Source organism: Alnus glutinosa, chromosome 14 (assembly GCF_958979055.1).
Source record: "Alnus glutinosa chromosome 14, dhAlnGlut1.1, whole genome shotgun sequence".
NCBI classification, from domain to species: Eukaryota; Viridiplantae; Streptophyta; class Magnoliopsida; order Fagales; family Betulaceae; genus Alnus; species Alnus glutinosa.
The window spans coordinates 19,579,801-19,701,900 of NC_084899.1; the positions used below are offsets into that span (position 1 = coordinate 19,579,801).

The 122,100-nt window shown below is 36.3% G+C and overlaps 13 protein-coding genes and 1 non-coding gene across 23 annotated transcripts; 7 read left to right on the forward strand and 7 right to left on the reverse strand.

Moving 5' to 3' along the window:
- The first annotated feature begins 1,175 nt into the window (after positions 1-1,175).
- Positions 1,176-18,321, forward strand: LOC133857186 (protein CELLULOSE SYNTHASE INTERACTIVE 1). Of its 3 annotated transcripts, none has more exons than XM_062292342.1 (8): positions 1,176-1,333; positions 1,933-2,095; positions 2,826-2,902; positions 3,741-6,801; positions 7,017-9,561; positions 11,173-11,627; positions 17,646-17,762; positions 17,877-18,321. In XM_062292342.1, the coding sequence occupies exons 3-8, from the start codon at positions 2,886-2,888 to the stop codon at positions 18,015-18,017; spliced, it is 6,336 nt and encodes a 2,111-aa protein (XP_062148326.1). In that variant the 5' UTR covers positions 1,176-1,333; positions 1,933-2,095; positions 2,826-2,885; the 3' UTR covers positions 18,018-18,321. The 3 variants fall into 3 exon arrangements, with proteins under 3 accessions (XP_062148326.1, XP_062148324.1, XP_062148325.1); XM_062292340.1 differs by having other exon boundaries at positions 2,829-2,902; XM_062292341.1 differs by having other exon boundaries at positions 1,190-1,429; positions 2,829-2,902.
- A 4,388-nt stretch (positions 18,322-22,709) lies between these two features.
- On the forward strand, positions 22,710-27,205 carry LOC133857884 (aspartic proteinase-like protein 1). The gene is given in 11 exon segments (XM_062293254.1): positions 22,710-23,108; positions 23,197-23,335; positions 23,811-24,052; positions 24,176-24,403; positions 24,531-24,669; positions 24,745-24,815; positions 24,916-25,015; positions 26,066-26,123; positions 26,276-26,347; positions 26,641-26,870; positions 26,873-27,205. Coding segments are annotated over 11 exon segments (1,674 nt in total). The 5' UTR covers positions 22,710-22,779; the 3' UTR covers positions 26,939-27,205.
- A 2,760-nt stretch (positions 27,206-29,965) lies between these two features.
- On the forward strand, positions 29,966-39,702 carry LOC133857913 (ribosome biogenesis regulatory protein homolog). 4 transcript variants are annotated; one of them, XM_062293297.1, is made up of 9 exons: positions 29,966-30,136; positions 32,238-32,388; positions 32,917-32,968; positions 33,084-33,212; positions 33,434-33,551; positions 34,503-34,686; positions 34,783-34,896; positions 35,004-35,292; positions 39,484-39,702. In XM_062293297.1, exons 1-8 carry the CDS (start codon positions 30,048-30,050, stop codon positions 35,244-35,246), a joined length of 1,080 nt encoding a protein of 359 aa, XP_062149281.1. In that variant the 5' UTR covers positions 29,966-30,047; the 3' UTR covers positions 35,247-35,292; positions 39,484-39,702. The 4 variants fall into 4 exon arrangements, with proteins under 4 accessions (XP_062149281.1, XP_062149280.1, XP_062149283.1 ...); XM_062293296.1 differs by lacking the exon at positions 39,484-39,702 and adding an exon at positions 35,467-35,648; XM_062293299.1 differs by lacking the exon at positions 39,484-39,702 and adding an exon at positions 35,490-35,648.
- Positions 39,703-43,393: 3,691 nt separating this feature from the next.
- Positions 43,394-52,875, forward strand: LOC133857993 (heavy metal-associated isoprenylated plant protein 23-like). 2 transcript variants are annotated; one of them, XM_062293395.1, is made up of 3 exons: positions 43,394-43,872; positions 43,983-44,322; positions 52,795-52,875. In XM_062293395.1, exons 1-2 carry the CDS (start codon positions 43,713-43,715, stop codon positions 44,282-44,284), a joined length of 462 nt encoding a protein of 153 aa, XP_062149379.1. In that variant the 5' UTR covers positions 43,394-43,712; the 3' UTR covers positions 44,285-44,322; positions 52,795-52,875. The 2 variants fall into 2 exon arrangements, with proteins under 2 accessions (XP_062149379.1, XP_062149378.1); XM_062293394.1 differs by lacking the exon at positions 52,795-52,875 and having other exon boundaries at positions 43,983-44,371.
- LOC133857995 (heavy metal-associated isoprenylated plant protein 23) lies at positions 51,726-52,875 on the forward strand. Of its 2 annotated transcripts, XM_062293397.1 has the most exons (3): positions 51,726-52,222; positions 52,351-52,687; positions 52,795-52,875. In XM_062293397.1, exons 1-2 carry the CDS (start codon positions 52,063-52,065, stop codon positions 52,647-52,649), a joined length of 459 nt encoding a protein of 152 aa, XP_062149381.1. In that variant the 5' UTR covers positions 51,726-52,062; the 3' UTR covers positions 52,650-52,687; positions 52,795-52,875. The 2 variants fall into 2 exon arrangements, with proteins under 2 accessions (XP_062149381.1, XP_062149380.1); XM_062293396.1 differs by having other exon boundaries at positions 52,351-52,875.
- Positions 52,876-55,303: 2,428 nt separating this feature from the next.
- LOC133857765 (photosynthetic NDH subunit of lumenal location 4, chloroplastic) lies at positions 55,304-60,426 on the reverse strand. 3 transcript variants are annotated; one of them, XM_062293103.1, is made up of 6 exons: positions 59,946-60,426; positions 58,563-58,655; positions 57,261-57,321; positions 57,098-57,166; positions 56,480-56,612; positions 55,304-55,595 (listed from the first exon to the last, which is right to left on the reverse strand). In XM_062293103.1, the coding sequence occupies exons 1-5, from the start codon at positions 60,363-60,365 to the stop codon at positions 56,533-56,535; spliced, it is 723 nt and encodes a 240-aa protein (XP_062149087.1). In that variant the 5' UTR covers positions 60,366-60,426; the 3' UTR covers positions 55,304-55,595; positions 56,480-56,532. The 3 variants fall into 3 exon arrangements, with proteins under 3 accessions (XP_062149087.1, XP_062149088.1, XP_062149089.1); XM_062293104.1 differs by lacking the exon at positions 55,304-55,595 and adding an exon at positions 55,948-56,404; XM_062293105.1 differs by lacking the exon at positions 55,304-55,595 and having other exon boundaries at positions 57,265-57,321.
- Positions 60,427-65,078: 4,652 nt separating this feature from the next.
- LOC133856785 (agamous-like MADS-box protein AGL104) lies at positions 65,079-68,493 on the forward strand. The gene is made up of 11 exons (XM_062291834.1): positions 65,079-65,263; positions 65,721-65,774; positions 65,879-65,897; positions 66,126-66,187; positions 66,318-66,345; positions 66,450-66,511; positions 67,010-67,112; positions 67,237-67,287; positions 67,514-67,641; positions 67,827-68,019; positions 68,356-68,493. The coding sequence occupies exons 1-11, from the start codon at positions 65,079-65,081 to the stop codon at positions 68,491-68,493; spliced, it is 1,023 nt and encodes a 340-aa protein (XP_062147818.1).
- Positions 68,494-76,449: 7,956 nt separating this feature from the next.
- On the forward strand, positions 76,450-77,739 carry LOC133856787 (fasciclin-like arabinogalactan protein 21). Its single transcript, XM_062291835.1, has one exon. The coding sequence runs from the start codon at positions 76,450-76,452 to the stop codon at positions 77,737-77,739; it is 1,290 nt and encodes a 429-aa protein (XP_062147819.1).
- Positions 77,740-85,250: 7,511 nt separating this feature from the next.
- Positions 85,251-86,264, reverse strand: LOC133856632 (uncharacterized). The gene has a single exon (XM_062291692.1). The coding sequence runs from the start codon at positions 86,257-86,259 to the stop codon at positions 85,288-85,290; it is 972 nt and encodes a 323-aa protein (XP_062147676.1). The 5' UTR covers positions 86,260-86,264; the 3' UTR covers positions 85,251-85,287.
- A 3,497-nt stretch (positions 86,265-89,761) lies between these two features.
- Positions 89,762-92,271, reverse strand: LOC133857117 (L-ascorbate oxidase-like). The gene is made up of 5 exons (XM_062292248.1): positions 91,951-92,271; positions 91,772-91,864; positions 91,437-91,649; positions 91,168-91,347; positions 89,762-91,074 (listed from the first exon to the last, which is right to left on the reverse strand). The coding sequence occupies exons 1-5, from the start codon at positions 92,254-92,256 to the stop codon at positions 90,118-90,120; spliced, it is 1,749 nt and encodes a 582-aa protein (XP_062148232.1). The 5' UTR covers positions 92,257-92,271; the 3' UTR covers positions 89,762-90,117.
- A 3,798-nt stretch (positions 92,272-96,069) lies between these two features.
- LOC133857118 (L-ascorbate oxidase-like) lies at positions 96,070-98,594 on the reverse strand. Its single transcript, XM_062292249.1, has 5 exons — positions 98,209-98,594; positions 98,003-98,095; positions 97,667-97,879; positions 97,398-97,577; positions 96,070-97,301 (listed from the first exon to the last, which is right to left on the reverse strand). Exons 1-5 carry the CDS (start codon positions 98,497-98,499, stop codon positions 96,345-96,347), a joined length of 1,734 nt encoding a protein of 577 aa, XP_062148233.1. The 5' UTR covers positions 98,500-98,594; the 3' UTR covers positions 96,070-96,344.
- Positions 98,595-104,542: 5,948 nt separating this feature from the next.
- LOC133856788 (uncharacterized) lies at positions 104,543-112,297 on the reverse strand. The gene is made up of 5 exons (XM_062291836.1): positions 112,133-112,297; positions 111,554-111,970; positions 110,785-110,938; positions 105,253-105,393; positions 104,543-105,138 (listed from the first exon to the last, which is right to left on the reverse strand). The coding sequence occupies exons 1-5, from the start codon at positions 112,295-112,297 to the stop codon at positions 104,543-104,545; spliced, it is 1,473 nt and encodes a 490-aa protein (XP_062147820.1).
- Positions 111,742-111,880, reverse strand: LOC133858193 (small nucleolar RNA Z247). The gene has a single exon (XR_009898471.1). It is a non-coding gene; the product is annotated as a small nucleolar RNA Z247 (small nucleolar RNA).
- A 128-nt stretch (positions 112,298-112,425) lies between the features above and the next one.
- LOC133857244 (L-ascorbate oxidase-like) lies at positions 112,426-115,285 on the reverse strand. Its single transcript, XM_062292438.1, has 5 exons — positions 114,862-115,285; positions 114,658-114,750; positions 114,323-114,535; positions 114,054-114,233; positions 112,426-113,958 (listed from the first exon to the last, which is right to left on the reverse strand). Exons 1-5 carry the CDS (start codon positions 115,117-115,119, stop codon positions 113,002-113,004), a joined length of 1,701 nt encoding a protein of 566 aa, XP_062148422.1. The 5' UTR covers positions 115,120-115,285; the 3' UTR covers positions 112,426-113,001.
- Positions 115,286-122,100: the final 6,815 nt, after the last annotated feature.

Below are 122,100 nucleotides of genomic sequence, written 5' to 3' on the forward strand. Positions count from 1 at the left end.
ATAGAGCATTCAACTACTAAAGACAACCATTTTCCCCCCTTTCGTCAGTTAGATGGGTTAAAACAAACGGTCAACGGGTCACGTGACCGTCACATGCCGTTTTACCCTCGTTTTCTTCTTCTTTTCCGCCTCATGAACTACCACCATTTTCCAACATGCCCCCATGTAAAATGGCACATGACAGTCATACATTTATTTATTTTTTATTTTTTAAAAGTATATTCACCTTATAATGTTTTATATAAAAAAGACTATTAAAATTAAAACAGAGAGGTAAATGAACACGTAGAGTAATTTATCATTTAAGGAGTAATTACCTTTTCCCCATTCAACTACCAACTTTTGCGCAAAACCCTCACAAACTACCAACTTGATCAAAATAGAGCATTCAACTACCAAAGACAACCATTTTTCCCCCTTCCGTCAGTCAGAGGGGTTAAAACAAAACGGTCAACGGGTCACGTGACCGTCACATGTCGTTTTACTCTCATTTTCTTCATCTTTTCCCCCTCATGAACTACCACCATCTTTCAATATGCCCCATGTAAAATGGCACATGACGGTCATGTGACCCGTTGACCATTTGTTTTAACTCTTTTGACTGACGGAATGGGGGAAAATGGTTGCCTTTGGTAGTTGAATGCTCTATTTTGGTTGAGTTAGTAGTTTGTAAGGGCTTTACACAAAAGTTGATAGTTCATGGAGGGAAAAGGTAATTACCCTATCATTTAATTTTTATAATTATGATTTGACCTAAATACCATTATGATAAAATAATCATTAATCTATGTTCATAACTTGATTTATTCACTTATTTATATCATTATCCAGTATACTATCGGTTTTTATTATTTCGACCAACTCATTTTTTAATATTTCAACAAAAATAGATTTTCTTAAAAGGAAATGATATTTTATTCTACACCAAACTAAAAGCTCAGCTTAGAAGGAAGCCAATCAAGCCGTCAAGTTCTGGCTTGAAACTCTCTTGCAAAATAAAAACTCAGCTTACAATCAAGCCGTCAAATTCTGGCTTGAAACTCTCTTGCAAAATAAAAACTCAGCTTACAATCAAGCCGTCAAATTCTAGCTTGAAACTCTACTGCAAAATAAAAATTCAGCTTACAAACAAGCCGTCAAATTCTGGCTTCAAATTTGTCGGTGCTCCCACGTTGAGTCTATGAAATCTAACGCTCACACACAGATGAGAGACTCTCAGATGAAACGTAAACCAAAAGAGTGAAAGAGAAAAGTGCAAATCAATCTCCGCTCTCCCTTCTGTTCTACGAAACCCGCAGATTCATCAAAGAGCTTCTTCCACTACTCTCTGAAGGTCTGCCCTCTCTCTGATTTCTAGCTCTGTCCATTGGTGAAGATTGTGAATTTCCATGAATCGGAAGGTCATTCTGTTGGGTTCCGCAGAAATCCGGTACCGGATTCGTGCATTTTCTCGCATTTTTCTTTTGAGCCGTTTTTTGATCCTTCATTGACTAATTAAGCAGTAGAAAGTCTCAGACTTCGATCTCCTAATTCTCGATCTACTGCTCAGTGTCTCAAATTCAGTCAAATCTATCCAAGACTCGTGATTTACCTCATTTCCACTTCTCTGAAGTTTGGTTGCTGAGAAAATCGAGGAACCGAGGGAAAATTAAAATTAATTTTTGCCTGTCACTTTTGGCTTTTGCTTGCTTTCAGCTTGTAATTGTGTAACTAAACAGAGCATAAAAAAAAAACAAAGCAACTAAGATGGAGTAATTGATCTATATTGTAGCTAGCCTAGCATGACTGAGCTTCACGAATTTAGTGTTTTTCTCGCATCTATTGGTGTTCATTTTCGGCTTAATGGTGACTATTATACTGTTAGACTCTGATCTGTGTTTGCTCGGTTGGTGTTAAAATTTACATTTGGGATTTGCGTGGTTGTGTGGGCAGGAGGCTTTTTGATAATCTGAAAGGGTCTCAGGTGTAGATCTTGGAGAAGGGAAGGGTTCCAAATTGATTTGCTTGAGAATCTTGGATTGAAGCAAAGCTGGCGGCGACACTGGCTTGGAGGTTCGCTGCCAGCAATGGCGGCGGCCTTGCCGCTAATGATTCGGTACTTGTTTGTATTTAATTCTATTTTTAGTTCCTTGCATGTTTGTCTACTTCATTTGCGTGTTGTGAACCCACTTATGTGAATTGTGCACCCGGGAATCTCTTCACTCCTGCTTGCTGCCGTCAAAAGAGTCTGAATTGTATGAATTGAATGTGCTAGATCTCAGTGGGCACCCACTCCTACCTTTTTATTATATTCTTTTTCTTTGTTAATTTTAGAATTCTGATCAATATGTCCGGTTTATAATGGGCTTGGTAGCCTTGGTTGAATTTCGAGTATGGGAAATTCAGTTTTGGTAATTATGAAAACTTTTAGATTTGGAAGAAAGCCGCAAATGATTTTTTTTAGATCGGGAGATTTGATTTTTTTTCTCTCTTTTTCTTTTTCTAAAAAAAAAAAAAACTAGTAATGGGATTTGTTTTCTTAACTAAAAAAATGGCATAATTAAACCTGCATTTTCTTTTTCATTTTATTTTATAAACGGAAAACTTATTTTAATTTTGGGACTGAGTTATGGTTGATCTGTTTTAACTGGAACTCAATTTTCTATTGGATTCTTGAACCTGCATAATTAAACCTTCAATATTTATTGTTTTGAAGTCTCTAATACTATGACGCCATAAATTTTCTATCATTTTCACTAATTTTGAGTAGTTTCTGCTGTTACTGTCCATTGATTGATGTATAGACATGCCATAGTTATTGTTCTTCACTTTCATTCTTATGATAGCAGGAAAGAAATGGCGATGCGAAAGTTCAAGAGTCAGAGCCTCCAACTCCACATTCTGTTATGAAGATGGGTTTGAGGTCAGTTCAAACTTTATTTTGCGTTAAAAATTCTGCTTTTTGATAAAATTATTTTCTTCTGCCATCTGTCACAGCCAATTTATGGCTAAGCTCCTGTACTTTAGCAAAGAAGCATGTCAATGTAGCCGAATTAACAAGCATTTGTTGGGGCCTCTCTGTTGAAAAATAGTGCATCGATACAATGCTTGTTTGGATGTGTGTTACTAATCATAGATTCCAGGCAAAATGTTTCCAAAAGATTCTCCTGCAATAGGAGCTGGAGATCTGCTAAGGCTGCTTCTTTGTGGCTTATCTTTTCATATATATGGATTGTGTCTTTATTCTAGGACAATTTATCTACTTTTACTTTTGAAAACCATTCAGCTTTTACTTTCTGGTTCCAACTTTATCAAGTTAATACTGTCTGAGACCACATTCAGTGCTATTAACCTTGATTCAAATGCCTAATCATTTCAAAGGATACAGTAGCATAAAAACTGTTGGAAGGACTTGAGCAGTATGTGGCAATATAATTCTGGCCTAGGAGATACTTTATTATTCTAATACAACTTGAAATTATCTGTATTTCATTGCTTGATGTCGCTTTAATAGAGACCTCTTCATTTTTTTTTTTTTTTTTTTTTTAATTATTTGGTATGTGAAAATGTTCTTTCTTCCGGAAGCTGTAAACAAACTATTCTTCAACTTAAATTAGCTTCTTGCCTATCGTTCAGAGCTAGCTCCAGTGCTCAACTTAGGGCTGTATTTGTTTGTTGGTTTGTTACATATCTCGCATATATCTATCTCGCGATATTTGATAAAATGATAATTCTAGCTTATATTCTTATATCACTTGCAGAGAGCGTAGTAGTAGCATGGAGGATCCGGATGGGACATTAGCAAGCGTTGCCCAGTGCATTGAGCAGCTGCGCCAGAGTTCCTCGTCTCTACAAGAAAAAGAGTTTTCCTTGAGACAGTTGCTGGAACTTATTGATACACGTGAAAATGCTTTCAGTGCCGTTGGATCTCACTCTCAGGCAGTTCCAGTACTTGTTTCTCTTCTCCGATCGGGGTCACTTGGAGTGAAGATACAGGCTGCAACTGTTTTAGGTTCTCTCTGTAAGGAGAACGAGTTACGGGTAAAAGTCTTGCTTGGAGGATGCATTCCACCATTGCTTGGTCTACTCAAGTCCACCTCAGCAGAAGGTCAAGTTGCAGCTGCAAAGACCATTTATGCTGTTTCTCAAGGTGGTGTAAGGGATCATGTTGGATCAAAAATTTTTTCAACTGAAGGAGTTGTGCCAGTGCTCTGGAAGCAGGTAGCGAATGGGCTCAAGGCTGGAAATGTAGTTGATAGCTTATTGACTGGAACATTAAAGAACCTTTCCAGCAGCACTGAGGGATTCTGGACTGCAACAATTCAAGCTGGAGGAGTGGATATACTTGTGAAGTTACTGAAGACGGGGCAGTCGAGCACTCAAGCAAATGTATGCTTTCTTCTTGCATGTATGATGATGGAGGATGCATCTGTTTGTTCTAAAGTGTTGGCTGCAGAGGCTACAAAACTACTCCTCAAGCTGTTAGGACCTGGTAATGAAGCTTCCGTTAGAGCAGAAGCTGCAGGTGCTCTTAAATCTCTTTCGGCCCAATGCAAGGAAGCTAGGCGGGAGATAGCTAATTCCAGTGGTATCCCTTCTTTGATTAATGCTACTATAGCTCCTTCCAAAGAATTCATGCAGGGGGAGGATGCCCAAGCATTGCAGGAGAATGCTATGTGTGCTTTAGCAAACATTTCTGGTGGTTTGTCATATGTCATTTCAAGCCTCGGTCAAAGCCTTGAATCATGCGCTTCGCCTGCCCAAATTGCAGACACGTTAGGGGCTTTAGCTTCAGCTTTGATGATATATGATGGTAAAGCAGAATCTACTAGAGCATCAGATCCTCTGGCTATTGAGCAAACTTTGCTTAAGCAGTTCAAGCCCCACTTACCTTTTCTTGTGCAGGAGCGTACTATAGAAGCCCTAGCCAGTTTGTATGGGAATGCCATTCTCTCAATTAAACTTGCAAACTCTGATGCAAAACGTTTGCTTGTTGGTTTGATCACAATGGCAACCAATGAAGTGCAGGATGAACTTGTAAAATCCCTTCTCACCCTTTGCAACAACGAAGGCAGTCTGTGGCGTGCACTTCAAGGTCGTGAGGGAATCCAGCTGTTGATCTCTCTTCTTGGGCTTTCGTCAGAACAACAGCAAGAATGTGCAGTTGCATTGCTTTGCCTTCTATCCAATGAAAATGATGAAAGTAAATGGGCTATCACTGCTGCTGGTGGCATACCTCCACTTGTCCAAATTCTGGAGACGGGGTCGGCAAAGGCCAAGGAAGATTCAGCAACAATCCTTAGGAACCTATGCAATCACAGTGAAGATATACGTGCTTGTGTTGAAAGTGCCGATGCTGTTCCTGCATTATTATGGCTACTAAAGAATGGAAGCCCCAATGGGAAGGAAATTGCTGCAAAGACTCTGAATCATTTAATCCACAAGTCTGATACAGCGACTATCAGCCAGCTCACTGCATTATTGACTAGTGATCTACCTGAATCCAAAGTGTATGTTTTGGATGCCTTGAGAAGCATGCTTTCTGTGGTCCCTCTCAATGATATATTGCGTGAAGGTAGTGCTGCCAACGACGCAATGGAGACAATGATAAAAATCTTGAGCTCAACTAAAGAAGAGACTCAGGCTAAGTCTGCATCAGCTCTGGCTGGAATTTTTGAAACTAGGAAAGACCTGCGTGAAAGTAGTGTAGCTGTTAAAACTCTTTGGTCAGCCATGAAGCTGCTTAATGTTGAATCTGATAACATCCTGGTAGAGTCCTCGCGTTGTCTTGCTGCAATATTTCTTTCAATCAAAGAGAACAGGGATGTTGCAGCTGTTGCTAGAGATGCGTTGCCTCCCTTAGTTTTGCTCGCTAACTCTTCAGCTCTGGAAGTTTCTGAGCTTGCAACATGTGCTCTGGCAAATCTAATTTTGGATATTGAGATATCAGAGAAAGCTGTTCCTGAAGAAATTATTTTGCCTGCTACCAGGGTTTTGCGTGAAGGAACAGTTTCTGGAAAGACACATGCAGCAGCAGCAATTGCTCGTCTGCTCCATTCTCGCCAAATTGATTATGCCTTAACTGACTGTGTGAATCGTGCTGGAACAATTCTTGCATTAGTTTCTTTTCTAGAATCTGCTATTGGTGGATCTGTTGCCACATCAGAGGCACTAGATGCACTTGCTATTCTATCCAGGTCAGAGGGGGCTAGTGGGCACATAAAACCTGCATGGGCAGTTTTAGCTGAATTTCCAAAAAGTATAACCCCAATAGTTTTATCTATTGTGGATGCTACACCCTTGTTGCAGGATAAAGCTATTGAAATATTGTCACGACTATGCCGGGATCAGCCTGTAGTTCTAGGAGATACAGTTGCCTGTGCCTCTGGATGTATATTATCAATTGCTAGAAGGGTGATCAGTTCCACAAATCCAAAGGTCAAAATTGGGGGAGCTGCACTTCTTATCTGTGCTGCGACAGTGAATCACCAAAGAGTGGTGGAAGATCTTAATCAATCAAGCTTGTGTACCCATCTTATTCAATCTCTCATTGCGATGCTTAGTGTTGAACAGCCTTCATCTTTGGGAAATCAGGGTGATGATGACAAGGAGTCCATTAGCATTTACAGGCATACTAAAGAAGAAGGCAGGAATAGCAAATCCAATACAGGAACATCTGTCATATCAGGCGTGAACTTAGCCATATGGCTACTTTCTGTGCTTGCCTGTCATGATGAAAAGAGTAAAACTGTGATTATGGAGGCTGGAGCAATTGAAGTCCTCACTGATAGAATCTCAGATTGCTTTTCACAGTATACTCAGGTAATTGAGTTTCTTGTTCCACTACAATTTCAAAAGAAACAAATGATGTATCTAATTGTTGAATTCTGAGAATTTCACATTGGGCATTGTTTCTGTTTAACATTATTTTCTTTCCATCTGTTTACTCATGCATGCAATAGTGAGATCTAGTGGTGCGGTTATACTTTTTTTTTTTCCTCATCGAATGTTGGTTTGCTCCATGGTAATTTATGCAGATTGATTTCAAGGAAGATAGCAGCATATGGGTTTGTGCTCTACTTTTAGCAATTTTATTTCAAGACAGAGATATCATACGAGCACATGCAACCATGAAATGTATACCAGCACTTGCAAATTTGTTGAGGTCAGAGGAGTCGGCGAACAAATATTTTGCTGCTCAAGCAATGGCCAGTTTAGTGTGTAATGGTAGCAGAGGGACTCTTCTATCTGTTGCAAATTCCGGGGCAGCAGGTGGGCTTATTTCCTTACTTGGCTGTGCTGATGTTGACATATATGATCTTCTGGAGTTGTCAGAGGAGTTTGCTTTGGTGCGATATCCAGAGCAAGTTGCTCTTGAGAGGTTGTTCAGAGTTGATGACATAAGGGTCGGTGCTACTTCCCGGAAAGCAATTCCTGCCCTTGTTGATCTGCTTAAACCAATTCCAGATCGGCCTGGAGCACCATTTCTAGCACTTGGGATCCTGACTCAGCTGGCAAAAGACTGTCCGCCAAATAAGGTTGTAATGGTAGAATCAGGAGTTTTGGAAGCACTGACTAAGTATCTTTCACTTGGGCCTCAAGATGCAACTGAGGAGGCTGCTACTGATCTGTTAGGGATCCTATTCAGCAGTGCTGAAATACGGAGACATGAAGCTGCATTTGGTTCTGTCAGTCAACTTGTAGCAGTTTTGCGTTTAGGTGGAAGAGGTGCAAGGTATAGTGCAGCAAAAGCATTGGAAAGCCTGTTTTCTGCTGACCATATTAGGAATGCAGAATCTGCCCGACAAGCTGTTCAACCCTTGGTGGAGATTCTTAATACTGGGTTGGAGAGGGAGCAGCATGCTGCTATTGCTGCATTAGTTAGGTTATTGAGTGAAAACCCATCAAGAGCCCTTGCTGTTGCAGATGTTGAAATGAATGCAGTGGATGTCCTTTGCAGGATCCTTTCATCAAACTGTTCAATGGAGCTAAAAGGGGATGCTGCTGAATTATGTGGTGTTCTTTTCGGAAATACAAGAATCAGGTCCACAATGGCTGCAGCACGCTGTGTTGAGCCCCTTGTTTCTCTCCTTGTAGCTGAATTCAGTCCCGCTCAGCATTCAGTTGTCCGTGCATTGGATAAACTTGTTGATGATGAGCAACTGGCAGAACTAGTTGCTGCACATGGTGCAGTTATTCCTCTTGTCGGTCTTCTGTATGGTAGGAATTACATGCTTCATGAGGCTATTTCCAGAGCTCTTGTGAAGTTAGGGAAAGATCGACCTGCTTGTAAGATGGAAATGGTGAAAGCTGGTGTAATTGAAAGCATACTTGATATCCTCCATGAAGCACCCGATTTTCTCTGTGCTGCCTTTGCTGAACTGCTCCGAATATTGACCAATAATGCTAGTATTGCTAAAGGACCATCTGCTGCAAAAGTAGTGGAGCCCCTTTTTCTGTTGCTGACAAGGCTAGAGTTTGGGCCTGATGGGCAGCACAGTGCATTGCAGGTTCTTGTCAATATTTTAGAGCATCCACAGTGTCGTGCTGACTATAGACTGACTTCTCACCAAGCTATTGAGCCAATTATCCCTTTACTTGATTCTCCAGCTTCAGCAGTGCAGCAGTTGGCAGCTGAGCTTCTATCCCATCTACTATTGGAGGAACAACTTCAGAAGGATACAGTGACTCAGCAAGTAATTGGTCCCCTAATACGAGTTCTTGGTTCTGGTATACACATTTTGCAGCAGAGAGCTGTAAAGGCTCTTGTGAGTCTGGCACTAACATGGCCAAATGAAATTGCAAAAGAGGGTGGTGTCAATGAAATTTCTAAAGTGATATTGCAAGCTGATCCTTCGCTCCCTCATGCTTTGTGGGAATCTGCTGCTTCTGTTTTGTCAAGTATTCTGCAATTTAGCTCTGAATATTATTTGGAAGTTCCTGTCGCTGTGTTGGTAAGGTTGCTTCGTTCTGGCTCAGAGGGCACAGTAATTGGTGCATTGAATGCTCTTCTGGTGTTGGAAAGTGATGATGCAACCAGTGCTGAAGCAATGGCTGAAAGTGGTGCCATAGAGGCTCTTTTGGAACTTCTGAGATGTCATCAGAGTGAGGAAACTGCTGCAAGACTGTTGGAAGTATTGTTGAACAATGTGAAGATCAGAGAAACTAAAGCTACTAAATCTGCTATCTTACCATTATCCCAGTACCTCTTGGATCCACAGACCCAAGCTCAGCAAGCAAGGTTACTGGCAACTTTGGCCCTTGGTGATCTATTCCAGAATGAGGGTCTTGCTCGAAGTACTGATGCTGTTTCAGCTTGCCGTGCTCTTGTAAATGTGCTTGAAGAACAACCTACAGAAGAAATGAAAGTGGTAGCTATATGTGCGTTGCAAAACCTTGTGATGTACAGTCGGTCAAATAGGAGAGCAGTTGCTGAGGCTGGTGGTGTACAGGTTGTATTGGATCTTATTGGTTCGAGTGATCCAGAGACATCCATTCAGGCTGCAATGTTTATTAAACTACTTTTCTCTAATCATACTATTCAGGAGTATGCTTCTAGTGAAACAGTCAGAGCAATAACTGGTGAGTTCTCTTCATTCTCATTGCAGTGTTTGCTGAGCTTTAATTGATATGAAAAGCATCTGCTACTCGTATCATAACTGCCTGCAAGACTAGGTCCAGTTTATGTACTATTGTCTATCAAAATTTATTGGTTCACAATGGTTACTTAAATATTCTTGTATAGGGTTTTCTATTATTTCCTTATGCTCAGGACATAACTCATTCTCTGAGAATGTTTGAGGCTTTTGTCTATCAAATCATATTTCATGAAATATGTTTCCACATAAACTTAAGAATTGTTGCAAGTTTTGTGTCAAATTCATTAGGAAGTTTGATTGAAATACTTTTTCCTTTCTTTGATAATTGATGATATATTAGAGAAGGCATTAAAAGGACAGGTACATGGGATGTATATGCAAGGAACACTCCCCTAGTTACATTAGAGTCATTTTGTAGACACCTTTAATCTGGGGCGGACCTACCTTACTAGGTGGGGGGGTCCTTCGTAACCCCAAAAATTTTTTAAGTCCTTATAAAGATATGATTTTTTTTATACTGTGGCTCCGACAATGATGACTTTTTCACACCTCTAGATGTAGCTTTCTAAAGAAATTGCTAAAGATTGCTAAAAATTGAGAAATGAATTGCTAAAGATTTCACTACAGAGATGATAATGGATGAATTTTATTTCATGAAAAACCGTCGTCAAGCATAATTCAAAGGAGATGCCGAGTTGTATTTTGTATTTTTTATTTTTTAAATGTGTATAGCAAACTAGAAAACTTTTGTAGACATAACTTTCGTATACAGTTATGACATATGATTTAGTATGAAATTAAGTTTAAGACTTGTTTGCTTTTATTTTACATAAACGTGCGTGTACACACACATAGGGGGATTATATGTATCTATGTATTTATTATTACGTAGGTTTGGACTCCATGCAAAAAATCCTAGTTCTGCCCCTACCTTTAATGATGAAGTATCGTCCCCTTCTTTTACCCTTAAGGTAAATGGAGTACTAATCCAATTAAGGAGCTTTGAACTCACTGGCAAAAAAGATTCAATATTGCAACAGAAATGCTACAACTTGTTATGATCTCATGGAATATGCAAAATAAAATTAAGGCACCCTTCTAATTGTTGCTGTCAAGCTGAGTAGTACTTGAAGAAGAACACGTGAATGCCTACTGTTTATTCTATTTGTGGTTGACTATGCAAGACAAAATTAAGTTACTTTCCTGGCAGTTCTTTCAATCTGACTGGCATTTGAATAAGAACATGTGAATGGTAGTTTATTAGTGTTACTCTTCTTCCCAATCTGAGCAAATCTGTGAGTATTAGTTCTTGTTATATACAAGCTATTATTCCTTTTTCATAGATGATATGCTTGAGTTTGTCTGAAAATACTCGAAAGCTCTTACTGACTAAGAAATAATGCATTCGGTGAAATAGGCTGATATCTACCCATAAGTAATTTTAGGTAAAATGCGCTGTTTTGAGAATTGGTCTATAATGATATTGGTATCAGTTGTTGCTCAGATGTCTGTCTTGCAAGCAGATACATTTTCTTTCTTTCTTTTTTCTCCTTTAATTTTTGGTTTGTCTCATATGATTATTGTGGTCTTGCAGCTGCTATTGAAAAAGATTTATGGGCCACTGGAACTGTGAATGAGGAGTATCTGAAAGCTCTAAATGCTCTCTTCAGCAACTTCCCGCGTTTGAGAGCAACTGAGCCTGCAACACTTAGCATTCCCCATCTGGTTACGTCCCTCAAGACAGGTTCAGAGGCAACTCAAGAAGCTGCCTTAGACGCACTTTTTCTTCTGAGGCAAGCTTGGTCAGCATGCCCAGCTGAAGTTTCTAGAGCTCAGTCAATAGCTGCTGCAGATGCAATCCCCTTGCTGCAATACCTAATCCAGTCTGGCCCACCTCGGTTTCAGGAGAAGGCAGAGTTTCTGTTGCAGTGTTTGCCTGGGACACTAGTAGTGATAATCAAGCGTGGCAACAACATGAAGCAGTCAGTGGGAAACCCTAGTGTTTTCTGTAAGCTTACACTTGGCAACACTCCTCCTAGACAAACCCAGGTAAAATGCTTTTATATAATTCCATGCTGTCATTTTCTGATCAGCATTTTTTTTTCCTTGGGAACAATCTTCTCCTGCATACGTAAGTCATTTATATAGTATAAATACAAAATTACAATAATTTGAACGAGACTCCATGATGTCTTTACATCATTCAAACCATGTGAGTTAGTGCTCATTATAATTTGCCCTTTCCATGAATGAAAGCTATGTAATTTGGTTTCCTGGTTAATAATGCATATTGAAGAATAGATTATTTGGCTGTGAATGCTTGCTCATCTAGTGAGCGTCTATTCAATATATATAGAGATTACATAGAATACAAGATAACTTCTAACTTTTAACTTCTAACTTTTAGCTTCTAGCTTCCTGATCTAATACTATCTCTTGGAGATGAGTCTTATCTAATACAAACTGTAATCAGTAATCTAAGACTAATTTAAATACAAGTAGAACTCTTATCCCTAGGAACCTAAATATAAGTAGAACTCTTATTCCTAGTAACCGGCTGTCACAAGGAGTTGTGAACTACTGGAAGTCTTATCAATACACTCACTAGAACTCTTATGTGGTAGAGATGAGTTAGGAGTGTGTTGTGTGTTAATATCCTCCCTCAAGTTCAACGGGAGTTCACGGACGTTGAGCTTGTATGATAGACGATGGAATCTCTTTGAAACTAGGGGCTTAGTGAGGACATCTGCAAGTTGATCTTCACTTGGAACAAATAGAATCTCTAGGTCTTTGGAGGCAACCAGCTCACTAACAAAATGAAAGTCAATGGCTACATGTTTGGTGCGAGCATGGAAAATAGGATTAACGGACAAATAAGTTGCACCAATATTGTCACACCATATCTTTGGTGGAGTAGAAAGTGTAAGACCAAGTTCTTTGAGTAGAGATCGGATCTAGATCACTTCAGCAGCCGTGTTAGCAACAGATTTGTATTCAGATTCTGTAGATGACCTAGAAACAATAGGCTGTTTACGAGAACTCCAAGAAATCAAGTTGGTGCCAAGAAAAACACAATAAGCACCAGTTGAACGGCGATCATCCGAGCATCCTGCCCAATCAGCATCCGAGTATGCTTGAAGAGAAGTTGTTGATGTCTTTTGTAACAACAAACCATGAGTGATGGTGCATTTGAGGTATATAAGGATTCGCTTGACAGCTTGACAATGAAGTTTGGTTGGTCGATGCATAAATTGGCACACACGATTAACCACAAATGCCAAATCCGGGCATGTAAGAGACAAGTACTGAAGTGAACCCACCGTGCTTCTATATAAGGAGGGGTCTTCCATAGGATCACCTGTAAAGGCGGATAAGGCTGCAGAAGACGACATGGGAGATGATACTGGTTTTGCTTCCGTCATGTTTGTTTTGGAGAGTAAATCCCGAATGTAGCGCTGCTGGGAAAGTAAGAGACCATCTTTCATGGGTATAACTTCAATTCCAAGGAAGTAGTGTAACTTTCCAAGGTCTTTAACAGCAAAATCAGTGCTTAATAGCTGTAAGAGTTCATCAATGGCAGTGGGAACAGATGAAACAATAATAATATCATCAACGTAAATAAGTAAATACATAGAGACGGCTGCAGTATGATATATAAACAGAGAAGAATCTGTTTTTGAGCCAATAAAACCAAGGTCAACCAATTTCCCACTAAGTCGAGCAAACCAAGCTCGTGGTGCTTGCTTCAAGCCGTAGAGAGCCTTTTTCAGTTTGTAGAGGTGATGCGGATAAGAAGGATGTATAAACCCCGGAGGTTGCTCCATATAAACATCCTCGGATAAGAAACCATGCAGAAAAGCATTTTGGATGTCAATCTGTCTCATAGACCACCCAACAGAATAGGCATGTGATAACACAATTCGGATGGTAGTTGGTTTGACAACAGGGCTGAATGTCTCACCAAAATCAATGCCTGCATGATGGTGAAAACCCTTAGCCACCAATCGGGCCTTATGACGTTCGATAGACCCATCTGCCTTCCTTTTAAGTTTAAAAATCCATTTGCAGCCAACCACATTCGTCGCAACCGAAGGAGGAACAAGTGTCCAAGTGTTGTTTTTGAGCAAAGCATTAAATTCGGTTTGCATGGCAGTGCGCCATTCACTAATCTTGATAGCATTGGTGAAACATGTAGGTTCTGTAAGAGCAGCTTCAGAAAGTAAAGCCCGAGGGAGAGGGTAGCTCACTGTCTCGTCAGTGAGCTGTCTGATGGTCTGAACATTATTTTGAGATCGAGTCCGCATAGGGTGTACATGGAGAGGTTGCTGTATAGAGGACACATCCGGTTCTGCAAGAGATGAAACAGAAGAAATAGAAGGGCTAGAAATACTGACACTAGTAGGGGAAGAAGGGGTATTGAGAGCAGGGTTGGTGGGTGGAGTTGAAAGTGCTAGGGTGTTGGGAAAAGATGGGGTTAATGAAACAGAAACAGAAACAGAATTGGACGAGGAAGGAACTAGAGCTGGAGTAGTGTTGGAGAAGGGAAAGACATCTTCATGGAAGATGACATCCCGAGAGATAAATATGCGGCCAGTTTTAGGGTGGTAGCATTTATAGCCCTTATGACTTGTGCTATATCCTAAGAAGACGCAGGGTTTGGATCTAAGTGAGAATTTGTGAGAATTATATGCCCGAAGATTAGGAAAACACTGACACCCAAATACCTTAAGAAAGTTATAATCTGGAGTTTGAGAGAAAAGTTTCTCAAAAGGAGACAGGTTTTTGAGTAGGGGAGTCGGCAGTCGGTTTATGAGATAGCAGGAAGTTAAGCATGCATCATCCCAAAATTTCTTTGGGAGTGAGCTGGTTGCTAAGAGAGCCAAGGTTGTATCGATGATGTGTCTATGTTTCCTTTCCACACACCCTTGTTGTTGGTGAGTGTGAGGGCAAGAAACACGATGGACAATGCCAATGGACTGAAAATATTGGTGGAGGTTGCGATATTCACCCCCCCAATCAGTTTGAACAGATTTTATTTTGGTATTAAGAAGGCGTTCAGCCATGGATTGAAATTTGATAAAAACTGGCATAACATCAGATTTGGCCTGAATAGGGTAGACCCAAGTAAACCGACTGAAAGCATCCACAAAAGAGACATAAAAACGATTTCCATTTATTGAAATAGATTGGGAAGGACCCCAGACATCGGAATAAATTGAGTCTTAACGGATTACAAATAGAAGTTGTAGACACTAAAAAGGGCAATTGATGACCCTTTGCTTGTGGATAGACCGGGCAGGGCACTGTTGCCTTATTGGATAAAACAGGAAGCTGAAACTTGGATAGAACAAAGTTGACCATTCGAAGAGCTGGATGTCCCAAACGGTGGTGCCAACTATGTGAGGAAGTCCTCTCACCAACGAGTGCTTGGGATGGAGATGAATGCATTGGCGACGGAAAGAGGTGATAAAGGCCATCCTTAAGTGGGCCGTGATGAATTGGGAGCCTGGTCTTGCAATCCTTAATAGTAAAAAAAGAAGAGTGAAACTCAAAGAAAACATCATTGTCAAGGGCAAATTGACGAACAGAGAGGAGATTTTTGCATATATGAGGAACGTGAAGAAGTTGTTTGAGGAGAAATTGTCGACGAGATAAAGAGAGAGTTGCAGAACCGGAGTGAGAGATAGACAGACCTGTACCATTACCTATTCGGATTTGATCTTGACCAGAGTACTCCTCAGAGGATATGTTCAGATTCTGCAAGTTGCTGGTAAGGTGGTGTGTTGCACCAGTATCCGGGTACCAGTTGTCTTCTGGAGGAAGAGTAGGGGAAGAGTAATAGGCTTGAGCAGGCTGGTACTGGGCTGAGGGAGGTCCAGCAAGTGCAGGGTCAGGACGCTGATAGCATCTGGGGGCAGTGTGCCCAATTTTGCCACAGAGCTGGCAGACGGGCCTAGAAGACTGGCCTGAGTCAGGGTAAGAGGTGCTTCCTCTGCCGCGGCCAGGAGAGAAATATCCTTGACCACGAGAATTGTTGGTGCGACCACGACCGCGATAGCCCCGACCGCGTGAAGGTGCACCTCGTGTTGAAAAGTTGGTAGTGGGCACGACAGGCTCAGGAGTGAGATGGTGTTCGATTCGCATCTCATGCGCCAGAAGATGGCCGTAGATTTCATCGAGAGTCAGAGGATCCAGCCGTGTGGTGATGGAGGTAACAAACGGATCGTAATCTGTCCCGAGACCGGCTAGGAAATAGGATGTTCGTTCAAAGTCGTTGAGGTGTTGGCCGACAGCAGCAAGGTTGTCACAGAGAACCTTGAACGTTTGGAAATATTCCGTGATTGATGCACTACCCTTCTTGGAGGTAGCAAGTTGATAATGAATCTGCATTACCCGAGACTGGGCTTGAGAGGCAAAAATAGACACTAAGGTAGTCCAAAGTTGGTGCGCGGTAGCACAACCAACAGCATGAACAACGAGTGGTTCAGTAAGCGTGGAGATGAGCACGCTGAGTAGCATCTGATCACGTTGGCACCAAGCTAAAAATTCTGGATTTGCTATGGTGGCAGGAGCATTTGGAGTAGTGCTCGGATTTGGAATTGTCTGGGCTGGAGGTGTGGAAGTACCATCCAGGAAACCATAAGAATCTTGGGCTTTAACAAAAGCCATGATCTGAGTTCTCCAGCTAGGAAAATTGGCATTGGAGAGTTTGATTTGCAGAGTATGATTCATGTTTGGGACGGTAAACAGGACGTTGGATGAATCAGACTTGGAGGGAGAAGTCGGGGAAGCAGACATGATGTTGAATGGAAAAAAATTGGAGACGTGAGTCTATAGGGGCTCTGATACCATATTGAAGAATAGATTATTTGGCTGTGAATGCTTGCTCATCTAGTGAGCGTCTATTCAATATATATAGAGATTACATAGAATACAAGATAACTTCTAACTTCTAGCTTCTAGCTTCCTGATCTCATACTATCTCTTGGAGATGAGTCTTATCTAATACAAACTGTAATCAGTAATCTAAGACTAATTTAATACAAGTAGAACTCTTATCCCTAGGAACCTAAATACAAGTAGAACTCTTATTCCTAGGAACCGGCTGTCACTAGGAGTTGTGAACTACCGGAAGTCTTATCAATACACTCACTAGAACTCTTATGTGGTAGAGACGAGTTAGGAGTGTGTTGTGTGTTAATAATGCACAGAAATTTCTGAAAGTGTACTTTTAGACCTATTACATCGAAGGAAGTGTATTTATCTTCATTGGTTTTTCTAGTCCTACTCGTATAATATACACGTAATAAAGTTTCTTATCTCATTTTTAGGGTTTTAAATTTTGAGATTCCAAATTTGAGTGTAAAAGGAGATTGAGGTTTGTGAAACTGAGGGAGCCATATGTTGAGTGTAGTTTTTTTCATCTCCGTACATTTTCTTGTCATCTTTACATGGAGATAGCTCAAAGTAGAGCTGTCAATTTTTACATGACCTGTAAACCCGACACAAAATTAGTGGGTAAAGGTTAAAGGGTATAACCCGTTCAATTAAATGGTTTACCTTGACATGACTTGAACCCAATACATGACATTTAGGGCTAACAATTTGACACAACTCGTAAACCTAACATGAAATCTACACGAAATTAGTGGGTTAGGATTGATGAGTGTGACATGTTTAATTTAATTGGTCGGATTATGATTAATCTGTATAGTTTTATACCCATGCATCGATACAACCTGAACCTGACACGTGAACACGAATTTTCACCCTTAGGCCAAAGGCGAAACAAGATAATTTTGCCTTCTTTTTTGTACGATATTTTTTTGTTCTTTTGCGATTTTCTTGATTCTGCATTGTGCTGAAAATCTTGGGCTGCATGGAACTTCTGTGTTGTAGCATTGCACTGAACAAAAGCTGTATTTCATGAGATCCCTTTTAATTATTAGGTCATTTTTACAGTTAGGTCACATGTTACTTCAGCTTTTCTTCTGTCTAAACTTAGGGTATGTTTGGCCAAGCTTATCAAATTATTGCTGATGTAACTTCTAAATGTGTATTCATCAGGTGGTCTCAACGGGTCCAAATCCAGAGTGGGATGAGAGCTTTTCATGGTCCTTTGAGAGCCCTCCGAAGGGCCAGAAGCTTCATATTTCTTGCAAGAACAAGAGCAAGATGGGGAAGGTAACTGAGACGAGAAGTGAATGCCAAACTTCATATCGAAAGAGTAGTCTCTCATATTACTTCCGATTGTCCTTAAATTGCATCTTAACCCATTGACCTTTTATCTGATGACAGAGTTCATTCGGAAAAGTAACTATCCAGATCGATCGGGTTGTAATGCTGGGAGCAGTTGCCGGTGAATACACGCTGTTGCCGGAAAGTAAAAGTGGGCCATCCCGGAATTTAGAAATAGAATTCCAATGGTCTAATAAGTAAAACGCATTAGTGAACCAACAACCTGTAATCTGCTGCGAATTGTATAATTAGGTGGAAATACGTTTGACGAGATTTTCCTTTTTCTTTCTTCTTTTTGGGTTATTTATCATGTCAGTGTATATAGTGTACTAGAGATTTTGATTTTTCGTCAATAGCCTAAAGAATAGTCATTTGTCAATGTATTCTTTTGTATCCTGATCATGGCAGAAGGATTAAAGCTTTCCTTGTATTTTCTGTATTGAGTTCTGTGTGCTGTCCATTTTCAGAGGGAAATAATGAAGTTGGTTCTGGTTTTGGATTTGTAGATTTTGTTGGTTATATTTGTTAATGTTATTATTTGATTGTAAAATAAACATTAAGATTCATTGTCATATAGCAGTTAATTGTTTTTTTCCCCATTACTCCAAATATGTCAAAGCCGTTCTGTCTTTACTTGGGAAGATATTGTCCGTTCGATTTTTGTTTCGATGTCTGACTTCGTGAGATAAAATTAAAAAAAATTGAATAAAATATAATTTGTTTTTTGAAAAGACAAATACCGTAACAAAAAGTTATATAGAATCATAATTTCACTTTTGTATCCAAACAGTTGCACATTACGAGAGAAGATGCTTTGGTTCAAAGAAACGGCAAATTTGAAACATTCTAGGCCCCTCTCAATACCTCTCTTCTCTCTCCTGTTATCTTTCTTTTTCGTGCAGTCGGTGAGGGAGGAGGGAAGGGAAGACCCTCCTCTCCTCTCTCATTTTCTTTATGTTTTCCCATGTTTTCTTTACTTTGATTTACCTCCTATCCCTTCTAGGGAGTTTTGTTCCCCCGGGCTAGATTTGGTGGTGACTGATATTCTTCTAGTCCTTCTAGGGCTATGGAGGTTTCTTTTAGTTTTTCCTTGTTCTTTTTTCTGTTGGTTTTCCTGGCAGAAGGCTACACAGGACGTCTGTGTTGGGGAGCGACTTTTCTGGTGTGTCTCCGGCGAGTTTTTCTGGTTGTGTTTTTTTGATGTCTTCTTTGGCGCCAGATCTGTGTTCTTCGGCTGGGTCCTTCATGACACGTGCCTCTCTATGGTGGAGATCGGTGGTTTCAGCGGTCGTCTGCTGCAGAGGGAGGTTCCTGGTGAAGGCGCCTGTTTACAAGTGCCAATGTCGGTGACGGTTTTTTCCCGACGCATGTTTCGTTTGGTTTTTGTTTGGGTTTTTATTTATTTTTCTGTTCATAGTCTGCCTTTGTAATGCTCAATTGTTACTAAACTATTTGTTAGCATAGTAGCTACATTATCCATCTTTTTCTTTGTTTAGATTGTGCTTAAATGTAAAGAGTGGCTCAAACGTTGTTCATGTAATGTTTGTGTGTTGTTTATATAGCTGTTTTAAGTCAGATTTTTCTGGCTTAGGGTGTAGGGGATCTTGTACCTCTATTCTCTGTAATTGCCTTCGGGCGTTATTCAGTAATAAATGGTGACTCATGTTATCTGTTAAAAAAAAGAAAAAAAGAAAAAACTGCAAATTTTTAGATTCAATTCCTTCCTGTATGAATGCTATTGTTCTATACAAATATCTTATAACTAGAAATTATCTACAGGTAAAATTGAGATTAAAGAGTATCTCAGAGTCGGTTTGTATGAATTTGAGTTGAATATTTTGTGGATAATTAATGAGGTCGAAGATTGAGTAATACTACTTTTTACATTTATTTATCACATTTATTTCAAAAAAAAAAAATTACTTAAAACGCATCATGTCATTATAAAATAGTTGGAAGAGTAAAGATTGAGTAATGTTATTTTTCACACTCATTTATTATTTTCAATTCACATCAATTGATGTGGCGTATAATATACCAACAAAAAAAAAAAAAAAAATCACCTAAAGTACATTATAAAATAGGTGAAAAAGATTAGTATCAAACATTTACGCTGTCATTTACACCCAGATTTGCTCAGATTGGGAAGAAGAGTAACACTAAAGATTGCACATTTTTCTCTCAAGGAAAATGATATTTGTATACACAGACCTTATACATACACACACATAATAAGTGTGATATGGATCTCACACTTATTGTAAGTGTGTGCACAAGATAAGTGTGTGCAAATAACATAACTCTTCTCTCAAACAATGTAATTAATGGCTTAATATACCAATATCGGCTCTATTTTTTTTTTTTTTTAAAACTAAAGATCTGAGTTTTTCATTGATTAAAGATCACGAGTAGAAAGCTCTTACATCACAAAGTATAAAACTTTGCAAAATCATAGTCACATGCTATGAGGTTCCAAAGTTACAGATACAAACAAAATTTTTACAATAAAGTGATATCTATGACTTTCATCTTCCACTAACCTATGTATAAAAATAATTAAAGAGCTGACTAGATCTAAGATAATGGTAGCCAAATATCCTAGAAAAATTTATTTAAACCCACTTGTAAAACATAACCCATCAAACCAAACTATCTAGGCAGTGAGAGATAATTGCTCACATTTGACTAACCTTCATCCCATAGATCGCTCATGAAGGCAAATTTAAAGAGAATAAAACTATTATTCAAAGAAAAAATACAACCAGCAAATAGCAGCGGCCATGGAGGAGATGAACGGTATAGCACAGAGGTAGATTGACGAACGCATAACGGAGATGCTAAAATTACTGATCTGATTAGAGAATACCTACAAAAAAAAAAAAAAAAAAAAAAAAAAAAAAAAATTGGAGAAAGAGAGTAGGAACTGGTAGTAGAAAGGAAAAAAGAGTGAGAAAGAGGGAGAAGGAGAGAAAGAGGGAGAAGACCTACTCTCTCTCCTCCTCCTCTCGGTTCTTTATTCTATAGTATATATAAAAAGAACAATTTTTTGAAATACAAAAAGGCATGTTTGCGTGTGACTAAATAATTGATGAAAACGACCATATTTGTCCTGAAGCCAGTGATCTTTAATGACTTTTGACAGAGTCCATGATTTATGTTGTTTTCATTCTTGTTTTTTGCTTGTAGAAAAGGAAAAGGGCGGTGATAGTTTGCTTTCCGACCAGCGCAAAGCCCCATGTTGGCGTAAGACACGGACCCGTGGCCACAAGCAGTCACTGTCTCGACCTCGGCCACATGTTTCAATCATCAACCTGCGAATCTGCCCACAATTTGGCATTCCCATTCACATACATACACTCATACGCTCCCTCGTTCTTCTTCCTCGGATTCGATTTTCTTTTCTTTTCTTCTTTGTTAAAAAGAAAGTTAGGATAATAATGGAAGAATAGTGAAAAGAGGCTTTTCAGGCCTAACAGAGTGTCCCTATCGCTTTATCGGACTATGATTTACAGTAACCGTCTAACTTGATACTTATCGAGAGAAAATTCATATGAACGCATTTGTTTAAATAAATTTTAAATTATTTAATCAGGATGTAAATTAAATATGAGAACTCCAGTAATAGCTGTCTAAATAATTACTAAAAATTACGATCCGTCCTTATCTAGCGATTAATTCTCCTGACCTTTTTTTATTGTGAAACTTTCGAATGTAGTTTCTGATATTAGTTTAAGTTTATACTTATTTCAAAGTTGAAATACTTTGAAAGTGTCTTGTTATGTCAATTATCGAGCACACGATTTACCTAAATGAGCAGCTTCTTATCTTGTATTTGGAAGCATTCTTATAGAATCACATATTCTGTCTCCCATTCGAATTTAAAATAGGAAAGATCCTTTCCAGTAACCTTTTTTCTTTACTCAATTAGATAAAATATTGGAGCTATTTTATAAGTACAAGATAAAAATAGTGCAAAAATTAAGAAACTAGAAAAGAAGAGGCGAACGCCTTTCCAAAACACACATTTTCTTTCATTAACAATCAATGAATCACTAGGAAAAACAAGAAGATAATCAGAATACTATATATAGCTAAAAGAACTATATTTGAGCTGAGTCGAGCTGAACTTGGGTCTGTCAAATTCGGCGCGAATATATAGAATAAGGGCTTGAACTCGAGCTAAGCTTTAAAATGTTGTTCTAATTTGACTTTTTAAGAGCGTAACGCTCAATTGAAGTTTTATTATAATTTTTATTTAAAAAAAAATTATTCAAATTATTATAATTTTAACTTTAATTTATATTTCACATTCTAAATAAAATATTTGTAGTGTTACATATATTATGTTTAGTATGTTAATATTCATACACTATGTCGAATTTTTACAAATCAAGCTCATGTATTTTGTTCGAATCAAATCAAATTTATACGAATACATCTCATTTAATATACAAGTATATAGTTGTCATCACATACGACTAATTTATTTTTCAAACCGATACCAAATCAAAGTCAAACCGAAGTCACAAGCATAGCAGGGTAATTATGTGGGAACATATTCCTCTTTCTCCCGAGGAAAAAAAACAAACCAGAAAAAAACAGAACAAAGGAAAAGAGCGTGGGCCCTCCATGTCCAGACAAAACTTCCAGGCCAATCAAAGCACGTTGTATTCCCTGACACGTAAAGGGCTCTGGGGACCACTTACGTGGCGCGTCTTCGCGGTCACAATCATACTCTTTCTGTTTTTCTCCACCTCACTCAAAGAGCGCCCAACTTTTATTTATTCCTTTTTTTTTTTTTTTTTTTTTTTTTAATTTTTAATTTTTTATTCAAAAGCGTGCCCTACTAAATTTAGTATTACATATATATTCCCATTACAAGCACACATTGGATTCTGCCTCCCAAAGCACGCTCTTTTAGTTTTTCCTGATCTCAACCTCCTGCTTCGGGGTTCCAGTCGCAATGGCTGCTCCAGCGGCTCATCGGTCTCTGTTTATTTTGTTGGTCGCGTGGGTGGTGGTTGAGAATGGTGGTGCGGAGACGGAGGCCACGTCGTTCTTGTCGTCGAGGCTGATTCACCGGTTCTCGGAGGAAATGAAGGCGCGTAGGGGTCAGAGAAACGGCAGTGCGCTTGGGTCGTCTTGGCCGGAGAGGAAGAGGAGCGTTGAGTATTATCACAGGCTGCTGAGCGCCGACTTTCGGAGGCAGAGCATGAAGCTCGGCCCTCGCTACGAGCTGCTCTTCCCCTCCCAAGGCAGCAAAACGATGTCGTTCGGAAATGACTTTGGATGGTTTGTTTTCATCGCCTTCTATGTAGTTTCAGATTTTACCTTTGATCCATGGACATTGAATTTGTGCTCTGTTTTTTTTTTTTTGAAGGTTACATTATACCTGGATTGACATTGGGACACCGAATGTTTCATTTCTTGTTGCTTTGGATGCTGGGAGTGATCTACTTTGGGTTCCATGCGATTGCCTTCAATGTGCTCCCCTATCTGCCAGTTACTATAGTACTCTGGTAGGCCAGCTTTTCTCTGCTTATTATTGCTTGCTTTGTCAAATATTTTGCCTTTTTGCCTTTACTTGGATCTGTTTGTGCTATTACATTGTGAGGAGAAAGGTGGATCTTGTATCCTATGCTTGACAACTAATAGGTTCTTGTTAAATTATTGTCCCAAACTGATTGTTTTCTTTTACTTTGTCATCAATTTTTTATTTTAATTGATGACCCAATTGAGGCAACTTTGTTTTCTTCGTATCATTAGTTCATGGATGAGCTTCTCATCTATTCCTGATGTATGTGGAAGTGAACTTTTGGGTCATTCATGATATGTAATATGCTCTTTTGAAATTGATGACACAATGTGGATGTTGTTAAATCAATAAAGGGGTAGAAGTACGGAGATTCTATAAGAATTGATAACAGGTTTAGCACTTATTTCCGAATATTGATTGGCAGGTGCTCCCTCGTATATGGGGCATCTATTGTGCAGGATAGAGATCTGAATGAGTACAATCCGTCTCGTTCAAGCACCAGCAAGCATCTATCTTGCAGCCATCGGTTATGTGAATTGGGTCCAAACTGCAACAGTCCCAAGCAGCCATGCCCTTACACTGTAGATTACTACACAGAGAACACATCAAGTTCTGGAATGCTAGTTGAGGACACATTGCATTTTGCATCAGTCGGTGACAACACTTCAAACCCTTTTGTTCAGGCTCCAGTTGTTTTAGGGTATGCTTTATTGATCATGCCTACAACTTCAATTTTTTGCAACTCTATGTGTTCCATTAGCAAGATTTTTTAGTGGTTGCCTAAGCAAGGATTAATCCCTGTTATCTATTTTTCTGAATACAGTTGTGGTATGAAACAAAGTGGTGGTTACTTGGATGGTGTGGCTCCAGATGGTCTCATGGGTCTGGGATTTGGAGAGATTGCAGTTCCAAGTATTCTTGCTAAAGCAGGATTGGTCCGGAACTCTTTTTCTATGTGCTTTACTGAGGATGATTCTGGGAGAATTTTTTTTGGGGACCTGGGACCAGCCACCCAACAGTCTACTTCATTCCTGCCTTTAGATGGAACATAGTACGGACCCTCTATTTACTTTAAATAGTTTACATTTTTTACTGTTATAGTTCTTGTCTTCTTGAGTTTTTATAATCATATTCTGAATTCTTGTGATAATTATGATTAACTCATTTTTTTTATTCAGTAAAACCTACATTGTTGGGGTGGAGGCTTGCTGTATTGGGAACTCTTGTATTAAACAGACGAGCTTCAGAGCACTGATTGATAGTGGGACATCATTTACATTTCTTCCAAATGTTGTGTATGAAAAAATTGCGAAGGAGGTAACTTTTTTGTGCTTTTGAACAATGTAATGTATTTTCATTGTCAATATCTAATGTGACTTTCACTTACAATAGTTTGACAGACATGTCAATGCTACAAGGTCTAGCTACGAAGGATCTCCTTGGGAGTATTGCTATAAGTCCAGGTGAATTTGCTTGATGTGATGAGTTTGAAAGCTACCCTCTCTCTCTCTCTCTCTCCCCGTCAGTGTTATGCTGATGATCAGTTTGTTTTTATTGAAACAGTTCACAAGAGTTGCCCAAGGTTCCCTCTGTGACACTCATGTTCCCATTGAACAACAGCTTTGTGGTTGATAATCCTGTTTTTATGGTCCCTGTCAATCAGGTGGGTACAAATTAACATCTGAAAATTTTCAACTGGGTATGAGTTGTAGGGCTAATGTGATTGGATTAAATTGCTAGAACTCTGACAGAAGCAAGCTTAGGTTTTTTTTGTATGTTTGGGAACAAAAACAAAATAAGGTTTTATCTCACTTTTTCAAAAACAAATCAGATTTTATCTCACTTTTCTAATTTTATCTCAGAAAGTCAAACTATCCAAACATCTTTTTCAACTTTATTTGCCTCAGAATTCGCACACTAAATTATAGTTGAATTCAGATTTCAAAAAATCGAACACCCAAACGTGTAGCTTTTATGTTGCTGTCAGAATTGCATTGAAATTAGCATGAGTGAAAAAAATCGAAAGTATGGGGAATGGTTTTAGAAGTAGATTTTCATAACCTAAGAGATTTAAACAAGAATAGATGAGGAAATGATAGTGAAGTCATGGTGCTCTCAGCTCTTCTCTATAAAAGATTATCATATTAAACTCGGAAAAATTTGATAATGAAACCATATTACTTGTCATAACTATGTCGCAAGTTCAAGCAATCTTTGAGAAAGAATTTTGTGTTAAGCTGGGTTGAGCATCTGTCTTGAGGGCTAAATCCTCAAACCCAAAGGTGAACCCTATAACCCATTTATTTGTATTTTGAAAGAAAAATAGTTTTATTAATTGGTCAAAAAACCACTAAGTCATATCATGGTGTAATTGTTAAATTGACTTGTAGATGATCATATACCGAAAGTGGTCTAGTAATATTAATTGGCCATTAGTTCATGAAAAACTTACAATGACTGCAACAGTTTGACGTTGAGCTGCTTTTGTTTATTTCTTTGTAATTTGTGTAATGAATCGTACTGTGCTGTTGTCTTGATTGGGGATTATGATCTATGTACTCATTGACTTTTGGAGAGCATATTGGACTACCAGAAAAAAGTATATGTAAATCTTTCTATGATATCTTTTTGTGGTGGAAGCTTAAAAGTTCGTAATAAAATCAATAGGGATTGGTGGTGCAGGATCTAAAATTGTGGGCTTTTTGGTGTGCAGGGAGTTGGTTTTTGTTTAGCCATACAGCCAGCAGATGAAGATATCGGAATAATTGGACGTAAGTACGCAACATTATCTGGTTGCAAAATGTGCAGTTTAATCCATTCTGCAAAAACACCCTCATCACCCCATGCACATACACGCAAAAAAAAAAAAAAGAGATCTTCCTCCTTTTCTTTACATGTTCAAAAATATATTGTTATAATGCAGAGAACTTCATGACGGGATACCGGATGGTGTTTGATAGGGAAAATTTGAAGTTGGCCTGGTCTCGCTCAAATTGTGAGTTTTCTTTTCTTTCAATCGATATTAAAGAGGGTTCCAATCTTCCAAGTGTAATGTGGTTTGCAAGCGGAGGATCTTATGCAATGTATTGGAAGTTGGAACCAGTCTTTTCACTTGGAATTAAGATGCCAACAGCTTCTTGTTTGCCTTGTCTGAAATATTCATTTGTATTTTATCTTGGAGATTCGCTTAATTGGTTAAGTTGTTTCAACAGGCTGAATTGCAATTCAAGTAGACTCTCTTGTTGCTTCTTCTGTGTTCATGCGGAACTAACCAATTTGCTTGTGTAGGTCAAGATCTCAGTAATGGTAAGAGAATGCCCATTAACTCTCCTCCGAACGGCACACCATCAAATCCATTGCCAACGAATGAGCAGCAGAGCACCCCTGGCGGCCATGCAGTTGCTCCTGCTGTTGCTGGAAGAGCTCCCTCCAAACCCTCAGCTGCCTCAAGTCGGCTCATTATATCTAGGTTCTCTTTGTTAAGATTGGTGCCCCAGCTGCTTCTACTTTTAAATATTATACTATCTCAGACTTGAATGCAGATACTGTCATACTGCCATCTTCTGATAGATCTTTAATTATTTAGGTAGTATTACGTGTAAATCCTGCCTTTTTCTCTCCTCTTCTTTTTTCTGTCTTTCCTCTTTTCTTTTTTCTTTTTTTTTCAAATATATAAATATGTAGCTGTTTGTCATCCAATGCCTGCAATTTTTACCTTACGGGTCATTGGAGTTGTTGGGCTTGTGGAGACATCTTTTGTATCTCTCTCTCTCTCTCAAATATATTACTTGATTATATTTATATATTAAAAGACCGGAAGATGCAAAACCGGAAGATCTTTTGCATTGCATAAGGACGGAATGCAGGTTTTGTGGAAAGAAAGATAGGAACTTGAGTAAATATAGGCATCTGATTGAGAAAATCTGAAGGGTCTTAAGTTGTCTCTAATGGTGGAAGATCACTCATACCAGGCGTCTTGGTAATGGGGTATGCCTAATGGGGCTGCATATCCGCTTGCAAATGAAGTACTTTTTCTAAGTGAGGAACATGTGGGTCTTGAGGATATTCTTCATTGCATTGTTGATGTTATTACTGTTGAGCTTTCAACCACTTTCAAAAAAAAAAAATTGAGGACGGAATGTAGTGAAGCTAAATTAAGAAGAAAATTCAAAATTAAGAAGAGAAAAAAAACTCAATTAATTACTTATATATTATTCTTATTAATTGACTAGTACTATTATTACTTGTAAACTTTCTTATTATTTGGTGACTCAGCTTTCCTATTTTCCACTAAACCAGACGCCATTAATTTAATTTGAAAAAAAACACCAAAATTAAACATCATGAATTTGTCATTAAAAAAAAAAGAAAAAAAGAAAAAAAAAAATCATATTGGCAGAATAATATAAATATGGACAGGTGAATTGTGTTCCAAAGACATAATTTTTGATCAACAAAAGCCCTATGATTGTTTTCATGACCATCGGAGGTCATTTAACCGAAAGACCGAGTTTGAGTGTTAAACAAACACTGTTAATCAAGATTTTTTACGAGGAAGACTACTTGGCGTATAAATGAGGAAGAGTGAAGACCATCGGAGTATCTACGAAGACATTGATGACTTACAAAGTTTCAGTCAATACGAAGGTGCATACCAATTTGTTTAAGAGAATTTGTTCAAGTGTTTATTTCCATCAGAATCAGACTATTGTGCCTAGGAGTTCATTGTCAGAACGGAAATGAAGAAATTTTCAAGTGAACCAAGTAAGAAAGAAGCCTTTACCTTATATTATATCCTTACATTGCTCGATAAAATTCACAAGAGGCACATGAGAAGATGAATTTTTTTGCATGTTCCAGAATATTCAGGGCATGGACAATGTGAGCTACAAGCCTACATTCTTAGTGGGTCAGCAGTTATTGGAATTGCCTTGTGTATTTAAGTCCAGTATTGTCTTTTATCAGTGGCAACAAATTTACGGACCAAGCATCTTCTCGAATTTGAGAAAATTGAGCATGAGATGGTAAGAAACTACTTTTGAGACTCACTTGACCCAAGATCAGTTGTTAGACAATTCAATTTTGAGACTCAGTGGTGGTCCGACGTTGCTCGGGGGGTGGCCGAGTGTTGGCTTGGTGGTGGGTTGGCCTTGGCCCGAGAGTGGTCCAATGGTGGTCCGGAGGTGGCCGATGCTGGTTCAGGGTTGGCTTAGTAGTAGTTCAAGTATGGTTCGAGAGTGGCTCGATGATGGTTTAGTGTGGGCCCAGAGGTAGCTTGATGGTGGTTTGGGGGTAGCTTAGTGGTGGTTTAATAGTGGCCTGAAAGTGGTTCGGGGTAGCTTGGCAGTGGTGATTTGAAGGTGGCTTGGTAGTTGTCTATGGATGGCTCAAAGGTGGTTCAACGATAGCCCGATATTGGCTTAGTGATGTTCTAGTGGTGGCTCAAGGGTGGTTTGGGGGTGGATCGGTGGTGGTTCAGTACTGGCTTAGTAGTGGTCCAGCGATGGTTCGGTGCTGGCTTAGTAGTGGTCCAGCGATGGTCCGATGATGGTCTGGCAGTTTGAGAAGCAGAAGCTCAATCTCAAAAAATGGTTTACGAAATTTAAAAATGAAAACTATTTTCCTAAACAAAAGAATTTTTTTTTTTGTTCAAACTGAAGCTAATATATATATATATATATAAAAGAGGTTAAAGACATATTTGGTATTTGTGGTTTCAAAATTTTATTTTTTAGTCTTTCAGTTTCATTTCGCTTCACAAACGGTACCTAGGTTTTGGGAAAAGATTGACTTAGTACTTCCGTCTATTTTTCTGTTCAAATTTTAACGTCCTGCCACTTGTCAACCCTCATAGGGTTGACACGTGGCACAATAAAAAATGAAAATATTTAAAAATTAATTAAAAAATTAAAAATATAATAATAAAACTTTAAAATATAAAAATATTAAAAACAAAAAAAAAAAAGAAAAAAAGAAAATAAAAAAATAAGAGGGGTGGCTCACGATCTGGGGTGACCAAACCACCCCCGTGGTTCAGCCTTCCCCGAGGGCCAAAACCCTATTCTTCATTTTTTTTGTTTCTTTGGCCATAGCCCATAGGTGGCCGAACCACCCTCATGCTCATACCGGTTAAGAGGATGGCTCGTCCATCCCTATTATTTTTTATTTTTTATTTTTATTTGTTTTGTTTTTAATTTTTTTAATTTTATTTTATATTGTGCCAAGTGTCAACCCTCATTGGTTATCACGTGTCGGTTCATTAAAATTTAGACGAAAACTAAGGTACTAAAAAAAGGGAAATGATTGTTGGGGGACGGTCATCCGTCCCCCAACAACCCATTAATAATAAAAAATTAGTTTTTTATTAAAAAATTGCCTCTGATGTGACATCAGAGGCAATTTTTTAATGAAAAATTAATTTTTTAATATTAATGGGATGACAGGGGACGGATGACCGTCTCCTGTGTAGAGCGGCTCCTAAAAAAATAAGTTTCTTAAACCACAAGTATAAAATATGTCTTTTTAGCCCTTTTAAAAAAAAAATTGAATGACGTGGCATTGCCCGGTGGTCCGCAGTGTCCACGACTGTTCACTACAAATAACCCTAAAGGAGAGGCGCCGTTTCAACTTCTCTGCTACTCTGCTACGCCTTTCACCACAACTCACCACAGCTCCTCCATCACGGCGTGATTCACATGGAGACCCAAAAGGAGTTCGAGATCGACTTTGGCAATCTCATGGCCTTCAATCCTCACCACCACTTTCCCTCCCTACCCTCCTCCAGGTTGGGCTTTAGTTTTCCTATATGTAAATCCATGTATGTGAAGCTTCTGATTCTGGGTTTTTGTTTTTGTTTTTGTTGTTTTAGTATAGCTAGGATTTGCTGTCTTTTCTCTATTGTTGTGTAAAACTCTTACTTTCTGTTATTAAACTCATGGTTGATTTCAATGTTTTCGTGGGTTTTATTTGTTTTTCTTACTGTAGATATTTTTTCTCGGGAAATTTTTGTTTCAGAAAGCTAAGATTTTTCAAAATTTAATTGAAAAAACACGCAGTAGAACATTCATTGAGATAAATATATTCATGGCATTGGCTTTTGTAGCTTTTTGGAGCTAGGATTTGAACTCAGAAAGGGTATGCTATAGATGGTATATGAAGGTATTGTTAAGAATAGTTCCAAGTAAGAGTAAGAAAACATTTGTTCTCAATTTCCTCTTCGTTGGCCACAAAGAGGTGGGATATATCTGTGGTTCATCCTGGGGAGCTTCTCTCACATGGTTTGGAATTGCTAATTTGAAAGTTTATTTGAGGCATGGTTGGAATGGTTCTCAATGAAACTTTACTTTTATTTTTGAGAGAGAAAGAAGCAGGTGGTGCTTTGAGCGAATGGCTGTTGCAAGGGGTTGCTATTGGGTCATGATTAAGTGGTGGATTGGGACTTTTTGGAGTGTAATTTAACATATACTAGACATATGTGAATGGCTAGTATATGTAAATTGGATTTGAGTTTAACATCTAAAATTAGATATTGCTAATTTTTTTTTTTTTTTTTGATAACTAGATTAAATATAGTACCTATCAGTTTCTGCATTTGAGTAACCTAAAATATAATGTGGATAAAGTATTGAAATGCAAATAATAAATGTCAAATGCAAGCAAAAACTAACAAGGACTTTGTAGAATTTTATACTAAAACTAAAAGAGAGAAAAAAATTGTAATGGTTCGACCTTAGAGGCTTACGTCCACAACTAAGGAGTACCTATAGAAGTACACTTTTAGGTAAATCAGGTCACAAACCCCCTATGCTTTTTGTTATTTTAACTTTAAGACTCGAGTTTTTAGGAGTCTAATGTGCTTCAGCTAAAATCCTCTTTCTTCAGTGTCCTCTTAGATTGGGTTGTATCTTTTGTTCCTAATCTCTCTTCCTCTAATCTTGTAGATCTTGTTAACTTTTAGATTTTCGACCCCAATAGGGTGGTTGCTTCTCTTTTATGCTTTTCGTGTACATGATATTTTTTCCTTCTTCTAAGAAATTATTATTCATAAAAAAAAAGACTACAATTTTTAGGGTTCGTTTGGGTTTGCGATTTCAATGTGCAATTTGAAAACAAAATTTAAAAATTTTATTTTCAAAAATGCAGTTAACTGTTTGGTGTTTGGTAAAATTGTAGTTTGAGCTTTAAAATCACAGTTTAACCTTTAAAATCATATGTTTTTTAAAAATGCACCCCCTTGCCTATGATTTGAAAATACATATTTTTCTATGTTTTCAAATTGCAATTTTTTTTAAAACACACCCAAACTATGTATTTTCTGTGATTTAGTTTAAAATCTCACTTTTAGTCTGCGAAATCGCAATGCCAAATGCACTCTTAATTTGATAAATTTAAGATGAGTTTAGGCATATTTTAAATTAAAAACCTCTATTAGCATTTTTGTCATAAGTGATTGTGAAAATAAAATTATATCGTTCAGATAATTTTTTTAAAAAATTTTTTTTTTCTTAAAAAAAAAAACAGGGAAAAAAAATGTTTGGGCTGGTAAAAAAAAAAAGTGGTTGGGTTGGGTTGATGCACGTGAGAATCACAAGTTATAAGGACATATGTCACATGCTCTTTTAATCATATAAAAAATGCACGTGAGAATTAAATGATCTAAAAATGAACCAAACCTTGGAATGTGTATGTGGATATTAAGTAAAACTATTCCAAGTTTCACCGTGCATCTATTTGGTGATAAGCTTTTTATTTGACATTTTCATAAGTTCTGCAAGGTTTTTATTTTTTATTTTTCAAAACATCATTCTGTGAGGACGATTACGTATTTGGTTTGAGGAGTGCATATTGTGTATGTGTTTTTGAATTGATCTTTCCGAAAATCATAGGGAGGATTTAGTGAAGGAATGTCTAGAGAAGGGCACTGAACTAGTTCAAGCCATTGCAAATAAACTGTTCAACTTACCTTCAACTGAAGACGTAGATGGTCCCCTGGTCAAGTTGCCTCCACCAACAACAAGACTGCCCAGAGAGAAGCCAGTAAGCTCTTCCTTTTTAGTTATATATCTATATCTATTTAATTTTCCAAATATATGTATTTTGTGCGTACTAAGGTTACACTGAAAGTGCGATTACTTAAATGATAAAAAAGGAAGTTGGCTTATAACTGGCATTTTTAGAACTTTCTACCTTGTTGAATTTCTGCCAAAATATAATATATTGCAGTAGCTTCTACAGCTTGCTAGCTGAGAAACTATGTTTTTAATGGTAACTTTTTTGAGAGAAGGGGGAATATGTGGAAATAACCCTTGGTTAGGAAATTCCAAGACAAGCGAAGGAAACCTGATTTCTCATGAAAGGAGCAGAAAGGAAATCTGTGTGTCATGTTACACCTTGGAGTGTAATTACAAATAGAGGAAGATGCAGGTTCCTAGCTAGTAGAGGAATCTGTATTTGTTGATCTTCTCATTGTTGAGATCTAAATTATATAACGTGCCATGCAATTCCTAATTGTTTATATATAGCACAAACACTCAATTGCTTATCTCAAATTCATTGTGTTTTCAGCTTCCAAAACCTAAACCTCCTACAAAATGGGAACTGTTTGCCAAAGCAAGAGGTTAGTATCCTTATAATCATCTGCAGCCTATATGGAAATCAAATTTTTAGTAGATCGGATCTGTCATGGCTGAAGTTAGATGTTCTTGGTTCTAATGGTTTGAGATATCATGCAGGTATAAAGAATCGTAAGAAAGACAAGACAGAATATGATGAGCAAACTGGTACTTGGAAGCGTCGTTACGGATATGATCGGGCAAATGATGAGGAAAATATACCTATAATTGAGGCCAAGATGACTGATGGTAAATAATTCAACAAGCTCTTTGGCAAGAATCCATTATTGCAATTTCTATTGCTACTATTTTTTTTTTGGTCAAAATTGGAAAAGGATTATACTATTTTAAAAAATCATTAGGTAACTGAGATATCATAACTATTAAGTGATAAAATTTTATCCACTAATTTACAAGTGTCAAATATCATATCATATTCTACATTATGACATAGTGATCACCTTTTGTAGTGCCAGGGGAGGACCCTTTTGCTAAAAGACGAACAGATAAGAAGAATCGTGTTGAAAAGCAAGAGAAAAATCGGATGCAGAACTTGAAACAAGCAGCAAAAGTTGGTGCTTTACCAAGGTTTGTCTTTTTATCACCTTTCTACCGTTCTGAAAGCATAAAAAAATTTCTTAATTGGTACAATTAGTTGTCATATGAATATTAAATTTGGTTATTCATGGCTACGAAACTACAAATTCTATTCTTTTAATCTTTTGTAGGTCTCATCAATTCAAAGAAGTAATAACATGTAAACCATCATTGTCTTTAATTACCCCTGTTGCTCCTTTTTTCCCTTTGTTGGAGGACTTCCCTAGATGCTAATGATGGTATCACTTTTGCAATTTTAGAGTGAACCTATGATTATGCAATCTCCAAGTTTGTTAGTGCTTATATCTAACATGACTTCGTCAGATATGATTACTACCTGAATAACACATAATGCAATTATTTTTGAGTATTATGGATAAACTGTGAAATATCAACTTGCCTAAATCACCTCAGCTTAACACCATATATCCTTTGATCCCATTATTTCAAGACAACTGGCAGTGCGAGTTTCTTCTCCTTGCTGATGGCCGAGCCATCCCAATTGATTCTTCATCTGGACCTCAATTGGCTATACCAAGTCCTCATGAATTTATTCATTTTTGACCCTGGCCTTTCTTGTCTTGCCCATCATATCTCATTGGCCTTTGCCATTTTGACAATGCTTTAGGAGTTCTTCCTGGCTCAATTACTTGTGAAATAGACCTGTATGTTGTGTTTTCTTGTTCTGATAGTTTAGTTTGAAAAAGTTTTTTGGTGTCGCATCCTCGGTCTTTGGTGGAGCATTCTTTTCTTGCAAGTCCATGCTGACTTTGTTTGTATTACCATTCTTCTACATTTCAATTCTCCTTCTTTTGATATATTGTTTATTCACACACACACACAAAGACATGTATGTATATACTTTAGTCATATTTTGGTCGTATCATGTTAATATTTTTGTCTTCTATTGCAACACTGGACCTGAGGAAACTCTTTCTGCAGCCACGTCCAACTAGCTGCCACAGCTTTGCCCATAACAGGAACGCAGGCTGCACCCAAGAAAGTCACCAAGGATGAGCTTGGGAATGTAGCTGGACTAGCAGCAAGTGCGACAGCCAGTGGTGGGAAATTTGACAAGAAGTTGCCAGGAGAAAAGCCTGCACAACATAAAGGGAAATATCGCAAGGTTTGTAAACTTTTACTTTTACGAATGCAAATGCTTCTCTGCTAAAAGTTGTACTTAGCAATTGAGTGGTTCAACATCTTCTGTATATCCTTTCAGTTCCTACCTGTCGTGGAAGGAAAAGGGATAGGCTCACAAGAGAGGGAGCAAACCGAGAAAGTTCTGAACAAGCTAATCTCTAAGAATTCCCAGGAGATATTCAACGTTGATAAGGTAAAATTTATCCATTCAGCTAATCTTTCCTTGATGGTCAAATCTTCTGCTGTGTTGGTCAAATCAACTTTTGCTTATCAATTGGATATGTATTGCTTGGGGTCTAGGCGGTCAGCATGTACAATGTGAAAAAAGAGAAGAAGCAAAAGTACCAGAAAGATAAGTCTTCACCAACCTCAAGCAAGTTGAAACCGAAGACGAAACCTTTTAAGAAGGGATCTTCATCCTCAAAGAAGGGATCTTCTTACTCGAAGAAGGAATCTTCATTCTCGAAGAAAGGATCTTCATTCTCGAAGAAAGGATCTTCATCCTCAAACAGGGGATCTTTCAAGAAAGCAAAGGCAAAATGAGAGTAGGTGATTGTAACTCTGGAGAGCTTGTAGAGTTTTGGGTCAGGTAAAGTTCGTTTATTGGGAACAAGTGTTTTGTATTAGATTTTGTTTAATTTTCGTGCAAAAAAATTACATAATTTGCTATATTGGTCAAGTCATGATCTATTTCTCTCATATACTATCACACATGCATCCTTCGATTCTTCCCATTTGACCTTTTGAATTAAATCATCTCAAGGTATTATAAACTCTGCAACTCAGGCCAGTGGGTAACATCTGGTATCCAACTCTTCTCCCTAGAGAAGTCAAGATACAGGACAAAGAAGAAAACTCTGAGTACTGCTCGCGTCAGGGGTGGGCAGGATATCCGATTGTCATCTACTGGCTGCCATAGATTGCCTACCGACTTTCGGCAGTCGGTAGTCGGAATAAAAGAACTGTTTCGACGTTGGTCCGGTAGGCGGTATAATTTTTATTTCGTCGGTTAACCAAACCGAATAGACTTAACCGACTTTGACCTGCAGTTTTTTGCATAATTTGTTTAGTCCAAAAAAACAACTATTTGAGCCCCAAAACAACACATTTTGCCTATAAAAATAGGCTTGTCACAATATAAAAAGCCTACGACTAACTGACTTAACCAACTTCACCAAGTTAATCGACTTAACTGAAATAGTTGAAATTTATTCATGTTGGTATGAACTTAACTAACTTTTTGGGTTCAGTATGCGAAAATACACATACCCGTCACTGATTTAACTAATATTCAGCCATAGCTCTTGTTATAGGCACCATGCACTTTTTTCCTTTTTGGACAAGTATGCTGTGGACTTTCATGAACAAAACTTACTTTTGAATAGGGATGTAAATTCAGAGCTGGTTCCTGGTTATTGCCTAAAATTGGAAACCGGCTCTAGTAATTGGTAGTTACCTGCTTACCTCGGGTGTACCTAGTTATTTGGACTAGGTACTTGAAAAAAAAAAAAAAACAATACATTCAGAACGAATCAAACAACGCATGCAAAGATATGTTTGGATTTATAGAAAACACAAAAAAACCTAGATCTGGAAACAAACCCAAAATCTAAACACATCCTGTCCTCGCTTCATACTTATTATAAGAAAATCGAAAAATCGCAGAAATTATGAGATTAGAATATGAAGGAAAAGCGGAAGTTGAAACCTTGGTGACGAAAACGTCGGATTGGGTCTTGCAGATGCAGCAACTGCTATCTTCGCAGATGAAGTGAAGGCGAGTGACGCAGGTGGAGCAGACCTCCTAGTGGCCACAAGGGCCGTAGGCCACCCATTCCCGGGATTCGGCGCACACCGCACAACTATCGTCCATGGCTTCCTCTGTGTTTCTCCCTCTATCTCCGTCTTTTGTTTGTTTGATAAAATATCAGAGCTAGGTGTGGTAAATCGTAAATGAAGTTTTCCTTTGAATTTTCATATTGGTGAAGTCATGTGGTCCTCTGCTTAGCCTAAAGAAAAAGCCCACGCGTGTGTATATATATATATACACCCGGAGTTGGTTACCTAGTTATAACCAGGTGTCTAAGAATTGAATAATCGGCTTCGGCTTCGGCTTCGGCTTCGATTGCCCAGTTACCCGGTTATAAATAACTAGGTACCAAACTGGTTTCTTAATTTTTCAGTTACTTGGAGCTGGTTGGTGTCCCGTTACGATTTTCCAATCTGTTATAACCGGCCTGAAACTAAACCTACTTTTGAAGAGTGCTGGTGGTGAAGGAAAATTTGAGAAAAATGAGCAAAAGTGGAAAATTTGAGAAAAATGAGCAAAAGTTAAAAGCTGGGGTTTTAGCTTTTAGGGACCATAAACAAACAGGCATATGTGTGTACTAAAAAAGATTGTTGAACATTGAAACTGTGGTCGTAGTAAAAGATAAAAAAATGATAAAATTGTTTAATTATGTCCTGACATTGATTGTCAAGTGCAATATGGTAATTATAGCAATCGTTATTTGATGTGGCCGAACTACCAAATGCCCAACTCGTGCAATCATTTTATAAAAAAGTATTCGATGATTTGACCACCACCACCTCAAAATTTATACAAAAAAAAAAAAAAAAAATACTGGAGGGGGACTGGTTTTAACCTGTCAGAAGTCTAAGTCTCCATTTAAGCTAGCTGTTTGTTTTGTATGTTATAGGAACCGATCCCTTAGGTTTAGGTAGATTATGTTTATGTTTATCTTTCTAGGCTATGTTTAGATTATGTTTATCTTTATCTTTCTAGGTTATGTTTATAGTTCAATAATGATTAGATGGGTGAGAGACATGTTAGGAGTAGTAGACATAGCTGGTTTAGAGGTGGAGTTAGAATGAAATTCCAACTCATTAGGATTAGAGTTTATTTGAATTTGAATATTAGAATTTAGGTATTATCACTTTAGGCTTTATCTTCTTGTATTTCTATTTAAAGACCATTGGGTCATTAATGAAAAGGGAGAAAAAGAATTGATATAGACTTTGTCTTGTGGTTTGATTCCAGCCTTAATTGGATTCACTTGGGGTCTATCTCCAGCCATTAATTGGAGTTCACTATCATCTTTCCATTCCATTTCTACATTCATCCCTATTTTTCATACATCCATAAAAAATCACTCATCAATTGGTATCAGAGCAATGACGACCCAAAAGGACCTTATTGAGAAGATTGAGTCCGAATTGCATGAGATGCACGTGTCCATGCAAAAGTCTACTGCCGACATGCAAAAGTCTGCTGCCGAAGCTACAAAGCAGTTTGAAGCTCTAGAAAAATCATTGGAGAATATCGCCAGTTCTATGAAGGAAGGTTTTTCAGTTGGCTCGTCCAAGAATAATGGGGATAAGTCTCCGAATTCCAACAAAGGGCCCGAGGACAAGTCTTCGGGGCAAGGTTTTCATCAGGGACGTCAAGAAGATGGTTCTTACATCCGCCCACTGAAGATGGATTTTCCTCGATTTTTTGGGGAAGAACCCATTATATGGCTAGATCGTGTAGCTCAATATTTTGAGATTCAGCAAACGCCGGAAGAGCAAAAAGTTACATTGGCTGCCTTTTATCTTGAAGGTGAGGCCAACCAATGGTGGCAGTGGCTGAAAAAGATTTATGCCCAAGACGCCAAACCTCTCGGTTGGGAGACCTTTGAGCAAGATTTGTTAGCATGTTTTGGACCTACGGATTATGAAGACTTTGATGAAGCTCTATCACACATTGAACAGAAAGGAACGGTGCCAGAATATCAGCGGGAGTTTGAATGTCTTGCAAACTGCGTGGTGGACTAGCCAGGAAAGGCTTTGGTGGGCACTTTTTTGGGTGGATTGCAACCTGACATAGCTAATCCTGTCAAGATGTTCAAGCTAGGGGTGTACAAACGGAGTGGTTATAACCGCTAACCGAATAACCGTATAACCGTATAACAGCTTTTAAAAGCGGTTATAAATAACCGCTAACCGCCTAGGCGGAGGCGGTTACCGCTAACCGCTTTCCTATATATAGTATAAAAATTAAAAAAAAATATTGTATATAGTAAAAATTAAAATATATAAAAAATAATAATACTCCTGTGCGACTCGCGAGAGGATGGGCTGGCTGGCGTCGTTTTGGTATTTAAAAATACCAAAACGACGCCGTTTATCTTCGGTATTCACTCATTTCACTGAATCACTAATCAGTATTTGACATTTTCATTTTTCATTCAACAAGTTCAGGCGTTCAGCACTTCAGCCTTGCGCCGTTAGGGACCTAGGGTTTGAAAGTTGAAATTTTCAATTTCATCTACCATCCAATCTCCAGCCGTTCTCTCTCAGTCTCACTGCCTTTCGCCTCCGTCGTTCTCCAATCGTTCTCTCTCACTGTGTCATCGCCTTCGGATTCTTGCTTTTAGGTGAGCATTCTTTTAAAATTTTAATGCTGCTATTTTATCAGATGATTTTCTGTTATCCATCGACAGATCTGTTATTGTGGATCACAGATCTGTAACATATTATGTGCTTGTATACTTGATTTGGCTTGGGGCTTTTATCATTTCAGATCTGATGATTTTCTTTCATGTTCTGAAATTTCTCTATTGATCTGCCATTGTTGCAGCTGTAGTTACTGCATCTGAGGTTAAGACATTAGCCTTTAGCCCATTAGCCATTTTTACTTGAATTATTTTTGTGCATAGGGAGCTTGAGTCTTTGATTCTAGAACTGTATATTTTCAATAAGCTTCTTAAAATGTGCCTTACGAAATATTTGGCTGCAGATACGAGGATCCAGTGGAGCCTGAGGTTGAAGTAAGGAGTCATTTTTGCTTCCTGGAAGAATCTGATGAACTGAATATTTTTGGTTTTTGGTTTTGGATTTGTAATGATTTGGATTTGGTCATTTGGTTATGTGGCTATTTGTTTGTGTTTTGTATTTGTGTTTTTTTTAATAAATATTTTGGACTTGTATTTTTTTTAATAAATATTTTGGATTTTTATTTAGGTTTGTTAATTTTGTACCAAAAGGAAAAGGCAAAAGGTTCAAAAAGTATTAAATTCTTTTTTGAAAAATAAAAATCTGCCCAAAATGGGCCAAAAATCGGCCTAAAACTAGCTCAAAATTCAAGTTGAAAAGCGGTTTTAAAACCGCTAGTTATTGAGACAATAACCGTTAACCGGCGGTTATAAAAATAACCGCCTTCGCCTAGGCGGTTAGCAGTTGTGGTTTGTAAAATTCAATAACCGCTGGTTAGCGGTTTTAGCAAATAACCGCCGGTTATAACCGTTTGTACACCCCTAGTTCAAGCCTCGGACTCTACGAGAAACTATCCAATTTGATCGGATGCAAGAGGATCAACTGAAGCGGGCCAAACCATTCTTATTAGAGCAAACAAAGGAAGCACCAAGGGACGACAGCGTGCAACCCACTTCAATTCAAAGGTCTAATGTGTCCCTACCTCCAACGAAGAAGCTATCATAGGAAGCAATGCAAAAGCGGAGGGAGAAGGGTCTTTGTTTCAATTGCAATGAACGATTCACACCAGGCCATCGATGTGAAGTGAAACATCTGTTCATTATTGAAGTAGAACCTGGAGAAGGACAAGGGCGAATTGGGGAGAATTTTGAAAATGAGCAACTCGACGAAATTTATTTATTTTTTATTTTTTATTTTTTTTTAAAAAAAAAAAAAAAAAATCTCGACCTTGAGGACAAGGATTGTGCTCAAGGAGGGGCGATTGATAGGAACCGATCCCTTAGGGTTATGTTTATCTTTATCTTTCTAGGCTATGTTTAGATTATGTTTATGTTTATCTTTCTAGGTTTAAGTTTATATTTCAATAATGATTAGATGGGTGAGAGACATGTTAGGTTAGGAGTAGTAGATGTAGCTGATTTAGAGGTAGAGTTGGAATGGAATTCCAACTCATTAGGATTAGAGTTTATTTGAATTTGAATATTAGAATTTAGGTATTATCACTTTAGGCTTTATCTTCTTGTATTTCTATTTAAAGACCATTGGATCATTAATGAAAATGGAGAAAAAGAATTGACATAGACTTTTGTCTTGTGGTTTGATTCCGGCCTTAATTGGATTCACTTGGGGGTCTATCTCCAGCCATTAATTGGAGTTCACTATTATCTTTCCATTCCATTTCTACATTCATCCCTATTTTTCATACATCCATAAAAAATCACTCTTAGTATGCCTAGGAAATATATGGTAGGGTACTAGTGATTTTTGTCCCCTCTTCTTTTTTCTTTTGACTTTTTAACGGTTTTGTCATGTGTTGTCTCTCTCTCTCTCTCTCTCTCTCTCATGCTCTCATATCTTCTTGTCGTTTTTTGTTTGCCATATTATTTGTTTTGGCTCACCAAAGGGAAAAATAAAAAATTCCCACCACCTCTTGCTACTTCGCCATCAAAGAAGGAATAGAAATGGAATGATATTTGTATTGAAATCGTTATTTCGAGGATAACCCACTTCCAAGATTAATTCTCAATGTGTTTGTTTTTAGAGAAGAAAATTAAAAGCAAAAAACTTTTGTACTTTTCTTTTGAATTAGGTTCATATTGATAATGCCAAACCGAACTTCCTTACTATTGAAATTCTTGTTATTATCCTCTTACCCAAATAAGAGGTTCACCCCCTCGAACAAGTTATTGAGAGAGTGAGAGTCTCTTTTCACATTTACTTACAATTTTTCATGTTCCTCTTCTCTCTCTCTTTTTTTTTTTTAAAAAAAAAAAAAAGAAAAAAAAAAAAGGAAAGAAAAGAGAAGAAAACGATAGAAAATCTAAATTCAAATATTGAGTAGACAGTTCGTCCTACCAAAAACAATTTTTTTTTTTTTTTTTTTTTTTTTTTTTTTTTTTGTTTTGGGAAGATACTACTAAAACAATTTATAAGTTGTTGGTTATATGCCTTCACGTTAATGTTCACGTCACGTGTGCATGATCATTCATATTGGTGTACTTTCTGCCGCAACAAAATTAATTTATTAATTTTAAATTATTTAAAAAAGCATTCTTTCAGATCTCTAGTGGGAACTTAAAAGGTTTTGGACTATGCCACGAATGAAGACAATGGAAAGGAAGAAGGTGAACAATAATTGGGGTCGGGAAAAGAGGAAAAGTTAATACCTTTTTAATAATAATAATAATAATAATGAAAGGAGATAAAAAAAAAAATAAAAAAAAAAAAGGAAAAAAAGAAAGAAAGAAAGAAAAAAGACATGATGGATCCCCCTCCGATCCAACCTTTAAACTTTAATCTTTCTTCCACCCTTTGAAAGGAGATAAAAGGACAAGAAATTTCTCTACACTTCGAAACATAATATATATCTTCCTATTAGATAGTACTAGTGCTTCCAGCACTTCTGTATGCCGTGTAAGATATATATCAAATGGGTAAAAGTAATGCTAATTGCTCGCACGAGTGTATTTGATAAAGAATTTTGAGGAGAAAAAAGATGAAGGAGTTGATTCACGTGATATAAAGTAAAAAGATGTTTTGAATTTTTTGTGAAAAAAAAGTGAATAAATTAAAGTTATTTGTTAATATGAAGAAATAATGTTGACTTTTTTAAAAGAGAAATGAGAAGCAGTCTTTACCAAACACACCTGTCACGTGACTATCCCATATCTTTTCGTTTTTATATTTGTACCCCCATGTTTACGTAGATGGTTTATAATGGGAGACACGTTTGAATTTTCCCACATCTAATTCTACTCCCCAATTAATGCATAATTCCAAAATGGAATTGAACTACCAACCCTCATTTATTATTTGGTACGAGTGGAATATTTCTTAACGTGTTTTGAGATCTCTTTTTTTTTTTTTTTTTTTTTTTTTTTTTTAATGTATTTTGATATAATATAAAAATGAAAACTGTTTTTTTTATTTAGAGAATTATTTTATATTTTGAATAATAAACAAAGGACAAGACAAGGACACGGAAGTCGGAACATACCTAACATAGGGTTTGCCACAATAAAAGTACAGGGTACAGATGCAAAGGAACGTACCTCTTTTTTTTTTTTTTTTTTTAAATTTTTTTTTTTAAAGTTAAGGCTAGTTTGAATTTGTAATTTTAAAATAGTAATTTAAAACATGCATTTTAAAGACGTGATTTTTAAAAATGCAATTAAACATTTGGTAAATTATTGTTTGATCTTTAAAATAATATTTTTTTAAACGTATCATTTTGCTTGCAATTTGAAAAATACAAATTTTTTTTATTTTTTTATGTTTTCAAATCTTAATTTTTTAAAATGCGCTACAAATGGTTTATTTTCTAGGATATAATTTAAAATTACATTTTTTTTTATCTATAAAATTGCAATGCAAAACATACTCTCAAGGCAGGAACATACTTAACATAAGCCGATAGGCTGGAAGATGTATAAGATACTTGATGATGATATAGGAACCCATGTCCGTGCCTCCCTACGAAATGTTCTATATTATTTTCTTTCTTGCACCCTAAACGTACATAAGGTTTCTTTTATGAGGAACTCATAAATGTTTTATGTTTAAGACAAAGTCCCTACAGAAAATATCAGGGTTTTTTAAATTATTATGTTTACTGTTGTTCTGGTCCACCACCTTTTCTACTGTTTGAATATATGAGGTACAGGCTATATAAGAAGTAGGCCTGTGTAAAGAAAGACATCAGACCAAGTAAAAGAAGTTAAGAGAGCAGCCTTAGAAGCCTTTTCCTTTGTTTGTTGCAAGGCAAGGAAGGAATAAATTATTTGTGGGTTAGTTCCTTGCAGCTTCTTCAAATGTTCTTGCTATATATTCACCTTTACGCATTACCGCAAAGCAACCCGTGTTCTGCTGCATGCCCTTTTCTTCTGTCATCGACTCTGTTTTCTTACTTTACTAGTTTCTCTGTTTTTCAAGAACTCTCTGGATTTGGTTCATTTCTGTCAAGCTCATAAAGAGAAGCTCTTGATTTCATCTTTCACAAGAGGGTTCTCTTCACAGGGATACTAAAACAGAAAAATGGGAGTTGGAGGTACTTTGGAGTATTTATCTGACTTGATGAGCAGTAGTAGCCATAAACACAAAAAGAAGAAGCAATTACAGACTGTGGAGCTGAAGGTAGGGATGGACTGTGATGGCTGTGAGCTTAAGTTCAAGAAAGCCCTGTCTTCATTAAGTGGTAAGTTGCATTTTCTTTTCCCATCTCTCTCTTCCTATGCCTTTTTTTTTTTTTTTTTGTGTTACAAAATAATGACATGACACAAAAAAAAAATGTTTATGCTTTTCCAGGAGTTAAATCAGTGGACATAAGCAGGAAACAGCAGAAGGTGACTGTAACCGGAAATGTTGAAGCAAGCAAGGTGCTGAAGAAGGCTAAGTCAACAGGGAAAAGGGCAGAGTTTTGGCCATATGTTCCTTACAATCTAGTGGCACAGCCTTACACTGCTCAAGCTTATGACAAGAAGGCACCTCCTGGTTATGTCAGGAATGTAGAGAACACTGCCACCACTGCCACTGTGATTAGATATGAGGACCCATACATGATCACCATGTTCAGTGATGACAACCCCAACGCATGTTCTATTATGTAGTTGAAGAAACAACCTATAAACCACTGTAAAATTCTAATGTACGGGTTTTAACAAATAAATTTTTGTTTGGGGTTTCTGTTTTTATAAGTTGTTGGTTATATGCGGCCTTCACGTTAATGTTCACGTGTGCATGTTCATTCATATTGGGGTACTTTCTGCCGCAACAAAATTAATTTATTAATTTTAAATTATTTAAAAAAGCATTCTTTCAGCTCTCTAGTGGGCACTTAGGAAGGTTTTGGACTATGCCACGAATGAAGACAATGGAAAGGAAGAAGGTGAACAATAATTGGGGTTGGGAAAAGAGGAAAAGTTAATACCTTTTTAATAATAATAATAATAATGAAAGGAGATAAAAAAAAGACATGATGGATCCTCCTCCGATCCAACCTTTTAACTTTAATCTTTCTTCCACCCTTTGACATGAGGTTGCATATTATTCAAGTTAGCCATCCATCCCCTTTGCTTTGTCCTATTGGACAGGAAATTTCTCTACACTTCGAAACATAATACATATCTGCCTGCCTATTAGATAGTACTAGTGCTTCCAGCACTTCTGTATGCCGTGTAAGATAGATATCAAATGGGTAAAAGCAGGACCGAGCCAGAAGTTTTTATGGACAGGTGCTAATGCCCAAAAAATTTTTTTTGGTAAGGGCCAAATAAGCTAAATTTTGATTTTTATCTTGTATTTTTTAATTTTTTTAGAATTTTTTTTTCTACCTAAGAATTTTTTTTTTTTTTTTTTAAGGAAATTGTAGGGAGGGGGGGCCATGGCCCCTGCCAGCCCCCCCTCCCTCCGTCCCTAGGTAAAAGTAATGTTATGTACCACATTGCTCGCACGGGTGTATTTGATAAAGAATTTTGAGGAGCGAAAAGATGAAGGAGTTGATTGACGTGATATAAAATAAAAAGACGTTTTGAATTTTTTGTGAAAGTAAAGTGAATAAATTAAAGTTATTTGTTAATATGAAGAAATAATGTTGACTTTTTTAAAGAGAAATAAGAAGCTGTCTTTACCAAACACACCCATCACGTGACTATTCCACCAAAATTTTCAATCGGTCTTTGTTAAAAAAAAAAATTTTAAAGTTAGTTGAAAGACGAGACTACTATAGTACCACGCGCATTAATATTGTGAGATAGTTATGTTATAAAAAAAAAATTAAAGTTGTGTTATAAAAAAAAAAAACTCATTTGAAGCTACCAATTATTTTCATTTGAGTAATATTAAAAATTACATTTTATTTTTGTCCCATAATACAGACCTGACAATCTGATCCTTAATTATTTTTTTTAGTAGGAATTCATTAAGACTACCATATTAATAATATAAAATATAAACGTAAGTTCTAGTCTTCCTCTCTTCATTGACCTTTGGGTTTGTGAATAGTACTTTGAATACCATCAATAATGCGTCTTGAAACTAGAACCAGCCACGTGCCCGGCCACAACGAGACAAACTTGGCTGGATGGCTTCAGATGTCTCTAGCTCAGTCTCGCGCGGAGTAATTCCTGACGGTTGACATGCATCATATTGACGTATGTTTTTATTTATTTATTTATTTTTAATAATAAAATAACTTTTAAAATTATTATTTAATTTATGATATATCACTATTAAATTTTGATCAAATAATAATTTTAAAAATTACGTTAATTTTAGAAGGACATCATAAAAAAGATATACGTATGACATTTAGAATTATTTCTAGGATAGACGTGCCAAAAAGAAAAAAAAATAAATTAAAAAACATGATCAAAAGAATTATTTTGCTGAAAACGTGCAGCTGATGGGTGATTGTGGCATAAATTACAAGACGTTAAGCCAGAAAGCCCATCCATCCAGCTTTAGACTGGAATCTTTGCTTTGTTTCACTTTACAATAAATATTAAGAATCGAACCTACTGGAATATTAACTTTTGGTAAAAAATTATGGCGTTAGTGACAAGAACGTGATATATATATATATATATATATATATATATATATATATATATATATATATATATATATATATATATAGGTGTTCAATAAGCTTTTCCATGCATCATAATAAAGTGGAAAGATAAAAGTGAAAAATGAGAAAGAAAAAAAGAGTGAGTATTAATTAGAGATGGCTGATAGCAAGTGTAAAGAGTGTGTGAATGTTGCTTGACATTATAGGTTTGCTAATGATGCCTTTTAGAACCATCTTTGCCCTACGATTACCTAAAAGATTGATTTGGATGGAACAATTTAAATATGTTGCTTCAATTAATGAAATATGTCTCACTTTTTCCTCTCTCTCTAGTGATGACATTTATGGATGGACTTAAAGCTTAATTGATATATTAATTCAAAATGGTAAAGTAAAACACTTGCTATAGAGTAAAACACTCTTTAACAAATCAATCCTAGCTGCTTGTTGGTTCAGTGACCACACGTGTCGTATTTATGATGTTGGAGACTTATAAAAAAATCAAAGGGTTAGAGTACGTAGTACATCTGTGGAGATGGCGAAACTACTTCTGATGTTTAAATTTGAATGTAAATTTGAAAAAGGCATACAAGCAAAGTGTAAGTCAGAAAATGTGTGAGAATAGTTGTGTACATATGTTATGGTATGGATGACAAATTTTGTTTTTAATTTTTGGACACATCAAGTTGAATTACTAAAGAATAAGTGATATATATCAAAATTAATCTAAAATGTGGGACCCTTATATGGCTTTTTTTTAAAATTTTTTTATTTATTGGAATTGAGCATAACTTTATTGAAATAACACTTTAATTACAACCCTCAACTAAGATAATATCATAAATATATTAGGAAACTTCCTCAATAAAACATTGATCCTTACTAAAAAATAACGCTTCCCTTGCATAACAGTGAGTCGCACCATTTGCATTTCGCCTAACATGATAAACCGTCCACTCTTACAAAGAATTCAATATCCCTCGAGTGTCCTCGATTAGAAATCCGTATCTACTCTAATTTTTCCAATCTTTTTTTAATGCTTGCACTATTTGGAGAGAATCCCTTTCCAGAACTACCGTATAGAATTCCAATTCATGACTAAAATTTACTGCCACTAATACTATTGTAGCTTCTGCAATATCCGGTGCAATGATGTAGTCTTTTGGTTCTGACAAGTGACAACGTTGCCATCATCTTGCCCATGCAATCTCTGGTTATAACACAAACACCCATATTCTTTTTGTTTTTATCCACAGCCGCATCCCAATTGACCTTGACAAATCCATCCATTGGGCCTACCAGCTGAGCTCCCTACGTTCCACTTCTTTATTCAAGTACTTTCGAGATTTTGCATTTTGAAAAGCCACCGGTGATTCTTGAACTTTGCTTAACACAATAGAATAAGGGCTAATTAATTTTCTATGGACTACTGCATTCCGACGTAGTCACAAATTTTGTGCTACAACCCCTATTAGCTCCATATCTTTCTTATCCAAATGCCATTGAAGCTCTTCAATAATAAAAACAAACTCGATCTTCATTCACAAATGCATGTTTTTTTGGATCTTACTCTCACATTACTTCATATATATGACCCTTGCAGCCGGACATTCTTACAAAACATGCCTTATAGTTTCTGCCTCCACGCTGCACAAGGGACATAACGTGGAACCGGCCCTTCTATGATTGATCGAATGGGGTGGTTAGCATTATATATATATATATATGTGTGTGTGTGTGTGTAAATTATAGCTGTAATGTATGATGGGGGGTGGTGGCATGGTAGACCCTAGCAAAGAAAACTACGTGACCCTAACATCTCTTTGTTTTTCTTTTGTTAAATGAGCATCAACAACCTATCTCACCTTTCATTTGCAATATAAATAAGTTCCAATTGCCCACTACCTACTTTAATATCTCACACACACACACACACACACACACACACGCACTAATTAATAAATTTTTTCAAATGCTTAAGCTAAATAGAAAAATAAAAAAGATTTTAATCACTAAAGGGATATTTATAAAATTTTAATAACTTAAACCAAAAAAAAATAAAAAATAAAATTGCAAATTTAATCCGTTGGATATAATTCTTCTTGATAGAATTTGTGTCCATTTTGAATATATATAGTTAGATATTTTGGTAGATAAAAAAAAATCATGGATATTAATTACAATATACTAACTCATAAAATGGGCCATGCATGGCTGACCTTACACACTAAGACACATCCAAAAATATCTGGTTGTTGGGCCGGGGAACAGTGCATACCTTGGAATATTAAGAATTTAATATTATTATCATCCCTGAAATAATAGGAATGTCTCCTTTATTTTATTTATTTATTTTTGCTCTCTTCTTTTTTCTTCGAAGGAAAGGTAGGGTCGGGGAGAGCACAGTGAGGGAGGAGCCGGGAAGCTTCAAAATTGAAATAAAGAAACGTTTTTAATATACTTTTTGCATATTCCTTTCCAGATATATTCCAGCTGCATGAGCGTGGATGGTTTTGTTGATCAAAGCTACCAATTAGGGTCAAGGATCTACGCCACTGCCAGCATGTAAGATACTTCTTTACTAGTTATTATTTTTAGGGTTTTGTTGCTCAGGTACGTTTTTTGGTCTGCTTGAGCAAACATGACCGGAGGTAATTATGAGTATTTTAGCATATGATAATTCAAGCCACGTCAAGGCTTGGATAATTCTAATCTTGTATTGATCGAATTCATGTCGGGTTTGCACGTCATGTCAAAAATTACATGTATTATGTCACGTGTCGAAACATGAGTAATTGACTATATATATAGGTCAATTTTAACCGACTTATTTAATTAAACGGGTCAAACTTCTTAACTCTAACTCTTTAATTTTATATTAAATTCATTTCAAACTCAACAAATCGTATAAAAATACAACAAATGATAAACCCAAGTAGGTAGCACTTGTCATGCTTTTTAGTACGTAAACCACGGGCTTGTATACGCGGAAACACTCCTAAAAGTAAATTACTTGGCTTTCTTTTGCATAACTTTTTAAAACATACCAATTTTTTAAACTAATTTGTTGATGCATGACGTGACCTCCCAACTTCATTCTTTTGTTGTGAAAGTTCACAAGAGCGGGTTCAACAAAACTATCAAAGGAAAAAGATGTTATCAGTTGCAAATACAATTTTCTTGACGTACTGATTGGTATTTATTTTATTTTATTTTATTTTTTATATTTATTAAAGGTAGACTTGTTTAACGAAAATTTTGAAAAAAATATAAATATACAATTGTCAATACTTTTTTCAAACTACCAATTGTGTCGATGTTTCTTTCTAAAACTACTAAAAAACATCAATATCTTCCTAAGACCAACAAAAAGACAAAAATAACTCTTTTTTTTTTTTTAATAAGACAAAAATGTTCTTATAAATTTGAAAAAAAAACTAAAACTAAAAAATTCTATTTAATAATGATTAATTCAAGAGTTAGTTAAGAGTGCTGCATCAACATTGTGAGATAATTAAATGCTGTATAAAATTATAATATCTAGCATTTCTTGAATTTTAACACTAATTTAATAGGTATTAGATTTAGGGTTCGTTTTGATTTGCGATTTTAAAAAGTGTGATTTGAAAACGTGATTTTTAAAAATGAAATTAGGCATCGACTAAAATAGTAGTTTGACCTTCAAAATTGCAGTTTTAGTCTTTAAAATTGTACGTTTTTGAAAAAAAGAGTGATTTGAAAAGAAATTTTTTTTTTTTTTATCTTTTTTAGATCGCAATTTCACAAACACTTTTTATAACAAAATCACGATATCGAACGGATTGTCGTATTACCATTGTCTGGTATCTAATTCTAGGAGGCTTTCTGTAGTGTTGGAATATGAGTGCCCCAGGCCAACCTTTTCCTAAAGCAAAAAAGAAGAAAAAAGAAAGGAGAGTTTCAAGAACTGGTTGGTGACTCCAACGGGCTCACGAGGAAGCTGGCAAATTTACATGCAAATGACGACGCTCCCGCTGACCAATCGAACCCAACCAGCCAACCACCGAGCAGAGACAGCCCCACAAACAAAGGGCGCCAGCTCTTACTCGGCTCCTCTTACCATCTTCGCCGTTGGATTCCGCCACGCGTCAATCCGATGCGCTGATGAATCTTGTCTGCCAGGCGGTGTGTTGTTCACATTGCGACGTGGCAGCTGCTTTTCACTATTATTGTTATTATTTTTAATATAAGTGATTGCTTAATTAATATTAATAAAGTCGGTGGGCCAAACCTCTCTCTCTTTTTTAAGGTAGTCTCTTTCGGTTAACGTTGCTTTCAAAGGGTTTAATTTACTGTAAGAGACACCATTTGTTTCTTGGCGGGCCTTCCATATATCTTACTGTTTTTAGTGAGTACTCCCATATCTTTTCGTTTTTATATTTGTACCCCCATGTTTACGTAGATGGTTTATAATGGGAGACAAGTTTGAATTTTCCCACATCTAATTCTACTCCCCATTAATTAATGCATAATTCCAAAATGGAATTGAACTACCAACCCTCATTTATTATTTGGTACGAGTGGAATATTTCTTAACGTGTTTTGAGATCTGTTTTTTTTTTTTTTTTTTTTTTTTTTTAATGTATTTTGATATAATATAAAAATGAAAACTGTTTTTTTATTTAGAGAATTATTTTTATATTTTGAATTGTTTGTTGTTTTTATTTATTTTTAATAGAAAACAAAAGACGAGACAAGGACACGGAAGTCGGAACATACCTAACATAGGGTTTGCCACAATAAAAGTACAAGGTACAGATGCAAAGGAACGTACCTCTTTTTCTTTTTTCTTTTTTTCTTTTTTTTTTCTTTTTTTTTTTTGTAATTTCTTTTTTAAAAGTTAAGGCTAGTTTGAATTTGTAATTTTAAAATAGTAATTTAAAATATGCATTTTAAAGACGCGATTTTTGAAAATGCAATTAAACATTTGGTAAATTATTATTTGACCTTTAAAATCATTGTTTGAATTTTAAAATAATATTTTTTTAAACGTATTATTTTGCTTGCAATTTGAAAAACACAAATTTTTTTTTTATTTTATGTTTTTAAATCGTAATTTTTTTAAAATGCGCTACAAGCTATTCATTTTCTAGGATATAATTTAAAATTACATTTTTTTTTATTTATAAAATTGCAATGCAACAAAACATACTCTCAAGGCGGGAACATACCTAACATAGGCTGGAAGATGTACAAGATATTTGATGATGATATAGGAAACCATGTCCGTGCCTCCCTACGAAATGTTCTATATTATTTTCTTTCTTGCACCCTAAACGTTTCTTTTATTAGGAACTCATAAATGTTTAAGACAAAGTCCCTACAGAAAATATCAGGGTTTTTTAAATTATTATGTTTACTGTTGTTCTGGTCCACCACCTTTTCTACTGTTTGAATGTATGAGGTACAGGCTATATAAGAAGTAGGCCTGTGTAAAGAAAGACATCAGACCAAGTAAAGAAGTTAAGAGAGCAGCCTTAGAAGCCTTTTCCTTTGTTTGTTGCAAGGCAAGGAAGGAATAAATTATTTGTGGGTTAGTTCCTTGCAGCTTCTTCAAATGTTCTTGCTATATATTCACCTTTAAGCATTTCCACAAACCAACCCGTGTTCTGCTGCATGCCCTTTTCTCCTGTCATCGACTCTTTTTTTACTTTACTAGTTTCTCTGTTTTTCAAGAACTCTCTGGATTTGGTTCATTTCTGTCAAGCTCATAAAGAGAAGCTCTTGATTTCATCTTTCACAAGAGGGTTCTCTTCACAGGGATACTAAGACAGAAAAATGGGAGTTGGAGGTACTTTGGAGTATTTATCTGACTTGATGAGCAGTAGTGGCCATAAACACAAAAAGAAGAAGCAATTACAGACTGTGGAGCTGAAGGTAAGGATGGACTGTGATGGCTGTGAGCTTAAGGTCAAGAAATCCCTGTCTTCATTAAGTGGTAAGTTGCATTTTCTTTTCCCATCTCTCTCTTCCTATGCCTTTTTTTTTTTTTTTTTTTTTTTTTTTTTTTTTTTGTGTTACAAAATAATGACATGACACAAAAAAAAAAAATTTATGCTTTTCCAGGAGTTAAATCAGTGGACATAAGCAGGAAACAGCAGAAGGTGACTGTAACCGGAAATGTTGAAGCAAGCAAGGTGCTGAAGAAGGCTAAGTCAACAGGGAAAAGGGCAGAGTTTTGGCCATATGTTCCTTACAATCTAGTGGCTCAGCCTTACACTGCTCAAGCTTATGACAAGAAGGCACCTCCTGGTTATGTCAGGAATGTAGAGAACACTGCCACCACTGCCACTGTGATAAGATATGAGGACCCATACATCACCATGTTCAGTGATGACAACCCCAACGCATGTTCTATTATGTAGTTGAAGAAACAACAAATAAACCACTGTAAAATTCTAATGTAGGGGTTTTAACAATTAAATTTTTGTTTGGGGTTTCTGTTTTTGTAAGAAGTATGAGAAAATTTGTCAGCTAATCTATGTTTTTCCTTACTTTTCTTCTCTGAAGGGTCCTGACTCCTGATGAACATGGATCAGCAATAACCTGTAGTTTTGCAATGACAATGAGTGGTTTTTCTGGGCCTTGCAATTTGGAATGTTATTGGGTATTTTGGTGAATATGTTGGGAGTTGTTATGAAGCACCTATCCATGATGTTATATGGTTTTCCCTTTTCTGCCTGGAATGACTTTGGCTTGTTCACAGCTGTAATTCACCATAAAACCTACTGCAAGCTGGCTGCTACATGTAGGTGGTAGGCTGAAGGTTACTATATGTAGTTAAGGGTTATCATATATGACCGAACGAAAGTTACATGGCACGTGAAAAAGGACCTACCTCACATGTCCAAGTTTTTGCTTTGGCAACCTTCGAGCACTTTCATCCGCCATATTTGCCTATTTGGTTAGCTCGGACGCTAAAATGGGACCAAAGTAAGCTCCATTCGGCTCACCGCATTAAAAAAACATTTGGTGAGTACCGTGAGTTGCTACAATACTTGCCAACTATTCACTTACCAATGTAAAAATACATTCTCTTTCCTCTTGAATAAAGAATAAAGAAATTGTTGAAAAATAATATTTAAATGAAATAGTAAAAGTTGATAGTTAAAATAAAAAGTTAGACGTAAGTGATTTGAAAAAGTGAGTAGTTAAAATAGAAAAATGTAATTTTTTTTTTTAATTAAAATTGAGAGTAAATTTGTTGAGCCGGATGTGAATGGTGGGTCTTTGATGGCATTTAAGATACAAATTACAACTAGAATGTGACATAGCGAAGATAAGTAGATACGTTAAATAACTAAATTCAAATTCTATTGGCTGCAAAACAGAAAGGATGCAAACAATATCAGTCAAAATGGCTTTTAGTTACCAAGGAACCTCTTATAAAGGAGCAACATCATTCTTTCATCATATTGGCAATCTCCTCTTTTAAGTTCATCTGCTCTTGTAAAAAAGAAAAGAAAAAAAGAAAGAAAAAAAAAAAGAAGAGATTAAATCAAACTATAATACTTGGCTGAACTAGCAAAGCAGGTTTTTCCCTAGATTTGGAAAAATGCCCTGGCGCTACCAGTATTTAAGAAAGATGATCCACAGTTCAAATTATTTCAAAACCATCTAGCTCCTAAGAAGAGCTGAGGGCAAAGAAAAGAAGTTGCTAGGGAAAAGCATATCTTTCTATTCTCCCACTCAGGCAAACCTAGGGAAGAATCATCTTTCTTTCATTTTCAGCTTTTTAAACTTCCCTCACACTTTCTCTGATCCAGAGGAAGCGTAAAGACATAATCAGTCCCAAGAACAGAGAGATCCACGTGCAAAACCTTGAGTCTCAAAAAGCATATCCACCATATTCCCCCCTTTATCTATAAATGAAAAAGAAATTCACCTAACACAGAAAACAACAAAGAGCACTCTCCTTCTAGTGCATTCCTACTTTGAAGCCAATTTTTGATTCATAATTTGTTTAATCCCAAATCTTGCTTAATTACAATTGAACCTGATGTGATAGTTAACAGAAATCTATTGATCCATTAAGTCTGGCTTTACTAAAGAAGTGTTTTTAGATATATTTATCATATTCAGTAATGGTATGCATTGTTTGTATGTTGCTAATGGACCTTCTGTTCTTTGGAAACAAGCACTTCCTTCTTATTATTATTATTATTATTATTATTATTTTCATATATAACTGTAGGAAAAATCGACAGCAAATACATGTAGACTACCACCTCTTTCTTTTCTTTTTTTTTCTTTTTTTTTTTTCTTTTTTTTTTTTCATACATAAAAGGGCAAGGCTGAAAGAAATAAAACCAATTCCCAAGAGTGCTTGCTAATCAGTCACTTGATTTGAATTATATCTTCCGTAGTAATATGCCGATTTTGTAGCAATGGATGTAGATTTTGAGATAGGAAAATGCTAAAATTACAACCCCCACCCAACTATTGCACAACCTCAAGACACATTGGAGTGAGACCCATTGTGTGAGCCTCACCCCAATGTGCCTTGGGATTGTGCAATAGTTGAGTGAAGGTTGTATGTGTATCAAGGCCCACGTGTTATACGTGTCTTGATAATAGAGCTCCCAGATCATTTAGTACGAAAATTTTCTATGATTTATTTGTAGGAAATATTTGAAATAGTAGATTATGAAGAAAGTATACAATATATCTAGCAGTTCCAGTTTGCATTGACAATTTATTAATTTTATTTAATAAATAGCATCACAGACTCAGAATTGGGACTACTCAGGGACAGGGACAAGACAGAGACTTGTCAACTTGCTACATAAATCAAATTCTGAAAACAGTATCTTTTTCTCTTTTTTTCCTTGGGAAAGGGAAGGGGGAGGGTTAGGGTTTGGAAAAAGAACTCACAATAATATTATCAAGAAAGTGTACAATATATCTAGCAGTTCCAGTTTGCATTGACAATTTATTTAATAATAGCATCACAGTTGGGACTATTCAGGGACAAGACAGAGAGTTGTCAGGCTAGCTACATAAATAAAACTCTGAGATATTGGGTTTGGAAAAAGAATTCACAATAATATATGCTTTCTTTATTAGTTCAAAATCACATATACAATAAGGTCAAGTTGAAAGCCATGTGCAAAAGACAGACGCTCAACTTGTTAAACCAATCTGGATGATCAATTACTGCCAAAAACGACAGGAATTTCTAGCTGCAAGCAGATCTTGTGGTTGTAATCATACTTCAGGAAGAAAACAGTCGGAAAGCATTTGGGATAGCTAGGCAGCTATAGGCACGTCTTGTACTTTTGAGAAAGGTGACCAGTGTCAGCCATGAGATTCTGCCATACAAATTGATCCATTCTCAATCAGCATGTAATGTAAAGCAATATAATATGCTAATATTTGACTAATGATCTTTCATTGTGTAATAGTATATTGTCCATAAGGTTTTGGGGTCGCCCTGAGTTGGTACTCATGATGATTTCAGTTAGAACACTATGCCAAACCAAATATCTAACCAGTCATCCAATCAGTGAATATATACGTATATGAATGCTGCAGTAAGAGACTCAGCATTATTGATGGTTAGGAAGTCATTAGTAGGCCATTTTTAACCTTGGAGATCAATCACTTCGCAACGTTATCTTAGTATCTTTATATGTATTCCTTATAGAAGTCACTTCAGTTTGACCCCAACAACAAAAGCATGGATTCTGCGGCACCATACCTGGACTGCTGGACGCATAATTTTTGCCCATTTTTCTGTCACAAATTTTGAAATTCTAAAATTTTCATTGACCTCCCATAGTGTTTCTAAAATTTAAGTGAGACTGCTATGCTTTGGTTGGAAAAGAATTGACGATCATCTACCAGCCTTCATTTCAGAGTAACCCCTATATATCCATAAGCAACGTCTCATCTCATACTTCGATCTTTAGTACTCAAACCAGGATAAGCCATTAACTGTATAAACAAACAAGAACAGGCAAGTATGTTTTATCCACGTCTCAGGAGATGAGTGACAGCCATTCTGATTCCCCCTTTATTATTTTGACAACGCAGATCCTAAGGTGAGGCCAATCTATTGCAAGTCAAAGATGTCCATTTCGCAGGCCAAGTGTGCAGATAGTAAAGTTCATGTAGGGTCCTGAATACGTGGATTACCATCAAATCTTCTATCTTACAATGATAAAATTCAATTCCAAGAGGACAAGAAACTCACTCGCTTTTCACGAGCTTTCAATCTATATGCTATCAAATGAATTTGGGCTTCCTTCACTTTCTATTTCCACTGTAGATACCAACAAATTTAATATCATATAGAAGAGTTGCATTGGCAGGTACATTGCAGTCACCTATAAAAAAAACATAAGATGGGTGTCAGTATGACTTTTGCACCATACCAACAAGAGCATGCCCGAATCATGATACAATCAATAACACTAATGCAACCAAGAAGCTTTTGAAATTTATCAAATCTAATCCATCACTGGCATTTTGTCAACTATTGTTCACAAACACTACATAGTTGCCAAAAAAAGTTCAAGCAAGGAACTTATCAAGTCCAATCCATAAGCTATTTTGTAAACAAAGTCTGTAACAATAGATATCTGTCCAGAGCAAGTTTTAGCAACCGACTGCTTCTAGAAATTTGCTTGCTCTCACAGACACTCACCAGGGGGGGGGGACACTCACCAGGAGAGAGAGAGGCAGATAGATTTTTTTTGTTTTGTCTTTTTTCACCTGATTAGTTATGAAGATGTTGTACAAATTTTATGATTATAGAATGTTTCAAGTTTCAAGACTTGTAAGGGTTAAGATATGGGATATGGAACCTCACCTGAAAAGCATCCTGCTGGTTCTGGCCCATACGCTAATTCCGGAGGAATCCTAAGCTTACGTTTTCCACCTGTGTATGGCACAATGACAGTTTTTGGCCAAGTGAGAAATAACATACAGAAAAGAACCTCTATAAGTCTATAGGTACAGTCTGAATATCGTACCTACTTGCATTGGAGGTACTCCTTCACCCCCGAAAATTCCCTGGTCCAATCCCTTGATGACCTGGAAACAAAATAATTTATAAAAAGTAAATTTGAATAAACTGTGATAAATAAAGTTTGAATTATCTGCAATATTGATTGTTTGTCTTTAAGGGTAACTATTAAGTGGGAGAAAACCTAAATTGTAACAATTGCACGTAGATGTCAACTGAGGTTAGTTAATAGCCCTAGAGTTGTTTTTTGGTTATTAATATGTTGGTTTCACAGCTGTTGGCGCTCTAGAGTTTTCATTCAGTCACTTCTGTGCACGGGTGTTTTTTAGTCATAACTTGGAGCTGCCGGAACACATGGATATTAAATAATTTTCAGCATTGCACATGAAGGCACTAATGTATCTCTTTCAAGAAGTCTTTACAAAAGGTTCATCACTATTATAAGATTAAGCTGCATAACCAATAACAATGAGTAACAACAATAAGATGAATTTAGCCAAAATAATAGCGGATAAAGAAGAAAGAATTATCATTTGTCATGTACTCGATTCATAAAACAGACTTTACAAAATATATCATTCTGAATTACTTCTATTGATATAATGGCAACATACTCTCTCTCTCTCTCTAAACTAAAGAGGTGTATAGACATACTTCAAGTGCTTTATCAAACAATGTAGTTTCTGCTCAGTCCGAGATGCTTCCATGACATACCAAGAATTACAAAGGCACTTATGCTAAATGTTTCTCAGATACCAAGTACACAAATACCTATTGTCTTGGGCACAGGAATAATAAATTTGGTAGTTAGGTATAGCAGAGACAGAACAACCTATAGGACAAGAGTTTTTAGTGGTTACAACCCAAAGGTATATCTATTTTGATTTCTACTTAGTACAGACATAAAATCTCTTGCATGAACAGATATAACATGCAGATAATGTAACCTGACAAATGAAGATAAACCAGATTAAAGGATATGTCAGATGTCCAAAGAGCATCTTACATGTTTTAACGTTCTTTATTTTATTTTATTATTATTATTATTTTTTTTGTAAGTAATCAAAATATCATTAAAAATGAAAGCGCAACCCAAGTACATAGAAAATATACAAGATAAAACACCCAGCTAGAAAGTAGTTAGAAACACTTTCATGCACACAAAGTAGTTTTGATCCGAGGTTTAAAAGCTTCAACATCATCAATCCAAAATTAGAAGTTAAGAGATAGGTAATATGACCACTCTAATGATTCAGGGTAAGATTGAATCATACCAACAACGTAATGTATGAGACAACATCATATATACCTTTCCAACACCAATACGCATAGTGAGAGGTCTAGCACGTTTATAGCTACTGTCGAAGACTGTCCCATCACCGAATCTTGCAGTGTAGTGAACCTGTATTGGAAATAGATTTGATAAAGTTTAATTGCCTATTGAAATAGTAGGAATAAGTTCACCAATATTACATAGAGACATCCTGTATTAGTCTTCAGACTCTATGATAAGCTGAACGTCATATCATGACCAGAACAGAGCTAAATGAGGCCTATAATTAGAGAACTGACATCATGCATAACAGTGAGTGGAAACTCCAAAGACTGCAAAAAATTGGTAGAAGTTCAGAACATCAAGGCAAGAGTAAGGTTTTCTTTCTTTTTTTTTTTTTTTTTTTTTTTTTTTTTTTTTTTTTTTTTTTTTTCAGAAAGAGGCTAGCTTCGGCAAGAACAAAGGGGGTATTGATCTCATAATGATACCCAAAGCATTTTTTACAGGGTAAGTACACCTGCAACCCTTGCATTTCTAATTTTACTAATTACACCCCTCATGGTATTTAATTGTTCTAATCAATTACTTCAATCCCCTGTGGTAAAGATTTTAGAAACCTTCTCTTTATGCCACTTACAAACTTAATGTTATACATTCAGTTGAGAGCTTTGTTTCTTCACTCGGCTTTTGGAGCAACAGAAAGAGATTAAGCGACATATGCTGATAGAGAGAATTCTTTGGGGTGTACTTCTGATTTACATTCTGTTAAAGTTTTGTGCCACTACTGTAATCTTCCTATTTTGTTAGTGAAACTTTCTCCTCGTCGTCGCCTGTGCACATAGGCCTAACACTAAACGGTAGAAATCTTTTTATGGAAGGTAGAATAATCTAAATTAAACAAATCTAAATGGTTTTTAGTGGCATGGCAGACATATATCCATAATTCTTAAGCACATTCTACCAGGATATGTTGCTATTTCAGTCCATTTATACTAAAAGATTCAATTTGGTTCTTTCTTTGTCTAAACATGTCTTTTGGCATGTGCATCATAGTGGCCTGGGAGGGGGACATTTTCATATTTTGATACATTAAACCATAACATTACAGAGGTTGGTGGCAAAGCAAGAAACTTGCCCATATGGCGTCTAACATGTTGACCAATTTTTCAACAACCATTATTGCAAAAGAATCTCTTCTTGAAATTCATGATTTTTGAGACAAAATATCATGTTAAATTATCCTCCAACAAAAATAAAGAAGTTCACGGATTATGCAACAATATTTTAGAAAAACTAAAGCAAGAATTTGAATGAGAATCTAACAAAGAACAGCATTGAGAACCATAATTAGAGAGAGATAGGAACATAAAAATAAAAACACAAAAACAGAAAGCAAACCCAATTCAAGTTAAAACTCACATCGATAAGCTCAGCATAAGGAGCTTTCTCACCGGAGCCGACTGACACGTCACAGTAACCAAGCCCAGACTTAACGAAGTTGAGTTCACACAGAGGCTCTCCCACAGTGGCGTAGTACTCAATTCTGGTAGCATTGGCATCCAACGGTGACATAGCCAGAACTGACGCTGCTAAAAGCCCAATTCCCATATCAAATACACGCTTCTTGGTTGAAGAAACTGAAGCGATAGAGAGCTTCGCATTGTCTGCATTCGAAAAACAAGAGCGAGAAGAACCAGAACAAAAAGAAGGCGAAGAAGAAGAGGAAGAAGAAGAAGAAGAAGAAGAAGAGGGGGATTTGGTGGTGAAGAAGGACTTGTGGTTGAAGGTTTGAAGGGAAAGGAGCTTTGGGGTCGTAACGGTTAGAGTAGAGACAGCCATTTTGGTCTCTCTGTTCGTCTGGATTTTGTTCGAGCTATCTCAAGTTTGAGGGTTGTATGGCTTCGCTTTGTAGAGCGCTTTTTGAGTGGGAACTGTGGATATGAGAAGGGACCCACTGGGACACTAAAAATGATCATCATGAATTCATGATCGAAGATAGTTTTTGGCGGTTGATGCTTATCAATTTGGTAGAGTCAACAATTTTTTGACACATTCGTGAATTTAATGCGAAGGTAAAAGGTTAAGGTTAAGGTTAGTTAGACCGTTTAATAAAAGAGTTATTACAAGGTGAACTCGTTTGACTCGTGGGTCAAAAAATTCTTTTGACCCGTATACTTAAACTTTCTTTTAACATTAAAAATTAAATCTAAATAATCATGTTATTTTTTTTTTTTTTTTTCACTGTCTAAAAACTAAAGACTAAACTAAAAAAATCTCACAAAATACAAAAAGAATCTTTTTCTTTTATTGAGTTAGAACTTGAACAAAAAAGGCAAAGACAAAAAAAAAAATAAAAAATAGTAATTTTTTTTTTCTTCAAGTTTTCGAAATTAGAAGTTAAACCCAAACAAGTAAACAAAAAAACAATTCAATGTTTCATATTTCTACAATGAAATAATATGATTATTCATAATATGATTTTTTTTTTTTTTTTTTTTAGTTTAAATTTGTATTTGTATTTTTATTTTTATTTTAATAGACTTTATTATATAATAGGTCACATGACACGACCTGACCTGACCTGTTTGACCCATTTAATAAACAGGTCAAACGGGTCGTGTTAACTCGTTTTGACAGCCCTACAATTTAGGACACCAATTTTTAACACAATTCGTAAATTTGACACAAAATTAGCAAGTTAGGATTATGGGTTTCATTCGTTTAATAAAATAGATTGGATTAGAATTAATCTATATAGTTTTAATATTCATACCTTGACATGATCCATACTTAATATTGACATTTAAAACTAATAATTTTTTAGAGCCCCTTCTATAAGGATGGGCTGTAAAAGTGATGTTTTACATCTTCCAATAAGAAGTTGATACATCATTTTAAGAAGACTAAATACAATAGACAAGAAATCACCTAATCCTATGAAAAAAAATAAAATAGTAATTTATGGTCTACCCTTTCAAGAGTCTAACCGGTCTTAAAAAACTACTACCTCCTCAGCCCAACACCGCCGAAAACCACTGCGGAAGGCCACCGCCGCCCACGAATAGAGCCACCACAGAAGGCCACCATGGATTCTAATTTTCTTTTTTTCCATACAAAGCTTTGAATTTTTGGGCCAAGTCTTCATCTTTCTGGGTTTGTTAATTTCTCTCATTTGCTCCTGAATTTTCTGAAGTTGAATTTGCTGTAGGTTTTTCTCTACCATGGATCCTAAGGTTTTTCCCATTCTGTTTCTCCTGTTAATCTTTTCTGGTGCTTTCCAAGCGCTTGCTGGAATTCATCATCACAGAAAACATAGTCCTTGTTAGAGAATATCAAATCAGATTTGATTATAATCAATTACAATTAATGAGGATTAATTCAAATCCTACAATATATGGAGAGTACCGTAATATACGGTATCAATATATTCTCTAACAGTCCTAATGGCTCTACTCTCGTCAGTATCGAATTCCATGATCACCTGAGCTTCAATGCCGTCTCGTCTTCGGCGAGTATCGGGTGTGGCCTCTCAACCACCAAGAAATCCGAGCAATCAGAATCAATGATGCAAGTGATAACAAATGAAGCAGCAAAAGAAGAAGAATATGATAGCGATGATGAAGATGGAGACGTTATTATTTCAGCGGAACAGCTCAAGCAATCTGTGAAGCTCCGTCTCAAGCACAACCCACTTCGCCAACAAACAGATTTGAAAAATTCTGCGGTTGAGTTCACAGTCAAGGACTTGACCAGAATTCAGACTCTCCATACGAGGATTACAGAGAAGAAGAACCAAAATACCATTTCAAGGCTAAGGAAAGAGAAGTCGGTTGTCGCTCTGGCTGCATCGCCGGAGTCTTACGCCGGTGGGGTTGAAAGAGAAAAATTGTCTTATGATGTTGTGTTTTCATGACTATTTTATGCATACTATATTGCTTTTAGATGATGTGGCACTCTTTTATTGAAAGCTGTAAAAATGAGGTTTTACAACCCATCCTGTATTTTCATGATTTTTTATACGACCTATAGACTTTAAAAGAATTCAATATAAAATTAACGAATTAAAGTTAAATGTTTAACTCATTTAATTAAACGGATTGAATTATAATCGACTTATATAATATTATACCTATGCCTTGATCTGATTCAAACTAAACACGCAAATACGATTTGCCTCTCTTAATACCATTATGGACGAAACTCCATGGACGAGGGCTTTATGAAATTTTTTTTTTTTATTTTTTTATTTTTTTGGCCTAGAGCCTAGTTTTCAAAATATAGAATTTAATTCTTTATGAGAGGAGGATTTGAGAATAGTTTCCACCTTTTGAAAAATGAGATATTACTTTATAGAGTCGGCTTGAAATATTATAGTTTTTATAACAAGTTTTTGACAAAATAATATGATTGTCTACGTGTTATGTATAACGTTTGTTATTGAAATGTGAATTATCATATGATAGTTTATATTATATTTATAAATTTACGTGACGTAATAATATATATGACACTCATTTTCATAAAGTGTAAATTACAACATAAATTTGTAAAAAATTCTAGTAAAAATTGTAATACCCCAATTATTTCCGTCCATGTGAAGGCTAACGTCTAAATTATGCTAATTGCAAATTGTAATTTATATGTTCTGTTTTTCTTTTGTAAGTTAATTAATATTCTAAAAAACAAGATTTCTTCTTCAATTCCCCATATTAATTAACTAATTAATGCCAGTCAATTCCTGCAATTTATAACGCATCAGTATCTTCTTCTTTCTTTCTTTCGATCTTTCTTTCTTTCTTCTTCTTATTTCTCTCTTTTCTTCTTCTTCTTCTTCCTTTCTCCCTTTTTTTTTTTTTTTTTTTTTTTTGAAATAAAAATAAAAAGGCCACAAGGGGACAAGCAATTTTGACTACTCTACCTAGGCTTTATCATGGTAACACCTACCCGTTGAGAATTGCTTAGAAGGGACCTAGATGGCGCGCGAAGAACCGCAGGCATTCTCTCAAGACTAGTTGAGCCATAACTTAACTCGGCCTCACTAAGACATTAATGAAACTCAGAGTGACTAATACTCTAATTAGGAATGAATGATTCTTTTTGCGGGATTCACATTCACTCTCTAGTATTTGCCTAACCTCGTAAAGATTCCCTTGAGACTACTAAACAACTGTCACTAGTGGTTCACATCATACTCTTAATTATAATAATACGTATACAACATCAGCCACATTAGATATTTCTATTCAGCCATGGACGGTCAAGCAAGCAAACCATAAGATTGAAGCATTTTAAAATGCCTTAGAGACCACATTAACATAATTGATAATTTAAGGATAAAGTAAAAACCTGTCATGCAGTTCGATGACTTAAGACATTTGCCATGAGTTAAAATAAGATTATAGATAGTTTTGACTCTAACTATTGACTGAAAAAAGTAATTAGTGATTTTGAGTGTTTTGTTTTTGTTTTTAACTTTTTTAGTACAATAAAATTTGGATAGTATATATACTCAATAAAGATGACTCTTAACATTTTTTTTTTCTTTATTTTATTTTTTTTATTGATTGTTAGGTCCATTGATCTCACTTCCAAGGGGTTTTAAGTTTTTGATTGATGCATGTTTAAGGGTTTTATACTATAAATCTTTTATTAACTGATATGACTATCAGGTCAATTACTAATTAATTAAATTTATCCGTCAAATTTGGTTATTCAATTTTTCACTTATATGACACCATGTGACACTTGTGTGGACTATTACATAAGTTTATCAGAAAATTATAATAAAAATTGTAATGTTCAAAACATTTCCGTAAGTTTTAAGGTACACATTTTTTGTTTTTTTCCTAGATGGTTGCCAACTGATCGTGACAACCTCAACCTTTTTCCCCACATAAATTACAATGATATGATGAGATTTAATTGGACAAATAATGTAAAGCTGAGGAGCAAGAGTGCTAATTCGTGTTCTCATATTAAATTTGAATCGTATCGTAAATAAGTTAAACTCTTCGATTCTAATCCTGTAATTTTGTATTGAGTTCGTATCAAGTTCATGAATCATGTCAAAAATTACCTGTCATTATGTTGTGTATCGGGTTCAAGTCGTGTCAAAACATAGATGTATATATAAGGCTATATAGGCTAACCATAATTCGATCCCTTTAGTTAAACGGGTCAAACTCCTCGACCATGACCTTTTAATTTCATATTGAGTTTCATCGTCGTGCCAAAAATTGTAAGCTCTCGTGTACAGTCATAATGAACATCCTTTACAGTTAAAAAAAAAAGAAAAAAGAAAAAAGAAAAAAAAGCTGTGTCGCTGATAGAGTAAATTTCGTCCATTCATCTTTAATTTGTAAAACAACTCTTCCACTCTTCAAGGTGAGATTATAAAGAGTTAACCATCGACGATCCGTCTCCTCGCATCTCTCCCCCTCCCTCGCTCGCATCTCTCGTCTTCTCTCTCTAGCTCGATCTCTCTTTTTGCAGGTTTCTTTTTTTCTTTCTTTTTTTGGCGAGGTTTTCATTTTCCTTGTTTAATTAAGAAAGATGGGTCGAGTTAAACTCCCAATTAAGAGAATAGAAAACACGACGAATCGGCAAGTTACCTTCTCCAAACGTAGAAATGGGATCGTTAAAAAGGCTTACGAGCTCTCCGTTCTTTGTGACATCGACATTGCTCTCATCATGTTCTCTCCCTCTGGTCGTCTCACTCACTTCTCCGGCAAGAGCAGGTGCGCGCCTTTTTTTTGTCTTCCTTTCACAATTAGTGCATTTGTCTTTATAATGTCTTCTTCTCCGGCCAGCCTTGTTTTTTCGTACTTCAAATATTTTTATTAAAAATTATTTTTGAGCGACGGCCGAAAATGGTCGACTACTTTCTGATCAGTTACGACAGAATTGCGACAGTGGTCCGGCAATTTAAAAAAGAAAACTCAAATCCAAAAAATGGTTTAAAAAAAATTAAAAATAGAAACTATTTCCGAAACTAAACAATTTTTTTTTTTTTTTTTTTTTTTGGGTTAAACTAAAAATTTATATTTTTGGTTGTAACACAAAAAAAATACATAAAATACTTACGAAAAGATATTTCACGCCTAAACAAACGGAGCTTAATCATATAACATCCTACAACAAGCCCTTTAATTATGATCTCTTTTTTTTTTTTTTTTTTTTTTTTTTTCTTTACAGAATCGAGGAAGTGTTTGCACGTTACATAAATCTGCCCGATCATGATAGAGGATGGTAAGAATTTTACGGATAAAGCAATTTTCTTGGCTTCATAATTTTTGTTCTTCTTCATCAAACCAAATTGTTAATTAATAACAAACATTTCCCTTCTCTTGCAGTGTTGTTCAAAATAGAGAGGTAACGTAATAAATGAAATTTAATCATCATATCAAAGTTGGAGATCGTGAGTTAACCTTAATTTCACAATTTGTTTTTTATTTTAATTAAATATTCAACGTGTAAAATTTAATAATTGATAATTTAACATGATAACAGAATCAGCGATCATGACTTCAAACCCTGACATCATAATTCTCTCTCAAGTTACAAATCATTTATGTCTTATTAATCATCATATCCTTGCAGTTTTTACTGAGCACCCTTAAGAAACTCAAGAACGAAAGTGACATAGCCCTTCAACTTGCCATGTACATCTCTCTCTCTCTCTCTCTCTCTCTCTCTCTCTCTCTCTCCCTTCTTCTTCTTCTTCTTCTTTTTTTTTTTTTTTTTTTTTCCTTTAAAATTATTTATTGATTTCTGTACAACGTGTTCAACCAGTCCAGCGGCCAAGAATTCAGATGTGGAGGTATATATAATTACAAATATTTTAAATTTCTTGTTAGACTTAATAGTATATGTCTTGCCATAGATTAAAAAATTGATCATGATTTTCCTTTAATACTTATATAGGAACTCCGAAGAGAAATTAGCAACTTGCAACATCAGCTTCACACGGCTGAACAGCAGTTAAGGTTAGAATTCTATATGTGACTAAAAATTCTTTCTAATCTTAATTTCCACCTAATGCATCAGAGTACGAGCAATGCTAGAAATTATATTTTTATCACGAGTAATGCTACTGTTTATACTCATTTATCAAATCAATTTCACACTAGTTGACATGACGTGACGTGACGTATTTTAAGTAATTATCTTCCCTTTTGGTTTTTTATTTTTATTTTTGTATTTTAAGAAACCACTTAAAACATGCCACATTACTCTTTTATTACACAATTGTCCTACAATGCTTATGTGATAGCTAGTTCTAACCAACCCTTAAATTAGTCATCGTTAAAAAATAAATAAATAAAAATTGCAAGGCTCGGTTGAAAATGTCATCCCAACATTATAGGATAAAAATGTAGATTCAAACATTAATCAATACAATTACAATTTAGATTGAAGTGAAAACCAATATTAAATGGCTACAATTTTGGTTCCCTTTCTAAGCAATTTCCTTGGTTAATTAGTATTTTTGAGCCGGACCCTCTTTTGCTCAAATCAATGGAGGAACTTGAATCATGTGAGAAGAATCTTTTGGACGCCTTGAGGCGTGTCAAGCAAATTAGAAAGGTGAAGCCTAGCTATTGTTCTCTATAATTTTTTTTCTTCCCTAATGAAGCTTCTATATGTAATATGGTGCTTATGCATGCAAAAAGTGTCACAATTACTGACAGATCGATTTTCTTCATTGCAGGAAAATATACATAATACCCATTTATCCGCCTATGACCCATCTAGTGCACAGGTGATAATATTTTAGGCAAATAATACTTTTAAAAAGAAAAAAAAAATTATACATTTTTTCTTTCTTTCTGTTATTTATTTATTTTTATTTTTTTGGTGGGTTTCAACTTAATTTCATATGACTAGAATTTTAGTAATTATTTTCAGGCCATAAATTTAAGAATTTTTGTTGCATTTTTTGGATACTTCTTCATGCTTGTAATAGTTCTTAAGATTATTAAACGCAGATATACTTGGACACACAAGATGGACTACCAACATCATTTGAAAATGAGATCGTTTCTTGGTTACCAGAGAATGGACACAACCCAACCCAAATTTGTGTAGGATCTGAATCGTCTTGCATCCCTATGCGGTAAACCGTTAATATATATATTTTGCCGATAAGTCGTATTAGAATATAAATTAAATAACTTAAGCATTTGAGATAAGTAAGTATTTAACATGTATTCGAGCAAAGGTTTTTGAATTCGAACCTTGCTTTCGTTATTTTGTTTCCTATCTTTGATACTCATTCCGAGCTTGCGAATTTACTTTTAGGAACCAATCCCCAGAGGAAATTTATAATCAGGTACCTTATGACACAAATAATATAAATGTGGATTCAAGCAACATGGGAGGATACCACATAAGCAATCCAGGTGATGATGGGTTACCGTCTTGGCATCATTCCTGCTCTGCAACAGAACTCCTCTCTACCTTCATGCCCCCAACCTCATTTCCTCCCATTAAGGTGCTTTTATAGCACAAAACGCTAATCTAAATTGTTTGTTTCATCTTCTATGTTGTTAAGTAATATTTGTGGCTGGAGTTGATGACATCATTCCTGATCAGGATTGTCTACAATTCACTGACCGAATTACAGCCAATTCGGGCCGGCCCTACGGAGGTCAGGTACGAGGCCCACTTGCACCAGCCTCACACCTGCCCTCGCGGTGGGGCTTGCCTGAATTGATTGCAATTCAGTCTGCAAATTGCAATCAAGATTATAGCAGTGTTAAGTGTGGGAGCATTTCTTAATCGTGCCTTCACCACTAATGATGCATAACAAATTTTTTGTTTTTGCCAGCATGAAGTTGCAGGACTAAGCATTTCATCAATGATGTCGCAGCAGCAGGTAGAGACTGCATCAAACTACCCACTAGTGCCATCTAGCAGCGAAGATGCAAACTGCGAGGGCAAGCTGCCTCAAATGAAAGTAGAATGACCAAATGTTTCTTCACTAGTGCTGTTAAGTTAACACAATTTTGCAATAGAGGATCTTTCCATCCTTGATTTAACAAATTTAACACCTTGATTGTCATGAATAGAGCATTTCATGGAGATGATACTTCCTTATACATAAGATCTATCTCAGTTAATTCCAATCTAACATTTGCTTAAGCAATAAGCCAACTAAACAAACAAAGAGATAATGAAACTGTCACTGAGGTAACTCCCCCCAACAAATTGGGACTTCAGAGTAAAATCTCAAGATCTTCAAAGTACAAATTTTCTGCAAGGCCATCCCATTCCCATGAGCAATCCTCCTGGTTTGCTGCACTATTCATGAGTGTGTCATTTGATACATTTCCCATCGTGCCCTGCTTACATGACAATATAAAGTGAGTGTACATTGTTGCCAAAAATGAGTTCATTGGGTTTTATTTGCATTATCTGACCTCAATAGATAAGTTAGTTGGCAAAGATGAGTTCACCGGAGTTTCGGGCAGCTGATGCACTCGACTAGGAGCCGCTACGAGTTTCTGCTCAGCATCAAAATCACAATTTTTCTTGTTGGTATTGTTGGAGGAGGAGGAGCAGCTGCTGCAGGCGGCAGCGGTATTACCCAAAAAAAGTTCTCGTCCTAGTGGAGATAAAAACCTGAAACATGTATATACGTAATTACAAAGGAATTGAATGAGAATGAATAAACTGTTATTATGTAAGATACAAAATCTGCAGAAAAATCAATAATCAAGAATAGAAATTAGACTTATATAATAAACTTACTTCTTGGAGGGCAGAGGTAGATTCACATTCATTTTCTGAGCGGTATTGAGACAGCTAATTATCTCATTAGGATCATGGTCTACACCATTCTGCAAATTAAGATGGTTATGTTTCCAAAAAGTAGTAGAATTTACATAAGAGTGGAATTTACAGAACTCTAATTGAGTTGTACTTTATTGAACAAAAATGATGATTTACAGAAATATAAATAAGCACCTGAATTGATGGAATTTGAGTTCCTGGAGTTGCGGACAAGAGTCCGGATTGGCGTACGGAAGGGAAAGCTGTCATGGGGATGTCGGATGTGTTCTTGTCGGACGCGCCGGGTAGATATTCAAGTATGCTCTTTCGGGTCTGGCTTGGAACTGCAAGACGATGATGGTTTGTGATTTGTATTATATCTAATTATAACGAAAATGCCTTGGAATATTATGTTTATGTCTCCATGACTACCACGAGGAACTATATAGAAAAATAATAATTAAACAATAAAATTTGAGTGTTTACTGATTGATGTGGTAAGTGACATATAAATTGTTATGTTAATTTGTAAGAAACTTATAATAAAAGACATGGTAACCCTCTTAACATTTTTTTTTTAAAAAAAAAATTAATTATACCTTCCATATGATGGTTGGAGAGAGTAAGAGGTACGTATTCGCGCCATTATGCTAGAGATTTTCATTAAGAGTAATGTTAAATCTATATTTTTATCCTGTAATTATATTACCATGCTGGTGTGTCAGGTCCAACCAACATTTGGATTAATTATTGTTAAAAAAAAAAAAAAAAAAAAAATCAAATGATTGTTTGAGACACAGTATTTTGAGATAATTATAGAATAAAAATATAGTATATATCATTCTTTCTTCCATTAATTTGCTCAATTGCATGTAAGTATTGAAGTAAATTCCCATGCCACCATGATGCCTTTGATCCTTCACCATTGTTTAATTAGGATTTATTTCTTTTTTAAGGGCTAAGATGACACTACCAATAAAATGATTGCCATTGCTACCGACAAATTTGAGCATTTAAGACCAATAAACTTATGGAGCCGGTTCTAGAGAGAAAAAGAAGAAAGAAGATAGGTGTTTCCTTCTTAGTCCTACTAGGGTTATGGAGGTTTTTGTTTTTCTCATGGCTTAGATTCAGTGGAGCTTTTGTTCTCCTAATCCTTCTAGGGTTATGAAGCTTTGTGCGTGTGTGTGTGTGTGTGTTTTTTTTTTTTTTTTTTTTTCTTCTCTTCAGGTAGGAAGGCTAACACGAGAAGTCTCGTAGGGAAGCGGCCTCTCTTCTCCATTTGTGTTGCTAGCGAAAGTTTGACTGAACTTTCTTATTCTATATCTACTTTTTGAAGCCAGATTTATGTTTTTCCGCTGGTTTCTGCAAGACGTGTAGTTTCTCTTCCGACGTCGGCTTGTGTTGGGTGCTTTATGTAGTTTTTTTCTTTTTTTTTTTTAGAGTAGTTTTTGAAAGTCTGTCTGTTAAATTTGCAGATTTTACTGGACTTTTTATGGCTTGTTAATTAGATCAGTCATCTTTTCTTTGTTAAGGGTGTTTTTTTGTTAAAGAGTGACTCAAACATCTGTCCTTGTAATATTTGTTTATTTGTAGGCAGCACTCAAGTCAGATTTTTTTGGCTTAGTGTGTAAGGTGTTGATGTGCCTCTATTCACTATATTTGCCCTCACTACAAAAAAAAGGGACATTTATGGACGGTTTTTTTCTAGACGGTTTCTAAAACCGTCTAGAAAATAAAATTTGTAGACGGTTTTTTTGAAACCGTCTAGAAAAAATTTATTATGGACGGTTTGATTAAACCGTCTATAAAATTCCAGACGGTTTTAACTAAACCGTCTATAAATTTTTTAAAACCGTCGGTAAATTTTATTTCCAGACGGTTTAGTTAAAACCGTCTGAAATTTTATAGACGGTTTTTATCAAACCGTCTGGAATTTCTTTTTTCCACAACACGTCATCAATCTGCGTGATACCTCTTATTTCACCGCGTCCGTCAGATTTATTTGCCAACCAAAATCACAACCAACGATCTCTTTCTCTCTCTGATCTCTCAGTCTTCTTCTTCCCCCAAAACTCTCTTCTCCCCAAATCTCTCTTCTCTCTCTCGTCTCTCTGATCCTTCTCACTAGGTGGCGATCCGTCCAAATACGCGTCCATGGTCTTGGCGACTCTCTGCATCGCAGTGGAGCAGTCCTCTCCGAAATCACCGGCGTTAAATACGGCCACACTCTTCTCCTTCTTCGCGAATCCCGAGATGATTCTCCTCACGCTCTCCAGGTCGAACAGCCTCTCTCCGTCGTAGGTGAAAGAGAGCACCAGGAGGTCGTCGACGGTCACATGCTCCAATATCGCTGAGATCCACTTCTCGAGCTCGTTCTTGCACTTGGTGTTCAAAGCCTGGAGGAATATCGCCGATCGGAGAAGGCAGCAGAGGAAGTTGATCGGGGTTTCCGGGCTGATTCGGCCGAAATTGGCACTAGGTCGTTGTGGGTTGGAGATGATGGGTTGGTGATTGGGGTGGGTTTCGGTGATTGTTATGGGTTGAAGCTGATGGGTTTGCTTTTTTTTTTTTTGATTGTTTGAGGTATATATTTTTGGTTGATTTGTGAAAGGGGGGTGGTTGGCTGTGGCTGTGGCTGTGGCTGTGGAAGAGAAACGGAGGAAGACGTCGATTAGCTAGCTTGTAGCAGATTTGGTGCGGCTGAACGGGTCGATGGTGGTGAACGGAGCTGATCGATTTTCGGTGGATATTTTTGGACTCCAGTAGAAAACGTAGAAGCTAGCTTCGACCCTTTGACCGCTGGACAAAAATAATAATTAATTAAAAAAAAAAAAAAAAAAACAGGTTCTGGACGGTTTTGCCCAAAACCGTCCAGAATTTTTGTGGACGGTTCTGCCCAAAACCGTCCAGAATTGGTTCCTGACGGTTTGGGTCAAACCGTCTGTAATTGCGGACGGTTTGACCCAAACCGTCTAAAAATTTATTTAGCGACACTATATTCTAGACGGTTTTAAACCGTCTAGAAAAAACCGTCTGGAATTGATTCCAGACAGTTTTTTTTGCATTTCTGGACGGTTTAAAACCGTCCAAAATTTGCTTTTTTTTTTTGTAGTGCTTTAGGTCTCTTCAGATTAATGCATGGTAACTCTAGTTATTTTGTTAAACAAAAGACCAATAACCTTATTATTTTATGATATGTCAACCTATTCTATATACAAAATTTGTGAGACTAGTCAAGAATAGCACACAAGAAAAAAAAAAAAAAAATAAATAATTGATAGTTTCGCGATTGTATTCTTTTTTAGGTGCAAAACTTATGGAATCGGAAGGAAAATGATTTGACGGGGGATGGGACAGTCCCAGCACCCACTTTTTATTAGGTTTTAATGAAAACGTTGTTCATGACATGACATTAGAGACAATTTTTTTTTTTTTTTATTAAAAACTATTTTTTTAATAAAAAGTGGGCACTTTTCCTGTACCCTGTGTATCAGTGCTCAAGTTGGAATGAATAATTTATTTCAATGTTGTTAGTGCATGGAGCTATATTTTGAAGATCAAAGGCAGAAATCAGAAACATTTGTCTCACTTGAATAATGATAAATAATAGTTAATTAATGACGATGATGAGAACCCTGGCTGTAAGGACTACTCCAAGGATCTAGCTGCAGTAGGACTAGGAGTTGGCTAGAAGTAGGGTATTGAGTTGCACAGTTCATGATCTTCATTCCCACAATTGTGGTGTGGAATTGGTGCACACACTTTTGTGCTAATCCTCATTTCATTTATCTGCTCTCCCACCATGTTGTATCATTAATTAGAAGTAATAAGATCGAATATATCATTAATTACAAAGTAATAAGATCGATGGAATAAACATAAACAGAAAAGATTTTTTTTTTTTTTTTTTTTAAGTAATGCTATAAATTATATTTTTATCTTATAAATATCACACTATAATGATGTGACAATTCCAATCCCAATGTGTCATGTCACCATTGTAGAATAAAAATATTAATTTCTAGCATATATTACTTTTTTTTTTTTTTTACATATTTCGGTTGGTTACGAGTAATGCTAGAACTACATTTGTATCCCATAATGCTGACAAGGCAGTCCCAACCAATTAATTGATCAATTCTTGTTAAAATAAAAATAAAAAATGCAGGGGTTGATTGAATTTGCCAGATCAGTATTGTAGGATAAGAATGTGGTCTCTAGCATTACTATTGCTCTTTGGTTATATCAATAAATCATATAGAGTAATGCTAAAAACCACATTTTTATTTCAAAATGCTGACGTAACAGTCTCAACTAATCATTGGATTAATTAGTTATTGTTAGAAAAAAAAAAAAAAAAAAAAAAATCTAAAAATTTGTTAGGACTACCGCTTCGTTAGCATTTTGAAATAAAAAATGTGGTATAAAACATTTGTCAATCATACCTGAACTCTCGATTTTTCACGTGAAGATGACAAATTAGCATGCATATGTATATATGGGGTGGTGTGGAACTTACTTTTCTATTCATGACTCTTTGTAAAGAGCTTTTGAGACTTTTCTTGCACCACAAGAGTTGAGCCAGTGAAGGATCATCACAATATTCCGTGTTTGGCTCGTAATTCCTGTAATGAATTTCAGAGATATATAACAACCTGAGCAGTACTGTCGTGATAACAATGCACTGAGCGGTGTCGTTTTAACTGACCTGAGATTGGCTTTGAGTATTTCTAGTTCAATTGTGGACTTCTTCACTTTTAGCCCAATATGCTGTGGGGAATTAGTTAGTAATTAATCATATATATTAATTAATGTCAGCGTTAAACATCAAAATAATGATAATATTGGAAGAAGCATTATTTAACTGGTCAAAAGGAAATTCAAGAAAGCAAGAACTTACTTCGATTCTGATCAAAGCAATTGATCGATTCCAGGATGAATACGAAGACAGAAGATGTACGTGATAATGCGTCATCAATAAATACTTTGAATCAGTTCTTGTTAAAATTAAAGAAAAAATATAAAGGATTGATTACGATTAATTGTCACGCTAGCATTGTAGAATAAAAATATTAATTTCTAGCATATATTACTCTCTCTCTTTTTTTTTTACACATATTTTGGTTGGTTATGAGTAATGCTAAAAATTATATTTGTATCACACAATGCTAATGGGACAATCCAAACCAATTAATTATATTTCGGTTGGTTTTTCTATAACTTCAATAAAGAATTCCCTTTATTTTTTATTTATTTTTAATTAGAATTTGTTAGTAAAACCATCCCAAATTCAACCTAAGATCGAACCACATCCCAAAATCTCTTGTATTTTCTTTGGTTTATATATATATTAGGAATCTGTTTAGACCCACGATTTGGCGTGTTTAAATGAAATTATGGAAAGTATTCTATTTTAGAGTGCTATAGGGGAAAAAAAAAAATGGTAGTTTGAAAACATAAAAAATAAAATTATATTTTCGCACAATAGGCAAAATGGTACATTTTTAAAACACGATAAAGATTGAAGCTAAAATTTTACAAAATGATTAAATGAATTTTTAAAAATTCAGTTTTTAATAATTACGTTTTAAATTTTTTAATTTTTCATGCACATTTTAAATCCGTTAAACTAAATTGACACTATATGAAACTTGAGGGTTATATTTCTTTTTCTTTTATAAAAATTCCATATATAAACACTAACTTCATTTCACTTAAACAAATCTAAAATAAAAATTTAAGGAAGTATTTCCATTTTTTTCTATTTTGTATCAGACCAATTATACGTACAAAACAGTACGTGGAATAGGTTCTTTGTTATCCCTTCGCCGATGTTTGCCACGTAATCTGATTCCATAGTTGCACACAAGATTTGAGTGTCCCTGTATGCGCGTGAAACAGAAGCAACAATAATAAGTACTAAAGAAGGATTAACAACAACAACAAAAGCAACAATAATAAGTATTAAAGAGGTTGGGATATTATGTCATACTGATATCTTTTATATGGTGACAAGTCTATATATGTACGGTTCAAGCACATCTTCAATCCTGTGAAATAAAAAAAAATGGAAGAGAATTCACGTACGCAATCAAATAAATTAAGCCCAATTCATTTGCTAGGGTTTGGTAGTTGTCAAGCGGACCTCTTTCAGCGGCAAAACGCGACATCGACGTTGCAGAAGACGGACATTTCATGGGCCTTTTTGATGGAACAGACTGCTTCTACGTTTAGAGAACAATGATCACTTGACGTTTCGTTATATTTTCTATCTTCTTCATCTCTACCGCCTTCCGACCCAATGCTTTCGTTATATATTTACACTCAAAGTCAAAGCAATTAATGTCGAAGCAGATTATATATTAGGGAGACGAAGCAAAGCCCGTCGCCTTAATTTGCCTGGTGTCGTAACAATTGGCTAGGGTGACCAAGGAGGAAACGACACATTTAGCACTCTACTCGTCATTTACTGAGAATCTAGCTATGGGTAATTTAGTAATTCAACATGTATGACGAATTTGCTACCATGCCCGGCCACTATCACGCTGCATGCAGCTTAGCTTTTGTCGACTGGTCAGATTGTAAGTAACCCTTGCAGCAATAGTAAACGCAGGGGAAATAAAACCTAGCTAATTAAGTCCCCTCATTTGAAAGCTGTAAGCCAGTTTTATTAACGTGGCGATTTTGCCTCGTTGAGGAATTTAAGAAGAAAGATTCTAGATAAACTCTGGGAAGTTTCTTTGCCATGTATTATTTCACTCTATACTATAAATCTCGCTCCCTTCTCTTAAAAAAAATAAAAAAAATCTCGCTTCACACATGATTGTACGTTCCAAATGGAATCAAGACTCAAAAGTTCAATGGTACGTACAATGCTTGGCCTTGGGAAATAGAACTACGTCATGGCTGGAATCAACCTCTGTTTTCAAAATTCCCGCCAAAACTAACAGAATAGAAAAAGGTCTAAAACAAGTAACAACCACGCGACCTGCCTGCTTCACGAAACTCATACCACGCGCCTCCGTCACGCGTGCGAAGCTCCCCTAGGCCCTAACAAACTCCAGTAACTGCTCCGTACGCCCTTACAGTTTCCTTTAAAATACCCCCTTCCTTGGTTTCCTTTCACCCATTTCGCTCTGTCACTCCCATGGCGACCTCTCTGCAACTCGCAGTGGCTCTCGTGGCGATCTCGTTGCTCGCATCGCTCTGCCTCTCCAGCGCGACCACCATTGGAGGACTCGAGCAAAGCTTCACGGCTTCAACACCTTCAATTCCATCACCACCAGCAGCAACACCACAACCATCTCCCCAAGACCACTCGTTCTTCTCCCACACAGCTCTCCTCCCTGCGATCCTCTCCCATCTTGGCTACCACGAGCTCGCCACCGTCGCACCCTCTCTCTCCGAATCCACCACCTCCATGGCCTGGACCGGTCCCTCCACTCTCTTCGCTCCCACCGACTCCTCCCTTCGCGCCTGCGACTCTTGCTCCGTCGCCAACCTCCTCCGCGAACACATTATTCCTGGCGCTTTCACCATCAACTATCTCCGGAAGCTCCCTTTCGGCTCTAAGATCGAGACCTTGAGCCCAGGCCGCTGCATTACCGTCACCTCCGAGAGGTCCAAGAATGGCAACGACACCATGGCCTCTGCCAAGGTCTTCATCGATGGAGTGGAGGTGACGCGCCCCGATCTCTTCAACAACGGCCTCGTCGTCGTCCACGGCCTCCAAGGCTTCATGGCTGCTCTTTCGCCGTTCTCTTGCGACGTGGAGAGGATGACCTCGCTCTCCTTCCCGTTCCATCCTGACCGCACTGAGGCGCACAAGGTCCACCACTCTGTCATGCGCCTGATGCTCCGGGACGCCATGCTCAGGCTCCGCAACAACGGGTTTAGCATCTTGGCGCTCGCCCTGAGGGTCAAGTACGCCGATCTCGTCGGCCTCAACAACATGACGGTTTTCGCGGTGGACGACCTCTCGATCTTCACCGGCTCTCATTCGTACATCAGCAATGTCCGTTTCCACATCGTGCCGAACCGTTTCCTTACGTTCTCCGACCTTGAGAAGCTTCCTGTGGAGACGACTTTACCGACGCTCGAGCGAGGTCAGTCACTGTTGGTCACCACCGCCGGTGGAGGCTTTCTGGCCGAGCCGTTAAGGATAAACTACGTGAGAATCAAGGCTCCCGAAGTCATGCGCAACCTCAGGATCGTGGTGCACAGCGTGTTCTTGCCGTTCCCGCATATTGATCCAGTTCCTTCAACATACGATCAGATACTCGGCGGAGAAGGAGGATCCAACCGTGGAGATCGCCTGGCCCCGGATCAGGCGGTGAACGGAGTCTGTGATGCTGTGGCAGGGAAAGGAGGTTGCGCTGAGGTTCCCATGCCCCAATTCAAACCGACGGTGGAGATTGAGGATCGCCATGGCCTGTGACGGACAGTCTGATCAGTTCTCGTTGTTTTCTTCTCAAGCCTCGAGGTAGGCCTGTGATGACGTGTGTATACTGGTTTTTGTCTACTCTCAAGTCACTGCTTTTATTTCTCTTATTAGTATCCTTTTTTGTCGAATTGGTACGGTAGGTGTATACAGCCCACTCTGAACGCCTACGATTTGATATAATAATCACGTCACTTTTTGTCACTTCTCTTAATCATATCATTGCTTTTTTTTCGGTCTTTTCTAGCTTAATTGCCACAAAAAGTGACAAAAAGTGAGGCATTGTTTGCTAACCCCTCCCTTCTCCCTTTATTACCACTTATCCTAAAAAATATTAACTTCAAAATAATCTTAACTTTTTTTACTTTTTATATCACATCAATAATTTTTTATTATTATTTAAATAAAAAAATTCACTATAATACAATTTTTTTTTTTTTTTTCACTTTTTTATATAAATTCTTTCTACTTTATATCACATCAATCACTTTTACTTTTACCAAACAAAAAAATTCTCCTTAAAGAGAAGGGAGGGAGATTAGTAAACGGAGCCACAAGTTTTTTATTTCTTGTTTGTGCTAATTTGACTCCAGATTATAAAACAGGAATTAATGATTATAAAAATATGATACTAACTGGTACAATCTTCGTTGAACTGAAGATCTGCAAATTTCAGTGAAATGTAAAAAATTCTCCAAGTATATTTGTTACTAGCCAAATATAATGTCAACTTTATATTGGTTGCTTATCATTTGTGTTTCCCTCAAGTATTGCTATTTCTTGGATAAATCCCATTAAGCAATCAAATTTTGTCCTTGTATATATAATGCTTAAGAGAATGGCGTTTTCTACATGATATAAATCCATTCACAAAATTTGTCTATTTTGTAATTGCTTTGTGGAATCTTGTGTTAGTTGCTGATTTGATCTCAGGTGTAAGGTCTGGTTTGAAATTGACTATCATTGACCACTTTTTGTGTAGTCTTCTAATTGGTCAGTTCTTAATTGGTTTGGACACCATATTTTTCTTTTCATACACAAAAACATTAAAAAAGAATTACCAGTCCCCATTTAGGGTTTCATGTCATCTCCGATTGTTGAACTTGAAAATAGGAGCTTCATTAATCAATAAAAAAAATTGGTTGGAAATTAAACAAAAATTACAAATTAAAAAATAAAATAAAAGAACAGAAGTCTTCTAACCAGAAAGAAAATGGTCAAATCAAAACCCAAAAACCCGTAATCATCATCACAAGCTGGGTACAGCCAACTACAAATTAAAAAATAAATAAAAAACAGAAAGCTTTGGTTAATTGTACTCTCTTCTACTGCTTCAATATTTGCTTGGAAACACGGTCTACGTAGACTTGTTTTGGCTTCTCTTCAAACCCTTCTGCCTTCTTTGAGCTTGTAGAGCAGAAGCCATGAGCTTTTCTCCGTCAAACCCTTGCTTCAGGTTGGGGCTGCCCACAGGCTCGGTTAAGGGTTTCTTTAGAGCCTTTTCCTTGATCAATCTTTCTTGCTTAGAAGAAGATTGTGATTCCTTTGATTTTTCTTCTTCATACAAGGTTGAGATTTTCTTACTCTTGAAGTCTTCAACTGCTTGGCTGCTACTTGCTCCCTCGTTATTCTCACCGTTGCGATCAAGATCTAGTGCTCTACTAACCACGACAAGAGCCAGGCCAAGAAGTTGTTGTTCACCACCGACTCGGAAAGACCAAACTTGGACCACATCGTTTTCCTTGAGTTTATTATTTTCGGCGACATCCTTCCAGTTTGTCCTTAACACGTACATGGAGCTTGTCCTCCCCGACTTTTTGCCCATGTCCCACTGCCTCAATATCATCGTACTCACCGCACGCGAGGGCTCCATGAATGGCACTTCCATTATATTTTGTTTGGCAAGCAAATCTCTCTCTTCCTCTCTCAAGAAACCCCTATCGATCTTCCCAAACGGCATGGACAACCGATTATGGTATCGGTTTAGGTCAGTGTCGGTGAGGCGTTTTTGTATTACCATAATCACCTCGGTTCTGCCTACCGCCTTGATGCGATTCTTAAGATCCTCAGGCAAGTCCGGCGGTGGGTTTGGAACGGCGGGCACATCCAGCTTCGGCCTCTTCTCGGATCTCATACCGGGAGAACGCATGATTTTTCTCTTGAGGCTTGCTACCGGCGGTTTCCATTGTTTCCTATATTTTTCAGCCTCGTATATCTGAGCGGCAACACGACAAACAACTAGGAAATCACCGAAGGCCCGCCCAGTTGGGGCGTGACCCTCCAGATCTTTCAAACTCAACAACCCCATATTGATCACCGAGACTTTCTTTTCTCTATTTCAGCGGCGGAAGAACTATAGGTTCCATTTTATTTATAGGCCAGGTGAAAGCCGAAAGCTAGTGGTAATTCCTATCCGACTCGGTTTCCTAATCCGTGCCAAACAAGCTAGGTTTCCTAATGTTATGGAGTCAATCTGGGAAACATGAGCCATTCTACGCATCTCCCTTCGTCCCCTTGTCACACTTTAATAATAAAAAAATTAAATTTTATTAAAAAGTTGTTTTGATGTCTCATTAAAGACAATATTTTAATAAAAATTAATTTTTTTAAAGAAAAGAGAGTGATAAAAGGAGCATTTCCCAAAAATGTTTCTTTTATTAATAATATCTTATTTAATTTTTTAAAAAAATTACTAATTTCTCGACCACGTAATCAAACAGTGCAGCAGTAGTACTCATTCTCTTTGCCTTTATTGATTTGATAAAGTTCCGTTTGTAATATTTAAAAAAAGGAGTGATCCTTACCCTCACACTACACAACAATGACACAATATCAAGGCACAATAGAGTGGGATTCATGTGTGGGTCCCACTTCATTGTGCCTTGGTGTTGTGTCATTGTTGTGTAGTGTGAGTATTTTAATCATTTCTTATTTAAAAAATAAGTTAAGTTTGTAATTAAATTGCAAGATAGATTTTAAAATTTTTCACTTTTAAAAAAATATTTCATTAGACATTTGAAAAAGAATATATATATATATATTTTTTTATTTTCAAATCGCAATTCTAAAATAATTCATTTTGTGTAATTTGGTTCAAAATCATATTTTTTGTTTAAGAAATAACACTCTCAAGTAGGGGTGAGCAAAAACTCGCGAACCCGCTCCAACCCGCCCCTAAAAATGCGAGTTTTAGTGTTTTTTTTTCCCTGGATCCTCGCCCCGCGTAAATAAAAAAAAAAAAAAAAAATGCCTAACCCTAAATCCTTAAACACTTCTCCTGCGCCGCACCCCTCCCCCCCCTCATTTTTCTTTTCTTTTCTTCTTCTTCCAGATACTTTTTCTTCACGATTTACTGCATCTGCCCCGTTCTTTTTCAGCTCTTCCCATTTCTTCTTTGGAAAGAGATGACCATGGAGCCCCGTTCTTCTTCAGTTCTTTCATTCTTCTTTAGTTCTTCACATCTCTTCTTTGGGAAGAGATGACCATGGAGAGCATGATAGGCCTAGCCGAGTCGCCAATCCTGTGGGGAAGTCATGAAGCTCTAGATCAGGGTTGACGAGGAGACCGGGAACGGCGGGAATATTGTCGACGCTCGCTTCAAGACCGGTATCGAATGATTCCCCTCTGACTTCTCATCTTTTTTTGTGATTTGTTTGAATATGATTTTCTTGTTTGGTTCCTGAGAAAATCTAGCTTTGGTTTGGTTTCTCATGTATCTAGGAATTAAACCCACATATCCCCACACAACTTGCACCCCCCGCCACGCACAGCACGGGTTCTCCTAATTTTGTGCGGTTCGCGGGTGCAATTTTCGCAAATCGCAGGGGTGTGGGGCAGTGCCAAAAAATGGGCATCCCTGCCCCCCCGCTCCATGCTCAGCCCTACTCTCAAGTGCACTATAAAATAAGCATAACCGAATATACTTAGATCCACTTCGTGATTGGTTGATCCATTCCTGCAAATGTATATGTGATTCATACACATGAATTTATAAACTTTATATCAGCTTGTAAAGAATTTGTGACTACCTGAATTGGATCGTAAGCGTAAGTTTGTAGAATTTGGGTTCTTGGCGTTGTGGATGAGGGATCTGGATCCCCTCAATTTTATTTATTTATTTTTCTTTTTCTTTTTTTTTTTTTTTAAAAATTGAAATTCTCAAATTGTTAAATTCTAATCATACTTTACATCTAACCGTTAACAACATACCAGCTGTCAAACAAATAAAATGCTAATGTAATAAAAATTTAATACCTTGATAAACTAGAATAAATAAATAAATAACAACCCCTTCATCATCTCCGGTTGAACACCAACGCTGGTTCTTCCTCATTAGGTTATTTTCCTCATCGTCATCATCTACGTGTCAGCATTAAAAGATACCTAGGCACCATTTTGTACATCAGTTTATTTTCCTTTCCTTTTTGTTTTCTTTTAAATATTAACACCTTAAAAATTCACAACCCAATTTCCTAAATCACGTTAAATATTAGTTAATAGAAGTTAATGTTTGGCCCACGTCTTTTTTCGCATATATGGGAGCTGATTTTTTTTCTTTTTTCTTTTTCTTTTCTTTTCTTTTTTTTTTTTTAAAAAAGGCTTAATGACTATGAGGAAGAACCAGAGATAGTGTTCAACCAGAGATAATGAAGGGGTTGTCATTTATTTTATGCCTTGATTTCTTTTTTTATTTAGTTTATCAAGAGGTATTAAATTTTAATTACTTTAGCATTTATTTCATTTAACAGCTGACACATTATGAATTGTTAGATGTAAAGTATGACTAGAATTTAACAATTTAAAAATCAATTTCAAATTTAAAAGAAATTTAAGGGAATCCTGATATGTGGTTAAGAAGCTAGATTGGTGTACGTATGGAAGGAAAAGATCTCTAACCAAGTAGACGTTCAAGTATGCTCTTACAAATCCTGAAACTGCTAGAGAATGATGATGAGTGGTTAATTGAAGTAGGCAATATATAGGGGTGTGCACGGGTCGGGGTGGGGCGGGTTTAGGGGATTTCTTGAACCCAACCCGAGGTCTTCGGATTGAGAAATTCAACCCCGTTACCCGCACCATAACTATGCTTACCGCCGTGTATTGGGTTTCGCGAGGCGGGGCAGGGTAGAGCGGGTTCGGGTATTACCCAAACACAACATGAGACTGAAAATCTGAGACAAAGGTTGTGTCGGCCAGTTGAAATCTTGAAGAGTGAATATTCTGAAAACCCATCTTATAACCGTATTATAATGACGGAAGGGGCCAGTGCCTTCTGCCAGTTGAGGTCATACAACAGGGACACAAGATAATAAAATTTCATCTTCGTCTTCGATTCCTTTTTTGGTCGTTGAAGCTATGCAGAACATGACAACAACACATATCTCAAAATTAGAAGAGCTCTCTATGCTTTTTTTCCTTTAACAAGGAGAAGAAACAAACAAGAAAACATGCACTAGGGAATCAAGAAGACAAGAAAGGACCGAGCGTTTAGCCATAAATTGCTTTATGGCATATGCTTCAGTTTCACATGATGACCATTTATGCTTATCTTTTTTGAAAGGAACCATTTATGCTTCTCTTAAACAAAGTGGATGCGCCGTTTGAGTTAGAGAAGGACGAGAGGGAAGAGTTCTAAATCAGATTTGGGTTGGGGAAAATTTCGCATATATACTTATACCTATACTCGGGGCGGGGCGGGTTAACGGGTTGAAAAAATATCAATTCCGCAAACCACCCCTTAACACACGGGTCCTTCATGTTAAGGCCCGTGAATGACTTTGTGAATATGCAATCCGTCCATTTTGAGACGGGTTTTGCGGGTTCGGGTGGGTTTTGCCCACCCCTAGCAATATAGTAAAAAAAAAAGGCTAGTGAGTGATATGCCATTTCGATCTAAAAGACAAAGATAACTTCTAAAAAAAAATCTTACTCGATCGGTTAGAATACTTTGAAGCATATTTTAGGATGGTCTTCGGCAACGAGCCACTTACCTAAAAGACAAAGATAACTTCTAAAAAAAATTCTTACTCGGTTAGAATACTTTGAAGCATATTTTAGGATGGTCTTCGGCAACGAGCCACTAACAAAATAGAGAAAAAGGTCACTAAAAATTTGTCGGTTTCTGAAATATCTCAAAGACACATGCTTAAGTCAGTACATTATTTAAAAGAAAATTGAATGAAAAAAAGTTTAAAATTAGAATTGTATCAGAATGTTTTTTTTTTTCATCTTTGTAAAGAGTGCACCCTTTTAATGTGCGAAGATCCTAAATATAATGTATAGATACTTGTCACATTGGCATCCCAGATCCCTTTAATTATTGTTCGTTTAGTTTTCGTGTAATGAGAATTATTCTCCATACCATGGACTTTATGTGTGGAATCCACCACTAGGTGAACAAATACAGCACTTTTGATTTTGACTTACATTTTGACTATTTGTGGAGTCGTGCATATTTTTATGCTCGATTAAAGAAAAAAATATATAAGAGAGACATGTTGGCACTTTTTGATATAATAATCACGTAGGTGTATACAGCCAACTCTGAACGCCTACGAGGCTACGATTTGATATAATAATCACGTCACTTTCTGTCACTTCTCTTAATCGTATATGTCATTATTTTTTTTCAGTCTTTTCTAGCTTAATTGCTGTAACTTTGGATGCATGACAGGACTGATCTTTTGACCGATAAACTACATCGTTTTTTTATTTCTTGTTTGAGCTAATTTGACTCCGGATTATAAAACAGAAACTAATGATTATAAAAATATATATATGATAACAAACTGGTACGTACAATAATCTTCATTGAAATGTAAAAATTTCTCCTCGTATATATATATTTGTTAATTGTTATATACTAGCCAAATATAAACGTCAGCTTTGGTTGCTTATCATTTGTGTTTCCCGGCCCTCAAGTATTGCTATTTCTTGGATAAATCCCATTAAGCAATCAAATTTTGTCCTCGTATATACAATGCTTAATAGCGTACGTTTTCGATCTGTATGATTTATCAATTCACAAAATTTGTCTATTTTGTAATTGCTTTGTGGAATCTTGTGTTAATTAGTTGCTGATTTGATCTCAGGTGTAAGCCCTGGTTTGAAATTGACTATCATTGACCACTTTTTGTGTAGTCTTCTAATTGGTCGGCTCTTAATTGGATTGGACACCATATTTTTCATACACCAAAAAAAATTAAAAAAGAATTGCCAATTCCCATCTAGGGTTTCATGTCATCTCCAATGGTTGAACTTGAAAATAGGAGCTTCATTGATAACAAATTTGGTTGGAAATTAAACAAAAATTACAAATTAAAAAATAAAATAAAAGAACAGAAGTCTTATTAGAACCAGAAAGAAAATGGTCAAATCAAAACCCAAAAACCCGTAATCATCACAAGCTGGCTACAGCCGACTACAGAAATTAAAAAATAAAATAAAAGAACAGAAAGCTTAATAAAATAAAATAACAGATCGAAAGCTTTGCTTGATTTGTACTCTCTTCTACTGCCTTAATATTTGCTTGGAAATTAACACGGTCTACGTTGGCTTGTTTTGACTTCTCTTCAAACGATTCTGCCTTCTTTGAGCTTGTACAGCAGAAGCCATGAGCTTTTCTCCATCAAACCCTTGTTTCAGATTGGGGCTGCCCACAGGCTCGGCCAAGGGTTTCTTTAGAGCCTTTTCCTTGATCAATCTTTCTTGCTTCGAAGAAGATTCTGATTCCTTTGATTTTTCTTCTTCATATTTCACAGCGTCAACTTCAGTAACAGCTAATGAAAAATCCATGGAACCACCACTTGAGATTTTCTTACCCTTCAAGTCTTCCACTGCTTGGCTGCTACTTGCTCCCTCGTTATTCCTACCATTGCGATCAAGATTCGGTGCTCTACCAACCACGACCAGAGCCAGGCCAAGAAGTTGTTGTTCACCACCGACTCGGAAAGACCAAACTTGGACCACATCGTTTGCCTTGAGTACATTCTTTTTGGCGACAGCCTTCCAGTTTGTCCTTAACACGTACATGAAGCTTGTCCTCCCCGACTCTTTGCTCATGTCCCACTGCCTCAATATCATCTGACTCACCTCACGCGAGGGCTCCATGAATGGCACTTCCATTATCTGTTGTCTGGCAAGCAAATATTTCTCTTCCTCTCTCAAGAAACCCCTATCGATCTTCCCAAACGGCATGGACAACCGATTATGGCCTTCTTGTAGGTCAGTGTCGGTGAGGCGTTTTTGTATTACCATAACCACCTCGGTTCCGCCTACCGCCTTGATGCGTTGCTGGAATTCCTCGGGCAAGTCCGGCGGTGGGTTTGGAACGGCGGGCACATCCATCTTGGGCCTCTTCGCCGATCTCTTGGGGTTTGCCACCGGCGGTTTCCATTGTTTCGTATATTTTTCAGCCTCATATATCTCAGCGGCAAGACCACTAACAACTAGCAAATCATCGAAGGCCCACCCGGTTGGGTCGTGGCCCTCCAGATCTTTCAAACTCAACAACCTCATATCGATCACGGACTTTCTTTTCTCTATTTCGTGGCGGAAGAACTATAAGTTCCATTGTATTTATAGGCCAGGTGAAATCAGAAAGCTACCTGTAATTCCTATCCGTGCCAAACAAGGTAGCTTTCCTATAAGAGGAATGATAGGATTATATTTATACCATCCAAAATATAGCTTTTGGTGTTCTCCTACTGTAAAAATTACATTTATGCCATCTAAAATGACTTTTAGTTATATTTATGTCATGACAGAATAACACTAAGAGAATACAAAATTTCTCTTCCAATAATGTTATGGGACTTGTAGGATACTTTCGTCAATCTGACAAAAAAAATGTTTCTTTTATTAACAATATCTTTTTTATTGTGTGTGTATATATATTTTAATACTGATTTCTTGACCACGCGCGTATTCAAACAGTGCAGCACTCGTTTTCTTTTGCCTTTATAGATTTGATTAAGTTCCGTTTTAAAAAGTAATTAAGTTTTTAATTAAATTGCAGTTTGCCTTTTAAAATCGCAGATTAGCTTTTAAAATTTTATGTTTTTCAAAAAAATCTCATTATCTGTGATTTGTACAAGTAAATTTTCTAGCATTTTCAAATCGCAATTTTTTAAAAATGTAATTCCCAAATGATTAATTTTTTGGAATTTGATTCAAAATCACACTTTTTGTATACGAAATCTCGCAATCTCAAATGCACTTTAAGACTAAGCGTAACTGAATAACTTAGATCCACCACATGATTGGTTGATCCATTCTTGCAAATGCCTGTATATATATATGTGATTGCTTACACATGAATTTATAAACTAATGTAATAAATGTTACAAGGACTATCGTACTAGATCGTGCCTGAATTGGATCGTAAGTGTGAGAGCATTTGTAGTGACCTCATTAAAATTTCAGTAAATTTTAACGAAAAATACCACTTTTTGTTATTTTAGCTACCTTATTTTTTAAAGTTCCAAATACCAAACTCTTCAAATATTCACTACTTTAAATAAATACTAATTTTTTTTATTAGTTTTATAAAAATGAAATTAAAAAATTAGAACCCTCCAATAGATCGCCGGGAGCAAAAACGGGAGAGAATCGACCGGATTTTTGACGACGGGAGCGGAATCGGCCAGATTATCAACTCTGGGTACCGGATTTTTGAGGGACGTTGCAAAATCAGCCGAATTGTCACGCTGGGTACCTGATTTTTGATGGCCGGAGCAAAATCGGCCAGATTATCAACGCTAGCAACGCCGACGAGAATTGGGTCAGTCACGCCGTGGTTCGTCGACGATTTGCCGTACCTCCGCTTGAACAGCTCGCCACGCCGATGCTCAGCGCCCAACCGGCCAGCCACACGACCTGTTGAATGGAAGGATCCTACTCCGGTCGTCGCATCTGGGAAGATGATGAATAGGAAAGTAAGAGAAAAGATATGGAATAAAAAATTGTAAAAAAGCAAGAGACGATCGACGAATCCCTCGTCTGATGAGACAAGGGTTTCTGACAATCCTCAATTTGACGATGGTGTTAACGAGCTCGTTGGAGACGAAATTTTGAACAAAATCGTCTAATTTTGATGATTTTATCTGTTTAATGACTTCATTGCGAATGCTCGAAGCTTTGGGAAATCAGGGTTCTTGGCGTGGTGTATGAGAGTCCAGATTGGTGTACCGTGTACGTATGGAAGGGAAGGCTGTCTAATCAAGTAGATCTTCAAGTATGCTTTCACAAATCCCAGAACTGCTAGAGAATAATGATGAGTGGTTAATTGATGTAGGCAATATTGCTTGAGCTATTCAAGAAGGTTAATGATCGACGAATATGCCATTTTTAAAAGACGAAGATAACTTTTAAAAAATAATCTTACGCGGAAACAATACTTATTTTTGGATGGTTACGGGACGAGCCACTTACAAAAAAGAGAAAAAGAACATCGAAAAATTTGTCGGTTTTTGAGAGATTTCAAAGACATGTTTAAGTCGGTACATTATTTGAAAAAAACAAAAATTAAATGAAAAAAAATTTAAAGTTAGAGAGCGTATCTATATGTTTTTTTTAAAAAAAAAAAAAAAAAAAATCTTTGTGGAGAGTGCACCTTTTTAATGTGAGAAGATCCTGAATATGATGCATGGATACTTGTCACATTGCCATCCCAAATCCCTTTAAGGTGAGAGTTATTTTCTATACAATGGACTGTTCGATCTGTGTGGAATCCACGGCTAGCTAATTTTTAATCCTAACAAATACAGCACTTTCGATCTTGACTATATGTAAGTCGTGCATATTTTTATGCTCGATTAAAGAAAAAAATAAGAGACATGCATGATGCATGTTGGCACTTTTATGATCATGTACTTAATTTTGCCCTTTTCTCTGGCCAATTTTCAAATTTTCTTTGAAGCTGTACGTTGTCTCCAATATGTACATACGTTCATTTAGACTTTTGTACCATAGAAGATGATTTGTTATAAAGTTGTATTATATTCTTTAGTTATCATTAATTTGGACCTTCTTATATATATATATATATATATATATATATATATATATATATATGAATGTTGGAGAAATTAAGAGGTCTTAGTAAAATATATTGGACCAGCACATACATTAACCTAAAAGGACTAGGATTTGTGTCACCATTATAAAAATTGACAGAAATCCACATCATTGACCTTAAAAAATCAACATGCGTACCTATGCCTAACTAAAAATTAAAATACTGAAAATAAGAAAATTTTAATAAAAAACTTAAAAACTTAAAAAAAATAAATAAATAAATATCACTTTTTGAAAAAAATAAAATAAGAAAGAGGGTAGCTTGAGCCAACCCTAACGGTTAGTCCGGGGGTGATTCTGCTACCTCCACAAGGTCCCAAAAAAAAAAAAAAAAAAAAAAAAATTGATTAGGATTTGACCCTTGTGGGTAGCTAAACCCACTTTGCACTTTTGGGGTGGCCGAACCACCCCTCAATTCTTCTTAAAGGGATAGCTCGAGCCACTTATTTTTATTTTTTTTATTTAATTTTATTGTTTTATTTTAGGACATACGCCAGTTTTTTAAGGGTGCTAACGTGGATTTTCATTAATTTTTGTATGGAAATTGGGTGAAAGTACCATCTCTATCTTTAGCTATAAATGAGGCACCAAATGTGATACGAACTGACGTACATGGAGCAAAAAATAAAGTCTTTCAACGACAAATGGCAAGAAAGTATTCAACCTTTTAAAACATTTGCCAAATGATATTTGGTTATCAAGAATATTTTCCAATTAATGACACAATATGTTTCCGCTATGAGTAGTTGTTTTCTTGCTATATATATGAGTAGTTGTTGCAAGGACTTTTGTATCGTAACAAAGAATTCTATCGTTAAAACCTATGTTTCTTGTAGTATCTACAAACTTTAATCTGAGTATAAAAGAGAGAGAGAGAGAGAGAGAGAGAGAGAGTTGACAATTTTGTGAAGAACAAAATAATGCATTTGTGAAACCCAAACAATTAGAGAAGAAAGAGTATGGTCGATCTACACTGATATCTGAAGAAGAAAATACATCTGTAAATTTCCAGGTACAAAAACAAAAATAATGCAATTCTTTTTCTAAGCAATAGAAAAAGCAAGCAGGGGGAGCCTTGGCCTGACTCCCCTAAAAATAAAAGAATACTTAAAACAAAAATAATGCAATTCTTTTTCTAAGCAATAGAAAAAGCAAGCAGGGGGAGCCTTGGCCTGACTCCAATAAAAATAAAAGAATACTTAAAACAAAATTAACACTCCATGCCTCTCTAATTTGATCTTCTGTCTCTGGTGAACCAATGGATATATATTGGTTCACTAAAAATGTCATCTTAATTATCTATGGCTTGCCCAATCCTTTGGTCTCACCGCAGCCCATAATAGAAGAAGGCAAATTTCCAACCTTCTCAATCCCTTCTTCAAACACCACTCCCATACCCATGTGGAAGTGAGACTCTATATGGCAATGGAAAAGCCAGACACCTGGATTATCTGCCTTGAACCTCAAAGCAGTCCAACCATAGGGATGAACAGGCACTGTGTTCTTCATGATTGGATTCACCAAATTGTATTTTTTCGGGTCTTCATTTATGTCAAACTTGCCAGTTCCGTAGCCTAGTACCCAAAAGTCGTGCCCATGGAGATGCCATGGATGTGTCTCACTGGTCGTACCACCCATGGATACTGCATTTTGGAGTATGATATCCACTGTCGTGTCCAACTGTAGCCGATAAATGCTATCGCTCAAAGACGCATTCGTGTTCGCAGGGACGCTGTAAATGTTGTACTTTTCAAAGTCGTACCCCGTAGGCGGTGGGGACTGATTGAACGTGTGAAGTAGGTTGTTCTTCAGTGCAACAAGGTAAGGGGTGTGGGGGAGGGTGAAAGAGACATTATTCACGGACCAGCGCGTATAACCATTGACGCGATTCTGTGTGTTGAGAAACACGATGACTTTGTCTGAGGTTGCGGGAGGGGTGGATATGAAACCTTGGCGAGCTTTAATGGCTTGACTTTGAGCCAATCGGGATGCAGGGTCATTCCACATGGGGCCGGCCGGTGGAGCTGTTGGAGGGGATCGCCTTGGATGGTTTGGATAGTAATTGAGAATGGCTAAACCATCTGTAGTATTAGGTTCTCGGCTAACCACATTTGTTGTCATCCAATAATTTCTTGAAGGGTCTTGATCGGCTTTTATAAGAACAGAGTATGTCTCTCCAGAGTATATGAATAGGTTGTCCACCACAAATGGCTCCACATTGTGCCCATCTGCCTCAACCACAGTCATATTATGACCCTGCTTAAGAAGAAAGCCACACATATCATTTAAAACACCGTCGTTTTAATCTAGAAACCTTTGAAGTATGGCAATGGTGTTCATGAAAGTTACCTCTATTTGAAAGCTAAGGGCAGATAGAGCAGTCAAGCTAGAGACTCTTAGTCGGTATGTTTTTCCGGGGATTACAGTCATTGCATAAGGAGAGCATTCTGGATTGGATGCATTACAAAGCCCGGATGAAGAGGGTACGCTAGAGCAGTCGAATTTTCCTTTTCCTTGAATAAGAAGCGACTGAAAATCGATAAAAGCAATACCCATTAGTCTAAGCAAGAGCAATATAATTTCTTACATACTGATATAGTGAAAGTAGTGCCATTTACCTGTGGCTCCCCAACCCAGACAAAAGGAATGGAGGACAATCCAGTGGCTTGTTCATAAGTGCTTTTGTGGTACCAATCGTTAAGGATGATGCTCCGATCGTAATCATAGGCAAACGGTTCTTTCTCTCCATCAGGAAGTGATACGCGGATTGATCCATATAGCCCTGCTTCTCTTTGCATTCCATAGTGCGCGTGGTACAGGTAAGTCCCAGGCTGCCAATAATGAGCAAAACATAGATTGAGATACAGAGACATAAACTGTGACATTGAAAGGAACAAACAAATATGGAAAAACAGAGCCAATTGCAGGAGCTCTAGGCTACTACAACACGTACCCTATCAACTTTAAACTCGTATTTGAAGGTATCCCCAGGCAATATTGGACATTGGGTCACCCCCTCTGTTCCATCACTCCAAGGTGATCCAATCTGCAGCAAAATTCAAACAAAAGAATGAATACAAAGATATGAATCTGCAGGTACAAGAAGGAAAATGGAAATTGAGCTGCATTTACCTGTCGGATTCCGTGCCAATGGATTGCAAGGTTCTCTAGCATAAGGCTGTTCTTCACCTCCACAATGATGGTGTCGCCTTGCTGGGCCAAGATTGTGGGTCCTGGAGATTTGCCATTGATAGTGATAGCAAGCTTCTTATAGCAATCGGGGGACTTGTACTCATACTTTACCTCCCATTTGTAATGCCGAATTCTGGCGGCCTCAGCAATTTGAACATACACCAAAGAGATGAAGAGACACAAAGCCAGCAACTTCAACACCATCATTCTTCTGTATTGCCACTTAGACACTTCTGAAAATAGCATATGGTTTCTCTAGTTGTTCATCCTTATATATAGGGTCCAAGTCGATCTCCGTCAATTACGGCGGGCGGGACAATGTAGACATTGGAAAATTCGTCTAAGACTAAACCAAAGCGAGTTAATGTTTGCTTGTTTAAGTCGATGTCCTTATTTTTAAAAGAATTTGTCATGCAACACGGCGTCTTTCTTTTTGAATAACAACTATATGTGACTTTTCAAACTTATGCAATAACTTTTGAATTCCCTTTAATTTCGTAAAGTTGAATTATTCTCAAACCGCGTTGCTTTCATTTCTCTTTTTTCTTCGTCTTCTTCTTCTTCTTCTTCTTCTTCTTTATTTTTTATTTTTGACTTTTTTCTAAAGGAAGTAGACGAGGAAATATCTTCGAAATTTATCCGCCCTCTTCTCTTTATCATATTTCACACTCTTGATGTGGGAAGCTCAAGCTTTTATATATTACAGACTACATTGTAATGTTATTTATAATATTTTTATATTATAATTTTTTATAATATTGATGTGATAGTTTCAATCTACCTCTAATTTAAGTTGGTATATATTATGAGATAATTATAGAAAAAAAAATTGGTTTCTAACATTACTCTTTCATATTAACGTTTTTGTTTTTTATTTATAAAAAGAATTGCTAACATTTAATAATTGAATATTCAATACTCATTAACCTGTGCTCTTAAAACATCCGTTAATAGTAAAGATCTTATACTCGTTAAAAGCAACATAAAGTTTTAATAAAATAAACTAAAATTTCATATTAACTCACGGTTGAAGCTATTTCGGCAAACTTTTTTGGGTGGTCTACGGTATCATTATTGGGATGAATGGGACTGAAATGCTCTCTTTTTACCTTATTCAATATATACCAGTTTCAAAAGTTAAAAAAAAAATATATATATATCAAGGAGCAAATATACTTGACCCCTTTATTAGTGATTACCAACAATTTTTAAAGTAGCCTTCCAAACTTATGAGTGTGACACTCGTACTAATCAAACTATCATTTTATGTTAAAAAGGTCACTCCATTAGTATTGACCGTTAGAATGGATACAAAACTAATCATGTGCCTGCATGTGATCATTTTGACAAAAAAAAATTTCAAAAATACGCTCGCTTTGATCATTGAAAATCATTGGTGTGTTGGACAAATCTCCCCCCCCCCCCCCCCCCCCCCCCCCCCTCACTTTTCTTTAAAAGGTCAATTTCAAAACATTTAATAAGTTTTTCACTTTTTATATCATCCATCCAATCACTTTTTATTATCATTCAAAAAAAAAAAAAAGTACAATACATAACTTTTTCATTTTTTCTTACACAAAATTTAAAATTTATTTATATCTAATATCACATCAATTTGTACTATTTAAAAAGAAAAAAATAAAACCCCACCTCAAAAAGCTTTACTAAACATAACCCAAATTCGCCCTTTATAATTAGGGTTAAATGTCGTTAACGTAGTTTAACAACTTTATTTATTCCCACTTTGGTTTCAATTCGTATTGTAGATGATACATCGTTTATAGATAAAAGTGAAGATGATTCTATCCAAAAAATTAATCCACTTCATACTAATAAAAAACTGTCACGTGGCGACATGCGTCATTAAAAATTTTAAAAAATAATAATAATAATAGAAAACTAAAAATGTTTAAAAAATTTAATTTTTTTTTTTTAAAAAAAAAAAAAAAGAAAAAGAAGAAGAAGAAAAAGAAGAAAGAAAGAAAGAAAGAAAGAGAGGTGGAACACAACCGTGAACCATAGTAGCTCACCCATCATTTATATATATATATATATATACAACTATACAAGTGGTGTAAGCTCCACCAAGCTTGGAATGGCGTTTAGTTCTTCTCTGTTCTTGTATAAAAATTGTCTGAATCGTAAATGGAGCTCTAGCTGCTTGTAAGTAAGGTGCTCGGAAACTCGGAAGTTTTCATGGGTTTCTATTCTTCCGCTCCCGATGCAATGCCAAAGATAATGAATTCATGCCTTTGAAACAAAAGTGACACGTACGTGAGGGAATTTTAGAATTACTCCTCATCGTCGGATTACAAATCCTCTTTGATTTTGAACATTTGTTTTGGAACAACCTCAATTATAACTGGGGTAGTGGGGTGTTTGGCAACAAACAATCCATTACCCTCCTTTATTTTCATTTTTTTTTTTAAAAAACAATTAACTTCAAAGTATTTTAACATTTTTCACTTTTTATATCACATCAATAATTTTTTTTAACAATATTCAAATAAAGAAATTCACAACAATACAATTTTTTTTTTTTTTTTTTTTTTTTCATTTTTTCATACAAATTCTTCATATTTTATATTATATCAATCACTTCTTACTACTATTAAAAAAAAATCAACTCAACAATCTTTACCCAACACCACCAACGTCTGATTTTTCATTACTTTTGAAAAATGATACCTAACTTTAAAAAGTATTAATTTAGGATGCCAATCTTTTAATTTATTTTTATTTTTATATTTCAGTTTTAACCATCGGTTTGAATTTTTCATTAAATCATATTATTTATTCCAAAATACCCGGGTTTTTTTTTATTTTTTTTTCAAAGATTCAGGTATTGGTATTTATGCAAATTCCATTAAATTCTGACCAACACAAAAATTCTTGAAATTTTTTATTCCTTTTTTTTTTTGCTAAAAAAAAAGAAGGGTTTTTTAGAAATTTTGACAAGACTCAACGGAAAATTTTAACACAAGGTTGAAATTGAAAAAAATTAAAAGATTAATACCCTAAATTGATATTTTTTAAAGTTTGAGTACTTAATTTTTCAAAAATAATAAAAAATCATGGGTTAAAAGTGAAGTTTTCCCTTTAAGTTTTACCAATAAGTCTTCATAACTTGTTAGATTACAAACCTTCAACTGCACCATTGATCCCTGTGGTTGGTGTAAATTATAAATCACTTCCTGTCGTATTAAAATTAATTCAGAGATTCATCTGGTTAACCTAATTTACAAATCGCTTACTGGAGTCAAATTCCTTTAAAAATTTTTACAGATTCCAGTAGACATCACGTCAGCACTAATAAAATGATAACACATGTCACTATTATTAATAAAATATAAATATATTAAAAATATAAATAAAAAAAACTTAAAAAAAAAAATAGAAAAAGGTGAGTTGCACTTGGCCAACCTTAGCCAATGAGGGTGGCCGCGCGCCACATTCAAAGGTGACCAGGGGTGGCACGCGGCCACCCCAATGAAACCTATGGTGGCCCCGCGCCTCTTACGCCCCTAAGTTGGCCACACGCCACCCCTAAGTGTCATGGGATAAACTTTGTGTTGGCATGAAAAATATTATTCATAAAAAAAGGAAGAGGAGAACTTTGGTCAATAGAAGTCATATTACTGACATAATCTTTTCATCGCTTTAGGAGTGGTTCTTGCATGGGCTTTTGTATCGTCGTTCGTCACTGAGCATTCGTCGTTTGAAACCTCTGTTTCTTGTGGTATTTACAAACTTTAATCAAAATAAGGGAGAGAGAGATGCCCATTTTGTTTGAAAGTGAATCCTAAACAATTAGAATTGACTTTATTATTGGATGATTATTTCATAGGGCTGGTTTGACATCCCAATCTTTTTTCCTTTTTCTTTTTTTTTTCATGCTTTCAAAAGTAATTTTAACGGTGTATTAAGTGTTCATCAAGTGTTGTTCACAATGGGTAGCTCAATTGGTTGGACATTACACCTCATAAAACAGAGGTAACTAAAAAAGTGTCCATCAAGAGTTCATCAAAAAAAATAAGGTGGCATTATAATTACTTTGCTTTCAATCTAAAAATTAAATAGTCCAGCTTCTTTCTTTTCATTAACCAACAATTTTCTTCATTTTTTATTCTTACAAAAATTTCAAAACTTTTTTCACCTTTATCAACACACTAAGCAAAAGAAAAAGTAAGGTCGAGTCTTATGCCTGACTCCCTCAAAACTTTTAAAATAAAAATTAAAAGAAGTTGACACTCCATGCCTCTCTAATTGATCTTCTGTAAGTGGTGAACCAATGCATATAGATATAGGTTCACTAAAAATGTCATCTTAATTAACTAGGGCTTTCCAAATGCTTTGGTCTCACCGCAGCCCATTATAGAAGAAGGCAAATTTCCAACCTCCTCAATCCCTTCTTCAAACACCACTCCCATACCCAAGTGGAAGTGAGACTCTATATGGCAATGGAAAAGCCATACACCCGGATTATCTGCCTTAAACCTCAAAGCAGTCCAGCCTAAGGGATGAACAGGCACTGTGTTCTTCATGATTGGATTCACTAAGTTGTATTTCTTTGGGTCGTTATATATGTCAAACTTGCCAGTTCCGTGGCCAAGGACCCAAAAATCATGCCCGTGTAGATGCCATGGATGTGTCTCACTGGTGATATTCTCCATGGATTTTGCATTTTGCAGTATAATATCCACTGTCGTGTTGAACTGTAGTCGATAAATGCCATCGCTCAAAGTGGCATTCTTGTTTGCAGGGACGCTGTCAATGTTGTAGTTCACAAAGTCGTACCCTGTAGGTGGTGGGGACTGATTGAACACGTGGCGTAAGTTGTACTTCAGTGCAACAAGGTAAGGTGTGTGGGGGAGGGTGAAAGAGACATTATTTACGGACCAACGCGTATAACCATTGACGCGATTCTGTGTGTTGAGAAACACGATGACTCTGTCTGAAATTGCTGGAGGGGTGGATATGAAACCTTGGCGAGCCTTAATGGCTTGACTTTGTGCCAATCTGGGTGCGGTGGCATTCCACATGGGGCCGGCCGGTGGAACTGTTGAAGGGGATCGCCTTGGATGATTTGGATAGTAATTGAGAATGGCTAAACCGGCTGTGGTATTAGGAAGTCGGCTAACCACGTTTGTTGTCATCCAGTAATTTCTTGAAGGCTCTTGATCGGCTTTTATAAGGACAGAGTATGTCTCTCCAGAGTATATGAATAGATTTTCCACCACAAATGGCTCCACATAGTGCCCATCGGCCTCAACCACAGTCATATTATGACCCTGCTTAAGAAGAAAGCCACACACATATCATTAAAAACACCATTTTTTTTAATCCTGAAACCTTTGAAGTATGGCAATGGTGTTCATGAAAGTTACCTCTATTTGAAAGCTAAGGGCTGATAGAGCAGTCAAGCTAGAGACTCTTAGTCGATACGTTTTCCCGGGGATTACAGTTATTACATAAGGAGAGCATTCTGGACTGGATGCATTACAAAGCCCGGATGAAGAGGGTACACTAGAGCAGTCGAATTTTCCTTTTCCTTGAATAAGAAGCGACTGAAAATCGATAAAAGCAATACCCATTAGTCTAAGTAAGAGCAATATAATGTCTTACATACTGATATAGTGAAAGTAGTGCCATTTACCTGTGGCTCCCCAACCCAGCCAAATGGAATGGAGGACAATCCAGTGGCTTGTTCATAAGTGCTTTTGTGGTACCAATCGTTAAGGATGATGCTCCGATCATAATCGTAGGCAAACGGTTCTTTCTCTCCATCAGGAAGTGATACACGGATTGATCCATATAGCCCTGCTTCTCTTTGCATTCCATAGTGCGCGTGGTACAGGTAAGTCCCAGGCTGCCCATAATAAGCAAAATATAGATTGAGATACAGAGACATAAACTGTGACATTGAAAGTCACAAACAAAAATGGAAAAAACAGAGCCAATTGCAGCAGCTCTAGGCTACTACAACACGTACCCTATCAACTTTAAACTCGTATTTGAAGGTATCCCCAGGCAATATTGGACATTGGGTCACCCCCTCTGTTCCATCACTCCAAGGTGATCCAATCTGCAGCAAAAATCAAACAAAAGAATATGCGTTAAAGTAAGGTACATATAATACATGAATACATAGATATAAATCTGGCTCAAGAAAGAAAATGGAAATTGAGCTGTATTTACCTGTCGGATTCCATGCCAATGGATTGCAAGGTTCTCTAGCATAAGGCTGTTCTTCACCTCCACAATGATGGCGTCGCCTTGCTGGGCCAAGATTGTGGGTCCTGGAGATTTGCCATTGATAGTGATAACAAGCTTCTTATAGCAATCGGGGAACTTGTACTCATACTTCACCTCCCATTTGTAATGCCGAATTCTGGCGGCCTCAGCAATTTGAACATACACCAAAGAGATTAACAGACACAAAGCCAGCAGCTTCAACATAATTCTTCTGTATTGCCATATTTCAACCATTTCTTGGTTGTTTAATCAAGCGAGAGCTCAGAAAAAGTCTTTGACTCTTAAGCTTAAATGGCTATTCACCTCTGCCTCCGCCGATTGTATGTTCTCTAGTTGTCCATCCTTACATATATATATATATATATATATATATATATATATATATATATATTGTGTTCCAAGTCTCCGTCAAAGTAAATCAAATACGCCAAGCAGAAGAATGCAGATATTGGAAAATTCATCTTTGAATAAACCCAAGCCACAATCGTACAAGCCAGAAATTGTTAAAAGAAATTACCGGGTATCTGTTGAGAAATTATGTCATGTGGGTCTTTCTTTTTGGATAACAACTACATGCGAATTGTCAAGCTTATGCAATGACTTTTGAATCTAATTCCAAAGGCATCCAATGCTTTTTATTTTTTATTTTTTGAATTCCCTTAGTTTCTTTCAAGAAAGCTCGTGCTTTTTCGTAGGATTGAACATTTAGAATAAGAAAAATTCGTAAAGTGGGAAGTATATCCTCAAACCGCGTTCATTTTGATCTTTTTCTAAAGGAAGTAGAGAAGAGGAAACATCTTTGAAATTTACCTGGGCTCTTTATCATATTGTACTCTCTTGATGTGGGAAGCTCGAGCTTTTGGGCTTGTTTGGTAAAGACATGTACCGAACAGAATAGAGTAGTGGGTTGTTAGTTTAGAATTAGTAAAAAGTGATGATGTGATATAAAATAAAAATAATTTGTATAAAAAAGTGAAAAAGTTTTGTATTGTAGTGAATTTTTTTATTTGAATAGTAATAAAAAATTATTGATGTGATATAAAAAGTGAAAAAAGTGAAAATGTTTTAATGTTGATTAATAATAAAAAATATAAAAAATGAAAAAAAAAAAAAAAAAAAAGTACATGAACAGTTTTGTTATGTATTGTTGCTTGACAAACAAGCCCTTTAATACGGAGTAATGCTATTTATAATCTATTTATTTTACAATTATGAATAATTTTGATTTAGCATTATCAATAAGCTTATAATTTTGGTCAGCATGGTAACATAATTATCGAAAAAAGAAAAAAAAAATTCTAACATTTTTTATTTTATTTTATTTTTTTTAAAATAAAATCGCTGAAACACAAGCAACCTATCTTGAATTTGTGCATTTAATAGTTGAAAAATTTAATACTCAAACATGTGTGAGACTCAACACTTGGAATATTTAACTGAAATAATGATGAATCGTAGAGTAAGGGTTCAAACTCATGATTTCTGGTTCTGATACCAAGTTAAAGCATCCCCAACAAGCTCTTAATGTCAAAGTTGTCACTAAATTTTGGTGAATATCTCAAAAAAACACATTTCAACAAACTCTCTATAATTTCTCTATTTTGTTTCTTGTCATAATTCGACTCCAAATTTAGCTCACAAATTCCATGAGCTATTCAATTTTTTAATCATTTTTTGAATTCCTCTCCCCTTTCACTTCACTTTTCACTTTTTCTCTCTCCTATTTTTTAGGATTTGTTGCTTAAAACCAATAAAAAAAAATTAATATTTTGTTAAAATAGAGAAATATTTGAAGAGTTTGATGTAGGAAGTTTGTTAAAAGTAGTAGTTAAAATAACAAAAATAGATTTTTTAGCTAAAATTTGATTAAAGTTTAGAGAGCTTGTTGGGATGCTCTTAAATCACCACTTGTCCCAAATGATAGGAATAAGTAAATTTAATAACTTAATCATTTAATGACTTTATTTTTTCCTACCTCGATTTTAATTTGTATTGTAGATGATACATCGCTTATGACTAAAATCGAAGATGATCCCTATCTATTTTCCTTTCAAATAATTAACGCTAGTTGTCAAACCAAAAAAAAAAAAAAAAATTAACACTAGTGGTCAGCTTCAATTCAGTAGCGTGATCCCTGGACCCCGCTCGATGGAGGTCCAGCTCGGCAGTCCAAGCCCACCACAGTATGCACAACCCTTACACCCTCTTGAAGTAGTGTGAGCTCACACTACTCGCTAATTGTTGTCGAATCACAAACGCTCCTTGATTTTGAACTAATTTTTTTTTTTTTTTAATGATATTGAACTCAACTTAAATATATGAAAGAATTAAAAACAAAGGAAAATCATGGATTTAGATTAATTTGATGGTAAATTACCGCTTATCCTAAATGGATAAGTTGATAGAAAGAGGTAAATTTAAATTATTTAATCACTTAATCAATATTTTAATACACCATCTCACGTGGGGGCTCAGACTTCTTTTTAATAACTGAGGTCCAACACGTGGAATATTTGATTAAAATGTGAGGTTAATGATGAAGTCAAGGTTTGAACTCATGACCTACGGTACTATGTTAAGTTATCACTTATTCTAAAAACTTATGCTGGTAGGAAAATATAAATTTAATCACTTAATCAATATTTTAATATTTTATTCTCTCATTTACTTTAGGTTAATTTGACATCAATTTTTGTAACTCTTAACCATATTTCATCGTAACTTGTTAGATGATTATAAACCTTCAGCTTTTCTTCTTCTTTTTTTTGTTCTTTTTTTTTTTTTTTTTTTTTTTTAAAAAAAAAAAGATGAAAAAAAATGGTGTTAAAAATTTCCACATAACCAGCCCTAGCAACAATCTAACTTAAATAGAATCAAATCCAAGTCACATACATTTTTTTTTTTTAATTTAGTTCATTAGCATCATCCTCCTAGATAATTCAATCCATCGGTGTTTTTGGTTGCTAAATAAGGAAAGAAGTCTTTAGCTAGGGGGGGAAAAAAAGAAAAAAAAGGGGAAGAAATTAAGATGTTATCACTTATTAGAAGAAAATGGATTGAGATCCCGTGCAGCTCCAATCTGGATTATTCATTTAAAATGAACGACCTAAATTGTGATAGCACATAGAAGAGAGAGAAAGGAAGAAGAGGTTGCTTGCAAACCAAACGGTGGCTGTTGGGGTGGCCAAACAACCCCCTTTGCACATAGGGATTAGTTTGGCCACCCCTTGAATTACAAGCCATCATTCCCTCTTTCTTATAGATGTTGTAATTTAGAATGTTCATTTAAAATTAGTAGTCCAAATTTAAACTTTTGCACCACATGCAATACCTTATCCTAGTTCCAAGAAAAACCTTTAGAAGAGGATGCAACTTTTAGTGTAAATCATCATAATAGTTGTTGATGCAGCATTTTGGACGGTTGGACTGGATGACTAAACTCCTGCAAAACGAGGGAAAAGTCACCAAAAAACCGGGTTAGCCTTAACCATAACCAGTTAATTTTGTGTTAGGTTTGTATCGGATTTGTAAGTCCTGTCAAAAATTACAAACTCAACTTTTGATTGCTATTGGTCTTCCCGCGTATTGCATTTGGTGGGAGACATTCCCACCAATGCAATTGCTACGAGTATTTAGCCGTGAACTTTGGTCACTAGGGGGAGCATTTGTTTTTTGAATGTGGTTTTAGTAAATGAATTTCGAGAGAAGTGTTGAAAAAAATTTCTTTGAATTCCTTTTCTACTAGCTAGGATGAGGTTGTGAGGGAAGGGTTGAAGGTTTGGAAGGGTAAAAGTCTTAATGGTGTTGTGTGCAAGCTGGATTGGGGAGCTACTGTTCATAACATTTGGAGACATAGAAATAGTGCGAAATTTGGCAATAGATTGAGTACTGAACAAATTGTTCACCATATTTGTTAGGGGGTAAGTACTTGGGTTGTGGGAAAAGGAAAAGAGAAGTTTAAGTACTTTAAAACAAATGTAAAGCTTTGTGAAAATTGGGACATTCCTCTGAGTTTTTTGGTTTAGTGGCAGCTGCTTTGATTGAGTCTGGCTGGGGTTTATCTAAGTTCAAGCTGCATGTGGTTCTCTGCTGAAGGATTTCTTTGTGCTTTTGCCTCTTTGTTTCTTCTGTATTGTATAGGTTTCTATTATGATTATGTGAATAAGAGGGGTTTTTTTTTTTTTTTTTTTTTTTTTTTTTTTTTTTTTTTTGCTTTCTTAGTAGATTGGGAATAGTCTATAATTTTGTTATTTTTGTAAGCATTAGAATATAAATTAAATGATTAAATTCATCTCTTTCTATTAATTTAACTTTTGGGACAAATGGTGATTTAACATGGTATCAAAGCAGAGATTATAAGTTCAAATCCTGGCTCCATTAATTCACATATTAACCCAATTTCAACTAAATATTTTACGTGTTGGACTTTACCTATTAAAAGGAAGTTTGAGTTGTTACAATCGGGGATTCCTCTTGCTTGAGTATTTTTTATGTAAACTTTGTGTTGGCATGAAGAATATTATATTATTCATCCAAAAAAAGAACTTTTTGGTCAATAGATTTTTATTTTTATTTTTATTTTTATTTTTTTTATGAATAGAACCTTTCTTTGAACAACAAACACTACACACTCCAGTAAAGACTGGAACACAATCCCAAACAAATTACAACTAACAAAGGCTAAATCAAGCATATACAACCACCAACAACCCCTGCTGCCTCACCACAAACAGCAAGACAGCAAACCAAAACACCAACAAACTGGCCAAATTCTGCAGAAATCTAGAACATACAAATCAAACACACAACACACTAATAACAGCAACACTACTACTCAACCCACTGCAACAAAGAACTACAGCAAGGCAGCAGGACTGCCCAAAATCTTCAGAAACAGAACAGAGAACTACATCAACATATACAAGTTCCAACTCTGTACAATGGACATGCTTCGGTTGAGATTCTTGAAATGCCCTTTGGCCAAGATTCTAGCACAGACTTCCCATCTTATACAAGCCAGAATAGCTTCTTCTGTACGTAGGGTGTTGTTGTGCAGAAGATCATTCCTCTGCCTCCATAAATTGTAGACTGTAATCCTAAAACACAAACTTCCCAAGCAAGCCCGAATACCTTTACCAAGCAGAACATTTAAACCCCAATCTTCAATATTCTCCCAATCCAAAGGAACATTCAATATGGAACACTCAGCCATAATTTTAGTCCAAATCCGGCGACTAAAAAAATATTATTGACAAGTATAATCCTTTAACCGCTTTATGAGTGGTTGTTTTTATGGGCTTTTGTATCGTCACTAAGCATTTCGTAGTTGAAACCTCTATTTCTTGTTGCATCTACAAACTTTAATCAAAACATGAGAGAGAGAGAGAGAGAGAGAGAGAGAGATGACCATATTGTTTTGAAAGTGAATCCCAAACAGTTAGACTTTCTTTTTTCACCTTTATCTCACGTCTATAATGACACAAAATTGTTGTGATAAAACAGCCGAAGGAATACTTTGGGTGTAGCTTCATATTTATACGTGGGTACAAACTACAATAATTAATACAAAGAGAATAAAACGTACAAAGGTTACAAAACATTTATGTGTAATTGAAATATACATTGCTGTCAATATTCTCGCATAGCTAGGATGTGAACTAGATTCATTGCACCTAGAACATTATGTCAAGATAGTAATGGTAGAAGTGGCTAGGCTTCCCAATGCAATAACTTCAATTCTCAATAACGGTAGAAACAACTTGGCTTTTAAGGTTATCCAATAACTTCAATTCTCAATCGTAGTAACGTCACTTGGCTCATCCAATAGCTTCAATTCTCAATAGCAGTAATGTCATTTGGATTTTAAGATAGTAACATCATTGTCCTTAATACGCCCCCGCGATCGCAACGTTGGAGGCCACATGTTGAGATTGGTCTTGAGTTGATTGAATCGATGAGGCACCAAAGGTTTTGTTAAAATATTAGCAACTTGATATTTGATAGATAAAAATTTCACCATAAGAGTTTTAGATGCCACACTTTCTCTCACAAAGTGGTAGTCAATTACGATGTGCTTAGTACATGAGTGAAATGCGGGGTTAGATGAGAGATACTTAGCCCCAATGTTGTAACAAATCAAAATAGGAGCAGATGAGAGAAATATACCAAGTTCTCGAAATAGTGATTGAATCCATATGAGCTCAGCAACGGCATTTGCGACAGCTTTTTATTCAGCTTCAGTGGAAGATCAAGAGACAGCAGGTTGCTTCTTAGAGCTTCATGATAGAAGATTGGAACCCATAAAAACACAATAGCCAGATGTGAATTTGTGATCATTAGGACATCCGGCCCAATCCGCATCAGAATAAGCAAATAGTTGAGTGGATGAACACTTCTTGATTAGTAACCCGTGATCAATGGTGGATTTTAAGAACCTCAAAATTCGTTTGACAGCAAACCAATGAGTATCACGTGGAGCATGCATAAATTGAGAAACTTTATTGACAACAAAAGCAATTTCGGGGCACGTGAGAGAGAGATATTGTAACGCTCCCACAGTACTACGATAAAGTGTAACATCACGGAAGGTAAAGCCTGAAAATTGACTGAGAGACGTGGTGGCCGCCATGGGAGAAGTAATAGGCTTGGCGTTTGGCATGTTTGTGTGAGCTAATAGATCAGATATATACCGTGATTGGGACAAATGGAGTCCATCTGTAACACGGGCAATTGAGATGCCAAGAAAAAAATTAAGTTCTCCTAAATCCTTCATGGGAAAATGACAAGAGAAAGTATGAATGAGGTCATTAATAGCACCCAAATTGGACCCAGTGAGTATTAAGTCATCCACGTACACCAAAGCTAAAATAGAGACTGAAGCAAATTTAAAAATGAATAAGGAGCTATCAAATGTCGAACCTTAGAACCTCAACTCCAAAAGATAAGAGCTCAACATATGATACCAAGCTTGGAGAGCTTGTTTAAGACCATACAAGGCCTTCTTGAGAAGGTACACCGCATCATGATACATGGGATTAACAAAGCCAGGAGGTTGAGACATGTAGACTGTCTCTTGCAGATGACCATGGAGGAAAGCATTACTCTCATCAACTTGCTTTATGTACCAACCTGCAGAAACAGCCAAAGAGAGCACAGTACGAATAGTAATAGGTTTTACAACAGGACTATATGTCTCAAAATAATCAACACCTTCTTGTTGATGAAATCTTTTGCAACCAAGCGAGTTTATTAGCACTCAATACTACCGTCGGCCTTACGCTTGATGTGAAAAACCCACTTAGCATCAACTGTGGATCATGAGTAGCACTATCCCACTTATGATTCGGAGTTGGTAGCAATTGTTTATGCTATACTATTTTGTAAGCTACGTCTGGTGAAGTGTTTGGAATTCACACTTATCACCCAAGTCTTGATGCACTTCTATATTGAGAGACGGAAACATAAGATAACGATGATGACTTGCCGTGCTGGAAGATCTTGGTGGCAAGATGTTTGGTCATGCAGCTTGAGCCAATGTCGTGGTTGATGAACGAAATAGGAAATCTCATGAAGGCGAGATTGACTTTGTAGTGCATGTGGAATTATGGCACAACAATTTGCACTTTTGATGGATTGCCAGTTTCCATTATGTTGGACTGTGACCCACAGTTCACCTCGAGGTTCTAAGATGAGTTGCTGAGTTTTAGCACTACTCACTATCTGCAAGCGGACGACAAATCCAAGAGATCTGTTTAGACACTCGAGGATATGCATAAGTTGTGCATGTGGGATTTCATAGAGTCAGTCACGATACCTGCCATTAGTTATGTCTGCTTGCCATAGTAGCTTACAACTACTAGTATAGCACAGTTTGTAGAATTGTACGGGCGCGAATGTGGAACGCCATTGCATTTGGCTTGAAGTTGGTGTGAAACGACTAGCAAGCTTTGAATTGGTGCATGATTCAAGTGAAGCTTGCACTTGTTCAAGTGGATGTTCAAAGTGTAGTGATGGCAGAAGCTATGCAAATAAATATCGTCACAAATCTGTGTTCGAATTGGTGATCTTGTGTCGCAAGGTGTCATCAATGCGAAACATGTACGTTTTGGCAATATGAATGTGCTCAATTTAGGATATATTGGGTTGTCTTTAGTGCTAAACAAAAATCCATTGTGTAATTGGTCATTATGTCTTCTAATTTTAGCGAACATCCATGACATTTCCTCGTATTCCTCTGTTGAGAAAGTGTTTGCGACCTTTTTCTTGTGATCCGCTTCTTTGTATTCAATGAAAAAATTGACCTATGAAGTGGTGCAAAACGAGTAACAATTTGTAAGAAAACACTAAAAATCATTCTGTTAGTGAGAATTCTGTGGTGAAATCACGATGTTGAGGATGTCACATGAGTGCTTCATCATTAAATGCGGGAGTGATTCCCTATTTTAGCGAATAAATTCGGCTATGATTATTACATCATACCATTTTCGCATAAGTATCCAATGTAAAACGCATACTTGCATGAGTGTTTCTAATATAGAATGCATGCTCGTATGTGCGTAAAACAATTAATGTCCAAATTTCGAATACGAAATTTTTATGAGAGAGGGATGTAATGTCCAAGAAAATATTTAATGAGTTTATTAGGTTTAAACAAAAATAATTCTATTTGGTGTGATAAAATAAAACAAAATGTTTTATTTCTATCCTATAAATTTGTAAATGGTAACCAAGAAAATAAAATGCAAGAGAATATTGTTAAAGTCCAAAGAAAAGAAAAAGAATCAGAAGAGAGAAAAGAAAAAGGATTAGAAAATAGAAATAAAATAAAAAAGAATTAGAAAATAAAATTAAAAAAATGAAATAAGAAAAGAAAAAGAAATATAATAATAATAATAATAATAATTAAAAAAAAAAAGATAATTGCACCATTGGTCCCTAGGTATACCATAATTACAAATCACTCCCTATGGTTTGAAAAGTTCATGAGAGGTCCTTGTGGTAAACTATAATTACAAATCGATCTCTGAAGTCAAATTCCATTAAAAATTTTGACAGATTCTGTTAAGGGGTAATTACCTTTTTCCCCCATCAACTACCAGCCATTGTCAACATGCCCCCATAAACTGACACTTCGACCAAAAAAGAGCATCAAACTACCATCTTTACACATTTTGGCCCCTTCCGTCAGTCTAATTCATGCAAAGACTTAAATGCCCTCACTCAATTTCAAAAATGACTTAAATGCCATCATCTTATTAAAAAAGAAAAAGAAAAAGAAAAACTGAAGGAAAGGGGTGGCGGCAGCCACCCCTGAGGTGGCCGGGTGGCCTGCGAGCCACCCCCAACCTAAGGGGTGGCCGCACGGCCACCCAAGGGTCTTTTCTAGGGTGGCCGCGCGGCTACCCAGCTTCCGGGGTGGCCCACGAGCCACCCCTAAAGGTGGCTCCAGCCACCCTAGAAAAGACCCAAGGTGGCCGCGCGCCACCTCTGGGGGTGGTTCGCGCGCTACCCCCTCCACCAAAGGGGGTGGCTCCCACCCCGGCAGCCACCCCCTTAGATTTGGTTTTTTTTGTTTTTCTTTTTTAAAAAATATATTAATTTTAATATTTTTTATTAATTACTTTAGGGGCATTTTGGTCTTTAAACCAAAGTTAACCCTAAAAAATGGCATATTCCATCCAAGTTAACGGAATTCCCTAACAGAATGGGCCAAAGTGTGTGAAGATGGTAGTTTGATGCTCTTTTTTTGTCAAAGTGTCAGTTCATGGGGGCATGTTGACAATGACTGGTAGTTGATAGGGGGAAAAGGTAATTACCCATTCTGTTAAATGTCATGTCAGCGCCACGTCAAACCAATAAGATGGCGACACGTGTCCATCTGAATAAAAAAATATAAATTTATTAAATAAATAAACTTATTTAAAAAGAAAAGAAAACAAAACAAAACAAAAAATGGGGAGGGGTGGCCGAGGGTGGCACGCAGCCACCCCCAGCCTGTGGGGAGGTCACGGCCACCCCCATTGGCTAGGGGTGGCTGGGCCACCCCTCCCCATTTTTGTTTTTTGTTTTTTCTTTTTTTTAAAAAATAAGTTTATTTATTTATTTTTTTAATAAATTTATATTTTTTTATTCAGATGGACACATGTCGCCATCTTATTAGTTTGACGTGGTGCTGACGTGGCATTTAACAGAATCTATTAAAAAATTTAATGGAATTTGACTCTAATGATCGATTTGTAATTATAGTTTACCATAAGGACCTCCCATGAACTTTTCAAACCATAGGAAGTGATTTGTAATTATGGCATACCTTAGAGACCAATGGTGCAATTATCCCAAAAAAAAAAAAAAAAGTTGCCTGGCCCTTCACATGAGAAAAGAAAGGAAGGGCCATCTGGCCCTTCCTAATGAAAAAATAAAATAAAATAAAAAAGAGACTCTCTTTCCCTCTTTAGTTTTTCATCAAAAACTATGATTTACGGATATCTAACCGTCCAAACTCAAATTCGTCTTTGGTAACGTGATCTATAAAGCCCGATCTACGTTTCTACTAATCGTTTTGAGGAAAAACACTAAACTCGTGTTCTTGAGTTTTTTGGATTAAAATCTTAAAATGGGTTACTTGGAACTTGTTTGAAGCTACCCAAACTATGGGTTTTGGTTTGGTGAAATTTTTGGTGAGTTTTCTCAAATCCTAACTTTTTGGTATTTGATTTTGATGGTGTTTTTATGTGATTAACCCTTAGTAAGTGCTATTGGGTTAATAATATTGTGTTTAGGGTAGTGTTTTATAAATTATAATTTAAGATTGGAAATCCTAATTTGATGGGTGAAATTAATTTGGGGTTTTTAAATGTTTTAAACCTAGATTGTTAATTTAGGGATTAATTGTGGTTATTGTGATGATTAATCTCAAATTAGCTATGGGTTTTATAAAAAGATTAGTGAATTTAATTTTACGGATAATGTTATTTTAAATGTGTTAATGATTTAAGTTAATAAGTTTGTAATTATTATAAAAAGATTAGTGAGTATAATTTTAGGGTTGATGTTAGTATATAAGTGTTGGTGGAAATAATTTATGGGTTAATGAAATTAATTGCAAGTTAGTAAGTAATAATATGAGTAAATAGTTAAATAGTGATTTTAATATCTAAACCATAGTAAATACTTCGGGTTAATATTGTTTGAGTTTTAGTTAGTGTATAGGATTTATGGGTAGACGTTTGGAACCCTTAAAATATTGTGGGTTTTCCAACGGTTTATCCTTGAGCAATTCAAATGCTAATTAGGATGTTAATTATTTAAAGTGTTAAATAGTGCAATGTATTATTCCACAGTGATATATTGCAAGGTGGTGTATAAGAGGTCGTTGAGCCAAAATCCGTGCAGCCAAGATGAATATTCTACTCACTGAGAAAATGTACTTTTATGTATTTAATAGATTTGCAAATGATATATGATTTTATTACCGAACCGACAATATGTTGACAATATGTTTTGGATGTGTTAAATAGTTTCAATTATGTTGAAATATCAATGATGTTTATGAGAAATGATGTGTGACTGGAAAGTGTGATTTGAATGGATTTGAAGAGTTTGATTACTTGCTGTTGTTGGGATTTAAATTATGCAAATGTTGATTGATGAATTGATGTGTTAAATTGTTTATGAATTTACATTGAAAGCATGAGTTAAAGTATGGGTGAAAAGCCGGTTACGGTTACCGGTTTTTGGACAAAACCGGTAATTGTAACCGGCTGGGCGGTTAGCAAAAATTGCTAACCGCCTCCGCCAACCAGTAATCTGGACCTTTTTTTTTTTTTTTTTTTTAGCTATTGGACCTGTTTTGTTTTGAACCTTTTTTTTTTTTACTAGTTTTCTATTATGCAATTTGTTAAATTAGGCTATTGCCTAGTTTAAAATACAAAATTACAAATCTTGTAATTAGAAACAACACACCATATTCAAAACACAAGTCAACTATCAACACACCTCTTGGACCCCTACATTCACAATATCAAAAAATCAAACCATATTCAAATAGTTCATAGTCCACAAGTCCACACACCCACACTCACAATATGGTTTGATTCACAACATCAAAAAATCAAACCATATTCAAATAATCCATAGTCCATAAGTTCACACACCCACACCCATCAATTATCAAACCATATCCAATTATTCATAGTCCATAAGTCCACACTCAACATAAAAAAATCTTGTCGAAATAATAACACGAATCCTATTCAGTCTTCTAGCAAAATCCTGTGAAGATAACAACAATAAATATTATAAACTTAAAAAATTGACAAACTAAGCAATTACATTGTAATATAAATATAATGACAAGTCAAAAAATGATAACCTTCCTCTAGGAATAAGATGTGTCAGTCGTCATTGAATGAGAATGTTGATTCTTAGGCCCATCTACAATAGAAAAAGTTTGAGTTAAATAAATAAATAATGAAAAGTAAATGAAATGAATTTATAAATAACTAATTCATAAAAATTTACCAGGTTCATCATAGCTTTCCATAAAGTCCTGAAACACTTCCTCATAGATCATTGGGCGGTTCTTTAACCAATCTTGTGTGCAAATCAAGGCCTCAACAGTAAGCGGAGACAATGAACTCCTAAAGGTATCCAATACACGTTCTCCGTTGCGTAGCTGTTATAACGTACGCAAAACTAGAAAGAATAGTTGGTTCTTTGCAAAAATTCAGTCAGTTTAATATCATTGAGGTCTCGGTATTATGTATTGAGACGGTGAACTCATTCTTTCACCTATACGGATGTGGCTACCCCCACAACCATATAGATGCTACTCATTTGATTGCAGGTACTCCGGAGTTAGATGACGATCTGGTAGCGTTATATCTGGGATATTACCACTGAGGCCCACAGCGACAGTTGTAATGGGATGGATTATGGTGTCCTCTCTTTTGGTATATTTTGTATATGGCTTGTGACGTGGGTGTCACGTATTCTTTTGTATAAGCCATTCTTTTGTTATATGATGTAATGATGTTAAGCCTTAAACAGATAGACATGTGTATGACTCTTTTCTAAAATCAACAGATTATGTTTTAGATGTGCTTTTCCACTGAAATTATGATGGTATCATTATGATTTTCGCTGTTAGATATAATTCTGATTATCAGGTACATGTTATGGGGCATGTGTCATATGTTGGCTAAGCGACAAATAGTCGTGTCACTGTGATGATCCGTTTGTATATTTTTTTATTTTTTATTTTTTATTTTTAAAAAGAAAGGGTTGTCACAGAATTTGAGAAATGATTGTGGGAAGGAGAACGTCCTTTGCCATGTCCACGGCCACGACCCGCATAAGAGGTCTCACGGGAACTGTGTGAACCACGGGTATTGTTACTGGAGGAGTAGATGTGACGCTGAGCCACATTGACACTTGAAGAAGAGAGAACTAGAGCAGAATTGTGAATTTCAATTCTCTGCTCATGGGTCAGCAAATGCCCATAGAGGTCTTCCATGGAGATAAGGTCAACACGAGTGGTAATCAAAGTCACCAAAGGATCATAATCCGTGCTCAATCCAGCTAAGATGTAGGAGATAGTTTCAAACTCCTTTAGAGGCTCATCAGTGGCAACTAAGGTATGCGCCAAGTTCTGAGCTTTTTGAAAATAATCAACTACAGATAAAGCACCCTTCTTGAGGGTAACAAGCTAATAGCGAATTTGCACCATGCGTGCTTTGGACTGAGTGGCAAACATTTTGTCCAAGGTAATCCAAACATCACAAGATGTGTGGAGACCAATGACATGGACAAGAATGACTTTCGAGATGATGGAGATAATGACACAGAAGATAATTTTGTTTTGGCGAACCCAGACTTCGTAATCGGGATTAGGAACTAAATTAGGTGAGTCAGTGGGTGTGGTGGAAGACATGGTGGCAGAAGATATAAACTTTGGTGGACAAGGAATGGAGTTATCAATACTGTCCTTCAAGATATGAGGCCAACAAATATTGCCAAAGCATATAATTGTCATTAGACAATTTAAGGTTGGTTTGATGATTGAGAGTGGTGAGGGAGGTGGGGCTGGAAATGGAGGCCATGTGGAATGAAAATGACGACATGAGTCTTGGTGGCTCTGATACCATATAATGACACACAAAATTGTTGTGATAAAACAGCCCAAGAAATGCTTTGGGTGTAGCTTCATATTTATACTTGGGTACAAACTACAATAATTAATACAAAGAGAATAAAAGTATAAAGTTTACAAAACATTTATGTGTAATTGAAATATATACATTGCTGTCAATATTCTCGCTAGGACATTATGTCAAGACAGTAACAGTAGAAGTAGCTAGGCTTCCCAATGCAATAACTTCAATTCTCAATTAATAGTAGAAACGGCTTGGCTTTTAAGGTCATCCAATAACTTCAATTCTCAATGGCAGTAACGTCACTTGGCTCATCCAATAGATTCAATTCTCAATAGTAGTAACGTCACTTAGATTTTAAGATAGTAACCTCATTGTCCTTAATAAAGTCAACACAATTTTTCAACCAAAGCACAAAAATCCCCTCTAAGTGAAAGAAAAAGCAATGTAGAGCCTTGGCCTGATCGACTCCCCAAAAAATTAAAAGAATACTTGCAGAAAATTGACACTCCATGGCTCTCTAATTGATGTTCTGTATGTGGTAAACCAATGCATATAGGTTCACCGAAAATATCATCTTAATTATCTATGGCTTGCCCAATCCTTTGGTCTCACCGCAACCCATAATAGAAGAAGGCAAATTTCCCACCTTCTCTATCCCTTCTTCAAACACCACTCCCATACCCATGTGGAAGTGAGACTCTATATGGCAATGGAAAAGCCAAACACCCGGATTATCTGCCTTAAACCTCAAAGCAGTCCAGCCTAAGGGATGAACAGGCACTGTGTTCTTCATGATTGGATTCACTAAGTTGTATTTCTTTGGGTCGTTATATATGTCAAACTTGCCAGTTCCGTGGCCAAGGACCCAAAAATCGTGGCCGTGTAGATGCCATGGATGTGTCTCACTGGTGGTATTGCTCATGGATTTTGCATTTTGCAGTATAATATCCACTGTCGTGTTGAACTGTAGCCGATAAATGCCATCGCTCAAAGTGGCATTCTTGTTTGCAGGGACGCTGTCAATGTTGTAGTTCACAAAGTCGTACCCTGTAGGTGGTGGGGACTGATTGAACACGTGGCGTAAGTTGTACTTCAGTGCAACAAGGTAAGGTGTATGGGGGAGGGTGAAAGAGACATTATTTACGGACCAACGCGTATAACCATTGATGAGATTCTGTGTGTTAAGAAACACGATGACTCTGTCTGAAATTGCTGGAGGGGTGGATATGAAACCTTGGCGAGCCTTAATGGCTTGACTTTGTGCCAATCTGGGTGCGGTGGCATTCCACATGGGGCCGGCCGGTGGAACTGTTGAAGGGGATCGCCTTGGATGATTTGGATAGTAATTGAGAATGGCTAAACCGGCTGTGGTATTAGGAAGTCGGCTAACCACGTTTGTTGTCATCCAATAATTTCTTGAAGGCTCTTGATCGGCTTTTATAAGGACAGAATATGTCTCTCCAGAGTATATGAATAGATTTTCCACCACAAATGGCTCCACATAGTGCCCATCGGCCTCAACCACAGTCATATTATGACCCTGCTTAAGAAGAAAGCCACACACATATCATTAAAAACACCATTTTTTTAATCCTGAAAACTTTGAAGTATGACAATGGTGTTCATGAAAGTTACCTCTATTTGAAAGCTAAGGGCTGATAGAGCAGTCAAGCTAGAGACTCTTAGTCGGTACGTTTTCCCGGGGATTACAGTCATGACATAAGGAGAGCATTCTGGATTGGATGCATTACAAAGCCCGGATGAAGAGGGTACACTAGAGCAGTCGAATTTTCCTTTTCCTTGAATAAGAAGCGACTGAAAATCGATAAAAGCAATACCCATTAGTCTAAGTAAGAGCAATATAATTTCTCACATATTGATATAGTGGAAGCAGTGCCATTTACCTGAGGCTCCCCAACCCAGACAAAAGGAATGGAGGACAATCCAGTGGCTTGTTCATAGGTGCTTTTGTGGTACCAATCGTTAAGGATGATGCTCCGATCGTAATCATAGGCAAACGGTTCTTTCTCTCCATCAGGAAGTGATACACGGATTGATCCATAAAGCCCTGCTTCTCTTTGCATTCCATAGTGCGCGTGGTACAGGTAAGTCCCAGGCTGCGCATAATAAGCAAAATATAGATTGAGATACAGAGACACAAACTGTGACATTGAAAGTAACAAACAAATATGGAAAAACAGAGCCAATTGCAGCGGCTCTAGGCTACTACAACACCTACCCTATCAACTTTAAACTCGTATTTGAAGGTATCTCCAGGAAATATTGGACATTGGGTCACCCCCTCTGTTCCATCACTCCAAGGTGATCCAATCTGCAGCAAATCAAACAAAAGAATTATGCGTTGAAGTAAAGTATATAATACATGAATACAAAGATATCGAATCTGGTTCGAGAAGGAAAATGGAACTTGAGCTGTATTTACCTGTCGGATTCCATGCCAATGGATTGCAAGGTTCTCTAGCATAAGGTTGTTCTTGACCTCAACAATGACGGTGTCGCCTTTCTGCGCCAAGATTGTGGGTCCTGGAGTTCCGCCATTGATGGTGATAGCTAGCTTCTTATAGCAATCTGGGGACTTGTACTCATACTTTACCTCCCATTTGTAATACCGAATTCTGGCGTCAGCAATTTGAACATACATCAAAGAAGTTAAGAGACACAAAGCCAGCAGCTTCAACATAATTCTTCTGTATTGCAATATTTCAACAATTTATTGGTCGTGCTAATCAAGTGAGAGCTCAAAAAAAGTCTTGACTAATGAGCTTAAAGGGGCTGAAGGAGGTTTTTCTCTGATCTCTGCCTTATTCAACCTCTGCCTCCGCTTATTGTAACTTCTCTGTCCCATACAACATCTCTATGTCTGTATATATATGGATGGAAGTTTCCGTCAACCACTGGGGGCTGGACAACGTCTTTCATCTTATCTTAGACTTGACCAAAGCCACCATTGGACAAAGTCCGAAATTACTTGGGGGTTTCTCTTCCCACAGTGAGCTTCTTTTGTTGACTTTCAACGGTTTGTGCACACAACTGTAGACACAACAGTTGGATCCATGTGGTGGGATCCTTCAACAGTTCAACCCATATCTACATTCCCGCATAACATCTAAACAATTGTTATGGTGGAGTTATTTCTCTTTTTCATTAAACAGGCTGGTACAACATCAGGGTCCGTATTTGATGTGACATGACCTACATGGGTCTTTTTCAAAAACAATTAATAAATACGAGAATCAACTTATCCATTAACATAGCCATTTGTGAAATATTAGAACTTCTTTTAATTTTTTTTTTTTTTTTTTTTTTTTTTTTTTTTTTTTAATTATGATGATCTTTCTATGCTAAATTGCTAATATTATATTATGTATTTTTAGCATTGAAGGAGTAGTTTAATCGACTGAAGACCACGTCTCAAGAAGCGAAAGTTATTAGTTTAAATCTCACATCCCTATCTTGTGTAGACACATCAAAAATATATATATATATATATATATATATATATATATATATATATATATATATATATATATATATTTTAATAAAAATATAATAGAGAAATCAAGTTATAGTTTTTCTATCTTTAAAACAAAATCTCATGTCAATATAAAAATATTTTCAAAAAACACTTGAACGAGTTCTAACATTTTCCTATATGATTTAATTTAATTTAATTTAATTTTTTTTTTTTTATGAATTTCGTTGACTCCTTCTAATATTGCGTTAATTTCGTACAAGAAAGCTTGTGCTTTCGTAAAATAAGAAAGAGTCATGTGGAATTATTCTCAAACCACGTTGTTTTTATTATTATTATTATTATTATTTTATCTTTTTCTAAAGTAAACGTGGAAGCATCTTCGAAATTTCTCCGGCCTCTTTATTGTTTATCATATTTCATGTCACATCTCACTTATAAACTATAAAATATATTAAAAAAATAACAAATATCAAAATTTAAATTTAAAACTATAAAATTAATAAAAATAAAAAGTGAGGGCCTCTGGACGGCCTTGCCTCCAGCCCATGGGTGATGGGTGGAACGCAATCTTAGAGCATTTTTAGTAGATTTTTTATATTTGGATTTAATCTAAAATTTGATAAAAAAAAATATTTCACAAATATCAAAATTTAAATTTAAATTTAAAAACTATAAAAATTAATAAAAATAAAAAGTGGGGGCCTTTAACCGGCCTTGCCTCCGGCCCATGGGTGGAACGTGATCTTAGAGCATTTTTAATAGATTTTTTACATTTGGATTTACTCTAAAATTTGATAAAAAAAAAAAAAAAAAAAAAAAAAAAAAAAAAAAGAGAAAAGAAAAAAAGAATCATATAACATCCTCTTTAGCCAATGTTGTATTTAACATTAGTCATAATTCATTTTTAAATATAAAGAGCCTAAAAAATAAAAATTAATTTTTATTTTTTTTTTATAAGTATAAGAATTAATTTTTTTTAATATTATTTCTTTCTTATGTGCAGTTACAGTTTGAATTAAAGTTGTAGTTGGACAGAAAAACTAAATTATGGTAGTTAGATTTACTAATAAAAAATAATATTTAGTTAAAATAAAAAAAAAAATTTAATAAATTTAAAAAGTAGGTAACTTAATTATTTTTTAAAATTAAACTTAAAGAAAATTTGAAAAGCCTAATGTGAATAGGCTTAGTCGTTGTCGGCCAATCCCTTGCTGCTCTGCAACAAATCTCTCAAGCTTTCTTCCATTGGTCCCAATGTCACAGCAACACCATAGCCTCGCAATATTCTTGTGCCTCATCTTTCCCAATGTTTGCAACTTCAGCCTCAAACCCATCATCTCTCCTAATCAACACTGCCATTCTCTTTCTTTGTTCCTCCCCATATATAGTTTCTTTACCGCCACCACCTCACCAGGCACCCTTCCTGAGCACAACCTTACAAACTTTCGCGGAAGCTCCATTGCTGATCAAATATGAATTTTGTTTTCAAACACGATTTCCTGTTTTGGAAACAATATTTTGTTTTCAAAACAGGTTGCCAAACAAGCTCTTAACCTCTTTATTAATGCTTTGTTTGTTTCGGCGTAAAATGTTTTCTTAAAAATGTTTTTGACATTTTCCGGTGTTTGATGGGGGCGAAAATAATAATCAACTTGAAAATAATTTCTGTTTGACCAAAAATACTTAGTAAATTTTGAAAAATGATAAAAAAACATAAATCATTTTTCTCAAATGGCAGACACAGTCGACCATCTTTTAAACGACGCAGTCGACCATCGCCGGAATTCTGCAACCGTCACCGGATTCCGACAAACCAGATTTCAGCACCGGTCAGTGCAGAAATCCAGCCACCATCGCTGGATTCCAGCGAACCAGATTCTAACTAAACTGGCCAGAATCTGGCGGTAGATTTTGGCAAGTTGTGCCGGATTCCGACCAACTGGCCGGAATTTTGCCAAAACGGCTGGATTTCGGCCTGCTAGTTAGGATCTACGCATAAAGGCCAACTTTCGGCCAACGGGGTGGGATCCGGCCGTTCTGTGCCAGATTCCAGCCATTTTGGCCGAATTCCAACCTTTCTAGTCGGATTTCGGCACATATGGCCAGATTCCGACATCCTTCGGCGAAATTCGACACAAATTGCCAGATTCCAACCACTTTTGCAGGAATTCGACCAATCCAGATTCCGGTTAAACTGGCCAGATTCCGATCTTCATCATCGGAATCCGGCAACAGTAGCTGGAATCCTGCCGGTCAATAACGGAATCTCGTCACTAGTAATTTTTCGCCATTAGTGATTTTTTCGTACAAACTAAATACTGGAAAATATTTTTAAATAAATCATTTTTTAAAAAAAAATAATTTCGGTGAAAATATTTTACGACAAAACAATTTTATGTCAAAACAAACAGATCATAAGACCACCAATAATTTCAAATTCCCTAAAACCAGGCTTATGGAGTGACTTCCACTTGAAAATAGCAATTCCTTTCTTCCGGCCACCACCTTCCAAGCTCCTACTTTTTTTTATTCCTTTTCTTTTTTCAATTCTTTCAGTTTTTTTATTTTTTTATTTTTTAAAAATATTTTGCTTTTGTTTGGATATGGGCCACTGACATGGTTGGCCCACATTCCCAAAGTCACTTTCAAAGCTTGAGTGCCCATTCAAAAAGTTCATCGAACTGTACAAGGGTCATCCACTATCTTGCATGATAAGCTTACGAGGAAAACACTCATGTTGACACGACATTGTCCTTGCCACATCAAGGGACACCTCATATATCAAGCCTAGGGATCTGTAGCATTAGGAGTTAGCTCACACGGAATTTGGATCCTCTCTATTTGAAATTGAGCGGAATCTCTCCATTTAGTTATAAAGTAAGAATATAGTTGTCTTTTCACATTTTATAAAAATGTGAAAAGACAACTATGCCCCTACTTTATAACTAAATGGAGAGGATTCTATTCCGCTCACACGTGCCATCCAGTAGAAAAAGGAAACGAGGGTACATGTACAAGAACTGTTGACACTTTGAGCTTGTTTGGCAAAGATATGTGTAGAACAGAACAGAATAGTGGGTTGTTAATAGAGGTGAAAAGCTGGTTACGGTTACCAGTTTTTGGACAAAACTGGTAACCGTAACCGGCTGGGCGGTTAGGAAAAGTTGCTAACCGCCTCCGCCAACCGCCTAGGCGGTTGGCGGTTTCCAAATAACCGCCGATTGGCGATTATAACCGCCAACCGATAACTGGGAACCTTTTTTTTTGGGGGGGGGGGGGTTCTTTTGTTTTCTTTTTTAGCTATTGGACCTGTTTTGTTTTGAACCTTTTTTTTTTTTACTAGTTTTCTATTATGCAATTTGTTAAATTAGGCTATTGCCTAGTTTAAAATACAAAATTACAAATCTTGTAATTAGAAAAATAATCAAATAGTCAAATTTGAAATCAGTGAACAACCACGTTGCCAAGCATAATCAAATGGCCAAATTAGTGAACAACCACGATCTTCTTCCGATTAGAAACCAAATGCTTGCTAATTTGCAAGCAATTATGCGTTTACATAAAATCAAAAATTCAAAACACAAGTGAAGACACCATATTCAAAACACAAATGAACTATCAACACACCTCTTAGACCCCTACATTCACAATATCAAAAAATCAAACCATATTCAAATAGTTCATAGTCCACAAGTCCACAAGTCCACACTTCCACACTCACAATATGGTTTGATTCACAACATCAAAAAATCAAACCATATTCAAATAATCCATAGTCCATAGTTCATAGTCCACAAGTCTACACACCCACATTCACAATATGGTTTAATTCACAACATCAAAAAATCAAACCATATTCAAATAATCCATAGTCCACAAGTCCACTCACCCACACTCACAACATTGTTTGATTCACAACATCAAAAAAACAAACCATATCCAAATAGTCCATAAGTTCACACACCCACACCCATCAATTATCAAACCATATCCATAGTCCATAAGTCCACACTCAACATAAAAAAATCTTGTCGAAATAACAACACGACTCCTATTCAGTCTTCTAGCAAAATCATGTGGAGATAACAACAATAAATATTATAAACTTAAAAAATTGACAAACTAAGCAATTATATTGTAATATAAATATAATGACAAGTCAAAAAATGATAACCTTCCTCTAGGAATAAGATGTGTCAGTCGTCATTGAATGAGAATGTTGATTCTTAGGCCCATCTACAATAGAAAAAGTTTGAGTTAAATAAATAAATAATGAAAAGTAAATGAAATGAATTTATAAATAACTAATTCATAAAAATATATCAGGTTCATCATAGCTTTCCATAAAGTCCTGAAACACTTCCTCATAGATCATTGGGCGGTTCTTTAACCAGTCTTGTGTGCAAATCAAGGCCTCAACGGTAAGCGGAAACAATGAACTCCTAAAGGTATCCAATACACGTCCTCCGTTGCTAAAGGCGGACTCAAAGGCAACGGTGGAAATAGGGATGACCAATACATCACGAGTAGGATATTTTGGTGTATTAAACTTCCACCAATTTAAGATGTCAAAATCTATAATATTTGCTTCACACCCATCCACAAATATTGATCCACCTCCAACCTACATTCCAAGTCATTCTCTGGGACAAGGTGTTGGGAAAACATATTCCTATATTGTGTCTCTTTATCTTCATCACCTCAAATAGGATTGACATCTACTCTTCTTGTATCTTCAACAATGTTAGATGACTCCCCTACTCCCTTCCCATGAAACTTATTGTATTGCTTAATTAAACGATTCAGGAGGTCTCTCACTTTTGCCTCTATTTGATCCGCCCACATAAGCCCATTACATTTTCTCATCCAAAACACCAATGCCTTTATCTTGTTGCGTGGATCAAGAACAAAACCAACATACAACATTAAATTGATCATATCCATGGTCCCCCAATACTTTTCATATTTTTGTTTCATACTAAAACTCACAGAACTAGGACCTGATCTTCACTGAGACAACCATCATTCAAGGTATTTTGAATAATACAAAGTTGCAAAAAATATGAATTGGAAGTGACACGAGTTGAACCAGAGAACTTCAATGTACCTTCATAAAAAGTTTGCAAAAATGTCGCAAATGCCCTAGCATTTTCCCAATCAATAGGTTGAGGAACAACAAAATGATTATGCTCATCCTCCCCCAATAGGTCAAAAGCTCTTTGGTACTTCTCAGCAGTGGTCAACATCAAATATGTAGAGTTCCATCTAGTTGGAACATCTAGACACACCATGTTTTTACATTTAATTTTTTCTTGCTCTATACAATCTTTAAACTTTGACATCCTCTCCGGTGAAGGCCTCACATATCTCACTGCGTTCCTTATATTAGTAACACAGTCACCTAAGTCTTTCAAGCCTTCATGCACAACAAGGTTTAAAATATGAGCGGCACAACGCATGTGAAGAAATTCTCCTCCTAAAACAGTATAACTCTTGTTCTTCATCCTCTTTCTCATATACTCAATCCCCACATCATTGGCTGATGCATTATCGACTGTAATAGTGAACACACTATCAATCCCCCACTGGGTCAATACACTCTCTATCATTCTTCCAATAGTTTCACCCTTATGATTGGGAATTTGGTTAAACTTGAGAATTTTTTTATGAATCGTCCAATCAAAGTCTATGAAACTAGCGGTAACACACATGTAGTTTATATTTTGCAGGGATGTCCATGTATCGGTAGTGATGCATAGTCCTGTGCAGATCAGCCGCCTGCCGCTCACCGGCCGCCCACCGTCCGTCACCGCGCCGCCACCGAGCCGCCACCGACAACTAGCGGCCGGAATGCGGTACTAATTTTTCCTACCGACGTCGGTTCGGTCGGTAGGCGAAATGGATGCCGGGAGGTCGAGTTTCGCACCGACCGAACCGACAATCTATTTTTCTGAAAAAAAATATATATATATAATAAAAACGACACCGTTTTGCATTTACAAAGAGTAAAACACACGCCTTATGAGGACTAGAAGTTCTCATTGAACTAAATCAGAACTTTTCTCACCGTATTCAGCCTATATATTCTAATATTTATCACACTTAGAAGTTAGAAAAAACTCAAAAACCTAACCTAACCTGAAACTTTTATAAACACGCCTTCTTTATTCTTCCATTCTCTCTTGC

Excerpts from the sequence above, each read along its gene's own strand:
- LOC133857186 (XM_062292342.1), top strand. Across the intron at positions 6,802-7,016 it reads GCTTTTCACAGTATACTCAG|ATTGATTTCAAGGAAGATAG; the intron begins GTAATTGAGTTT and ends TAATTTATGCAG. Across the intron at positions 9,562-11,172 it reads AACAGTCAGAGCAATAACTG|CTGCTATTGAAAAAGATTTA; the intron begins GTGAGTTCTCTT and ends GTGGTCTTGCAG.
- LOC133857913 (XM_062293297.1), top strand. The coding sequence starts at position 30,048 with ATGGAGACCCAAAAGGAGTTCGAGATCGACTTTGGCAATCTCATGGCC. Across the intron at positions 30,137-32,237 it reads CCCTCCCTACCCTCCTCCAG|GGAGGATTTAGTGAAGGAAT; the intron begins GTTGGGCTTTAG and ends CGAAAATCATAG. Across the intron at positions 33,213-33,433 it reads TGAGGCCAAGATGACTGATG|TGCCAGGGGAGGACCCTTTT; the intron begins GTAAATAATTCA and ends CACCTTTTGTAG.
- LOC133857993 (XM_062293395.1), top strand. The coding sequence starts at position 43,713 with ATGGGAGTTGGAGGTACTTTGGAGTATTTATCTGACTTGATGAGCAGT. Across the intron at positions 43,873-43,982 it reads AGCCCTGTCTTCATTAAGTG|GAGTTAAATCAGTGGACATA; the intron begins GTAAGTTGCATT and ends ATGCTTTTCCAG.
- LOC133857995 (XM_062293396.1), top strand. The coding sequence starts at position 52,063 with ATGGGAGTTGGAGGTACTTTGGAGTATTTATCTGACTTGATGAGCAGT. Across the intron at positions 52,223-52,350 it reads ATCCCTGTCTTCATTAAGTG|GAGTTAAATCAGTGGACATA; the intron begins GTAAGTTGCATT and ends ATGCTTTTCCAG.
- LOC133857765 (XM_062293103.1), bottom strand. The coding sequence starts at position 60,365 with ATGGCTGTCTCTACTCTAACCGTTACGACCCCAAAGCTCCTTTCCCTT. Across the intron at positions 57,322-58,562 it reads TGCGTATTGGTGTTGGAAAG|GTCATCAAGGGATTGGACCA; the intron begins GTATATATGATG and ends TTTTGTTTCCAG. Across the intron at positions 57,167-57,260 it reads AGTACCTCCAATGCAAGTAG|GTGGAAAACGTAAGCTTAGG; the intron begins GTACGATATTCA and ends TGCCATACACAG.
- LOC133856785 (XM_062291834.1), top strand. The coding sequence starts at position 65,079 with ATGGGTCGAGTTAAACTCCCAATTAAGAGAATAGAAAACACGACGAAT. Across the intron at positions 65,264-65,720 it reads CACTTCTCCGGCAAGAGCAG|AATCGAGGAAGTGTTTGCAC; the intron begins GTGCGCGCCTTT and ends TTTTCTTTACAG. Across the intron at positions 66,512-67,009 it reads ACGGCTGAACAGCAGTTAAG|TATTTTTGAGCCGGACCCTC; the intron begins GTTAGAATTCTA and ends TTGGTTAATTAG.
- LOC133856787 (XM_062291835.1), top strand. The coding sequence starts at position 76,450 with ATGGCGACCTCTCTGCAACTCGCAGTGGCTCTCGTGGCGATCTCGTTG.
- LOC133856632 (XM_062291692.1), bottom strand. The coding sequence starts at position 86,259 with ATGAGGTTGTTGAGTTTGAAAGATCTGGAGGGCCACGACCCAACCGGG.
- LOC133857117 (XM_062292248.1), bottom strand. The coding sequence starts at position 92,256 with ATGCTATTTTCAGAAGTGTCTAAGTGGCAATACAGAAGAATGATGGTG. Across the intron at positions 91,865-91,950 it reads ATTGGCACGGAATCCGACAG|ATTGGATCACCTTGGAGTGA; the intron begins GTAAATGCAGCT and ends ATTTTGCTGCAG. Across the intron at positions 91,650-91,771 it reads ACGAGTTTAAAGTTGATAGG|CCTGGGACTTACCTGTACCA; the intron begins GTACGTGTTGTA and ends CATTATTGGCAG.
- LOC133857118 (XM_062292249.1), bottom strand. The coding sequence starts at position 98,499 with ATGGTTGAAATATGGCAATACAGAAGAATTATGTTGAAGCTGCTGGCT. Across the intron at positions 97,880-98,002 it reads ACGAGTTTAAAGTTGATAGG|CCTGGGACTTACCTGTACCA; the intron begins GTACGTGTTGTA and ends TATTATGGGCAG. Across the intron at positions 97,578-97,666 it reads GCTGGGTTGGGGAGCCACAG|TCGCTTCTTATTCAAGGAAA; the intron begins GTAAATGGCACT and ends ATCGATTTTCAG.
- LOC133856788 (XM_062291836.1), bottom strand. The coding sequence starts at position 112,297 with ATGACAATTATATGCTTTGGCAATATTTGTTGGCCTCATATCTTGAAG. Across the intron at positions 111,971-112,132 it reads ATCCCGATTACGAAGTCTGG|CTTGTTACCCTCAAGAAGGG; the intron begins GTTCGCCAAAAC and ends ATTCGCTATTAG. Across the intron at positions 105,139-105,252 it reads TCTCAAGAAGGCCTTGTATG|TCTCTATTTTAGCTTTGGTG; the intron begins GTCTTAAACAAG and ends AATTTGCTTCAG.
- LOC133857244 (XM_062292438.1), bottom strand. The coding sequence starts at position 115,119 with ATGTTGAAGCTGCTGGCTTTGTGTCTCTTAACTTCTTTGATGTATGTT. Across the intron at positions 114,751-114,861 it reads ATTGGCATGGAATCCGACAG|ATTGGATCACCTTGGAGTGA; the intron begins GTAAATACAGCT and ends GATTTGCTGCAG. Across the intron at positions 114,536-114,657 it reads ACGAGTTTAAAGTTGATAGG|CCTGGGACTTACCTGTACCA; the intron begins GTAGGTGTTGTA and ends TATTATGCGCAG.